This window comes from Ascidiella aspersa, chromosome 7, assembly GCF_963924565.1.
Source record: "Ascidiella aspersa chromosome 7, kaAscAspe10.2, whole genome shotgun sequence".
Classification (NCBI taxonomy): domain Eukaryota; kingdom Metazoa; phylum Chordata; class Ascidiacea; order Phlebobranchia; family Ascidiidae; genus Ascidiella; species Ascidiella aspersa.
In genome coordinates this window covers 17,167,191-17,293,168 of record NC_139453.1, presented here as the reverse complement: position 1 = coordinate 17,293,168, position 125,978 = coordinate 17,167,191, and the positions used below count along the sequence as shown (strand labels likewise).

The 125,978-nt window shown below is 35.7% G+C and overlaps 3 protein-coding genes and 1 pseudogene across 4 annotated transcripts; 2 read left to right on the top strand and 2 right to left on the bottom strand.

The window, feature by feature from the left end:
• The first annotated feature begins 14,677 nt into the window (after nucleotides 1-14,677).
• Nucleotides 14,678-72,018, top strand: LOC146138094 (uncharacterized). Of its 2 annotated transcripts, XM_083393207.1 has the most exons (14): nucleotides 14,678-15,435; nucleotides 21,352-21,546; nucleotides 30,028-30,143; nucleotides 37,574-37,704; nucleotides 43,775-43,891; nucleotides 43,968-44,083; nucleotides 51,474-51,560; nucleotides 53,495-53,629; nucleotides 54,580-54,669; nucleotides 57,935-58,000; nucleotides 59,260-59,397; nucleotides 64,642-64,731; nucleotides 67,286-67,514; nucleotides 69,931-72,018. In XM_083393207.1, the coding sequence occupies exons 1-14, from the start codon at nucleotides 14,719-14,721 to the stop codon at nucleotides 70,332-70,334; spliced, it is 2,631 nt and encodes an 876-aa protein (XP_083249333.1). In that variant the 5' UTR covers nucleotides 14,678-14,718; the 3' UTR covers nucleotides 70,335-72,018. The 2 variants fall into 2 exon arrangements, with proteins under 2 accessions (XP_083249333.1, XP_083249334.1); XM_083393208.1 differs by lacking the exon at nucleotides 59,260-59,397.
• An 8,839-nt stretch (nucleotides 72,019-80,857) lies between these two features.
• LOC146138093 (uncharacterized) lies at nucleotides 80,858-82,129 on the top strand (annotated as a pseudogene).
• An 8,246-nt stretch (nucleotides 82,130-90,375) lies between these two features.
• Nucleotides 90,376-104,481, bottom strand: LOC146138092 (putative inactive peptidyl-prolyl cis-trans isomerase-like 6). The gene is made up of 6 exons (XM_083393327.1): nucleotides 104,224-104,481; nucleotides 103,120-103,215; nucleotides 102,797-102,985; nucleotides 99,001-99,211; nucleotides 93,498-93,690; nucleotides 90,376-91,204 (listed from the first exon to the last, which is right to left on the bottom strand). The coding sequence occupies exons 1-6, from the start codon at nucleotides 104,302-104,304 to the stop codon at nucleotides 91,087-91,089; spliced, it is 888 nt and encodes a 295-aa protein (XP_083249453.1). The 5' UTR covers nucleotides 104,305-104,481; the 3' UTR covers nucleotides 90,376-91,086.
• An 18,266-nt stretch (nucleotides 104,482-122,747) lies between these two features.
• On the bottom strand, nucleotides 122,748-124,411 carry LOC146138091 (uncharacterized). The gene is made up of 2 exons (XM_083394515.1): nucleotides 123,258-124,411; nucleotides 122,748-122,787 (listed from the first exon to the last, which is right to left on the bottom strand). The coding sequence occupies exons 1-2, from the start codon at nucleotides 124,409-124,411 to the stop codon at nucleotides 122,748-122,750; spliced, it is 1,194 nt and encodes a 397-aa protein (XP_083250641.1).
• Between the last annotated feature and the right edge of the window lie 1,567 nt (nucleotides 124,412-125,978).

Here is a 125,978-nt window from a genome sequence, read left to right as displayed (position 1 = left end):
TTGGATAAGACTCTTAAAATCGGATATTCTACTTCGAACATCCCTGAGAAGTCATCAAACAACTAACATTAAAAAATGCCTGCTTTTAGTCAGTTACATGTTTCTAATATTTCCCTTGACGTTATCTGAATATAGAACAATATCCACTTATCTAAACAGGAATTTTGGGGGTTCTATAGTATGTAAACCAAATATATATATAGTGTTATCTGGCCCTTTATTTATTACCGAAATTGAGCTTAGATATGAAATTAAATCATTGTGCAACGCTCTTAGAAAATTAAATGATATGTTTGTTGTTTACTGGACTACTGAATTTGTAGGATTTTTACTGTGTGAAGCACTTAATCGTTTTTGTAGTTGCAGAAGCATGAAATGTGATCATGAGCGATTTACGCAATATTAACTTTTATAAGTAGTAAATTTTTTTGCCTGGTTTGGCTTTATATTACATAACAGAAATTTTTGAAAACCTATCATTATCAAGATCAACATGAAAACACTTCCACTACACTAAAATTAAAAAAACAAAAACAAAAATTCTACTTTTCAGGCAAAATTATAAAGATGTGGCACCCTAACATCACACTGTTAATTATTCAATCACTGAATGTTTTAACCTTTCAATGAGCTGTAACCCTTCCATGGACTCTCAACAAATGCTGGCCCTATGTTAATGTTTCAAAAATTATGTCACAAGAGAGGAAACCTCAACTGAAGTTGAAGTTAACTAACAAAATATTTAATTTTAGAAATAATTATAGCAACAAGGCCTGATATGTGAAGTAAATTAAGAAAACGACAAAATAGAAACAATGGCCAAATTAACAAATTATTTAGCCTAATACTACCGGTCTAACTTTGGGTTGGAGAAACTCAATGGTAGATTATCCAGGTAACCCAACTCTAATTTACAACACAGGTAACCCAACTCTAATTTACAACACTGGAGACTATCGAAAGGCTTAAAATAAAAAGTCATTTTTGATACTTGCAACAAATATCTCTTGTGTACTCTAAAAAAGAAATGCAAATTTCAGAGAAATTATGAACAGGAGAAAATAGAAACAACAACAAAATCAACAAAGTATTTAGCCTAGTATTAACTGTCTAAAATTTGGTTGCTCATAGAATTTGTGGAGAATGGTGAAGTAATTGAATGAAAACAAATTCAAACCGATTTAATTATCCTAGTGCTACTAAGGTAATTTGTTTGATTAAAGACATAAAATGAAAGTTAGAAATTATGAACTGGAGAATATTAGAAACAACAACAAAATCAACAAAGTATTTAGCCTAGTACTGCCTGTCTAAAATTTGGTTGCTCATAGAATTTGTGGAGAATGGTGGAAGTAATTAAATGAAAACAAATTCAAACTGATTTAATTATCCTAGTGCTACTTAGGTAATTTGTTTGATTAAAGATATAAAATGAAAGTTAGAAATTATGAACTGGAGAAAATTAGAAACAACAACAAAATCAACAAAGTATTTAGCCTAGTACTGCCTGTCTAAAATTTGGTTGCTCATAGAATTTGTGGAGAATGGTAAAGTAATTAAATGAAAACAAATTCAAACTGATTTTATTATCTTAGTGCTACTTATGTAATTAGATTGATTTAAGACATAAAATAAAAGTTAAATCCATTAATTTATGTAACCTTTTTACTATCTAAAGTCATTTTTGATACTTGCAACAATCATCTGATGTATACTCCAAAAAAAAAAGAAATGTAAATTTAAGAGAAGTTATGAACAGGAGAAAATAGAAACAACGACAAATTATTTAGCCTAGTGATGCCTAACATTTTGTTTCCAATAGAATTCATGTGGAAAATGTTTGAAGTAATTAAATGAAAACAAATTCATACTGATTTAATTTAACCTAGTTCTACCTAAGTAAAAACACATATTGGAGAATAATGAAGACCTAAAATGAAAACAAAATCATAGTGATGTTACCCTGTAAACTACCTAATTTCATTTTAGATATCTTAAAGATATCAGACTGTTTTGATCCTGAAAATTTTAAAACTTAACTTTACAATAAACATCTTGCGTGTATACCCCCCCAAAAAGAAAATGACAATTTAAGAGAAATTAAAAAGCAAACGGGACAAAATAGAAGAAACAAACCAAATGAACAAATTATCTAGCCTAGGACTATCGGCCTAATCTTTTGTTGTCTATAGATTTCATGTGGAGAATGTTTAAGTCATTAAATAAATAAATACAATTAACACCGATTTATTTATCCTAATGCTACATAGAGTAAGTTTAGGGATAATCTAAGAATTCAAGTGATTTTTGATATAAAGATATATCACAGCGCATTATTGTGAGGAACTTTACAACAACAAACATCTGATGTGTATACCTCTAAAAAAGAAAAAAATATTATTTAGGAGAACTTACAAAAAGAGAATTAGAAACAGCAAAAATTAATAATACCAGTTTAATTTTACCAGTACCAGTTCAATTTTTGGCTCCGTTAAGATTTAACACCCACATTATCAATCAAATAAATATTTTAAACAACACTGATGTTCTTCAGTATTACTTAAAAATATTTTTCTACTGAGAAAAATTGTGAAAAATTATTAGAAATCAAAATTACTATGATTAAGTTTAGTCATAAAGTTTAGTCATATGTGGACGATAACCTATTAGTCTGTAATAGATAAACAGTAGTATAGTGGACAATGGAGTTGTGAAATCATAGACATAGATGGGTCTTGTCTTAAGTTATTTGGTAGATGACTTGATTAGGAATTGGGTTATGAAAGTTATTTCACTTTGTAATGTATTAAACCCAGTTCAAAAGATCTTTAGCCCAAAGTCTTACATACCACGAAAGACCAATTTTGGACCTATATAAATGTATTTTATTTTTTATTTTTAGTCTTTTTAAATATAAACATAATCTGTTTGACTGTACTTAACTGCTATTTGGTGCAATAAATAAAAGCCTTTAATATTACAAATATTTCTTAGTGTGCGTTGCAGTGCCTTGGTAAAGTATTTAATTTTTCAAGGGTTTTACACAATAACATTTTGTAATCCAAACTTGTTTGTGGTAAAAAAAATGCTCTTAGATATTATCTTACCCTGACATGCATTTATTTACTGAAAAATTGAGCAATTGATATTTTCTAAAACAAATTGATTAACTTCAATTTAAGAATTTTAGTAAAAATAAATAATAGAAACTCCTATAGGTGGTTGCAGTTCCTAGAATAACAAAAAAAAAAGTTTAAGAGCCACTCAATATTTGGTCCGTTGTGTAGCCATGCTGCTAATGGGTAAATATTTATTTACTAGGAATGTTCAAAGTAGAATCCCAAGGTTTTCTAGATTTAAAGAATATCGATGCCTAGGATGTTTTTAATTATATATCTTCCTTCTGTTGGGGTGGATTAAACATAACACACAAAAAACAAAACAAAAACATGGGTTTGCCAACATAGTGAGTTCAGTTTTTACATTAATGCAAACGTGGTCTGTTTATAAGGCAGTCAAAATAGGCTGCAAATAATACAAAGTTACAACGAGCTATCGAACAATATCATTTTTTCGACCGATACAGAAATGCAAATTTTGTATTGATAACCATTTTTCGACCATATATGTAAGTAAACTCTATTGTGTGATCACTTGATTTAATTATGGAGTGAATTAAAAAAGGCAAATTGTAACACAAAAAGCACAATTTTTAAGAATGTCCCCAAACGCTGGTCGTGAAATAAACGTAAACGCTTATAAGAGCAGAGTTTGGAAATTTATTATTCCTCACACACTTTTTTTACCTTTACACTACAAAATTGTATTTGTACTTAGCTTTGGTTTTTCCATGCTTTGGTTTTTCTCTTTCCATAAAGCCTTTCAGAGAAGAAATATTCTGCATAAACCAAAATACTTTTTTTAATAATTTATTAAATTATTGACAATCTACCTATTGGGTAGGCTATCATTATTTAACAAACTATCAATCACTGTTTAACTTTTTCAAAATATAAGTAATTATAATGTGGTGATAACCGCTTATAAAGTTAATATTCAAAATGCAATTTAAGCTTGCAGATAGTTGCATAAAAATATTGTAAAATGTGGACAAGCTCTGTATATCAATGCACAATTGTGTTTTGCTGTTTAGGCAAAAAATCCTAAAATTAATTTAGGCTTACTAACCTATTTTTGGCTAAAATTTTTTAATTGGTTTCCGTTTTTCTTGACTGACTGCAATACATGTGCCCCCTAGGCATAGGCGCCGCACTTTCAAAATCCAGGGCGTATTTTTTTAAATCAGTACAAAATGCTTACTTCTCAGGAATGTTCACCTGCAATAAGGGGGTTGTGAGGTGAGTGGTCAAATAGAGTTAGCTCCACCAGGTAACATATCAATAGATAGAAATCGCTCTTCTGGTGTAAACAAAGTATAAACCGCAATTTCGGCAGCAGATACCAGCTGACCTCATCAGGGTTAATAAATAAAAAAGAGCACGCTAGCCATCTTATATACTAAGTACAAAATGAAAAGACTATAGATTAAAGTTAATAAATCTAGACGTCGCTAAAGTATACGATAAGCTGTGACTCGGCGAGGTCATCCGGTGCACATGCTGCGCCGTCGGACAACAAGCGTTTATCAGTTATGGCGTTAGCTACAACGACGAGAAGATCGCCGGATACCCGTGTCCCTATCTATAAAATGTAATAAAATAATTAGCACCAGATTAGAATCCTACATCATTTTCATCCGATAGTTTGTATTGCTAACATTATTTGCTTTAGTACAGAATTCGTTCATATATTCGCTTGCTTTGTACAGCTTGCAAGACTGGCATCATGCTGTGCTTTTCTATCCCAACATCTTATTGCTCTTACGATATAACATGTTTTACCCCCACACATTTAAATACGATCCCAGTGGTAATGTAGACCTCTCTGTTCCTGATAAACATATAAACTAAATGTTGGTAAACTAAGGACCTGTGAAACGCTAATTGTTGATTTCAGTAACAATCGTTAGTTGCAATACAGTGGTAAACATGTTAATACTTTGGTTCAGCTCACGTTGCTGTTAATACTTCATAATGGCCTTTTAACGTAAATCAATTATGGATGGAGAGAATGTATAATAGAGTAAATAAAACTATACATCTATGTAATGAGACACAATGTATGTGTGTTATCTACATTAAGTCTATTTATCATTATCTATATGAAGTCAATTTTAGTGAATTTAATGTTATGGTAATAAAGAGGCAAGGTCATATAAAAAAGTTTCACCTGCTGTATATCGCAGTGAAGGGGCTTTGGGCAAGATATGCTGCAGCTGCTGTTTTTGTGTTAGTTGAACATTGCAGTTTTGCCAAAAACAACTTACTCGCCCAAATTCCCGCCCCTACACAGTGCTTTTGCAATTGCCGTCTCCGACCACCCTTTCCACGAGTACCTATTGATGCCTCACAATTTTATTATTTCATTTTTTAGTGGCCTAACAGATTTATTTTTCAGCAGGTGTTATGAGATATTTTTTGGGGGGGTTGGGTTCCTGGGGTTAGTGTGTGGTGGGTAAATAAAAATAAATGAATATTATTCGGCTGGTGCTGGGAGATATTTTTGGGGGGTACAAATTTCTTAGAGGGACAAAACCGTTTTTTTAAACTGATTAATTTTACTTTGGATGTTGGGAGATATATTTTGGTGTTCCTTTCATTACATAAACTAGGTAACAAAAACCGTAAAATAAGTGTGGTGTCATCCTATAAGTGACTTAATAGATACCCCTGGCCCTGTCAAGCAGTAGCAATACCTCATAAACGGGACTCGTTTATCAATTTTGTAGTAGTGTAGTGGGTTTGTATTCAAATAAGCACTGAAAACAATATTATTTTGTTACGTATTTATGTTTGGTTTTAACCTTAAGACCGTTACTTAAAATTAGGGTTGGGCTTTTGACCAGTTAAATGAAATCCGATCAATTGACTGGTCAAATACTCGTCAGTAGGATTTGCTGAACAGTTCATTGTGTAACGTTGCATTGTAGCTTACTATATTGGCAAAATATTAAGTTTTGGTAACAACCGACACAACTGCTTCAAAATGACAGTTTTTAAGAATGGTGAACATTTGTGAGATTTTTTTGTTACAATATACATGTGTTAAACAACTGTTTTGCAATTAATTTAATTAGCGATTGAGTTAGGGTGGGTCAAGTATTATTATTAAACAATGAATTTAACAATACTTGACCCACCCACTCCCAAACACTAATTCGCACCCCAACCCAAATATTATGCGTTGATTTATTAATTTTGGTAGGATTCTAGACCAGCGCGTAAAAATGTATTAGGATTTGATATTCAGGATTAGGGTTCCTCTTTTTCCCGGATTTTTTCACTTGTAGCGTAAGTAATAATTAGTGGATAATTGGGAATTTATCGTATTGCATATTTTTACCCCGTTTGTTTTCACATAAAACCTGTCTTTATCGCTATGACGTAATGGAAATTTACCGTTATTTTGTCGCTCGTAAGAAACGTAACCAAAACATTCCTAGCAAAACGCGCCGTTATGTAATGACACACATTTCCGCTGCCCTAAAAAAATGTTTTTCGTGCTATGACAGGTGACCTGTTTCCGTCATGCGAAGTGTAAATATATTTATGTGTTGGCGTTTCGATATACTCAGTTGGTCGCCAGTTAAATACAGAAAGGTTGTGTTGCTTGCCGGCTTCTGGCTGGCTTGCTAAACACCAGCAAACAAACACTGTGAGGATTTGTAATCAGACTCAGACAATACCCATTGTAGAAGTTGGTGATTGATTGAGGTAAAAGAACATTTTAAATTGACTTATTAATAAAAAACCTACTCCCTACACACTCCCGGGAAACAGCGTACTTTGTGGTATGCGGTATTTAAAGACCGTTTTTTTTATTAATTTATACATTTATAACTGAAGGAGCGCTAGACCCTCTCTAATACGAGTCGAGACCCTTATTTGTTTTTATTTAAAAAAAGCGCATGCATGACGCATTTTTATTGTTAGAATAAATTTAATTAGGCTTTTCCGCTGGTAAGCGCAGATAAAACAACTCAGGCAACGTCGTTAACATGGTTGGTACTATTTTTTCTTTATATTAGTCAAAAACGGCAAAATAAGTGTTGTTAGTTTACCGAATACCCGGGTTTATAAAAAAAAAATTCCCGGGATTCGGGATTGTTGATTCGCGGGAAATCCCGGGAATTTCCCGTCGAAACATTCCCGGAGAGGAACCCTATTCAGGATTTGTATTTAGATTCGAAATCTAAAGATGCTAGTTTGAACATCCCTACCCTTAAATCAACAAAATAAAGTCCAATAATTATATAATATTACAAGAATTAACCTGGTAAATAACCCTATTTAGAATGACTCCATTACTTTTGACAAACTACCCTAAAGGCCTGAAAATTACCCTCGACAAAATATACCACAACTGCAATCCCGTCTAGTTTTTAATGTATATGTGAGGTTATTTTATCTTTCTTAGGTTCAATTACAACACAAGTATCGGTAGTAAAATGTTTTATGAATCATTTAACAAAACTCTAAACAGCAACAATTCAAAATATCGTTGTGCAGTTAAAAAAACTGCTATGAACCTATTTTATACTCTTATATAAGACTAATCAGTTCAAAACAAGAAAATTAAAAACACTATTACGTATTACTCGATGATTTATACTGATACACTTATAATAACAAGTATACGGAAAAATGTTCCACACCTTACATCAAAAGAGCTGGAGCAAAATGCACAACAGGGGCTAACACAGAGGTGTACACCGCCTCCAGATTTCGCATTTAAACTTGCGGCGGTAAAATATAGTGTGTTGTAAGAGCTATATGTTTTTTTACTAAGAGAGTCCCTCTTTAAAAGGCAAGTCGCACGCGCCCAGTTTTACTAAGACAAGCAATTCGCACAACTATTAAGTCTCACTCGTGAGACATAAAGCGCAGCAGGCGTTCGTCGCCTGACGAGCTGAACAAACCAAGCGAATATGACGGAATTCTGTATTGTAATTAAAACAAGCACCATCTTTATCTAAGGCCTTGAGAACTTGTTTCAACCCAATTTGATGTGCAATGGGGGTAAAATGATGCGATCACGAGTCACGACTGACCAAAGGTTCATTTTAAATGTTTTTATCTGCACGCACCAGCTGTTCACTGACGCATGGGCCATTCCATTTCATCCAGTGTTGATCAGTGGCCCGACTATCCCAGTAACAAATAAAGCAGGGATACATGGTGTAGCCGCCTTATTGTCCTAAGAGAAAGTTGATCATTTTCAAATCAAGGGTATGTAGGCCTATAATATACAGTAGAGGCATATATATGTGAAAAAAGGCTCAAACCTAGAACTAATTGCAACAGAAGGTTTTTTTGCTGAATCATATCGGGAAAGGTCGTCGAAACTCCCCACAAAAAGTCCCTGGAAAAATATGAACATTTTTTGAGCAAAAAACAGACAAGTCTAGCTCATGCTGTTGTAGATGTAGACGGTCCAATTAACCACTATATAAAGTTTATTTAGTAGTAAATTGTTGCTTTTAGATGGCTTAAAAATGTAGGTAATCTTGTTTTTAATAATAAGTAGGCCTATGGTGTTGTAACATTGGAAGAAAATGGTTGCAAGGGATTTTTTTAAGCTGCTATTAACAGATGTTCCCCATTGCAAGTTGGGCCTGAGATATAGTTCATAAAAAATGTAGAAAATACTATGGCCAACCAACGAGAATAGTAACGGAACGTGCAGTTGTTCAGGAACCGCCAAGTAGCCTGCTAGCAGGTCATTGCGATCGGCAAACTTCACTTTTTGAGTTTTCGAAGGACTGTTTTTTTGTGTGGCACTAATAAATCAAATAAAAGCTAACGAAAGTGTACTGAAATTTTTAGGGTTACAACATTAAAATTCAAAGAGACAATATTAGGAATATGTGACAACAGAAAAAACGACTGGGTTAATGCCGTAAGAGGACGAATTTATAACGTTCACGATTTACCTGCACCAGACGCTAAATATCATCAAATGTGCAGTGTTAACTTTGGGACAAACAAAGATTTGCCACTTAGTTAGTTGATTGCCCAACAGCATTTGATGGATCTTTAGTAATTAGGCGAATGTTATCGGCAAGTATAATTGGCGGCACAGATATTATTTCGCCACAATGATAAGCGGCGTTGATCTTGCCACTCGCGTATTTGGTAGCCTACTAGGCATAACTTTCCGCGATAAAACGAACACGTTTTATCGGGCCCCTTATCTGATATAAACGACAGAATTGGATTCGAATTTTAGGATCCGATATTGAGTAATATTCATCAAACGACGTGTCAGAAAAATGGGTTATAATACGTTTCCTGTGCAAAAAAAAAAAAATTAAGTTAACTGACAATTTTAAAAACAATGACACTTGGGTAGTTGGGGTTTTGCAAAACTACGACCCAGTTAGAGAGTTAAGTCCGTGGCCCCCCAGGGGGGCCGAGGGCCAAGGTTGAGAAATCCTGGGGTAGGCCTATATTTCGTAAGAAACAGTACGGGCCTAATAGACTCTTTCCAATACCAATCATTAAAGTTAAATAAGCCTGTAGCAGATTTATTTGATGGTACAGATAATGACCGGGAAGTAATTAAATATTTTACTGATTTGATCTACATTCTACCACAACGATTGAATTCTAATGTAATGTTTTAATTGCAAAACGAAATATAAAACTTCAACAATATCATTTAAAGGTCTTTTCGATGCATTTTGATCTCTGCAAATTTGGCAATTATTTCAGATGAGTTCAGTGACTTCAGAACATCATTTTCAACATTTAAAAGAGTTAACTAGTGCCTCTCCTCCCATTGTGTTTTGCAGTTTTTAATCAACTTTAATTTTGACAATCATCTCCCTCCAGTACAATTAGATCATATTGTACATTGATAAATGCGTAACAAATTGTGAATGTTGGGAAACGTGGTGTCACTATATTGTTTTCTTTAATCAAAGTGAAATAGTTGAGTTCTGAGGAGCAATCAATAGCAATGTGCTTTACGAATTCAATACACTGAGGTAGTTCATCTTTTAATCCGTCTTCTAAATCCTAGCGATATACTTCTAAAAGTCTGTCAGCACTTTCTTGAATCTGCGCAGGTATTAAGTCACGCAAATTTCGCAAAAACCTAAACCGTGTGTTTAAATGGGTGTTTGCCTTGCGACGTTGGTTCAGCGCAGATAGTGGGCTGTCCAATACTGCAAGGAAAACTTCCACCCGGAATCTGTCTTTAGGTGACTGATCATTATCCATTGCATCTGGAACTGCTGAATGCCTACATGATTTGGGACAATTCTTCTTGTCTTGTTGTTCGGTAATCCGGAACAAACCAAAGAGGCACACAACGCTGAAGCAATGCTAAGACTTTGCTGCTTAGCTTGAAGAGAAGCTTGAGTTGCCTGGAAACGCTCAAATGGGCTATTCCAAAAAACACTAAGATTTTAATTTTGACCAACTTGATTTTCTAGAGGAGTCCATTTGCCTGCTGTCGACATCCTGCCTTTTGCTCTTGGTCATTCGCAAGTTTCTCCAGTGCCTCGTGATGAAAATAAAACGTTTTAGGCGTTGGTCTAGAATCCTACCACAACGTTGAAATAATTATTAAGCCATGCACAATATTTGGGTTAGGGTGTCGGTTAGTGTTTGCCCTGCAATCGCTCTGGCGTCCCTGTAAATTACCTTTTCAAAATCATCGGCAATGACACGCTGCTTAAGTAAATGGCGCCGAGTAGAACATAATATGTAATAGTTTTAAGAGGCCAGCTTGATGGAATCTCACATTTTGTTTAACCTATGCTTGAGAATGATTTGGTCCGGGGAATACGAATTTGTTATGGAGACAGCGCCTTTGCCAACATGTACGGCCTAAAATTGTCGCTGCTTTCACGAGGGCCGCATCATACTTTAATTGTAGAAGGTATTTACTGGACTCATTTTACTCACAATACAGAACATTACTTTCGGTTACAATTTAAATTAGGCCTACTTGACAAACCACCCTTGAAAATACCCCCTGACAAAATATGAAATAACCTCAACCCCGTTAATAGTTAATTAGTTGCATCAAATTATTTTGTATTAGGTCTACATAAAGTTTATTTGCTGTTTTCAATATGCGTCCCGAATTTACGTTTCTAAAAAATGGCAAGCCTAGCTAAATTACAAATACGTTTTTAGGTTATTTCGCGCAAAAGGGCTTATTAACCAGCTCAATTTGGCTGAAATTACATCTTGAAAAGGGCAGGTCGTTTATCCTAAAGTCACAATGAAACCTGTAGAACAATACTTTCTTGCAGCGCGATATATTTTTTCGTACATTTGCTTCAAAATGCAAATTGGCAAAGCAGCCATTTTAGAAGGAAAGTTCCATATAGGACGCACTGCGGCTTCTCTCAAACCGGTCCAACACATTCCAAAAATTAGGCGTTCTTGCCACCCCTGGGTCCCAATATGGTGAGCGATAGAAAACTGTTATTTCACGGTATAACCGGAAAAATGTGATCATAGCCAAACAATTGCAGTATGCTTACTGTTCTTTGGTCACTTAGATTTCTTTGAATAAACCTCCAAAGGTACGGATTGCAATAATTCAAAAGTGCTTCGCGGGCCACGAACAAAAATTTGTTTCCTGGGTTAGGTCAAAAAGTAGGCCTACTTCTAAAAAAATGTTTTGCTTACCAAGCGCGGGGCCCTGTGAAGCGCGGGGCCTGTAGCAGCTGCTACAACTGCTACTATGCTAACTCGACCCTGGTGATCAGGGAAGCCAATACGTCGATCGCTTAATTTGACCTGGTCGATCGCGTCGAATATGTTTTACACAAACGAAACATTAAAATGACCAATTGTTGTCTGGACAAGCTTAATAAAGCGTTCTTTGACGTGAAAAATTAACTTCCATCGCTGGATTGGAATGCAATTAACGTATACAATGAATAATAGGTGTTTTGTGACTTTTTTACCGAACCAGTCGATCGAGAGTTTCCAAAAATATTTCAGTTCATACCCCCGAATTCACCCGATCCGTTAGAAATTAGTGCATTTCTAAGCTAAAAGGTCTACGACAATTAGGGCATCCAATGGCAGAAAAGGCGTCGATAAATTGAAAATATTCGTTGAACATTCACAAAAGATTACAAAAAGTGTGAGATGGCATTAATAACACTTGACCCACCCTAACCCAAACGCTAACCCGAACCCTAACCCAAATAATGTGCGTTAATGTAATAATTATTTGAATGCTGTTGAAAAAGCCCAAACTCGGGTGGGCATAAGATAGTTTCTCGTCTATGGCACCATAGGATTGTTACGTCACAAATTGAGGTATTGGAGCCTAAAGCGTTTATGTAAATATTAATTCAATGCACATTATTTGGGTTAGGGTGCTGGTTTGCGTTTGGGTTTAGGTAGGTCAAATATTATTAAACTTAAAAGTCGGACTTTTTGATCCTTTGGGTGCACTAATTGTCGTAGACCTTTTTGCTTAGAAATGCAATTTTTAACGGATCGGGTGCCCGAATTGCAGTCCATAATTAAACACCAGCTAACATTGTGATGTAACAAACACAGCGCCTCAAGTGGCGGAAACAATCACTCATAACACTTATTACTGTAAAATATTGTATATTTAGGCATGACCCGTTTAACTAGTTATTTTTTAATACCTAATGTTTAATTTCTTATAATAAAACAACTAACTGACTTGGCGATTGATTGCAAATTTTGGTCACGTGATATCGTTTTGACGTCACTTGCTATCCAAACAATATGGCGTTTGTGTTTTTGTTTTGTTCTGTGCGACAGCAAACAGGCCTTCTAGTTTAAAACTAAAAGTTTAAACTGAACAAATATCTAATTATTTGTTTATGAAAAACACTGCTTGATTATTGCCTAACAATGTTTGGTTTTCAAGATCACTGGTGAATGGTACAGTCCAATCTCAATTTTGACAAAGACAAGGCAAGGGTACACCATCAGTAACATGTAGGGGTGAATAGTTTATTTCAACTTGTTTTAACCCATTGCCTATCAGTCTGCAAATCCACTGTTAATATTATTATTTGCGGGATTCGCGGCACGCTATACAACTGATTCTCATGCTCATGCACACCAGACCCAAATGAATATATCAGAATAGACTTTTAAACTTTTTAAGCAAAATTAAATCTGTCTATTCTTTAACACTTCGTGGTGGACATACCTAAGATGACCTTGAGCGGTAAAAATGACCGTTTGTCCAATAAAGACAAAATCGCACAATAGTTTAGCTTTATTTCATGTTGTAAGTTTCTTTTTAATTGAGCGAACTAAACCTTTGCTAGATTGGAAATTTTAGGTTTTGCGGGGGGGACGATTTGCTTGGCTGGAAATGGAGTACTATACTGAAAACCGTTAGCAAGACATAAGTTTTTCGTGGCTGACCACATTTTACGTTGGTTTTACACGAAATGAAGAGGCTACGGCCGCAGCCGAGCGGGAAACAGCGCCGGGGATAAACTCTTACTAGGGAATTTGTTTTTTGTTTGTTTTCTTTACAACTAACACAAACATTAAAATTGATTGAAATACACTTACACACATTCAACTAGGGTTCCTCTTTTTCCCGGAGTTTTTCACTCCCGGGAAACGGGATCGAAAAATAAAAATTCCCGGGAATCCTGACGTAATTTTTGTGTCCTAATTACGTCAATATGATGTTTAAAATTACTTTATATTAGCTCTGAACATTTAATTAAGCTTATTTATGTTCTGTAGTATTGCTTCTGCAATCTTACAAGACCTTCTGGTATTAAAGGCTCGACCCTTTTTTTAGAAAACACGTGCATGCAGGGCGCATTATTATCGGTAAAATAAATTTAATTAGGATTTTTCCACTGGTAAGCACAAATAAAGCAACTCAGGCAACGACTTTAATAGGTTTGGTAATATTTTTGTCTTTATATTATTCAAAAATGACAATTTTGTTTAAGTTTTGCTTTGTTGCCGAATAACCGGGATGGTAAAAAAAATTTCGCGGGATTTGAGATCGTCATTTCATGGAAAATCCCGGGAATTTTCCATCAAAACATTCCCGGAGAGGAACCCTACATTCAACCTTCACACAACTTGTACACTTTATGAAACGTTTTAACAGTTTTATTTTGTTGACAGTTTACATTAGTTTGTAATAAATTTTTATTTCTGCGTTTGTCAACCATCAAATTTTAATATGAATTGCCGACTCAAAATTATAAACTCGCAAGTAACTAACTGTTACCAGCTATAGGTTTTGTGTGTATTTTTGTATATGTAATTGTTGGGAAAACTAATATAATATATAGAAACAAAATATATATATATATATAAAAACAGTTGGTCCACATTTTGAGCCTTAGTTAAGTCCCCATTCTTGTACTTTGCCACTGAATAGGTGAAACATAGGAATACAAAGTCAGCAGCATGAAAGTGATGTCGGAATAAAAACCTAAAGCCATAATCGAGAAGCGTGAATCACAACAACAACCATCACACTATGTGCCTGGACACCTTATTCTAAAATTTTTTTTTTAATTTTTTTATGTCATGACAACATTTTTTTATTATAGAATTAGTGTTCATTTTTGTGTATGTAATTGTCAAGAAAGCTGGTACAATGGCAGAAATGCCAATAATTGACCCAGATTTTGAACCTCAGTCAAGGCCTCGTTCTTGTACTTGGCCACTAAATAGGCCAAACATAGGAACACAAAGTCAGCCCCATGGAAGTGATGTTGGAATCAAACTCGAAGCCACAATCGAGGAGTGTGGATCACAAGAACAAATAATGACGGAGGCTAATAGTGGATCGTCTGATATGATAAACATGATTAAACATGAAACTAATAACGATTCAATTGGTGCTCTGAGCCTTGGTGGTTTCCCCACAAATGATTACACAAATGTGTTATTAGGTTCCCCCTCTGACAATCTTGTAAGTGATTTATCAAGCATCTTATGCCAGGCAAGTAAACCTTCAAACAGTAATGTAAATGAATATGCATCTCAATCTACAACTGCTCAAACAAGCATTTTTGGTCTTGTTAAGTCTAAACCTCAAAACTGTCAAGATGAAAACTCATGTGATGTTATTTCACCTGTTTCTGATGTTGGACTATCTCCTGTGGTTACAAATACATTAACAACAGCTAAAGCAAAATCATCTACCAGAAAAAATGCTTGGGGTAATCAGTCGTATGCTGATTTGATTACACAAGGTATTGAAAGCTCCCAAGATAAAAGACTCACTTTGGCACAAATATATGATTGGATGGTGAAAAATGTTCCTTACTTTAAAGACAAAGGTGATAGTAACTCATCTGCTGGATGGAAGGTTTGTATTGTTTTTAATGCCTTTCTAGGGAAGGTATTGTATAACAGAATGTTATATCAATGTAGCATATTGAAGAGCTTACTTTTATTTATCTACAAGGTGCTATGTGGTCAAATTTATTAAACGTTAAGATGCCCAAATAGGCTCCACGGAAGACCTTTTTTGGTGGTCACTTTATTTATGCATAGGTACATCCAAAGTGACACTACACTGCTTACTTGCCATTCAACAGAGCATCAATTATTGTCTTTTCAATTATTGTCGTGGGAATTAACCTAACTTGAAAATTCTATAAAAGTTATTGCCAACCGTAATTATTTTTGTTAACTACTGTTTTTAATACAAGGGAGTGACAGAGCAATATGCCTGGTAGAGCACGAGGGACGTTACAATAATCTTAATTAAAAAGATTTTCTTCCACATAAAGACGAGTCTTTAAATTAGAGTATTGTGCATGATTGAGACTCAATTTCGTCCTAGTAGTTTGTGTGGCGGACATTCAAGTCTATCGTTATTTAACTGCCCAATGGTCAAGGCAATTTTTTTTCGTTTCGCTCTGTTTTAAAAAGAACAATGCTCATAAAACAATAATTTTGGTATATTTTTTACACATAGCTTGTACTATAGCAAACTTATTTTGGTTCACATGACCATTTCATGCTGCGACTACAAGACAAGTTTGGAGAAATTATTTTTTGTAATGACATTTATGTTTTCGATCCATATTTAACAATGGACGATGATGGATTGCTGTTAAAAACATACTGCTAGCATGTTTGCAATACTATTTATTCACACAAAACCATCTTATTACTAATTCGTTTAAATCTACCAGGCATTTATATTTTCCCTTGCTGTTGCAAAGTTCCTATTTGCTGGAAATAAAATGTGTTACTAGCTCTGTGTAATTTTACAGTCACCGTTATCAATACTTGTAAAAGTTGTGAAAACGTTTCTCACCACAACAGTCATTAATATATAGTTTAACATCCTATACCTAAGCAAATTAGATTTCTGCCAATTATGTTAACAATAAACCACATTCAACCAAACTTGTTTTTATTAAAGTATACATGTTACTAGGGATGTTCAAAGTAGAATTCGAAGGTATTCTAGAATAATAGGTTTCAAATCTAGAATAACGAATCCAGAATAGCGAATCCTAGCATATTTTTATTAAATTATCTAACCTTGGTTTTGTTTGGGGAAGGAATTAATCTTAATCTACCCCACAGGGCCTACAATCACAGCAATAAATCGCCCAAACAATTTGCTAACATGTGTACATTATAATAAAAAAATCTCCCATATGTTTAACATTCTTAACAACTGTCAGTTGAAGCAGTTCTGTAAACTGTATTATGTCAACTGTCCAGGTTGTTGCCAAAACTTATATTTTTGCCAATAGTGAGTACAATGAAACACTGCATAGTCTGCAAACAGAAGTCTTAAGCGATTTGATCCTGTTTTTAAAGCATTGTTGGGTTTTAGTCCTTCTTTTTTGACTAACATGATCTGTTATGCAGTCAAATAATGTACTGCAAAGAACACAAATTTACTATTGACATAACGAATTCTTGACAATTACGCTGTGTATAACTGCATATCCTCGCTGAATATTGGCCTAAAGTTGACCTTAAGTAACCCTATAGCGCATTTTGTAGATGGCTAGCACGTGTTTCTTTTGCAACTAAACGCATTTAGAGAAATTGCGAAAACGCTGACAATGCACTACCAGGCTACATTTAAAGCAAGCCCTGTAAATTGGTCGCCGCAGCGACAGGCCAACTTACCACACGCGTTTGTACAATTAGGTGCAACAATCGGCGGTAAAACATTACATTATATCGGTTCCAATTACCCTAAAATAAACGGCAGAATTGGATTTGAATCCCACCTGGAATCCAGGTGGGATTCAAATCCAAGGATTCGATATTCTACTTTGAACATCCCTACATGTTACTAACACTGAGGCAAAACAAATATAATTTTTTGTAAGTAATATTAGTACAGAGGATTTAACCGTCTACACTACTGTGTACATCAGTGTATTAATAACTTAAGTCAGTGACTTTACTCAAGTAAACTATAGTCACTGTTTTTAAATGACTTTACTTAGTCGTAGCGGTAACAGACTTGACTTGAATGAATTCTTTTGAACAAAAGACTTACCTTTGACTTAAGTCATTGAATCAAATGGCTTGGATTAAAACGTGATTTAATTTAACATTGTTCTATAAAACTAAGCTATTTATCTATAGTTTTGCACTTTGTTATTTTTTACTTGACTTAGTGCTAATATTGAGACGAGTTTTCAGGTTTTAGTAGTTTATCGTTTTATTTTGAAACTAGTGACCTAACTTGGAGATAAAAAGACTTGACTTGGACTTCAGTTATTGTGTGTGTGACTTGACCGGGACTTAAAAGTTTTTCAAAATGACTTATTTGCAACACTGGACTGTTTGATAAATAATGTTAGTTGCAATTACATTAATGTTGCAAACACATATAAATGTTTTTTGCTTAGCGTTGACCGCGTTAGGCAAGAAAATTGAAACGACCGCATAAATTGATGTCACAAATTGATACAAATAGACTTACATAATTCTTCTGATTTCTGTCAAAAAAGTATAAAACTTAAATGAAGTCTAAATACATTTAGTGCAAAACCTTTTTATTTTTACTATTTTTTTAAAAATTAATTATTAAATATACGGTACACTAACATTCCAACATGCCTTCAGGGACCCCTTAAAATCCTGTTAGGTTCATGGATCCCAGTTTAGGAACCCCTGGTTATAAAATATGTTAGCATCAGAAAACTAGTTGCTGATTTACTGTGACAATAGTTGCTATATGTCACAAATTTAATTATTGTTACCCTTTGAAGCATAACTAATGTGTTAGGCCGCGGGAACTGCCGTCCGGGTCGGCTCCCGTCGCCACGGTTTCCCCTCAGGAATAGGACATTTGTGAATTTCGCAGCCTCGGTTTTATCGGCGCTGCGTGATATCTTTGTGCCGATTTCGTTTGCTATTGTGTGGTGTCGTTTTGATGGGATTCGTCGGGTGGATACCGAGAGAATCGGACGCATTTGAGCACGGTTTGCAATCTCGTTGGTTAGAGACAAGCTGTAGCCTTATGCGAGCACTTGGTGTGCGTGGTTAGTTGCCGTGTACTGATTGTCGTTCTGTCCAATAAACGTCTTGCTCGAGAAAGTAAAGTCATTCCTATCCTTAGCAGCTACTTTGGGGATTGTGTCCCGATCTAGTCTGCGACAATTGGGGGCTCGTCCGGGAATTAAAAAGGTTTGACTTAGAGACCTCTTCAAGACGAGGTAGAAATGGACAAGATAATCGAGGCAGGAAAGAGCATAGGACTCGCAGGTGATGCCCTGGTGAAGTTCGTGCTTCAACAGCAGCAGCTGCAGTGGATGACCACAGAACGCGAAGCATATCGCAGAGAACGCGAAGCAGTGGCAGCCGCCAAAGTAAGGCGGGCCGAAGCATATCGTAGAGAACGCGAAGCAGAGGCAGTCGCCAAAGTAAGGCGGGCCGAAGACGCTCGAAGAGAACGCGAAGCAGCAGAGGCACACGCCGAAGAAATTCGGGCCAAAGTACCTCGAAGAAACCGCGAAGCCATCAAAGTAAGGTTGGTTAAAGAAATGGCAGCCGCCGAAGTAAGGCTGGCCGAAGCAGATCGAGATTACCGCAAATCAATTGCAGCCGCCGAAGAAAGGCTGGCCGAAGCAGATCGAGATTACCGCGAAGCAGAGGCAGGCGCCGAAGAATGGCGGGCCAAAGAAGGGGCAGCCGCCGAAGAATGGCGGGCCAGAGAAGCCCGAAGAGAAAACGAGTTTCGATTAGAGATGAATCGGTTGGAAGTTGAATTAGCTCAACTTCAGCATCGGAGACCAGTCCTATTAAAGCTGGTCGAATTCAAGAAAAAAGAAAATAGGCCGAATACTTCCGATGATAGTCAAGAGAGGACTAGGAAACAAAAGTGGCGAGATCGACAAGTCAAAGTGGACAGGCAAGCAGAAGCGTTTGAAGAGGTGCCTACCACAGAAATATTTGTCACAAAGGTGAAATACACAGGCGCTTTGCATCCGTCGCTTGTCGCGAAAAATGTGATGAACAGCAAAGAAATTGCCGCGCCTGGCAAGGTCAGTTTGGAAAGCTTGGTTGGCGGAAAAGTGACCGGGAAGAGTTCTACTGAGGAAGGTCAGTTGTGCGACGAGGCTTTGGAAACGTCAAACGAAAAGTGTTCTGAAGACGTCCAGTTGTACAGCGAGGCTTTGGAAGCGGAAAACAAAAGGGGTTGTGATGACGCCCAGTTGTACAGCGAGGCGATAGAAGCGACAAGCGAACGGTGGGTTGAAGACGTTCCGTCGGGCTTCGAATCGTTGAAAGCGGCCGACAATTCGAAGGTATTGGAGTGCGTAGAAGCAGATGGTGTTCGAAAAGCAGGAAACGGGGTCACACTTTGCACCTCTTACTCTGAGGATGACGTGAAGCTGGAGTTCTTGTGCATTGCGGATGGTCTACGGGCGCTTTCGAAGGTGGTTCAGGTTGGAAGCAAGGTCATTACGCCGAACAACCTCAACAGGATCTTTGACCTGTCACCGGTTGCGCAATATGTGCGGCCCTCACCGGATAGAGACAAAATTAAGCGGCGCGCGTTAAAATGGGTCATGGCGATGACCAGAGTTGTTTAAAATTAAACGACTGTAAATGTACATGCGATGTTTTCTCGTCTGATGTTTTTCTCTGGCTAAAATGTAAACATAGCAAAGTCGTCTTAAGTTGGGGTAAAGTGTGGACTGCAGTTTGTTTAATTTTTGCTGGCAATTTGTGTTGTAAATTTACTGTGTGCCATCGCGAAGTTAACTTGGGCTAAAGTGTGTATTGTACTTTATTTTTACTTCGTTTTAAATTTGTGTTCCGTTAAATTAGCCAATCGCAAGGATTGTCTTGAAGAGGGGGTAAATGTCACAAATTTAATTATTGTTACCCTTTGAAGCATAACTAATGTGTTAGGCCGCGGGAACTGCCGTCCGGGTCGGCTCCCGTCGCCACGGTTTCCCCTCAGGAATAGGACATTTGTGAATTTCGCAGCCTCGGTTTTATCGGCGCTGCGTGATATCTTTGTGCCGATTTTGTTTGCTATTGTGTGGTGTCGTTTTGATGGGATTCGTCGGGTGGATACCGAGAGAATCGGACGCATTTGAGCACGGTTTGCAATCTCGTTGGTTAGAGACAAGCTGTAGCCTTATGCGAGCACTTGGTGTGCGTGGTTAGTTGCCGTGTACTGATTGTCGTTCTGTCCAATAAACGTCTTGCTCGAGAAAGTAAAGTCATTCCTATCCTTAGCAGCTACTTTGGGGATTGTGTCCCGATCTAGTCTGCGACACTATACAAGGTGAAGTCAGCAAAAACTGGCATCTTGCCCGCGAAAAAGCCATCTTTTATCTGAAAGCCTTTATTATTGTTAAAAGCGACCACAGAAGGGCTTGGTCACAGCTGTTGTACATGCTTGTGTTTGTATCTTTTGTTTCAAAGCATTTTAAATTTTGCAGCCAATAACGGAAATGTCTGTCATAATTATGATGTTTTTGACACAATATTTTCCGTTTTTTGTGATGAATAAACAAAAAACCTTCTGTTGCAAATTATTTCACCTAGATTTACTGACCTTAGTTACCAAATTATTGAATATATGCAATTCTCCCACTATATATTCCAGTCCACATAGCGTCCAAATAGTTATTCAGAATATATTTTATGTTGTGGCTGTCACAGTTTTCATGTTGTATGAAATAAGCATATTCTTGTTTATTAATTTAATGATTTTTGCTATTGGGTTGGTTTACTCAATAACTCATTCTAAGTTAAACATTTTTTGTTGTGTTTTCAGAATTCGATTCGCCACAATCTTTCTCTTCATAGTAAGTTTAAAAGGATTCAGAATGAAGGTACTGGAAAATCATCATGGTGGGTAATAAACTACGATGCCAAGCCTGGAAAATCTCCCAGAAGAAGGGCAACCAGTATGGACACCTCAAATCCAAAAATTTGTGGTTCTCGGAGACATGCACTAATGAAAAAAAAGGTTTTGTAAACGTTGGTGTACAAGTAATTATATACTTTTACAATATAGATTTCAACATGATAAAATTTAGATTACAAACTTCTGACTAATCTAAGATGTAAAATTTGAAGGGCTTTTCAAAACAGCTATTTTCTTTATTAAGTTTGTTTTCAAGGTTTAGTGGCAGTGTGAAATAATTTTTGCCAAAATATTTTGGTTACAAAAATACATTTTTTACTGTAAGTTTCCAGATGTGATATGACAGGTTAATACGAAATAAAACTTAAGAACAGGGCATATCCAGAAAATCAAAAAAGGGGGATCGCGAATTTTAATGTAGGGAATTCCCCTATTTTCTGTCCATCTTTAATGAATAATGATGTCATAAACTAGTGGAAGGTATGACGTCATAAAATGGTGATTTGTAATGACGTCATAAAAATAATCAGACAAAATCAATTAATGTACAGCAAAGCAAACTTTTACGAAACAAAGCGAACACATGTGTTGAAACCGCTTAGTGTGCAATCGTTAACTTCAGGCGAAAAACTAAACCAAGACAGTCAAGTATGTGTAATTGAGTTTGGTAGAATCATGTTTTGACTATCAGCAGCATATCAGCATTTTACTAAGTTCCAAATATGGGATCACGCTATAATGCAAGCATGTCTCTTTCCGTCTGCAACACTAAAAAATATTGGTTTTCCCGAGTGTTATTATGCCATAATTAGCGCAACAGCTGCGTCGAGAAGTGTGCCGAATGAGCTTAAATAGACGGGGTTGCGGTTGTTGTATATTTTGTCATGGGGTATTTTTCAGGGCCTTATTTTCATGGGTGATTCAATAATTGGGTCATTATAAATAGAGTTCTACCAGGTTATTTTTTGTAGTATTATGTATTATACTTTTTATTCGTTTTACGCTTTACATTAAGTTGTACTTTCTCTTGTCTTGTTTCTGCAAGCAAAAACAAATATGGGCCGAAAATTTCCTGCCTTCACTTCTGACGTAGATGCAAATATTTTTACAAAACAAAAATGCCTATCGATTTTACCCCCTCCCCCCAAACCAAATAAAACTTATTTCCCCCCTATTAATAAAAAACCTGCAATCCATTAATAAAATATTTTTGATTCCCCCGAAACCAAAGATAAACGATAAACAAAACTAACATTCTCCACCCGGGAGTAAATATTTCATTAACAAAACAATATTCTTGAATTTTTTTTTCAAACGCCCTTCAAAAAATGCTACCCCAACCCTTGGGCCAAAATCACAAAAATCTACAACCTTCTTCATCATCTTTTTTTATCTAAACTCAAATTAACTTTTTGTATTAATTTTCCACAAAAGCACCCGAATGTTGGGTTGTTTAGGCCTGAAAAACAAACAAGTGATTCGTAGTATCATTTTTGTAGTTTACTAGCGGTTTGATTTACATAAATAGCATATTGGCGAACACTACAAAAGGGAGATATATTGCTAGATATTACTGTCGCTAGGTAGGCGTAGAGAGCTTCAAATAACTTAACGTCACACTATTTTATAGCGAAAAAATAGGACCCGCTCATAATTTTAAACCTATACCTATACCAAAATTACATAACAAACATAAATTTTAAAGATGATTTTTTAAAGGTTAAATTTATGAGTACCAGATTATAGACCCTCAAAACTTTTGAGGCACAATTAACAAAATCCGTTTTTAAATAAGAACAATGAACGGTAAAAACAATTAAAAAAGACATTTTTTCTTTGCGCAAAAACACTTAACTTAACCGCTTGTTTGCGGTCTGTTTCGCGTGACAACAGCAAGTTTCTCAAAGTTTAAAACGTTATAATGTTTCCGGCCTTTTTATGCCCCTTAACATCATGTTGTTTAGCAGAGATTATGTAAAAAATATGGCAACCCTAGTAAATAGTATTCCCCAACAGATTTTGTTTTGTTTACTTGTGAATATAAAATCATTATATCATCTTCGTTGTATAAATAGATGACTGCTTTTACCCATATAGACAATAAAAAAATTACATTTCCTTCTTAAAACTGTGAGATTTTGTGTAGAATTCATTAGACTGTTTCTTACCGTATTCCGTATTTGTTTATTAAGATAACAATTTAAAATGCGCACACAATTTCAAGATGACGTTATACATTTCGATGAACTGGTTATACTGCGAAATATAAATGCTTATGGTAACATACTAAACAGTTTCCATAAATGCATATGACATCCGATGGCCAGGGAGACTTTTAGGTTTTGTCTGTATATGTTTGGCATACTGGCTTCTGGCGTTTTAAAGTAAAATACAACGACGTAATCTGTTTCGCTGCAATCACAGGTGCCCCTTTGTCATTTATTAGCGCGAAACAGCCTCCACAACATTTTCCTTTCAACCTATTATGGCTATCGAAATTATAGTCCGAACAGCTGTACCAAATATTAAAGTTGTACCACACTTGTAATGGATCTTGCCCAATATTCGACTTTTAACATAACTTATGCCAGCCTTTGCGTTTAAATGATAATCCTGGTAATGGAGATTTTAATGTTTCTTTGAAGTGTGTGTTTTGGCTAAAAGTGAAAATATTTTGCTCTGTGCATTAATGAAACATTTAGTGCATGTTCCACTTAATAGATTGCGGCAAACTCGTTTAGTTCTTTTAAAACAGGAAACGAAATTTCCAAAACCACAAAAAAAACTGATTTTGTTTTATAATTGTCAGGGGGTATATTTTCAGGGCTTAGTGTTTATTTTTATTTTGGTTTAATTTTTTTTTTTATATTCATTTTTTAATTTTTTTTTTTTATTTTTTATTTTATACTTTTTATTTTTCAATATTTTGTATTGTCTATTTTATATTATATATTTCATATTTTGTTTTTCATTTTCCTTAACTTGTTTCTGCAAGCAAAAACAGATATGGGCCGAAAACTTCCCCGCTTTGATGCAAAAGGGGTTCAAATATGGCGTAGTATTTGGGGAATGATCGAAACATATATTTGATAAATAGAATTTATGTAGATAATGTGTATGGCCATTTTATTACATTTTGGCCAGTTTACGTGTTTGAAAAGCAAATATTATCATTCTCCTAAAGACTTAAAATGGTTTAACGCCTATGGTTTGCAATACTTTTCCAAACTTTTACTCGGTAAATTTTTACCATGGCTTGGTCCGAGCAATCACTGTTGAAACAGACTTTAAATCTGTAGTTTCAAACAACACACTATTATGTGCCTAATACGCTAACTATTAAATTGAAAGTTTTGCTAGTTGTTTAGGCCTGATATTGGTATGTTGGTTGGAGCAACATGCACAACAGGTGCTAACAGAGAGGCTTACACTGCCTAAAGATTTCGCATTTAAATTTGCGGCGGTAAATACACCCTATTGACACTAAATTATTAGGCGAAGCTTATATCAAAGTAATTGGTCGCCCGAAAAAAAGCTAACGCCGCATTTAAAGCAAGCATTATAAATGAGTCGCCGATATTCTGCTTTGAACATCTCTACTCGCAATGTTTCCCTCCGTTAATTGTACGGTGGGTGAAACTTTATTCACGGCCTTACCTCTTTGTGTATTACCGCGACAATACAATGAAATACGATTTGGAGAATATTGGAAAAATCGTATTTGGAGAATATTTGCTATTTGCACCTGTTCTGTATGTTACTCCAATCCAACATATCAACACACAATTATAAGTTGTGTATAATAATATAATAACGTATGGCTTTGAAGCGAAAGGGGTTCGAATATGGCGTAGTATTTGGGGAATGAAAAATTTACGCAGATAATGATTACGGCCATGTTATTACATTTTGGTCAGCTAGGATGTTTGAAAAGCCAATATTTTCATTCTCTCTAAATGATTTAATGTCTATGGTTTGCTATACTTTTTTCAACTTTTGTAAATTTTTACCATGCCTTGGTCTGAGCAATCACTGTTGAAACAGAGTTTAAATCTGTAGTTTTGAGCAATATGCAAACACGTTTATGTGCCCAATTAGCCACGTTTTATATTGAAAGTTTTGCCAATTTAAATCCAATAAACGCAATATTTGTTTATTTATGACGCCATGTTGTGACGTAGCTTTGTAACGTCGTCGCTAAGAATGCGTTAAACTTAAGCTTTTTGTTGTTGTAGCGCTTGTATAATTATATTTGTTAAGTCCTGGTGTTGATATGTTTGAATGGTGCAACAATTACAACAGGTGATAACTGATAACAGAGATGTGTCCACTGCCTCAAGGATTTGCATTTAAATTTGCAGTGGTAAAATATTTTGTGTTGTAAGAGCAATAGGTTATTTTACTTAGAGAGGCCTCTTTATGAAAGGCAAGTCGCATGCCACTAGTTTTACTAGACAAGCCACTTCGAACAAAAACGTTGCAGGCGCAGGACAATGAGGCACAGCAGGGATGCCAGCAGCCGCCTCGTTGCGACGCGAGCTGAATAAATCAAGTGAATGAAAGCATTCTGTATTGAAGTTTTTCTGCCGCTAGATAGTAGTAGATAGCTGTTATGAAGTAAAATGATGACGTAACACTTTTGTTTTTTGTCCCCCAATCGGAGGTGCCTATGGGTGCAGCCTCATAAACCTCTACATAGCACCTTCATACCACTCTACGCCATCTCTGAAAATTTGAAAGTTCTACGATGTTCACTTTTTCTATAATGCTCTGGACAAAATCGGTCTGAAACATGCCATAGCAAACCATAGCAAACCATATGAAACCAAAAAAAAACAACGGCAAAAACAAGATATGTCCCGAAAATAAATTTTCGGCCCATATAATAAGTTGCGTCAATTACACACTAAGCACATGGTTTTAGGATATGCTTATAGAGAATAATTTTGCGGCAACAATCATTACACAAAAATACCACTTTGAAAGTCACAGTTAACCACCTCTTAAAAGAATCTGCTTTAGTTAAAAAAAATGCTGTTGTTTTTTTTACACCAACATCAGTTGTCACTTGTCGCACACAAACTGGATTATAATCAGCCAACCTGAACGAATAACAAATGAAAATAATCTGCATTGGTTTCGCATTAGCTCAAGTCGCGTGACCTATTACATTAAAAGTATTGCCTATTAGGATTGTGAGTAAAACCCTGGCAAAAACAAACAAAAAACGATAATATCACTAACAAAAAGGGGGGGTTCGGACACCCAAACAACACTCCCTCCCCCTGGATGTGGCACTGGTAAGGAACCACTGTTATAAGGTGTTACATATATGGGTAATTCCATGTCAAAACAACCCGAAACTAGACAGGGTGTGCGGTTTTTGTATATTTTGCCAGGGGGGTATAGCGCGTTTCTACTATATTATACCAGGGGGGTATAGCGCGGTTCTACTATATTATACCAGGGGGTATAGCGCGGTTTCACTATACTTTACCAGGGTGTTATTCCTTAGTTATTCTATATTCTTTCAACGGGTCTTATTCGTCAGTGTCCATATACTCCCAATGTTGTGCTTCCAGTTTCGGTGCTTTAGTAGGCAAAAGCGGATGTGGCCCGAAGTTGAGTGTTATAGGTTGGACATGGTGCACTTTTGCTAGATTGATTGCCAGTGGTCTTAATATAAATTTTGTTGCGAAGCAAACCTATAACTTGTCTTTATAATTAAAAAATATTTGACAATTTTTTCTTGCACCCCTATACGCCTCTAATTGGGAACAAAAGTCAATAGTCTGACGTATTCGATTTAGTTCTTTACAGCTATCTACTCCAATCTAGCGGCAGAAAACCTTCAATACAGAATTCGTTCATATTCGCTTTATTCTGTCCGCGAAGCGGCTGGTCATTGCTGTGCTTTTTTTGTCAAGCGCGTGCAACATTCATTGTGCAAAGTGTCTCGTCTGAGTGAAACTAAGCGCGTGCGACTTGCCTTTTAGAAAGAGGCTTCTCTTAGTAAATTATTTTATTGCTCTTACAAAACAACATATTTTACCGCCACAAGTTCAAATGAAAAACCTGCCAGGCAGTGTACACCACTCTGTTTGCAATTTTTATTCCATCAAAAAATCACTTTAATTTCTATAATTTTGGTTAATTATTTTCCCCCATGGGTTAATTATTTTGAGTTGAATGTCAATTTTGCTGTGAAGCAACCTATAATTTGTCTTTATAATTGAAAACTATTTAACAATGTGTTTTACACAAAAACGGCCGAATTTTAATTTTGACCCCCCAAAATACTCCCCTTTTTTCAAGAGGTAAAATGTTTATTTTAACCTCACCTTTTTAAATGGTTCTCTAACATTTGTGAAATTTTCAGATTTTTATGTCATTTCCTTCTAGTGTAAATATATCTTTGAAATTTCCTAAAGTGTTTTGCATTTTGACCCCCCGGATAAACAGTTCAGGGGTAATGTTTAAAATTTTGTTACTTAGCATTGTTCATGACATGTATCCATCATCCATAAATATATCAGATTTTTTTTACATTTTTTTATATGTGAAAAGTGCCTAAAACCAAAATTAACAAAAATTGACAGTTTTGCCCCCCTAAAAACCACCCCTTGGAACCTTGGCAAATTTTTTTTATATTAGAAACAACTTTGGGAGGGTATTTAGGAGTTGAGAAAATTTAATGTTCCAACTATGCTTTTTTCCTTGTCAAAAGTGAGCCACAAATAAATTGACTGAAAAAAAATAATAATTCGGAGAAAAACAACATGTGTCCAAAAAAAAAAAAAAAAGTATTGAAATAAATTTGTAATTCAAACCAAAATGCTATTTTTTAGACGGTCATGTTACATAGCTCATATGACAGTGGTATCCCTTAATGAAACCTGGTTTAAATGAAAGAACTTGGAATAAGCTCTCCATAGACACCTTACACAAAAAAATTTAAGTTAATGCTTTTGAGATATTTCGCTTCTAAATTGGGTTCCACTTCACTGATTTTTAAAATACACATTAGTTTGACCTGCACTCTGACCTTACGTCTAAAACAACAAAACAATGTAATAAATGTAACATTAGGTTATTATCTTTTAAATACACTTAATTTTAAAGTAAAACTCCATTCCATTAAAAAGTTATTCTACATTGAACTTTGCATGAGTAAAAATCAATGAATTTCACGGTTCAGCGAGCACAAAATCCCCAATATTTCAAAACAGCATAACTTTTTAACCCCTCAAAAAATTTTGGTAAAATAAAGTTTATTGTAATCAGGATGGAAAACTCTACACATGTACAAAATTTGAGCAATTTAAAAAACATATGGGTTAAATAGGTTGGGTGCTTTGACATGGAATTACCCATATATATTATCGGCAGCAAACAACATGGGGACGACCAGAAATAAATACATATGTTTATAAAAAATAAACACATACACAAAACGAACAAAGCTCGTATAACAATAACTTTAGGATACTTTTTTTTTTCATACGTAGCTTGAATAAATCGAATTTGGGCACTTTATCCATACATAGCTCCAACAAAACTAATTTGGGTAGTTTTTTGTTGTACGTGTGGTTCTAATAAAACTAATTTTGGCAGATTTTAGTCGTATTTATAGCTCAAATTAAATTTATTTGGTCACTTTTTGTTTCGTACGTAACCGGGTAGAACTAATTTTACCTCTTTTTTTGCCATACCTGGCTCAGATAAAACTAATTTGGGTACTTTTTGTATGTATAGCCCGTTCAAAACTAATTTGGGCTCTTTTTTGGTCGTATGTATACTTGAGCCCAGACAAATTTATTTTGAGCACTTTTTTGTCCATACGTGGCTCAAATCAAACTAATTTGTGCACTTTTTGTTCCGTTTGTAGCTTGGATAACACCAATTTGTTCAATTTTATGGTCGTACCTGGCTCAGATAAATTTAATTTGGGCACTTTTTTATCAGCCATTAGCTGGGATAAAACTAAATTGGGCACTTTTTTGTCATATTTGTAGCCCGGACAAAACTAATTTGGGCACTTTTTTGGTTGTAGGTATACCCTGGACAACAATAATTTGGGCACCTTGTTGTACATACGTAGCTCGAATAAAACTAATTTGGGCACTTTTTGTTCCGTACCGAGCTTAGATAAAACTAATTTGGGCACTTTTTTGTCAGTATATAGCTAATTTGGGCATTTTTGATTGTACGTAAGGTGCAGTTACAATTAGACCATCTGCCTAAATTGAAGTTTTTAGCAAGCATGAAGGAAAAGGTTTTATTTAGGATTGTTAACTGTGTATTTTTTTCTTTTTTTGTTATTGTGTTTCTCAACCTATAAGATTTATTGAGATTGGTTTTCAGCAATATTTATTTTCAAATTTTTTACGCAAATTGCGAAAACAACATGAAAACATAATCCATATTTATTAATATTGACTTTATTAATACTACTGTCTTATATTTTGCTTTGTTCTTTAAGCTTAAAATTCAGGAAAAATTATTGTGTCGCTTCGCTTTTATACTTACGCTTAGTACCTATGTAGCGATGTTCAATTCAAAACAAAAGATATATTTTTGTAGGAGCTGTTGAAAAAAGAGAAATCTAAAAACGATGGAAGTTTATGGAGAAAGAGTCCAAGTTCAGAAGCTTCACAAGATTTTGAAAACCGGAATAAATCGTTTACAACTGAGTTTAGGTACTCTAAGACTAACATACATAATATAGAATATTTACATATTGCTTAATTTTTTGCAATTTAGAAAAAAAATTTAAAACACATTTTTTCATAACTAATTTCACTTGAAAAGTTTAACAGTTTCACATCAGTTTGAATTACTGCCTTTGCCAGTGGTTCTTTATTTTTGATGGCTAGCGGCGCCGGCACCCCTCAGAAATAACAAATAGATTGCGGCACACCTACAAGATTTTTCCGTAGGTAAAATACTGGAACAACACACACTAACTCTAAACAACGTAGGAAGTTATAATTGGATTTATTAATCTCTTAATCTCTTTTAGTCTTCTGACGTCAATATCTGTGCTAGATTCACCTGAAGCGGTGCAACACATTATCTAGTCCTAATTACTGCTTACAGGCCATCATTTAACATAGCATCTTGTCTTTCGATTGATAATTATAAGAATTCACCCAAAATTCTATAAAAGTAGTGGCAAGACGAAAAATAGTTATTTTGGATGTTTCGATTTTTATTATCTTGCAAATATAATCTCTTACAATAATCTTGAATAGAAATAGCGTAATATTCTCCAAAATAGAAAAGGGACTCTCTTTTTGGATTAATGTGCTCAAGTGAGACGCACCTTCGCTTGGTAGTTGGTGTGGCAGACTTTTAAGGTGGTATAGCCACTCAATGGTTGTAGCACTTATCGCAATTATTGCAGCAGTTTTACCCGTAAGAATTTTTCACTTCCAAACAGGATTTACTTCTAGGTTAAAGCTGTTAGGTACCAGAATTACGTGTTCAGTAAGGTTGTTCAGATTTAACTTTTTTTCGAAAATTCATGCTTCCTGCTTGATTTCCCATTATGTGTCACAAAAAAATATGCTATGCAAAAATAAATTGAAATTGGATTGCATTTAGGGGCTCCGCAAGCCCCCAAAGTTTATTTTACAACATCTGGGAGATTACCAACGTTATTCCGCTTTGTTCGATTGTCAACTAGGCATGCATTATGACCAAGTTTTCGGTAGACGGTAAAATCAGTTAAAACCGAAAAAAGTTTTATTTAGGTTTGTCATTTTTGTAACAGCGTTCGTAATGCCTTCACTGCTTAGTTTGAGGTATTTCTACTAACAGATTTTACTTTACCAGTTGTCGGCTATATCGATTATAACGGATTCTAAAGTTAATCAAATATTGGTCACACTTCTGACGAACAACAACAAAGGCTGTTAAATGACATAACTGCTGCTGGCTGTTGTAGCGACTGTGCGATGTCATAACAAAGAAATAATTGTTAAGTCAGTATAGAATTATGGTTTGTACTGCGAAGTTATCTTAAAATGTTTAAATTCAGATTTTTTACAGCGTTTACTGTTCTTAGCTTCTAGAACAGTTTACGATTTTAATATTTGATGCATTCGAAGTTAGGTTTAGGATTTTCAGTAACGTGTAACTAACTATGTGTATTTTTCTAGCAGTTATCTAATTAATAAACAATGAGTTCTCCTAAAAAAAACCTAGGCTTCGATCTGATGCTAGCCATTTTCTAGTTGGTTGTTCCAACCCATCTATTAGTGGAAGTAAGTTGCCAACTCTTCGACAAGTTATGCAGTACATTCTGTATTTAAAAGAAGCTTCTCCTTCAATGTCAAACAAAGAACACATATCGCAAGCTGAAGATGAAATAGTGATTGTGTTTTGGAAGATGGCAGGCATCAAAACAATTACAAAGACCAATGCAAGTGCAAAGCTAAAAAAATCTTGGGATGCTTGGTATTCACTGAAAGCTAGCCAAAATAGGGAAAACGACCCAGGTGAAAAGAGAAGTAAATTTAAGACCATCTTGGATAAATTGTGGGATATTGGTGCACCAAATGCAATTGCTTTGATAAAATCTGATCGTTTTTTGTCAGCTGAAAAGAAAGAAGAAGACATTGCCTTTTATCGCGACGAACAATTGCACGAACATTGTGCAATTCGTGTGCAGCGAGAGCAGGTTTTGCAAAGACTGGCAGAAGAGGAAGACAGCAATTCTGATGAAACGCTTTTATTTTCTACAGAAAGTGCTGAAAGTTTTTTCAGTGGTGCTGGGACCTCAGGAATGCAACAAACATCACCTCTGATTGAACATGTGACATTACAAGCACCAAGTAATATACTTGACAGTCCTGAAGTAACAAAAGTATTAGACAGGCTGAAAATTACAGACAACTCTGCAACAATGCTGCTGTCATCTTTCATTAAATCATGTGGGGGTGACTTAAAGGAATTTATCTAGATCAACAACACATAGGCTCAGGCTTGCAAACAGATTCAAAATATCACAATAATTTTGGACGAAGTTTCTGCAAATCCACCAAAGCATGTTGCAATTCATTGGGATGGGAATTGACTAAAGATCGCTTTGGAAACAAGTTCGAGGCTCTTGCAATAATTGCTTCTGGACAACCTGGTTACACAAATGGAAAGTTATTAGGTGTTCAACAATTGCAAAGTGCAACAGGTCGATGTCAAGCGGAAGCCACCTTGGAAATGATAATGTTATGGAAACTCACTAAAAATGTGCTATCATTGGTGTTTGACACTACAGCAAGCAATAGTGGATGGAAAAATGGCGCTGCTATACTATTAGAAGAAACCATCGGAAAAAACTTCTTTATAATGCATGCCAGCATCATATTTATGAACTGGTTGTTAATGCAGTTTGGAAAATCATCTTCGGGAAAGAAACGACTGGCCCAGAAAATATTTTTTTTGCAAATTTCAAGACTAAATGGAAGAACATAGACAAAACAAAGCAATTTAAAACCTTACACAATTTTTCCATTGACTGGATAAAAAAAAGAGTTTTAGAAGTTGTCAAGGATATAAATCATGATATTATTGATAAGGAAAAACACACCCAACTCTTTTCAAGAGGAGACTACAAAGAATGTGCGGAAAATACTTAAGCCATACTAGGCGCCACAACACAAAGTAAAGTCTCCCATCACCAACCAGGCGCACAGTGCAAGGTGGATGGGGCAAGTTTTGTATTGCCAAAAAATGTTTATGTGGTCTTAACAGATGGGTTATGATGCTATTTTTGTAGAAAAACTTCAAAGGTTCAACACATTTTTAGCATTGTTCTATGTTCCATTTTGGCTTAAAGCTAGCATTGGGAGCTAGCATTTGGGAGTCACCAATCAATGACCGAAAGTTTCTCCATTTAATGCTGGCATACACTGCAATTGATGAGGAAGTTGGTGAGGCTGCCTTTAATAAGCTTCATCATCACCAGTGGTATCTTGTGAAGAAACTGTCATATTTTCGTTGTTTAATGATAACCCACAAATGACCAATGACAAGAAGGCAGCCATTGCGCAACAACTTCTTGCAACTGCTAAACCCGATGAGTTTCACCAAGGAATTCTGGTTTTGCATCATCCTATCAACAGTTATACCACTTTAGAGAATTTGGTTGGCCCAGATTCCTGGTTTATTTTTACACTACTTAATCAGGAATGTGATTGGCTGAAGCATTCTCCTCATTCATGGTCCTCATATTATGGCTACAATGATTTAAAGTTGTTTGTCTGTACTGTGAAAGTTGTGAATGATGCCGCAGAAAGAGGGGTAAAATTAAACACTGATTGTGCTGCAATATTAACCGACAATCTTTAGCAACGTGCAAGCTTACTACAGGCAGTTGAAGATCACAGGCGATTATATCCAGATTTTCTAAAAAAAAGATTTGTGATGCTTATTGCCATTGTATAATACAAAAATTACAAGGTTTCTGTGTTTTTGAATAAAAACGTACAGTATCGTGTAAGGGTAGTCCCAGATTTTAGCAATTTTAGTGTAGTAACTTTGGGGCGTCTGCGGAGCCATCAGGCAATTATTAAATGGCTCCGGCTCCAGCTCCGGAGTCGTAAAACTCAATCCTTTGGCTCTGGCTCCAGCTCCGGAGTAGTAAAACTCATATCCTTTGGCTCCGGCTCCAGCTCCGGAGCCATTAAACACACACCTAATGACTCAGGCTCCAGCTCCGGTGCCACCAGTCACTTATTCAATCACAAGTTTTAAAAATTGCTTTTGGCTAACTAACGTTGGAGATGAAACAAAATATAATTTCTTAGCTTTAGCACCGCAAATTGAAAAACGGCTCCAGCTCCACAAAAATAGTAAAAAGGGCTCCGGCTCTGGCTTCTGGTCCAAAAAAATAATAAAAATGGCTCCGGCTCCGGCTCCAGCTCCACAAAAATAATAAAAATGGCTCCGGCTCCAGCTCCACAAAAATAATAACAATGGCCCCGGCTCCAGCTCCGGCTCCCCAGCCCTGGTTTGGTACTGGGAATATGTGTTTGCTTGTATGTCATGCAAGTCGAACAATGTCTGGTTGGTACCACACAGGCCGTATCCTTGGAAGTTTATTGTTTGTTAGTCATTACTATCGATATATGTCAGGAGTTTTTCGTTATGTAAATGATGGATATGAAGTGTAAGTATTGCTTTTTATTGCCATGTATTTAGTCGATCCAATTCAGAAACAACACATAGCATTGCAATTAAGTGAAATGTTAATTTGCCACAATCATTTATTAAAATCATAGGCTATACTAGGGTGATCCGAGTCCATTTTATATACTTTTTGACTATTTTAACGACATAAGTGCGAAAAATTTTCTCGCTTGACGCGAATGATCTTTACACTTCCGGTTCATTTACATTTTGATGCTGTCCTTTCAAAAAGATCAGTGCTTCTTTACCGTTGCGGCGAGAAAGGCTGATAATTTTGTCGCGGCCAAACGGAAAACGTATTTAAAAATTTTTGACATATATTTTTTAACATTTTATTATTTTCGGCAGTGTAATAAAACTTGCAAGAAATTTAAAAAAATACCGGTATACCAAAAGAAAAATTCCGAAACGGTCCCTCAAATTTCTTCGTTTTAGAATATTTCATGTCCCGACCTAACGAAAATTGTTGATCGGCTGCTGGCACGCATGTAGCCTGCATTATGTGGCCCGCAAACAACATGTAGGAAATATTGTGGCCCGCGATGCTCTGAACCTTGGACCATCCTGGGCTAAACCATGAGGTTTATCAAACTTACACAGGGTTACGACTGTATTATTGAGAAGAGGCAATACCCTCTTTGATTAAACCTAGACCATACTTACGTCTTACCTGTATAAAATGACATAAATTTTGGCTGCCTATTTAGTCAATCTATTTAGGACACAACACACAACATTGCTTTTTGGTTATATGTTATATGTTTATTGCACACTCTCTTTTTACATAGCTGTAAGCCAGTTTATGTTTGAAAAGTCTTAACTTTTTAGGTATGAAAAAACAGTGGCAAAAAAGTCTGTTTTTCCTAAATAATACACAAAAACAATTGCAATAAAATTGTAAAAAAGTTTAACGCTGTACGCCACAAGGTTTTTCATAAATAGCAAAATTTTATAAGAATTTTAGGTTGTTAAAACAAAGAATTAAATTTGACTTTGTGCAGTCGTACCGTTAATTCTACGATTGTACGTCGAATAAATGCCTCTTCCACACAGGCATTCCTTATAAGCAATTACTCCTATTGTTGGCGACAAACAACATAGGGATGACCAGCTTGTTTGCTGTTTTATATAGTAGACTACATATTTTCCGATCAACACGAAGGCAAAAAACACATTTCATGTTATCAATTTTCTCTTTCAGTGTGATGCTTTGCTGCACATGTTTAGGCATCAATACAAAGGCTACACCATTTAAAAAAAAATTTTGCATTATTTAGCACTCTGACCAGGTTTTACGCTACTCTTAACGTTAGTAAGGTAATTGCCACATTCATTTTTTCTTTTTTTTTGTAACAAGCGAGGGTACATTTACATAGTCATGTTCAGGATGATTTCACAAATTATTGTACTTTTTGCAAAAGTAATTAATTAGCATCGCCGCGAAAACATGAATAATTCTTTTCCAGATACAATTCAACTGCTGAATACCAGTGTTTCAAACAAGTCATTTTGAAATGACTTAAGTCCAAGTCAAAATAACTAAAATCAAAGTCAAGTCTTTTTGAATAAATCACAAGAGTCCCATTCCAAGTCATCAGTTGCGCAAGTCAAGTCTCGTCCTTGTCGTAAAAATAAAACAGTAAACTATTGGAATTTTTGAACTTGTATGATATGGGCAATAACTGAACTAAAAAATAAGAAAAACTCATCATATAGCAAGCAAATTGTTTTACGTGCAAAAATTTAGATAAATAGCTCAATTTGATTTAAAAAAGACTCACAGAAAACACTTCATTTCAACCCAAGTCATTTGCCCAAAAGACTTAAGTCAATTCAAGTCAAGTCATTTGTCCGTCAAGTCATTTTGCCCTAATGATTTAGAAAGTCAAGTCATTTGAAAACAGTGACTTAAGTGCGTAAGTCAAGTCACGGACTTAAGTCATTACAACACTGCTAAACACTCTCTGACCTGGACACACTCGGATATTTTCGTCATAAAATATAAAATAAAAACACAAACACCAAAAGAAAAATAGTAATTTAACCACATTTTTGTCCGTACGTAGCTTGAATAAAACTCATTTGGGCACTTGTTTGTTTGTACATAGCTTTAATAAAACTCATTTAGGCACTTTTTGAAACTTGGTTGAAGAAAACATAGGGTACGGTATTATATTTAATACTTCTTGCAAAATAGTTGTCAAGTACGCTCCAGTAGATGACTGGGGGCCAAATTTCGTAAAAAAAAACAACATTTTAAATAGCCCATAATTGGGGTCAGAATAACATACCAAGACAAAATGTAAAATTAACATGTTTTCCAATGAATAGTGGCATTTTGATCAAATTTCCTTTACTTTATTTTTTATTTTGCTTACCATAATTAAGCCTGGTTTCTTTATAAAATTTTGGAGAATTTTTTTTATTTTTTATATAAAGATACATTTTTGAAAATAGTTTTTTAGTTGTAGTTAGTATATAAGTGTTTGAAATGTTAATTTAAATACTTAAAATAAGGAGCAACAATATTCTAGTTACCCAAAAAGCTTTGTTATTTTTAGCAAGTAAAACTCATAGTTAAAAAGTAAACAATAAAATATTGGTTTTTTACTTTTGTTGGTTTGTTGATGGCTGCGCTCTGATTTTATTTTTTTATTTGTACTCTTAAAGGAACTGAAGATGCCACTTGTCAAAATATATTTTCCTTTTAAACAAAACGTCTGATCCTGTTTTTACTCATATTTTCAAGTATGAGTTTTACTTGTTAATATACGCGTCATCAGGGCAGTAATTGACTGGCCAAAACCTGCTGCTGATGGTTTTGGATTCTATAAGGATACACCCTAATGTTGTTATTTTTAGTTTATGCCCCAGTTTTTGGCCAAACTGATGAATGTATAATGAAAACAACAATTAACTTTCAGGATTTTTATTACAGAAATCGCACAAGTTCAAATGCAAGTAGCATTGGAGGAAGAGTTTCTCCACCAAGAAACTACCTTACTCAGGACCTTGAAGATGATGGACCTCCCCCACTTTCACCCCTATCATCATCTTATACTCCAACAAGTAAGAACATTTAAGATTATTTTGATTTTGTGCAGAATATCCCAAATCTAACCCAGGGGCGTGCAACTGTTTTGTTACACTGGGCCACATGCAGTGGCGTATCCAGGGGGGGTTGGGGGTTTGGACCCCCCTCTTTTCGGAAGTGACATTAATGTTTATTGTTCGTTTTTTGTCAGGGTATACCTCACCGTCCAAAGCTGCGTGTTTTTTTCAGTGTAATTGGGTCACACGTCTTGCTAATGCGAAACCAAAATCAAAGGCAAAACGCCTTTTTCGTTTCTTGTTTGGTCGACCGTAAACGCAGGATATTTTTTTGTCTTTCGCCTTTCGTTATTCGTTCGGGTTCTGATTAAACAAGTGGGTGTTCGACAATTAATAACAGTCAATCAAGCGGTCGCTGTAATTAATCCCGCTGCCTCTTTAACAAACTATACACGAGTCCATTTTAAATACTTTTTGAGTATTTTAACTACGTAAGTGCGAAAAATTTTGTTCTTTTTACGTCCGGTTTTTACGTTTTGATGCTGTCTATTGAACTAGATTAGCGCTTCTCTACCGTTGCGCCGTGGAAGGCTGCTAAGTGCCTCGCGGCCAAACGGAAAACGTATTTAAAAATATTGGACATATATTTTTCAACATTTCTTTTTTTTTATTTTCGGCAATGTAATCATTTACGTCAGACGGAAAAATGGGGAATTCCCAAAGTTGAAAATTCGGGTCCCCCCCCCCCCTTTGTTTGGATACGCCCTTGGCTACATGTGCATTCAGGGGCATATCCAGAAATCCAAAAAAGGGGGGCCCTGTTTTTTAACTTTATTAAAGGCCCACTACGTGAAACGAATGACGTCATAAAGTTACTTCATAAAACACTTAAGCTTAAAGTGCAAAAAGAACTAGTCTTATTTAATAAAAAAATACCTTTGTAGCCTTTAATGGCCACACGGCGCATAACTTTCCATAGTGTGCTTAGCGTCTTTGGGCTTGAACGATTTAATAAAGTAGAGTTTTTTAGGGCGTTCATAGCACGGTGGCCCTATAATGTAACAACGAGCAAAAAACAACTCTTAACAATACCATTAAAAAGTGCTCGAAGGCCCACATTTGGGCCGCGGCCCATAGTTTGCCAACCCTTGCAGTACGGTATTATGTACCTGTAGTGCCCAAGTTGATTGTTGGCTTTAATCGTTGTCTAACGTTATACTGACTGCACTTTCATTTTGATGAGCTGTTAGCCATGTTTTAGGTTGACTAACATACGTTCACTATAGGAAAACTACAATAATGACATGCATAACTCACACAAAAAAATGTGATGCACACAAAAAAATAAGGCATATATATATAGGTAGCAGGACATATAATTTACAAAAAAACAATAATTATGTTAGGGTTTTAACACACTGGTGCAAACTACTCTGTGGTACTGCAATTAGAATGCCTGACGAATAAACATATAGTTTCATGCATACTTGCGGAATACTTAACTTGATAATACAATCCAGTTTCATCATTATCTCAACAATGGGCGGAGACACCTCTAGTCGCAGTTCAGAAGTTGCCATTTAAGCTCAAATGGTACACATTACAGTGCTGTTCGTTACTATTTTTGTGTGAACTGTTTATAAAATTTTGCGGTAAGTAGTTTTATGTAATGCCCCCTTATGTGCGTTTAGTGCCTCCCAATTGGCAAAAAGACCCAAAACGCCTCCTGTAACTCGCCAACGCCCACAAGGGGGGTGGTACTGCCCATGTTGGGAACCTCTGGTCTAGACTCCTGCCAGGCGCCAGCTTCAAAACCGCTTAATATGCAATAATTAACTTCAGACAAAAACTAAACCAAGACTGTTAAATATGTGTGACACTTTTGGTAGAATCATGTTTTGATTATCAGCAGCCCAGTTTCCTAAGTTCCTTGTTCGGGACTATGCTAAATTACAAGAACGTCTTTCGTAGATTTATTGTCCCACGATTAACGCAACATCTGGGCTAAGCTGTTTGCCAAGTTAGCTAAAATACAAGCTGCGGTTGAGGAAAAAATAGGTTGCCTCAATTGCACACAAAACATGTTTTCTTAGAATACTCCAAACAAAATAATTTTGTGATAACTTTTATTGCATAAAAATGGAAACTTTGAATCGTGCACGACAGTCACAGTTAGACCACCACTAAAGAGAATCTGCGTCAGTTAAAAAAATGCCGTTGTTACACCGACATCGGATATTAGCGGAGACAGCGAACAGCGAAGAACATTAACTGCACCTAACTCAATCTTTTTAGCATAAAAAGGAAAGGAGGAAGGTTGACTTGGCGTCGTCAATTGTCAAATACTCACTTGGTAATTAACCAACATTACGAATAATGAAAGGCAAAAAAAGAGAAAATATATTCTTTGTTTACCGTCAGCCGTCGTGCAAGCAAGGGAAGTAACACTGCGTTTTGCGTTTTATTTCGGTTTCGCATCAGCTTAAGGCGCATGGCCCATGTACATTAAGAGCCTTGACGCTTCGGACGGGGAGTTAAGCTTTGACAAAAATCAACCAAAAACATAATATCACTTACAAAAATAAGGTGTTCCAAACCACAAACCAGCCGGGCAATCAGAGTTAAGAGCTTGCAGAAGCGACTTAAACTGCCAATGATTTAATCCGATGCTCAAATGTAATTAACACAAAACACAACACTTTGCATAACTTCACCTTAATCCAGTACTTTTGAGCACAAATCTTCTTAAAGGATGATGCAATGAATCACAATAACATCTTTAGTTTAAAATGCATCATAAGATATTTTGACAAAACCATTGTATTCCCAACTATTGATGGCGCTCCATCCGTGGTGATACCAACCAACTTACAAAGAATATATTTTACATTTTTTCATCAATTTTATTACATTTTGCAAATATCTTGACCACTTGTTGTTGGTTCTTACTTGTCATATCTAAAAACTCTTAATTACTTTTATATTATTTGCCACTCCTCGTATGAAAACAACTAGCAGAGCAGTATCGCTCACTTCTCTAAAGCGAAACTAAAAGCAGAGTATTTGCGTATCCTCTCTTTTATAGAAACTTCGATAGTTTTCTAAAGATCATCTATTTGAACTAGACAAACGTGTTTGCTTCACTAAATATTTCTTCTCGAGGGACTTTTTTATGAATATTTCCAAACAATTCCTAATAAATGCACATGCACCAACACTGTTTGGCTTTTCTTTTTCGGCAATTACTTCAGATATCTTGAAGCTCAGTTTTGTAACAAACTCACAATATTTCTTATAACCACGAAATACATCTTGTTGTTTGCTAAAAGACTTTTTTGATTGCTGCGTTTTGTCAACTTGTAACTAACCCACAATGGTTTCATAATTAGCTTGGTGTTTTGTACAATAGTATTGCTTGATATTGTAATCTACCGTTACTGCTATAGCATTTTACAAATCAAACTACATCTTGATTGTGTTGAACAACAAATAAATTTATACACCACTCATTGTTTAACTTTCGCCTTTCATAATCAACTAAGACATATAAAATTTTAATATTTGCTTTTGTATGTGGGTAACATCAGGCAAAAAAACAAAATAGTTTAGGGTCCATGGCCTAAGGCTGGATCTATATTACATTTAAGTCAGTGTAACTATATAAATATATTAAATAGTAAAGGTTTCATATTACCAATTATTTAACTGATTTGAATAAACTAATGTGCAACAGTCAAAAATGTGCAACAGTCAAAACAAAGTGGTTTTAAAAGTAATTGCATTGCAAAGTTTAACATATTACTTGCCTGCTCAAATAAAATATTAAAAATACAAAATGTTAAAAAATATATGTTCAATATTTTTGAATGCGTTTTCCATTAACGGTACCGAAGCGCTGATCTAGTTCAAAAGACCGCATCAAAACGTAAACAAGCCGGACGTAGAAAGATGATTCGCGCGAAGCGGGGAAATTTTTCAAACTTACGTAGTTAAAACAGTCAAAAAGTATTTGAAATGGACATATCTAGTTTGTCAAAGAGGCTGCGGGCTGAATGAATTACATTAGCAGGCCGCATCCGGCCCGTAAGTTGCCGACCCATGTTTTAGGTCTTACAATAGCATCAAATTGGGGCTTTCTGTCGCTGACTGATATCCTCAAACGCTCACATAGATTAGCAATTGGGAGTCTCGTTCTATGCTTGATTTTTTTACAAAATTCATCAACACTGGCTATTGGTATTCACATGAAAACACTGTAGAAAGTTTATTTTTTCAAGACTACATTAGAAGATCCGCACAAAACGCTGAAAAGATCTGGAACAGGATCGCGATCCGCCATTTGAACATGACCGCTCTACAGTGTTATCTCTATGCTCTACAGTTTTATCACCAGGCTGGCAGAATCTTGCCAGCCTTCCGGTGACAAGCATTTTTGGCAAAAATTCTTCGGTTTTTGGTCGCGCCCGAAACTTAAATGATGTGTTCGCCTGAGGAATCTATGAACCTTGCCATGTTTTGGCGATAAACAAGGCTATTAATAAGTTAATTAGACAACAAAACATAAAAAATTTGTGACTTTAAGTCATTAACAACTACATAAGGGACATGTGAAGGTACAACCTGGGGTCTGGGGAGTGTATAACGTACATGTCTGCTTTTCTTGCTTTAAAAGTTTTACATAGATAGCTGTTTTCAGGCAAACTTGTGTAAAAACGTGCTGCTCAAAACCAGATTGAAAAGCACGAAAAAATATTCTTTCGATAAATTTCCAATTTATATTGCTCGAAATAATGATATTTATAATAAAATTTAATAGAAATTTCCACAGTCACAGTGTAACATGCCCCATAGTATGCATGTTACCTTTGGGATAGATTTGTTGAAAACAAAGACACATAAACCTAGTGAAACCAAGGTAAATTTCGCGCGAAGCGCGAACATTTTTTTGCATTTGTGTAATTAAACAACCTAAAATATACTTTAGGCCTTAGGGTGAGAAGCATAGCCTGGCACATCCTTAATATGCCGATGCGAATGTTATACCTGTACATTTAACAGGAATGGGGAATTCAACTCAATATACAGGAAATCAACTCAATATAGAAGTACTTGCAACACATAACAATTGTATGATCAAAAGTGTGTACATTTTAAAATAATAAACAGTCTATATGCCTTACACTGGCTTTTTCTCACTAAACAACGTCCTTCACACTACCTTAACTTTTTTCAAAATGACACAACAAAATTAATTTCTGCCAATTGTAGTGTGTAATGTTATGACTTATTACATATTTCCGCTTTTCAAAAATAAATGTGATTAAATATGTGTGGAAACAACCACATTGGATGTTTGAAAAAAAAAATTTCGAAAAAAAAAAGAAAGAAAATTTTTTTTTCAAATTTTTTTTTCTTCTATTTTTTTTTTGCACCAATTTCTTCGGTTTTCTGGCTGATTCTTCGGCCGACATAGTCACCAAGTCGCCAGCATTTTGCCATACTGGTTATCGCATTTAATTGTTATCCTGAATCAGTGATGTCAATCACATAATATGTAATTATATAGACATGTGTAAGTTTTTATAGGATTCTATCAAATAATGACACCCAAGTATTCCATTCTGTGTTTTTCAAGAAGTTCTGTGTTTACCAACAAAACCTTTCCAGTATTTTAAATGCTTCTCTAGTGTACATTTTAAATGTGTTGGTGCCAACACTTTTTGTGTTTAAGGTCCAACAAATATAAGACCGTAATTTTGGCTTTTGAGAGATTTTAAATAGAAATATTCAAGTGTACTCTTATAAGTTCTAAGTGATGTCAAAACACTGCCTTGCAAGCCCTAGTACAGTGATTCTCAACTGTTTATGGCTTATGGCACCCCTCAAAAATAATAATAAATAGATTTTCAGAACCCTGACTGAAATTTTCGTTGAGTGTTTTACTGAATTTTTTTACGCTGCAGCACCCTGGTTAAGAACCACTGCGCAGGTACAAACTTAAACTATAAAACTTGAGTGTTCTATTTCATGGTCTGGCCAAAATCTGTATTTATACTTTGATGAAGTTTTGATAGTTTTTTTTTCATAGACACATTCGGTGACTTGTTTGGTGCACATCCTGAAGGTTTTAGTTTGGTTGACAACTTAGATACTCTCAACAACACTTCAGACCCCTTGCAAAGTGAGTTGCTGGAGAGCATAGCAGGTAAACTGATTCAAACAACTTCTGTTATTCTATTTTTCAATCTGACTTGGTCATATTTATTTATATTTGTGAGTAGGAATGGAAATGTTAAATCCTTCATCACCTATCAACCAGCGCCAAAACAATGCTTTGAACTCTGCCTCAAAAGAAAAAACGAATATGTACCTTAATACTATGGGGAATACAAGCCAGGTATATATAGACATTTTTCAACTTATTGAAAGTTTATAATTATAGCATTAAACTTAGAAAAAAATATTTCCAATATTGTTCAAATCCTCTGTTAAAATGTACTCTCATGCAAATACAACAATATATTCTAAATGCATTACAGGTTACGTTAGTCCAGTCTGTCACTGCTATCTAATCCTCTAATTCATTGAATTAGAGCAAAATGTGGCTAATTTTTTTCTTAATTAGTTATTACTTTAATTCTAATCTAATTTGGATTTTACCCAAAATGCTACTTTGTCCAAAGGCATTTTTAGTCTCTCAGTTCAAACACAGAATTTCAATTAAAACATTTTGGTTGGAATGACTTGTATGCAGTGGTGAGAATCAAATTTTTTGTCAGCCGGTTCTATCACAAAAGTCATATTTTTTAGCCGATTCTGCTACAAAATATCATACTTTTGGCAAATAAACTGAGCAGTGAACATACATTAACACTGTGCCATACAAGGAAATGATAGGAACAAGAAAAATAAAACAGCCAAGTAAATTAAAACTAAATGATGAAACTATCCGGTTTTCACCATTAAAATTAGCCAGCAGTCTCTCATGACTTTCACTTATGACGCAACAATTCAATTTTCAGACAAACAATCACAAAAGGAAAATTACTACAATTATAAAAATTAACACAATGTATAACTGTTACGTGCAAACTTGACTTTTGGCATAAAACACATGAGCTATACTTAGATCTTAAAAATCGGTGTATCAGATAAAATGCAAAAATCCATTGACAATAACCAGTAATGCTAACCAGTTCGCTGATCTCATGAAATTTTGTGAGACGGCTCTATAGAACCGGTGCAAGCAGGCTTCCCACCACTGCTTGTATGTAATTTTTACAGTCTAAAAAGCATAAAAAGGCATTAAAAATTAGCACACACATATTTACCATTCACGTTCTTATAACATTAAATTCCGATTAAATTAAGTTGGTTGTAAAACATAAATGTGATTCTAGTTAAAATTCTAGTTAAAATTTGATTTTTTGGAATTCGCAAATTCTAATTCTACTCTAATTTGAGAAAACTCAAAATGATCTAATTCTAATTCTAATCTAATTTGAATAAAACTAAAATGCTCTAATTTTAATCCTAATCTAATTTTAAAAAGCTAAAATAAATCTAGTTGTCAAGTCTACCTACAAAGCCCTTTTAGCCAAACTAAAAAATGAAATATGTGATTTAGTTGCCAGAGTGGCCATTAGGATGGTTTAAATGTTGAACAAAATAAACTGTAAGGTTTCACAGCTTTTTTCCATTAAATGGACAAAATAAACGACTTGTTTAAAGAAAATAATTTAAAAATCATTGTTCCCTATTGCGGACAGCACTTACAATTTTTCAGACAAAAATGCTAAAACCTTGGGATCCTTTATTGCCAAATATATAATAGCTCATGTTTTTACATTTACAACAATAACTACTCATTTTTAAGGCCATACCTGATATACAGATTTTTCAAATGTGTCTTATATGGGCGACATGAAATGTGCGGCTTCAGGTATAAAATGAAAATCAAATATTCATACCGCCAAATTCTTGTAGTCCTATGATTAATGTGGGCTGCGGGAAATGTTGAATTGCATTCACTTTGGAGTGGCCTTTAGAGTTGGTGCGGGCAGAAAATTTGTGTTCGCTGCCTGCACCGCAGTTTACAACATTGTTTGTAAGCTGCACCGCACTTTTCACAATTCAATGCTGCACCGCAAGTATAGAAAAGCAATATTGCTAGATGGATAACAGTTGTATTATATGGGCCGAAAATTTATTTTCGGGACATATCTTGTTTTTGCCGCTATTCTTTTTTGGTTTCCTATGGCATGTTTCAGACCGATTTTTGTCCAAAGCTTTATAGAAAAAGTATACATCGTAGAACCTTCAGATTTTCAGACATGGCGTAGAGTGGTATGTAGGTGCTTTGTAGAAGTTTATGAGGCTGCACCCCCAGGGGCCTTTGCTTGGGGGGCAAAAACCTGAAATATTGCGTTTTAGCTCTTTGTAGCTAACGACTGCCATCTAGCAGCAGAAAAACTTCCATACAGAATTCGTTCATATTCGCTTGCTTTGTCCAGCTTGTGAAGTGACGAAGCGACTCACCGCCTGCTGGGCTTTATTGTCCCGCGCGTGAGACTTTCATTGTGCGAAGTGGCACGTCCAAAACAGGGCTTGTGCGACTTGCATTTTAAAAAGGGGCTTCTCTTTAGTAAAATTACTTAATGGTCTTAAGAAACAACTTATTTTACCGCCGCAAATTTAAATGCGAAATCTGGTGGCAACTCCAATCCAACATATGAACACCAGGCCTACACAACTTAAAATTGTGTGTTGATATGTTGGATTGGAGTAACATACTATACAGGTGCAAATAGCAAATATTCTCCAAATACGATTTTTTCAAATATTCTTCAAATCGTATTTCATCGTATTGTCGCGGTAATACAAAAAGAGGTAAGGCCGTAAATAAATTTTCACCCACCGTACAATTTACGCAGGGAAGCATTTCGAGTAGGGATGTTCAAGGCAGAATATCGGCGACACATTTATAATGCTTGCTTTAAATGCGGCGTCAGCATTTTTGGGGGCGACCAATTACTTTGCGATAAGCTTCGCCTAATAATGATGTGTCAATAGGGTGTATTTACCGCCGCAAATTTAAATGCGAAATCTTAAGGCAGTGTACGCCTCTCTGTTAGCACCTGTTGTGCATGTTGCTCCAACCAACATACCAATATCAGGCCTAAACAATCAGCAAAACTTTCGATTTAATAGTTTGCGTATTAGGCACATAATAGTGTGTTTCATATTGTTTGAAACTACAGATTTAAAGTCTGTTTTATACAGTGATTGCTCGGACCAAGCCATGGTAAAAATTTACCGAGTAAAAGTTTGCAAAAGTATTGCAAACCATAGGCGTTAAACCATTTTAAGTCTTTAGGAGAATGATAATATTTGCTTTTCAAACACGTAAGCTGGCCAAAATGTAATAAAATGGCCATACACATTATTTACATAAATTCTATTTATCAAATATATGTTTCGATCATTCCCAAAATACTATGCCATATTTGAACCCCTTTCGCATCAAAGTGGGAAAGTTTTCGGCCCATATCTGTTTTTGCTTGCAGAAACAAGTTAAGGAAAATGAAAAACAAAATATGAAATATATAATATAAAATACACAATACAAAATACAAAATATTAAAAAATAAAAAGTATAAAATAAAAAATAAAAAATAAAAATTAAAAAATGAATATAAAAAAAAAAAAAAATAAAATCAATTTAAAAAATAAAATCAAAATAAACACTAAGCCCTGAAAATATACCCCCTGACAAAATATACAACAACCGCACCCCCGTCTAGTTCCAATCGTTATTTTGGGCTCTTGAGTTTGAGAAGCTCTTGGGTGGGTGAAGAGACAGCAACAGCACTTTGTTCAAAAAAACAATATATATACAAAAATAAATACAACATTCAAAGAAAAAACATTATTGTTTTAACTTAACACTAAACAAACAACTGACATTTTAAGGACTATACACCTTTATTCACTTTAAATAACTTTTAAGAAACACAATTCCTTTGAAAGATTTGGAAATACAGATTTTTGTTCTTCCAAAAATTTTATAATATCAAAACTACCAATATGGCCTTCTGCATTGCATCTGTCACCAGAAAAATTTTCACTGACATATTTACTAACTTCATCCAATTCTACACTGTCTTGAGTATCTGCATATTCATTAAACTCCAAAGCATAAGCAGACTTGAACCTTTTGGGGGCTAAGTAGCAGTGATCATGGCGATACACATGTTGTTCACTACTATAACTGAACCCGTGTTCTTGTAACATTTTTCTCACTAAATTGTGCACTTGCTATGATACAGGTGATGGCAATATAGAGAGACTTTAAACTTAAGAAACAAAAACAAAGCAATCTTGTATAGATCTGAGTCTGGCCATATTTCATTAATTAGTGGTACAATTTTTGACTTTGAAGATTTGATAACAGGTGAATCCGAGTATTTACAAATACAATGATCAAGCAGTCTTTTTTTTCAAAGAAGCACACCTTGCAGTGTTGGATAATTATCCCCTTCCATTGCATCACTTATGGCCTTAAATGTAGTTAGGAATTTTATAACAATCTCCATTAAAACAATATCAACTTTTTTTATCAGTCCATAGATCTGCAGTAACACCAACACCTCCATTGACTTCAACTGCATGTTTAACTTTCTCTGCTAATGTTTCTTTTTCTGTTGATGCATAAGCTGTAATGTGGCTGGAAACCCGTTGTCTATTGGGCCACACATCTTCTGCATTAACACTTCCAAACATAGCACTTGTATCAATGAATGATTGAGCAAACTTTTTCATGCCTTTAACTGCTGCAAATGACCTTAGTATTTTGCTACAAGCTCAGTAGCACCTTTTAAAACTTTCAACTTTGCTTTGTCTGGAATCTTTGTTTTCTTAAAAGATAGTTTCATTTGTCTCCCACTAGAACATGGACTGTCCTCGTAGCTTTCCATATGCCAAATTAAATGGGTTGTACCAGTAACATGGCTTTCAAACTTTAAGCAAAAATTTTTACAAGCAACAAATGATAAGTTATTTACAACACCTTGGGACTTTGTTTTGGCTACTGCCCGATGTCCTGTCATATGTTCGACTTGCCATACTTGGGCAAAAGAAACAACTGCCCTGCCTTAAGCTTATTTTCAATAGATTTGGTATCCATCTTAAAATGTTACACTGCAACATAATACTTAACCTTTTTGTTTCAGTGAAGTTAAAAGGTTACAAAATAAATTAATTTTTAAAATCTTATGAACTGCCCGTTACAGTATTTCATAAAATGTCGAAGTATGTTAAATTAAATAGTTTTATTAGAGTAAAGAAGAATTTTTATAGCAAAAATAAAACACTTTTTAAAAGAAAAAGTACACTACAATTGTTAAATTCGTATCTTAGCCTACTATTTGGCAAAAAATGAAATATAAAGCTCTGCAATCCATCATGTGGTATGGCGCGGCAAAATTTTAAATTTAGGTAAGCGGCGCTGCGCGGTAATTTGGCTACACTGTGCAAGCGGCCGCAAATGCTGCGCGGTTGACATCTCTAGTGGCCTTGTGCTGTTCATGTCTATCTGCTGACCAAGCGACCTGCTTGAAACGAGAATATTGTCTAAGTAAACAAATATGGAGTCCAATGACAGTCTACATTAGTCGTTGGAATGCTTGCGCTTCAAGCTTTAATCCAAAAGGCATTGGAAGATATTTGAAAAGCCCAAACGGCGTAATTACTGTAGCTTTAGGCATATCGGCTGGGGAAATCTCTCTGAAAAAATCCTGATTTTTTCAGGCCTTGTTGCTTTGTTTAGTCGACGAAAGTCTCTGCGTAGTCTTCACCCACCTTAAGACTTGGAGGGCTAGAGCAGTGGTTCTCAACCTTTTATAGTTTGTGGCCCCCTTTGACAGGCTATCGAACCTCATGGCCCCCTGCTTATAAAAATACCTAGGATTATGTGTAACTGTTTTTACTTGTTTCCCTTGTCGTTGCAAGTAATTTTTACAGTCATAATCCTTTGACAGGCTATCGAACCTCATGGCCCCCTGCTTATAAAAATACCTAGGATTATGTGTAACTGTTGCAAGTAATTTTTACAGTCATAATAAAAATGATAAATTTAAGTTAACTTGCAAATAACATTGTGTCACTTTTGGTTTTGCAATGCCTATAGCTACAGACTTATGCCCGTGGCCCCCCAATGACTGCTCGGTGACCGCCAAGGGGGTCGAGAGCCACGTTAAGAAACCCTGATCTAGATGTTTCTAACTGTTTAATTTGAAGCGGCAATTTAAAAGTTGTAGTTTGAAAAAAAAGTTCTTTTTATTAATAAAAAAACCTAAACGGACTAGAATTGCACTCAATAATTTGTTTGACAAGTTGCATAAATATCAATATCTCGGAAAACACAGCACGAAAATGTTCGATGTTTAATTGCCGCAATGCAATGCTTAGTCTAGTGGTTCTCAACCTTTTATGCTCGTGGCCCCCTTTGAAAAGCTGTCAACCCTCGTGGCCCCCTTTGTTTAAAAAAAAACTAGCAATGTATTTAATGTGTTTTCACTTGTTTTGCTACTCCACTTTAATAACAACGAAAAAAGCACTTAATTTTTAATAATTTAACAAATCATGAAGTGATTTTACTTAAAATTAACTTAGTTAGTCATTGTAAAGCTTTTTTTGTACTCTGCCAATTTTTTTTATTTGGCTCTGTTTTATATTAAGACAAGCGAATGTCATTACATATGTCAAGAAGATTTCTGGATTTCAGCGTAAAGTGGACCTTGAGTAACCCCGTAGCCATCAAGAATATTAGCCTAAAGTTGACCTTGAGTAACCCCTGTGGCAATCAGGGCAACTTACAATTACTTTTTTTTTTTTTTTAACATTATACTGTAGGTTAGCATCCCCATAATTATATAGCTTGGTGTGAAAATGCAAAAGTCAGCTCACCGACGGACAGTGTTTCCGCTAAGCACAGTTTTAATTTTGGGTACTTGCAAAAATAAAAAAATAAAAGTTGTCAACCTCCAGTCATCTCCTGAAGCCCACATTATCATTATTGTGCAAAAATTATTAAATATTATACCTTAGGTACCCCAAATTAGTCTTATCTGAGCTACGTATGACCAAAAAAGTGCCGAAATTAGTTTTATCCCAGCTACGTACTGAAAAAAATGTGCCCAAATTTCTTTTATTTGATCTACGTACGGACAATAATGTGCCCAAATTAGTTTTATCCGAGTTACGTATGAACAAAAAGTGGCCAAATTAGTTTTATCCAAGCTACTTACGGAACAAAAACCACGATTAAAGCGTACTAGGTGTGTTGGAATGTTACTTTTGCAACCTAAGACAATTAAGTAAAATGCAAACTTTGTATCTGGCATATAGTCGTGGCCAATAACATTTGATTGAAATGCAAGATATCTTGATTAATATATATTGGTATGGTTCTAGTAATATTCCATGAAATTGTAAAGTAAAGACACAATAACCCTATTTTTCCTCACATTGGTGTAGTGCTTGTTATTGAAATCTCTTGGGGAAGTTCATATTATAGTCTTTAAAGCATTAAGGCAATATCTACAGAATATTTGCACCTGTAGACTGTAGTAGTAGTATTCTTAGAGGAATACATAGGAATTGCCGAAAAACTAAGATTTGAATCAAAGCGGCCTTTGTACATTTTGTGTAAATTCACCATCAGTAAACGCTATTTAATTTTTCCAGTCATTCAATTTACAATAAACCTTCTATTGTAATTTTTTTAGGAAGGATCTACTACCAGTGTGAATAAAGCTGTTCTTTCCAGTCCCAATCTGGCATCCTTGCTACAAGGAACAAGCCCCGCTGCAAATGTATTTTACCAAGTTTAATAATTTGACTAGAATAATATACACCTATATTGTGATATTAAGTTATTGTAGTTTGTGGTATTTAGGACATGGAGAAATAAATGGGTTCAATTAATTACTAGTTAGTTTACTTTTAATTAGTAAAGTTGCAAAATCTATTGACAACTCAAAAACAGGGCTGCGGAGTAAGTTAAAAATAACCGGAGTCCGACTTCAGCTGAAAAAATAAACCCAAGTCTCGAATCGACTCCGGCCAAATGTGAGATTTTGTCAATTCCGAGTCCGAATCAGATGCTACAGCCTCTATTCCCCCAATTTACATAACGAAATATGGTGGATTTTCAGCAATCCACTTATAGGGGCAGGGTTGAGATTAATCACTCGCCTGCTCGCCAATGCGAGTGCAAATCGTTCTGGGCGAGTGCTGATTGATACCCACTGGCCCCTGCCAAGTGATTTTGGCGAGAATTTTGTTAGTTGGTGTAGGACAACTTGTGTTACACACCACTACCAAGCGAAATATTACTTAGCGCCAGCTATTTCCTTAAACACTAAGGCGCAAATACATTCAACACTACACAATTAAATAATATGGTTTATCGAAGTCAATGTTCGAAGCTCGTAATAAAGACTCTTTGTTCCGTTTTAAAAAATCTTTTACCGGCAAACAATCAAAAAACATGCAGTGGTAAATAGTCATGAGGTTTATTGTTTAACTTGAACATTGTTAATTTTTAAATGTTTAACCTGGTCGTTGACGCCTTTGAAAAAGTTTATTGGACTTGCTATGTACCCAGCTATAATAATTTTACTTTTCTGTATTTATTTCATTGTTTGTATAAGAAAATTATAAGCAATTGCTGCAGTTTTTCATAACAATAAGTTTGAATGCAAATGTCTTATAATAATATCTGTAAGCAGTGTTTTTACAATGTTTTGTTTTGAGAGGCCGAAATGGCTCACTGAACACTACGGTATTTAAAAATATCAACTACTTGTGTAACTACAGCTGAGAATTAAAAATTAGTTTACGTAAGTATGTTGTTGCAATCTCTTTAATTTCATAGCGGTCAACCAAGCCAAAGCTTAAAATAACTGTCTGTAAATATTTTATATCGCAATTATGTTTAGATACGAATCGAAACCATTGCGGATGCCCTTCGGAAATTGAAATGACCCACTATAGGGCGTCGCGCAGCACAGAACCTCTGGTGCTTCTGGTTTTTAACTTTGCGAATGAATGCTTTAGTTGTTAATTTACAATTATTCTTTCACTATTTGCTGTTCCACCAGTAACTATAGGGGAATGTAGCATATTGTTTCTGGCGCGAAGCAACTGCGGTGAAACGTCCTTCAAGCACAGAATAACCAGAATAAAAAAAACGCAAAATAGAAAACAGGCAGGCCGTGGCTACCAAATTGTCGGTGTTATTTTTTTCACTATAGATTGTAAAATATATTTTGACTAAAAACATTGTTTTAGCGTAAACTTCTTTATGGGTCATTAGATTGTTCATCCATGCATTGAAATAAACGACCAGACTTTTAAAAACTAATGTTTACGCATAAAAACCAGAAGACAGGTTAACGATAACCCAAGAAATGACCGCGCTAGGACGGAAATTTACAGACTGCATGCCAACAACTTTGGCGAGTGGCATTTCGTTCGGGCAAGTGCTGATTGATAGACGCTTGCCCGCCTGGCGAGTATACATGGTTGGAAAGTAGCCACCATATGCTAATCCGCCTTCCAATTTTACCGTTGGCGGCCATATTAACTTCAAAATTTGGTACTGCACAGTCGGACTCCGGCAAAACAAACCGCCGAGTCCGACTCCGCAGCCCTGCTTAAAAACTATGCATGTAACTAAAAACAGTACTTGTCTTTTTTATTCATACTTGATTCTAAATAGCAAAAAAAAATATTTTTGTTTCAGCTTTTGGTTAGCAGCAACACAAGTGTGGTAAACCAAGTTGATCCAATGAATGGTGTGTCACGTGTGCGTGCCTATACTATGCCTCTTCAAACCACTCATAAATACAACATACCACAATCTTCACAAAAGCCTATGGTATGTGAAATAGTGTTTGATTTTATTCGTGTGACACATATTTTGCTATCCAGTAACCTTTCAATCACCTAACACTCAAATAAATAAACAGTAATATTGTGATAAAATAGAAGTGACTCCACTTTAATGTAGGGTTTTGGATGTATATGGCCTTTGTTTTAAGTTTACTATCTTAGCCGAATCTGTGCTGACAAAGTGTGAATACTTCAAACTTAAAGACTTTCGTTAGAAAAACTCCTATATGAGCATTTAATAAATCATTATTCACTTTTTTAAGTGTGGTAACCAACTTGTTTTTTTTTAACCGCCACTTCAGATGTTTGCTGACTACATAATGCCAACATTTGTTCTCTGCGGCTAATAGCAAACTGTTGCTTTTCATTAATATCAAGCAGCGATAAATCACAATGTATTAGAAGTATTTCATATTTTTAGAAGATGTAGCACTATGTGTAATTACTTTTGGTATACACATTGATGTACCACAATACCACTGTATTTTAATATTGTGCTCTATGACATTTAAAGTAAAATATTGTATTTCATATTAACTGGTATTTATATCACTGATTGGAATTACTATTATTGCTTTTAAATGGCATAATAATACTTATAGTGATTATTGGCCATATTTATTTTAATTTAAACTTTATATAGTTACTGTGCTAATTGTATGCGATGCTAAAGTGTAACATAATTGTTAGGTGACTCAACATTGAGTGCAGAGAACACCTCATAAATATTTAACTGTTTGATAAACAACCCAGAACAAGCAACCTATAAGAAAATTTAGATAGTTGGCTGAATGTTTTTGAAAATTTGAGTTTTTCCTTAGTCCGAGCCCTGGCCAAGGAGTCTTTAATCATAAAATTTACAAAAAGCAAATCCTAAAATTCATAATGTCAAAAGCAATTACGCTTGTTTTTAATATCTTTTTTGTTGAATTCTAGGTTGGAGAGATGTTTAGTCAGGACAGATTGTTTTCTACATGCAAGACTGAATCTACAGTTTCGTCACCTAATGATTACATGAATTCAATGGTATTTAAACTAGAATTTGTTTTATAAAATGTTAGTACCAGCAGTGGCATATCTAGGGGATTGGGTGTCCGGACCCCCTTAAGCTAACGCGAAACCAAAATCAAATGCAAAACAATGTTTTTCGTCTTTTGTTTGGTCGACCGTAAACACAAGACATTTTTTCTCTTTTGCCTTTCGTTATTTGTTCAGGTTGGTTAATAAGGGTGTAGTCGACAATTGACAGCGCAAACTCAAACCTTTTTAATTTTTTATCGCTAAAAACGCCGAGTTGGGGGCTGCTAATGTTCCTCACTGTTCGCGCTAATATCTAAAGTTGGTGTAACAACGGCATTTTTTTAACTGAATCTCTTAAAAGGTGGTTAACTGCGACTTTCAAAGTGGCCTTTTTATGCAATAATTGTTACCGCCAAATTATTGTCTATTAGCATATTATAAGACCATGTGTTTAGTGTGTGATTGAAACAACTTATTTTCCCTCAACCGCTGCTTGTTATTTAGCTGACTTGGCACACAGCTCAGCGCAGATGTTGCACTAATCATGGCATAACGAACTTGCGAAAACCTATCTTTGTTTAGCATTGCAGATGGCGAAAGACGTGCTTGGAATTTATCATAGTCCCGTACGTTGAACTTAGGAAAATGCGCTGCTGATAATCTAAACATGATTCTACCAAAATTAATCACACATACTTCACCGTCTTGGTTTAGTTTTTCGCCTAAAGTAAACGATTGTACACTAAGCGGTTTTGACGCAAGTGTCTTTTTTGTCGTAAAAGTTCGCTTTTGCTAGATGTTAATTAGCTCATGCCGGTGATGACCTGACAACATTATTCATTAACATTAGACAGAAAGTAGGGGAATTGCCTGAATCAAAAATTCGGGACCCCCATTTTTAATTTTCTGGATACGCCGATGAGTACCACGGCTGTTCAAGAAAGACTTTTGGCTGTTCTCACGCAAACAAACTATTTACATCATACTTTATGAAAAAAAGTGCTTTATTTTTTATGCAAAAAATATGTGGATGTGGCTGTTTCTCTTCAACTAATGGCATGCCTTTTGTCATCAATTCAAATAAGTGTGTCTAGTTTATTTTTCTTCAAGTTAGAGCCAAAGATATAACAGAAAATTTACGGTGGCTTCCACGCTCACCATTGAATAGGATATTTAACCAAATGGCCAATCCTCAACATAGTTTTAGTGATGATGTGTCAAAAATTGGTCATGATTATTCCAGAAAGGTGTGTTTTGTTCGGGAGAAAGTGAAGTAGAATTGTCAGCTGTAGTCTTAACCAAGTGTACATGGATTTAGGTTGAAAATGTTTTAGTTACTTAGTATGTCAGGCAGTGGGAAAATAAGTAAGGTTTTTTCTACATTTAAGGACAACCGCCAATACAAATACTTTTATTTACCAATTTAGTTATATCCCCTCCTAGTTTTGCCAAACTAGGGGTTTCCAGCTTTGTCAGATATTTATTAAACAAGCCCATTATACAGGAGGGTTGGCCTTAAGCACTCACCCACTCGCCAATGCGAGTGCAAATCGCTCCGGGCGAGTGCCGATTGACACCCACTCGCCCGAGTGGCTTCGGCGAAAAATTTAATTAGTTGGTGTAGGACAACTTGTGTTAAGCACCACTACTAAGAGAAATAATACTTAGCGCCAGTTATTTTCCTAAAAACTAAGACGCAAATACATTCAACACTACACAAATAATAAGGTTAATCGCAGTCACATTCGAAGCTCATAGTAAAGACTCTTTGTCCCGTTTTAAAAAAATCGTTTACCGGCAAACAATCAAATACGTCATTGCTGCAGTGGCCAATAGGTATAAGGTTTATCATTTAACTTGAACATTGTTAATTTTTAAATGTTTAACCCAGTCGTTGACGCCTTTGGAAAAGTTTATTGGACTTGCGATGTACCCAGGATAATAATTATACTTTTTTGTATTTATTTAATTGTTTGTATTACGAAATTAAGAGCAATTGCTACAGTTTTTGCTAACAATAAGTTTCAATGCAAATATCTTCTAATAATATTTGTAAGCAGTGTTTTTTATGTTTTGAGGGACCGAAACCTCCACTAAACACTATAATATTTGAAAATACCGCCTACTTGTGTGATTACAAACTATAGTGTTAGCCGAAATGTGGCGTTTTGTTTGTGGCGTGAAACAACCTGCGTTAAAACGTCCTTCAAGAACAGAAAAACCAGAATACGAAAAAAAGAGAGCGCGAGGATTTAAAAAAAAAGGAAAATAGACAGGCCGTGGCTACTAAATTGTCAGTGTTATTTTTTTCACTAAAGATTGTTAAAAATATTTCACTAAAACTTTGTCTTAAGCGTAAACTGCTTTATGGGTCCTTAATTTGTTCATCCGTGCTTGGAAATAAACAACCAGACTTTTATAAAAACTACTGTTTACGTAGAAAAACCACAAAACAGAATAACGATAACCAAAGAAATGACCGCGCTAGGACGAAAATTTGCAGACTGCATGCCAACAAATTTGGCGAGTGTTATTTCGTCTGGGCAAGTGCCGATTGATTGTAAATTTTTGCTTAAGAACAACCCTGTACAGGCAATTAATCTTTAAATTGAATGACCGGCTGCCTAATAATATTGAAAGTAACCTGATTACCATACTGAACATTTAACAAATACTATGCGCATGTACATATTATTGAATAGTATCGGCCACTTAGAAGGTCAAACTAGCCAACCATAAAGGTTCTTATTATTAGGATACTGGTAGGGCAGGTTAGTGATGTTACCTAAATTAGTTATCCTTGAAGGATTATAATTTAAAGGTAATGCAAACTCATGACCTTGAACTTCCGGTTGTTGTACTGATTGATATATTCAAGCTCCTAGAGAACAGGTTAAAAATCTTGTCACTGCTGCATCCTAAGGCACCCGGATTATACCCTTGACAACTCATTAAAAAGGATCCTTTCAGTAAAAATGCGATTTTGCAGAATTTTTACAATATGTATTGTCACAAGTGATGTTAAAAAAGTGATTTAAGACAAAAATATTTTGTTCCTTAAACTTTTCTATCTTATAGTCCTAATTTACTATTTTGCATTCTACAATCTTTATTACTCACTTTTTAAATAGTTAGTTCAGGTCATAATTTGTAAGTTTGACTGAGAAATACTTTTAAATTGTTTTTGACTTTTAACTGTATAACTTGTTTATAACTGTTCATTTTACTCTTTTTTTGAAAATGATATTTTAATGTTTTTTATTATAATCAGACCTGCCAGCAGTTTCACCCTTTTGCTGAACTTCCATCGATATCACCGAATTCCAACTTGCACCAAGTAAGCCAATTTATCTCAAAATAAAATATTTATTAGAAAAATAAAAAAAATAATACTAACACCTAGTGTCAATTTGAAAAATGCTTAAACAAAACAGTTTGTTTAAAACAAAGTTTGGCAGTATGGCTTGCCCTTTCTAGCTGAAAAAAACGTTCACATTGCTAGTAAGTATATTTGTAATAAATTACTTATTTGCCATTTAAAAAAAATCTGATTGTGAGCTGTTCTTTATTCTGCTAGTGTGGTGCATACTTTTTGGCTCTTAAACACTTTATTTGTTCCGTTTTAATACCTTTAGCATGCCAAAGTGCTAAGGTGTGAAAAAAGAACAAAAAATATTAATTATGGAAGCAATAAGTTCAACTTGGAAAACAAACTGCTTAAGTTATAGTATATTCATCATTGAAAACATATTTGTCATTTGCATGGCAATCTGTGCCTTTTTAAAAATACCTCAACAATGATCATGAAAATCTTTAACTCTTTTACAGTTTTACCTGTTATTTACCCTAGGTAGTAGGCCTACTTTTAATGTAATTAGGTCACGTGTCTTAAGCTAATGTTGCGAAACCAAAATCAAACGCAAACACGTTGCTTATAGTCCAAACATGATTCTACCAAAATCAATCACATATATTTCATGTCCTTGGTTTAGTTTTTCGCCTGAATTAACGATTACATACTAAGTGGTTTCAACGCAAGTGTTCGCTTTGCGTCGTCAAAGTTCGGGAATTCCTGTGGTTGAAAATTCGGGATCCCTCCCTTTTTGATATGCTGGATACGCCCCTGCTGTGCAGAATTCTTGGCAAAATGTTCTTTAATTAAATTGAGTTAACTTTTTTAATGCAGCATACAAATTGCAGAGATGTTTTTAAAATGAAACAAGTAGCCGATTCCTTAAACAAAAAAGAATCTCAAAACATAATATATTCAAGTACCAAAAGGAATCCCATGATTTGCGAATTAAAAAACATATTACTAATTATTGAGAAATAGCTAGCTCTGCAGGGGTTTAGATTAACACAATTTCACATCAACACCCAATTATTACTACAACCGTAAATAAAATTAGGTAAAAATGTTCCTAGTTAAATTTTCTATGTTATTGGCTAACAACCAAAATGTTATCAACCGTATTAGGCAACAGCAAATCTGTAAAATAACTACCAAGGCCATGTTTAAAATGATAATTTCCTATTATGTCAGAATTACGAAATGTTCTGTATATATTTTTACCCTAATACATGGTATTTTTAAAGACTGATTCCAATGTCGGATTATCTTCTTCGACTAATGAACACAAAACTTTGTACCAGTTGTTGGGAAATTCTTCCAGTGCCAACAAAGTATCATGTATGCAACAAAATAGACCTTGTCTGTCTCCCGGGACACAACAGGTTGGTGAAATGTCCCTTTATTGCCTAGTAGAAAGGGCAATTAATTTTCGTATTTATTGTAGCTAGATACCATCCACTCATTTAGTAATCCTATTTTAAGGCAAAAAAGCCCATCTTGGAAAAAAATAGAAGCAAGTATTTCTCAACTGATTTTTGCGGAAGTTTTATTAAATTCTGTAGAACAAGTCTCTTTGAAAAAAATGATATTTTTCACTGATACTTTCTATATTCGGAAATATGGCTTTTTTCATAAGATCACTTTTGTGCCCATATCAGTTTCTTGTTCTGTGATATTATGTCAATTTTTTGCTCTGTGATATGACTTCAAATGAGGTTTAAATAAGTTAACAGTAACCAAGGCGTGTGCGTTTTAAGTTACAGTGCAATTGGTTGTTTATTCAACTGTACTAATTGTTTATTGTCGTTTTCGGCGTAGTTAATTATTCAAACAGAACAATAATTCATTTAGTTTTGGGAAGCTTATATTTTGGAAATCCTAAATTTTGATTTAATTTTGGTTGAGAAAATAGAAGGATCTAAAAATTAGGTGGCACTGTGAGAGGATTATACCCTTGCCAAGCTCTCACACAATCCTGAATTAAAGCAGAATAGTCCAGCAAGGCTAGCAATTGAGGTCAGAATTCATTTACATTCCTTCGTTGACGAATATATATATATACAGGGTTGGCCTTAAGCACTCGCCCGCTCGCTAATGCGAGTGCAAATCGCTCCGGGCGAGTGCCGATTGAAACCCCCTCGCCCGACTGGCGAGAAATTTAATTGGTTGGTGTAGGACAACTTGTGTTAAGCACCACTACTAAGCGAAATATTACTTAGCGCCAGTTATTTCCCCAAAAACTAAGACGCAAATACATTCAACACTACACAAATAATAAGGGTAATCGAAGTCACGTTCGAAGCTCGTAATACAGACTCTTTGTCCCGTTTAAATAAAATCATTTACCGGCAAACAATCAAAGACGTCATTGCTGCAGTGGCAAATAATTATAAGGTTTATCGTTTAACTTTAACATTGTTAATTTTTAAATGTTTAACCCAGTCGATGACGCCTTTGGAAAAGTTTATTGGACTTGCGATGTACCCAGGATAATAATTCTACTTTTTTGTATTACGAAATTAAGAGCAATTGCTACAGTGTTTGCTAACAATAAGTTTCAAAATGCAAATATCTTCTAATAATATTTGTAGGCAGTGTTTTTTTATGTTTTGAGGGGCCGAAACCTCCACTGAACACTACGATATTTGAAAATATCGCCTACTTATGTAACTACAAACTATAGTGTTAGGCGAAATGTGGCGTTTTGTTTGTGGCGTTAAACAACCTGCGTTAAAACGTCCTTCAAGAACAGAAAAACCAGAATACGAAAAAAAGAGAGCGCGAGAATTTTTAGAAAAATGGAAAACAGGCAGGCCGTGGCTACTAAATTGTCAGTGTTATTTATTTCATTAAAGATTGTTAAAAATATTTCGCTAAAACATTGTCTTAAGCATAAACTGCTTTCTGGGTCATTAATTTGTTCATCCGTGCTTGGAAATAAACAACCAGACTTTTGGCGTGCCAACAAATTTGGCGAGTGTTATTTCGTCGGGGCAAGTGTCGATTGATTGCCACTCGCCCAGCTGGTGAGTGTAAAAATTTGCTTAGGAACAACCCTGATATACTAGACCAGTGGTTCTTGAACTGGGGGGGCGTGTGAGGTTCACAACGGGGGCGCGAGAAATTGACAAACATTGTATGAACTATGACTAAACATTAAGGCGAGGTGATTCCCTGCTACTAATACTAAAGTTAAACATTTGGTATCCAAAAAACAGTTACATCCTTCGCATTAATGCTTGCAACTTACCTGGAAATAAATTGCTGTTCTGCTTTTATGTTTTTTTGATTTTGAAACAAGGTGGGGCGCGAATTTGATTAAAATTGTAAATAGGGGGCGTGTCTTAAAAAGTCAAAAAGAAGTCTACCTGAATTTTGTCTGTTTAAACAAATTGAAACAATCCAATATAATGTGGGCTCTTTATCACTATTGCACCTTACGTTGTTACATGTTAAACTGCTGGCCTCATGTTATTATATACCATGAATATGGAAGATAAATGTGGTAATCAGAATATACCCAAAAAGTAATGTTACAGATAGCGTAAGAACTTCCTAAGAGGAATAAAAAATACAAACATATTTTTGTAATGTCATAACAAATTTGTTTATGCCTAAATGTTTACACTGCGTGTCACTAAATAGAAATTTTAATGTGATGTGTTTCAAATCATGTCATATCTTGTGTCTAAAAAAGGTTAACCTAATGCTTCCCAAGAATCAGAGTAACACCCCACAGCCTGTGTGAAAGCGGCATTAATGGAATGGCGTGTTTAATTATCTGACTTATCTGCGTGGCTCTAAAGATCTAATTCTTGGTCTCCGTAAATTGCCATTCATTTTTGCATTTGGTTAAAACAGTGTAAAATTAACGTATAAAAAGCAGTTTTGTGTCTGAAATAGGTCACTAAAGGTTAGGTGCGAACGCGCTCTGACCATTTATTCACTAATCACGTGTTACCAGCATTGTATAATATTTTTCCTGAAGCCACATGTTATAGCCGATAATTTAAAAAAATACATTTAACATCAAACCAAATTGCAACGTTGTGTGTTTTTTTAAATGGAGCTACTAAACACACAACCTTGGCTAAAGACGTCTCGTATATTTTACGTAACGAAAACCCATATGCCAATCAAAACTTACTAACAAACGTAAAAAAGTCGTAGCACGAATTGTTTGAAATACGCGAAATTCAAGCAATACGTAATCCCGGTAGGTACCATACTGCATCCAACCAAAGAAAATCCCATTTGAAAAGACAATTTGCTTAGTGTTCAAACCGCTTTACACAATATTTTGCAAACTCAGTCCAAATGTTGCGTAGTTTTTACTCGGTTAGGGTTGCTGTACGTTGTCTGCGAAAGTGTCTTAATACCTCATGAAAGAATCTTAAGGAAAACGCTGCAAAAAAATATTCTTAGGCTCCATTTACCTTTTGCCACATGAAATTTTATTTTTACCAAGGCAATGTACTTGACTTTCACGCAGGTTATTGCCCTATAAATGTTTGGAATGTTTTCCCTATACGTCAAGAGGTTTTGCGAGAAGTCGCATGCGCGCCCTTATATTTAACATGCAAGCAAAGTACAATGCTGCTTGTATTTGAATGTATTTGAAATAGTACGACTAAATAATTGACTATATTGCAGGTCACATCTTCTAAGTAACGAAACCCGTATCATTTACCAGTTGGGAATTACTCTCAGATTTAAAACTTTAGGTTGTAGCAGCAATTGTTTAGACCTGATTGATAGCGTGCTTTTTAAGCAAATACGTGATCCCGGTGCTAAAACGTGAGAAAAATCCTCATTGAAAATTAAAAAAAAATGCTTACTGTCAAACTGCTGCAAAAAAATGCAATATTTTGCGAACTCTGCCAAGTATTGCGTGGATAAACACATTGTAAGAAGCCATTAGGCTTAGGCCTCAATCATTGTCACAATATTGTTGGGAAGGTTTGTTGTACGATATCCGTGTAGGTTTCCTGATGTTTATTCAAAATATGTTTATAAAAGCGAAAATTGCTAAACCTTTGGACTAAACGCCAAATTAAGCTGCATCCAACGTCAGACAAACCCGTAACCTGTTGAAAAATATAAATTGCTTACTGTTAAAACTGCGACAACAAACGCAATATTTTGCGAACTCTGCCATTGTTAAACTTAAGTCTTTACTTGGGACGTTGCGCACATTCATTAACATGAATACCATGTGATGTGCTTTTTACGTAATCCCGGTACCATAGTTTTTCAAACATAAGTAAAATCTCGCTTGAAACTGCAAATTGGCTACTATTAAAACCGCTGCAAGGACTAAAAAGCCAACGGCTAAGCACGTTAATCATCTTTTAAGTTGAAAACATTAAAACTTATTTTTATAACAATATATGCAATATATACCTAATTTGATTTTGTATGTCCGCGCTGGTAAGCGCTTAAAAAAGTTGTGCGCGGTTACGTTAAGAGGTTTACAATTTATCGCGCTGGGAATCGCCGCTCCTTTAGTTAGTGGACGACGACGTTGCTCTGCCAGCGACTGACCGGGCGAACATCTTACAGACAGACAGACATCTCACAAATCTTCTTGTTTATATATATATATATGTTTTTGATATGTATAAGCCTGATTTGCTAGCTTTGCTGTACTATTCTGCTGTTGCTGATGAGGAATTTATCTTGCAAGCTTCTGGGTTTTATAGCGTCACATTATGACGCAACTTGTGAAGTATGGTTTTCAAACAAAATCCTGGATGTGCTCTATTTTTTTAAGCTTGTCAAACCACTATTTTGTTTTTTAAAATAAGTCACCACGTCAATGAAGCAAAATGAGTCAATGTAACCATCTAGTGTTGCGTCAGCGTTTTTTAGCGACGATTTACTTTGCAATACCTTCGCTTAATCATTGAGTGTCAATAAAACGTTGTTGAGCAAGTGTTGCATTGTACTCACTGTATGGGATAAAAATTAGTTAGGGTCAAAACCTGGTGTTGCTATCCTGTTTTATGTTCTTGTTTAGTTTTTAAAATAGTTATGCACTCTAATTTAAACATTTTCTTTAAGTGGTAGTTGTGTTGAATGTTAGTCATGTGGAATTTAATTTTTTTTTATTACTAAAGGTTATATTGTTTTTTGTTACTATATTGTGATAAATCCACACAAAATATAGGTAAACAATTATTTAAAATTATACTAGGATTCTATATTATGGATTCCTTATTCTAGATTTGAAACCTATTATTCTAAAATACCTTGAGATTTTACTTTGAACAGATGATTAAATTATTGTTCCTCTTGATTTTTTCAAAACAACATTACACAATAAACAGATTTTAACTTTTTCAAGTATGCTTCAATGCACAAAACTGACCTTACGAAAAAGACTATTTCTCCAGATTATTTGTTTTTTATTCATTTAAGATAATCAAGTTAATGAAGTTTGACATACTTTTTTTATTTTGCCCTGTCATCACGAAATTAAAAAATATTGCCCACTTGAAAGTTTGGAAAGCTTACCACTGTGCTTTGTTTTCTGTACCATATAATTTATGGTTTAAATATGAGAAAAAATAAAATATGTTTAACTATTTTCAACTGTGAAGATTTACTGTTGTAATTTGTTTCAGTCCGGAAACCCATCTGTCCATCGCAATTATAGACATCAAGGTAATGATAATCAAAATGGATTGCAGAATTTTTCAACTCAATATGATAAGGTATGTTTTGTACAGTACGTAATTCGTAAGATTCCTTTATATCACAACCTATTAAAATTTAACCAAATTATTCTTTTGGTTTTCTAACTTGTTGGAAATAATGGCAAAACAAACTTTGTAAGCTATAAGTTAATCACAGAGAACTTTTTGTTTTCAAAAATTATTAATGCAAGATAATTAATCAATAGAGAGAGAGATCAACATTATATAGATATACGAACACTGGGGAAGAACAGTGCAATTAAAAGCAAAATACTCCGGCCATATTCTCAAATAAAATGTTGTTTGTTAAATAGGCAATGGTCCCTTTTCATTGAAATTTACTTTACCGTATTTCACCATGTTAGTACCTTTGTCTATCCATTTTAATCCATAGATGATTTTAAATGGGTGGAAAAAATGTTCAATTTCCTTTTATGAATATATATTGTGCAAATTTAGGCAAAAGCATTTTTTTTTACTTATGAATGGTAATACACTCCTAAAACACCTATTGAGACTGATAAGGATATTTTATTAATTGTAAATTCTTGACAATTATATGTGTCCAAAAGTTCTGTATTGTAAATTTTGGCCATCTTTGTGTACTTATTGTTGTTATATAAAACTTGGGTGGGGTTATTTATGTTTGCATAAAATATGGTGAATAGGGATGTTGGTTTTTGAATCTTGGGTAGTGCTCTCTAAACTTTTTACACCTGTTGCACGCCAGCATGTGTTTTACAACTGTGCAACATAACCAGGAAAAATATCATTTGTTTAAAAGCTGTTGGCTTATAACCGCTTTATATTAACGTGTACAAAAGGTAAAAATTGTTTAAGATTTTCAATTTCTATCCGTTCCAATTGTTTATTTTTTATGGTGTTTCCAAAAAGTCAAAGGCCTGCGTTTTTATGAATTAATAGGTTGGTAAACTGAATGTTAATGTATGTTTATATATTCACAAAAATATATCCATATCCCAAGTATATAAAAATAAATTAATTAATTATCGGAATCTGTCCAAAAAAGTGATATCAATTGATCTTTAGTAAGGAGTATTTTTTTTTAATTGCTTGCAAGTATGGTATGCTCAAAAAGAGCTAAGCCAAAATATTAGGAAAGAAATCCATAGCCTTTAACATTGTAACAGCCCCAAACTTTCATGGAACAAAAATGGATTTGAATTTAACAAAATATTACACCCTTTAATAAACTGAACTATCCAGTAAACTGGTTGGAAAGAGAAGATTACTTATAAAAACTGACACACCGTTTTACGTTTCATGCATTAATAAAATAGAAAATTATTATTAAATTTGCAATTAAATTTTAAAGGGTGGTAAATTTTTTGTCAATTTTATAAACATGTTTTTGTCAGACAGCCTTAGATATAAGTTTGAGAAAATATTGAACAATGACAAGTGATTAAAGCTAGTAACATTTGTTGTCACCAAATATACTGACAGCCTAAGTTTGTTAATCGGCGACACATTCAACGCTTGATATTTCAAAAAAATCTTATTGCTTGTGTCACTACAACATTTGAATTGTCAAACCAAGCATAAAATTAAATACATGAGTACGCACCGAAATAGAAAGACAGGTTATATAGTTGAAGTATAACACATTACATAGAAAGGATGTAATTTGCAAAGACAACATTCTAATATTTTAGTCAAAATCTGATCCCAGTCAGTTTATTGTTGGTTCCAAACTACACTTCGATGGCACACCCAAATGTGTAATAGTGACTATGAGGTGACAGCTTTATGGCTTCTTACATTTTATTTAACCATACACAATTTTGCTTTTATTGGAACAGTAATTACTTGGAACATCACTGGTAGTTCAAACAATTTTTATCATTCCAAGTTTAATGCGAAATTGCGAAATTGAATAAATATTGAACTGGCAGTTACGTTACATTTTATTAAAAGGGGAAAACAGATTTGTTCTGACCAAAAACTTTTTATTATAGCTGTTGCCTAAGATATTATAATATGTATGATTTTTCTTATTCACTGATAAAATTGAATAAGCTGAAAGCTAATAACACTGTGCTGTCACTCTGGTTGTTCAAAGCAAAATATAGGATGCCAGGAAAATCCAGGGATATTGGAATCCTGTTTGATATTTGTGTTGGGTTTGAAAACATAAAAATTCTATAAGAAGTGGCTTCAATATTTGTATAGACGCAATATCCTTTGTCCGACTACTTTTAAGGAGGGTCAAATTTAATTTGAATTACATGTGCCAATTTTGGACATACCTTTGTCTCAGTACTAGCCCATATGCAATAAAAAGGTTTAATAAAGAGGCGCTAACACAAATGGTCTCTAACATATGTAAAATCTGTGGTCTGATTGTAAGAGTGTCAGGCATTATCAACAATACAAAAATGTAACATGTATTGGAAATACCAAGGGAGATATCATTTGTAATTCTTTTTCTGTCTTGAGTAGATTATTGGAGTTAGCAGAGTATTTGCTTCCGCTCAACGGAGCTTTTCGCTGCTCATGTTAGATGTTTCTTCCAGTAATTAATGCAACTGAAAGTTGTTTTATTTTTCAGAAGTCAAGTTTTATGGACGGATCTGAAGAAACTAGGCCTCAAATCAGTGAAAGCAATCTTTTACAGATGAATCAAAGAAAATTTCCATCAGATATAGATCTGGACAACCAAGATTTATTTGATCCTGGTTCATCATTAGACTTTGAGCAGATGCTTCAAGATATGGATGTTGCTACAACTGAACCCTTTGGAATGGAGTTTGGAAGCTATGGTTTTTTTCAGGAACAAGGTGTTGTATTAAAAAGGCTGTTTTGTTAACTACTTTATACATAAACTAAGTATTTTATAACAGGATGCATAGGCAACTGTGAGATTGTTTTTGATCCCATTCACCATAGAGAAAAAAATAATGACTTGATTAGGCAGTTTTCATTCCTGCTGTTTTTTCTTTAACAAACAAAAGAACCAGTATGACAGAATGCTGGCGACTTGGTGACTTTGTCGGACGAAATATTAGCCAGAAATTCAAAGAAATTGGTGCCAAAAAAAAAAAACTGAATTGATTTTTTATTGTTGGACGAATCAATTTTATAAAAAATCCTGTGATTGTTTTTATATACATGTTCAATATCATATATGTTTGAAATCACAAATATATAGGAACATTTCGCGCTACAATTGTAAGGAATTGATTTTGTTGTAAAGCATGTCATTTAGTGTGGAAAAATGCATTGCTAGGCATATAGATTGTTTCTTGTTTTAAAAAGTACTCAATTGTGGTTATAGAATTGTTGTAAGCTTGCATGTTTACCTTTGATTTGGGAAGTACACCTATGACCTATATTGACTTGAAAAAGCAATCACTTTAGCCAACAACATTTGCATTGGCATATCCAGGAGATGTTTAATCTATTTAGCCCAAATGTACTATGACATGTTGCACTATGTGACTTATAACCCCAGCAAACAATTTATAATAAATTTGTTATAAATACCATTATTTAGAGCAATATCTTTCTCAAATTAACCAAATAAATCTCTTTTTCTGCACTCCCGTACTTAAGTTGGTTTTTAACTGCTTGTTATCTAGTGCACCCAAAAACAGCTTCTCTATTTAACAGTATTAGAGTAAGAATAGCAGACATGTCCACCACCAGGTTGTACTTTCCCCTTATGTATTTGTTAATGGCACAAAAAATGTTGTGCCTTCGGCCCAACTCTTTGAATACTGATTTCTTTGTTTATAGCTTCAACATGGCAAGATTTATATTAGGCGAACACTGTATTCATCTTTAGGGACGATACCAAAAAAACAAAGAATTTGGTGAAAAAATGCTTGTACAACAACCAGCTGGCCATCACACAAACAAATGAGAGGAAAACAAATATGTTGTATCAACATATTGTATATAGACAAATAAACAATTTTTTTAAACATTAAATAATTTCATTTAATTCTCTGGATATGCTTACAGTGCTCCGCAACCAGTGTGCTATTGTGTTATTATTTTTTGCTTTGCAGGCATATTATAACATAATAATTATCCAGGTGAAACTTTTTTATCTTTTCTCAATACATTTTTTCTAACAGCAAATTGATATATTTAATTGCTCAAATTCATAATTTTGAAATAATTTTAGAACAGACTCAAGTTTCAGAATCAATTGTTTAAATTAATTTATAATTATACCAATGCACATACACACTAAAGTATATATTTCTTATAATAAACGAACTAAGGCAGATAATAAAACCAAAATGGCATGAAAGTTGCATTGGTTTTAAGCATATAGATAATATCTCCGGGTTTCTGCTTTTCTCAAAGAGGCAACCTTTGTCCACTAATATGTGGCTTGGAACAGCCAATTGAAAATTGTATACCACTTCATCTAAGCCTAGTGTTTTTTAGGACAACTCTTTGTTTATTAATTTGACAATTACTAACAAACACACATAATTACACGTTTACTAACCTACTCTGCCCATTCTTGCAATTGAATGCATGAAATGTAAGAATTATAAACTGATCTGCAAACTGAAAAACAGTAAATAGTGTACCGAAAATTCTAAATTTTAACATATTATGCTTATTAAGATAACTATACTGTACTCACAGTAAACCAGTATTCCACTCAGCCAGAAACCCTTTCCAACTATAAGCCTTTGTTGTTGTCATAGTTCAAGATTTTTATCAATAGAAGAGCCCTGTCCTTAACTTTGCGCACACTACTAGCTCTGTTACAATAATTGACAAACTCATACCTCTGAAAAAGATTATACCAAGAAAATTGTTATAAGGAATCTCTAGTTCAGTGGTTCTCAACCGGGGTTGCCATTTTCAATGCCTAAGGGTGTCAAGAGATATTTGAGAATCTTTAGGAATCTGATTTTTTTACTCAACTCTTACAACTTTTTGTGTAAGATTAGAGTGGAATAAATCCAATTAAAACTTCCTACGTTGTGAAGTGTTGATGTGTTGTTCCAGTTGCAATCTATTTGCCGTAAGCCATAAAAGGTTGAAAACCACTGCTCTAGTTCACCAGCGTACAAACCGAAATTATTTTTACATTCTCTGGGATGTTGTTAAAAATCTTTATGGGGCTTGGGGAAACCTTAAAGTTTCACTTTGTTTTTAAAAACTTTTTTTGCTACTTATATTGTAAATGTAATTAATTATTTTTTGTAACTGCTCTTATCTTTTAAGGCTCTGGAAATATTACTACTGGAGATTTGGATAACACTATGGACACAAGTTCTTGCAATATTAATAAACCAAACAATGTGGGAAACCTACACAGCTATAATTTTCCTGGTGCACACATTGGCTCTTCTAGTGTCAATATGCCAGGGAATCCTCAACAACGCCAATTTCAGCCTCAGCACTTTAATAGACAACCAGCAGCTGGCTTCACAGGAATTACCTATGTTGGAGAAAACTCCCCTGATCTCATGATAGATGCACATCCAAACAGTATGGCGATAGCCAGAGGTGGAACGTCTGGAGGTGCAATAATGAGTGGGAATAGCTTTGAACAACATTTTGTTCAAAGTCACCCTAGTGGACGAGCAGAGTCTGTCATCAGTTCAATGACACCTTATAGAATGTGAGATTCTTTATACACTTTGAAAATCATTAAGTTTCATTCAATGTCGCGATTTTTTATTTTTAAATTTAAAACATGTAATTTTCATATTGTGAAAAGATGATTTAAAAACGGTAATGACATTTAGTGTATAATTAGTTAAATTGATAGTATTTTCTTAAAAAAAACTTATATAAGTCTATTTTGATACAATAATCCTAATTATTCTGGTAAATCTACTTAAATGGAATACTAAATGTAAGTACTTGTCTGACAATGCTACAACATAAAATAGTTGTAATCTAAATCGGTGCTTCATAAAACCCTTTTAAAAATTTTACAGTGGGAAAATTTTAGAGGACGCATAGTAAAAAAATGATGATGTGGGATAGAATAACAAAATTTAATTTTTCTCACTAACACAAAACCAAGAAAACGAAACCAGTCAATCAATGCATTCTGTGGAACAATACACCACAAAATTTTATTCATTAGTAAAATATGCTCAGAACCTCTAATGTTTTTAGTTTCTCAACTTAAAAACTGTATCAAAAATATTATGTCCTAAATTAAATTAGATATTTGTTCTATCTGTAAAGTAGATTTTAAAAGTATAATTGATGTAAGTCTGAGGTATGTGAGAAAATTATTGATTTACTAAATAATTTAGTTGGTGCACATTTTTATACCCAATCATGAGTTTAGTAATTTTTCACTTCGGTTTGACATATCTTGTATACTTCATTTTGACATTCAAAACAGAAACTTTACAGTTTAAATTAAATTTGTTATTTTATTGTAAACAATAATCATGTCTAATATTTACTAAAATTTATTTAAAATGGTCTAAATCACTGATCTAAACCCGACGTTTTACAGTTTATGTTTAAACTATAGTAATTGACTTTTCGATAAGTTAACAAATTTACAAATGAGATTAACACCACCAGAAGTTTATTTTAATTAAAAAACAAGGTGATTGGTTTGAGGTGTATGACAGAAAAAATACTTTCAAAACAAGTTTTTATGAATCTATTGTGGTAATTAAAATTAAAAGTTAATACCTTTCTATTTTGTTTAGGCTAATATGTTGCTAACATAGTAAAAACCAGTGGCACCAAAAAAAAATATGTTCTACTGCCAGTAGAAAAATGTAATCTCATTACGGAGTTAATTGAATATCCCAATAAATTGACTTTGTATTAGTGTTCCACAGCCTAATTTATAGTTCAACAGTGATTCGTGTAATTGTAAAAGGATTTTTTTTTGTGGGGCTATTTTATTCTAATGATTTTATTCTCTATTAAATATTTTGTGCATTGTATTTTACCCTTTTTTAATGTTTTTATTATTGGTTAAATAATGTACATATCAATGTGCTATCATAGAAAATTTTATTGCTGGTGCGCACTGTACCTTGTATCAAGGCAATACGAATGACTGACATCCGTTCTGTTACAAATTTTTACGCAATTGGTTTGTGCTTAATTGTACGTTGTAGCAAGATGCTGTTACGTGCTAGCATCCCAAAGACCCCTAAACATTATGTTTTTGGTTCGAGGTGCTCTTCTAAAATGTTGTTTTATATTAATGCATTGTATGTGTTGTTAGCATGTGTTTATTATAATTATCAGCATTTCAACTGAGCAAATTTAAATGTCTTTATTATCGGTCTCTTAAGGTTTCTTTGCATTGACAACCAGTATAAAACGAATGTTAAATGTAATGAGAACAGTGCTGGAAACAAGTTACAAGTCGAGTCAAGTCATTTTAACAAAACAACCGATTTTTCATCGTTTAATATTTACGGAATGGAATTATTACATTTTTAACACATTTAGGCCAGTAAAGAGAGTGAAAAAAATGCATCGGAAAGTTTTTTGTTGATTAATCACGGAAAAAGTCGAAATAATCTTATCTTTATTATCTATAAGTAGGCAAACTACATTTTCAAATTTGTTATGTTAGGAGAACCACATAAAAATATATAAGCGAATAATTTACACCCTTGCTTGCCTAATGTTGTAAAAAATGAAGAATCCCTCTAGTCTAGATTACCTCAAAATGTGCACATAGATACGGTTTCGTCTGTTGTTTTGCCCGAAAAGTTTCTTCATTCTAATTTCAGACTTTCGAAATTTGCATAACGGCTTCAAACTTCACTATGGTGTTGCCTTTTAAGTGGACCATAATAGCTAGTTCTTTAGTAGGCCTAATAATAAAATAAACACAAAAAATGGATAACTATATATAAGGGTTGCCATATTTTTAAACGCGAAATTCCTGACAAATTTATCGCGGTTAGATTGATTAACTCCAGATAAGGAGTATTGAAAAAAAATCAGAGATAACGTCACAAAGTCATGTCAAAAAGTTATGTCGCAAGTTAAGTCAAAAAAAAGACGGAAAAAACTGGCGTGAAAAGGCTTTTAAATGTGTATGTTTTAAGTGCCCAAATTTTCATTTCGTCGGGTGCGATGTCGCGTTTTGGCTAATCCGGATTAAACAAAACGGGCTAGACATACTAGATACATAATTTAGATTCGCGCTAAGCGCGAAAACCATTTCCATAGCAAAATTCCAGATCGGGTTAGGGGGCCCACTCCAGATTTCTTTCTAAGTAGCTTTTATATGATATACATTGCCGTCATAGTTTTTTTCTGTTTCGAGCAGTGGTTCTTGACCTGTTTTCATTCACTCCCCCTTTGGTAATTGTCCTTTGCCTTGTGCGGCCCCCTACGAAAAGCAATTTGGTATTTTTCAATTACATATTAGTGAGACAACATAAAAAAATAGTAAACTGTTAACGTTGGTAGCGCAAAGCGTAAAAATACCAGTTTATTGGTTAAACTGTAATTCAAGAGGCTTTTAGCATTCGGCATTCCACTATTGCTCGTGCTCGAAATACTGTTTTTTTTTCTTTTTTGAAAGAATTTTACAGTTTCAATGTTAAAGTTGGTCAAAAAACGAGTTTGTAAAGGTGTAGAGTTGTGCCAAACCCAATTGCACAACTTATATCGCATTAACTTGTAAATGAAAAAACAAAAATGTTTACCTGCGATTCCATATTTGGTAAAGAAGACTATATAATATTGCTTGTTTAGGTTTTGATATCAATCAACTTGCAATATAAAAATGAAAACAGCATGGCGATTAAAAGTTTTTAACTCAGCTGACTAATATAGAACATATATGCTATACGCAAAAAACTCTTCTCACGAGCGAAAACAAAATGGTTAAAAAGGGATAACTCAGGCCGTTGTGACGTAACAATGAATAGCATTGGCACTCGCGGGTTACTTCCTGTGAATATTTACTAAACAGTACCAAATTTTGAAACAATGTTATAAATACCGTTTACGTTATTGTGAATGTTTTAGCGATATACTTTAAACAGTTATGGGAACTAATTATACGTAAGCCGTAATCGTTGGTCAAAAAGCAGCTTCGAAGGGCTAGATCTCAGTTATTAACAAACATTATGCGTGAATGTTTCATTGAACAAATGATATGGTACTGTGGATCCCCTTCAATGAGGTTGCTTGTACTAACTGATAGAGCAAGCATTGGCGTATGGTTGTTTCTCGACTCGTTCCCTTCTAAGCCTGCATAGCTCAGTTGGTAGAGCGGCTTGACCGGAGGTCGTGAGTTCGAACCTCACTGCAGGCTAGTTTTTTTCTAGTCTGCTCTGCTTGCATCATAAATCAACAGATTCGGTGAGTCTGCAATGGCTTTCGGTGTACATCCAGTGTGTTTACGTTTTGATGCTCTTTTTGAACTAGATCAGCGCTTCTTAACTGTTGCGCCGTGGAAAGCTGCCAAGTGCGTCGCGGACAAACGGAAAACGTATTCAAACATAATCGACAAATATTTTTTAACCATTAGTTTTAAATCTAACAAAAACAAGAAATTTAAAAGAAATACCGGTATACCAAAAAAATCGCGCTCGCTTCGCTCGCCAGGTGTGCCCCAAACGGTTAACAAACACTAAAATAGATTATCTATAAAATTTATCGCGTTTTCTCAAAGTAGTTTTATTACACTTTAATAGTAGTAGGGGGATGACGACGTGTGGACTCGAATTTTAAACCAAGTATACGCTTTTTTTAGCGAATTTGCGCCAAGACTTTTGCTCCTTAAAAGTAATTATAAACACGTTTCAAAGTGCAAAAAAACCCGAGGCCCACCTGATTCACAATTGTTATAAAGTTGTAATAACACAAAATCTCATTTAACATTTTTTGTTGTGCGGCCCGCAGAGACCTTTCTGAGTTTGGTTTTGGCCCGCGACTACTACACAAAGGTTGCCGACCCTTGTGTAAGGATTTGAAGTAACAAGACTTGTTATAAGACGCAATGGAACACTAAGGAATATCCTCAGAGCCAAGAATGTCTTTGTCAAGACCTTGCCTTCAATAGATGTTGGAGTATGACTTGATCGCCACACGAACACGTCTCCTGGTTCGTTGTTGACTTGCAGAGAATATGCACAGCCACAATTCCAAGATTGTCTATATCAGTGATTCTCAACCGCGGCTCTCAGAGCCGCATGCGGCTCTCAACTGAACATTTTGCGGCTCTCTAACCGAGTGAAAAATTAGTTACAAAGTAAGTAAGAGAAATCAAGAATTAATGAATTGTATCAGCAAGGATCCCGAGTACGAAGTACTAATGTTACCGGCTACTTCCATCCGGCTCTTTAAAATAATTTTGTGGTTTGTTACGTCACAATATATTTAGTCCTGATCGACAAGCTATGGCAAACACTGTTAATTAGTTAGCCTAGGCTAGCGTAATGTATAGTTGTTGTTTTCTAGTTGCTTTCTTAATGTTTTTTAATTATATGCCTACTGTTGTTTTTTATGCGGCTCCTTGCAAACCTTAGGTTTGAAATGCGGCTCTTGCTCTGAAAAAGGTTGAGAATCACTGGTCTATATCGTTGATATGCCGAAATTCGCTGATGCTAGGAATAGCAAATTGTCAAAAGCCGTCCTCTTTATAATAGCCTCAAAAGATCCGTTTCGTCATTAATTCTTATAATACTTAACAAAATATCACGTGACAAAAAGGGCGTAACTCAAGCCTTCTTCACACTTATTTCTGACGCGAAACATACACTTTTTACGTCAAAACGCGATTGCGAAACAGCTTCTGACTTCAGTTAAATGACAACAGTTTGAAATCACACGACCGGGGAAACTGATTTATGTTCAGACCGCGGCGTTTTGAAAACATATGCTAAAACGGATGTAAATGCCTTGACGCATAAAAATTGGTGTCAAAAATTGAATTTTTGCAAATTCGCTGCAAGGATATCGCAGACATTGAGAATGTGGTTGCAAGAAATCTAGGTAACGGAATTTTACTGAACTTTCCGTTTATCGTTTGCACATTGGCTGCAAGAAATAACGCAAACATTGAAAGGGATTGCAAAGAATTTAGGCCATAGATTTTTACTGAAAATTTTCCGTTACGACACAGCGATTAAAACAAAAATTATCTGTTCAAACAACAATATGACGAAGTGCTGCTATAGATTTGAATAACCTATCCAATGTTAGGATTAACTCTGCATAGAGTTTTGCTCATTTCAACCTTATTTGGCAAAAACCAACTATAGTAACTTAAAAATTGAGAGAAGTGTCATGAAAGAACCTGAGCTGACCGCAGCAGACAACGCTATGGTTTTATTGCGACGTGGCCTCGGCGCTTTTTGGTGGCATATGCGGTTGCTCTCGCCTTATCGGGAAAAAGCAAGATGTGTTGACAATAGACATATGGTATGGCAGCGTCTTTCAGCGATATTCTTCAAACCGGGTCAAACTAGGAAACCGTCCCACTGTAGAGGCTAACCTTATTACTTTTTCGTGCTTTCAAAAGGTCTGTTTTCCGCGTTATTTTGCAGGAGGTAGTTCATTCGGCCAGACGATGTTATTTTTACCTGAATTATGACGTCACGCAATGGTATACTTTTGTGACGTCATATTTGAAAAAATTGTGACGTCATATCTGAAAAAATTGATGGACCTCCCCAAACTAAAATCCTAGATCCGCGCCTGGCTGTCAAAAATAAAATGTGAAGTCTCTAGCTTAAATACCAATAAATAATCTCTAACTATTAGACGCGATACACAAAACTTTGCTTAAAATAAGATATTGTTCGAAGTACTTTATACTAAGCGGTATAGTAAAGTATTGCTCTTCAACCGGTGTGCACGGTGAACCCTAGGGTGCATCACAATATGCATGGGATGCACCAGTATGACAAGGTATACAAGGGTCATCACAAACTTTTAATGAATAATTAGTATTTAACACTGAATGCTGTTTTATGACATGTAATAGTACTCGCAAGCAGACTGCAGCCATAGTCGAACTCTCACCGACAATGTTTAAAACTTCGGAAGCTCCGCTCGGTGTAATTAACATGATGATATTTCTAAGCATAATGATTTTTCAGATCGCTTTTTACCTCCGTTTACCTTTTAAGTGAATAGAGTGCGAGTTTGTCACAAAAACTTTAAGGGTTCAGCAAATCAAAAAACATTGAAGAGCACTGACGTACCACTAAAGTATCTATAGCCTATAGCTTGCGTCTTTAATGGTTGCCATAGTGTAACTAATAGGCCTATAAATGCAACAACAAAAGTATGTCGAAGGAAAACTTGGTAAAAATGTCTTTTGTCAAACAAGTCCTTTCTTATGTTAGGAAAATTTTTACCTTCATACCTTGGTGCACGAGCTGTTTTACAGTGACGTAATATACTGCTGCAACCACGAAGCTGCTTTCTTTCACATAAACCTGTAGATCGACTTTTGATTGACTCTTACTTACCATAGTCAGCGATACAGTATAAATAAGCAAAATAGGCCTATTACAGTGACTTTGTTAAACTAACTTATCGTCTGATAAAATCAGAATAGCAAGTATCGTCTAAACCAGTCGTTCTCATCCTATGGTAAAGATTTGTGTCCGTTTAACTCAGTAACTCAAAGGTTTTCAACCTATGGGCCATGACGCTGTTTTCAGTGGGCCACAGAACTGTGTATAGACACAGCGATATCAGAAATCATGCTATACACAGTTTTTTTTATTTCAACCTCCGCACAACCTGCTTATGACAACCACTATTTCTCTGCTGTTAAAGAAGTAGGCTTTATTTTTGTATAGTGAAGTCACAAGTAATTTTTGTAACCTAGCTATTTTAGCCTATATTTATTAAAAGGAATGTGGTTTTATGATATGTTTATCTTTTTTTATATCCTTACAGTCTCTACAAACCCTACGTCAACTAAATACTGAAGTATTGATCATTAGGGCGATTATTTTTTGACTTGTCAAAAAAGTCAAAATTTACACGTAAGTCAAAATTTGTCAAAATTATTTCAAGTCAAATCGATTAAAAATGCACATAAATCGTTTACAAAATTAAAAAAACTATAGTCATATTTTTGATATTGTCATTCAGTTGAACATATATTTTTTAAATTAGTTTTGAGTTATAATTAACCACCCAGTCCTAGTTTATCGCATGAGGTTGAGCTCGAACTTCGTTTTTGGTTTATATAGTTTTGTATCTCTGATTAGGACAAATGTATTAAACAGTATTGCTGTATTTAAAAAAATAATACATATATAAGCACGCTACTGAAAACCTGGGCCAGATCCAGGATTGCGGGGGTGAAATCCAAGCTTTCATGAATAATGTCATAAAATAAAATAAAAGCTTAAAAACACCTATTTTTGTATGCGCAAAACGTAGCTTAATCGCGCGAAGCACGAAAAATACGTTTATTTGCTTGAAATTGGCAAGTTTATCACCCGTATTTAATACAAGCTTTGTTAACTATTTTGCGTCAGAGCGCGCCTGTACACCTTTTGAAACGTGGTGCATGGCAGCATGAAACGCCTGCAGCTGACATTGCCTGCTTTGTAAGTTTAGTTCACTTGGCGGAGTTTAGCTCGTAATATAATTATTCATTGAATGATTTACTGAAATGTTTCTAGCATTTTTTTTGTTGTGGTAACATTGTGTTTTCCTTGACCTCTGGGCTGATTTCGCAATCACAATGACAGCAATGATTATAGCTCTTTCACTTTCGATTTCATTTGACGTTAGAAAATTTCATGTTTATCACAAAAAACGTGCATATGCTGACTCATTCTCTTAATAATATTTTGTCTGTACTGACACACGTATGCCTAGACCTAAAATGTCAGTCCTCACGTCAAGCCGAAAGTTTACTTGATTGCTAAAGGAAACTACCACACCTCTATAGGCTGCAATGTACTTTTTAGAAAAAACAATCAAAATCCATTGCTATTATGTAATTTAATGCAATGTTGTTTTAATCTGGGTCAAAGAACCTGGTAAATATACATAAATGAAGTCTCTTCACACTCCTCCGTCAATGTAAAAGAATTGATAAAGAACACTTTTAGAAACTAAAATAAGACAAACTAATAGTCCGGGAGAGAGCAGAGATTTAAATAGCATGTCGAGTACAAAAGGTTTAACTATTTATCAAACCTATTTTAAATGCAGGGACGTGCAGTCAGGGGAGGCAGGTGAGGCACCGCCTCACCTGTCAACATCTGGCAAAGCAAAACATATATCAAGCAAAAGTTATATCAGTTATATCTCTACCGCAAAGTTTACGTTTCTATACCTAAAGCGTGCTTTATTTTTTCTTCTATTTCTGTTGTGTTATTCATATCAAGCGTTCACGCGTTCAAAATCATTAAAATACGCAAAGTGAGGCAGCTCCAAGCCGTGCCTCTCTTCATATCACAGAAGTGCTATGCACTGCATTATGCGTGCCTTTTTCTTTAGCTAATTCTCTCGGAAAACATGATGAACGATTTAGCTAGGATTTGAGGCATGCCTCAACCCTCAATTATGATGTCGACGCTATGAAACCTTTCTTCGTCCAGCTTGAATGCCCGCATAGTACGTGTAAAGTACATTGACTTCTTGTAGTGTAAGCTCTAAAGTTGAAGTCATAAATAAAGGCAGACCTGTTGCAAATTTAAAACTTTTGCATCAGACGACTGGACAAAAAAAAATAACACGCAACTTTAGATGTGTAGCTGTCATAGGCGTAGCCAGGAGTAGATGTGTAGCTGTCATAGGCCTAGCCAGGGAGGCCATGGCCACCCAAAAATTTATAAATATGTACTCTTAATAACAATTTGTTTTGTAGCTTTTATGAGCAGTAACCCTACCACAACAGTCGATTACAGGCATGCCACACCTTAAATTGTCATGCACTGTTACGTCATAAACGATGTAGACATTAATACGTTTGCTATATTAATGTAGTTTTACTACTTTTTAGTCGTTTTGTTTTTGATCTATGAATGGTTTTTGAGTTTATTTATTTTTTTATTAGTACTATGCCGTTTTTGTGGCTGTTAAAGAAAAACGTGACTCGAAAAAATTTGTGCCTCACCATCTAGGAACCTCACCGCACGTCACTGCTTAAATGTTGCTCCACATATCAGTGGTCAATAAATGGCCGATCTTAAGTGCGGGAAATGGTGCAAAACCAATTTAAGATCAGCCTTAATGGGGTCACCATGTCACGTTTAAATATCATTTCGAGTACATTAATGAAACTGAAACAAAAGAAACTTTAGAAAAAAAAAGAAACTTTATATCCCCCTGTAACAGGAATGGTAAGTCTTAAGTTGATGTTTTGGTGCAAAATACATTTAAGACCGGGTTAAATGTAGCACATATGTACCTTCTCATAAATGCCGATAGATGGCGCTATGTTTATTTTTGATAGCATTAAATATAGGAATCAAACACAACAAACAGTCAGATAAAATCATGTACATTCCGATCACTATCTAGTATTATACATATAATACATAAGTTTACCTGAAGTTATCAATAACCGCATAGTTATTGTCACAAATTGCCTTATACCTGAAAAACTACTTTACAATCCCGAACATTGCGTTACTCTGCCATCTGTCATTGACCATTGTGACGTAATATTCCTATTGTGATATCTAATGGTGCGACCAGCTGATCTGTAGTAACCTGTTGTTTTGACGTGAATTTGTGGAAAGGCGTGGCGTAGGATTCTACATAAACGAAGCTAAAACATCTGCAGTTTGTGCTGTACCAGTTTTAGGTTTGTCATCACAGAAAAGCAACTTTAGGATATCTGACCTAAAAGTTTGTTACAATTGGGGGCTCGTAAGGGATCTATTCTATTCACTGCTGAAAAGTATGGCAGATCTCGCAGGTGCACGGCCGAAAAAATCCGTGTGACCGGGTGCAACAAAGGGCAAAAAAGTGCACTCGGGTGCACTTTATGATTTTCGGATGCATTCTGTATTGCATACATTGCACTGTAAACGTATTCCGCACAAGCGTTTTACATATTTCGGGTGCAGTTCAGATTTTTTCGGGGTGCATTTCTAAAAGGTTGAAAAAATCTCGCGGGTGCACTTGCCATACTTTCACAGTGGATTCTATTAAACTGTGTTGGCTGTTGTCCTAATTTTATAAGGTGATGAAGCAGGAAAACGAGATGGAAAAGATTGCGGAAGTTGGCAAGCAACTGTGTTTGACTGGAGCCGATTTGGCGAAGTTCATTAATAAACAGCAGGCGTTCGAGAAAGGAAAGCGACGCCTATACCTGGGAAATGAAGCCCAGCAAAGAGTTGCCGGGTCTGAAGCCGAAGAACGACGGAAAAATGCTGAGGCTAAAGCTGATGAAAGGCGGCGAAATGCCGAGACCGAAGCGGCTCAAAAGCAGAGGAAACCCGAGGCGCGAGACAGGGAATAACAGGACGAGTTGGATAGCTATTTGCTACGCTTCGAGCGCTTTGCTGTAACCTGCAAGTGGGATGAGTTAGAGTGGGCGACTACGCTAAGCGCCCTTTTGCAAGATCGAGCATTGGTTGTATAGTCAAGAAGTCCAGACGCTGACGCTGTGGACTACGACCAGCTCAAACAAGCTTTACTGAACTGTTGCGATTTGAACGAAGAAGTAATCGTAGTAAGTTTCGCAGTTCAAAACCTGAAAAGGGTGAGAGTCCTTCCCAGCTTGCGGTGCGTCTGCAGAATTACCTGCAGAAGTGGGTAAAGTTATCGGAAGCAATTTTTGACTCGGGCGATGTGAGTGAGCTATTCGTCAAAGACCAATTTCTAAAGTCGTGTCCTAAAGAGTTGTCGACTTACCGAAAGGAACAGGCGCCGAAGTCCTTGGAGTCTCTAGTCTATACCCAGTGTTGCTGAGCAGTTCCATGCGGCACACAACCGTCAGTTGGCCCTGGACGTGTGTCAGTGTGAAAATTGTCAAAGGTATAATACTGACAACAGACCCACGAGAAGGTGCTTTATATGCGATAAGATAGGGCATCTAGCCAAGGATTGCAATTCGAGCGCAATGCCGCCGAGGCCGACGAGAATCTTAAACTCGACCGCATACGCACCAAGGAGTGTTGCACATTCGGATGACGGATATAACTTGCCTCTGTCGAAAGGTTTAGTTGGCGATAAAACTGTGACTGTATTAAGAGAACCGGTTGAACAGGTATTCTGGTTGATATAAATTTTTGTTCGAGATGACTAAATTATTGACAAGCCAGGCCTCATCAAGCTGGCCAACAGCTCTGTCGTGTCTGTCGAGGTGGCAAAGATAAAGGTCAATACACTATTTTGGACAGGCGAGGTAGAAGCGCTATGTCCACCCGATCCTTTGCATGATCTGTGCATCGGAAACATTCAGGGTGCTAGAGGAGCGGAAGACCCCGACCAATTGTGGGAAGAAGCGAAGGCTATCCAAACGCGTTTTTAATAGAGACCTAAGAAAGATAAAAAGAAACCGCTACACTCGACAGGATCTCGAGGAACTTCTATTGGTCTGGCATGCGTGACGACGTAAAGCGTTTTTGTCGATCGTGCTACATTTGTCAGAGGACGGCGGAAAAAGGCAGTGTGATGAGGGTCTCTCTGCATACGACGAGTTGCTGTAGATCTTATTGGCCCTATTCTTCCTCCCAGTGAAGGGGGACACAGATACATACTTACGTTGGTGGATTACGCGACGCGATACCCGAAAGCAAAAGCGCTAAGGAATATAAACGGCTGAAACCGTGGTAGAGGCACTGGTCGACATGTATATTCGATTGGGAATTCCTGACGAAGTGTTGAGCGACTTAGGGTCTCAATTTGTTTCGGAGTGTATGCAAGAAGTGAACCGCCTTCTAATGATTAAGCATCTGACGACAGGTCCCTATCACCCTATGTGTAACGGGTTGTAGAGAAATGTAACGGGTGTCAATGCTCAAAAGCGAGAAAACGCTCAAAAGGCTGTGTTATGCTCAAAAAAATACAATGACATAGATTTATAGGTGCTTCGTTGTTTGCATATCGCGAAGATCCTCAATAATCAAAGGGATTTTCACCCATTTAACTACTTTACGGGAGGACGGTTTGCGGTCCAATGACCGTACTAAAGGAAATGTGGACTAACCCAGAAACGGATACGAAAGGGAGGTCAAGCTACCAGTATGTTATTGATCTAAGAAAAAAGATTGAGACGACTCTATCACTGGCCAAAGAAGAGCTCAAGAGAGAGATACAAGGGGTATTATAAGAAAAAGGCCAAACCACGACGGATAGAAGTCGGCGATAAAGTTCTACTGTTGCTGAACAAGTTGCTTCTCCAGTGAAATGGCCCATTCACAGTTGTGGAGAAACGAGGACAGTGTGATTATATGTTCTGAATGTGAATGAAAAAAATCGTGTTTTCCATGCGAACATGCTTAAAAAGTATGTCTCTAGATAGAATGCCTACCACCGGCAACCAACATATATCACTGGTCCACCAGGGTTGTACGGCTGTAAGTGCACAACCATGATGACGTCACTACAGTCTATCCAGTTTGGCGAAGAGTTGGCGGCGAAACAGAAGGGGGAGGCGTTAGCGGCTGTAAATGCTTATTTGGACATTTTTAGGGATTTACCGGAAAATGTCGGTTTTCTTGAACATCGTATTCAGCTCAAGTATGATCGGCCTCTGCTATCAATACCATATACCGTTCCTTACCACATGAGGGGCGAATTAAAGCGCGAGATCGACAGGATGTTACAACTGGGAATAATACGACGATCCCGCTCAGCATACGCATCGCCTGTGGTTGTTGTGAAGAAAAAATATGGTTCTAATCAGATTTGTATCGACTATGGAAAGTTGAACAAGACATCCCTGTTCGATCCGGAACCGATGCAAACAGCCGAAGAGGTGTTCCAAAGACTGTCTATCAGCAAATACTTTACTAAACTGGATCTTAGGATGGAGTACTGGCAGACACCAGTTGCTGAGGACATTCACAAGAAAGCTTTCGTTACGCACTGCGGTACGTTCGAATTTCTCAAAATGCCATTCGGGGTGGTTAACTCGGGAGCGACTTTCGTTCGAACTATGCGCTCTTTGTTTAAAGGACTAAGCGACGTTGAATGCTACATTGGCGAACAAATTAATTTACAAAGAGATAACATGAATAATATTGACATTAACATTCAAAACTAATATTTTAAACAGGTTGCCAATCAAACGAATCTATGTAATGTTCAAATAAAATTATGCTATATCATGGCATTTGGATCAGACAGATTTCTTCTTTTTGTATTTGTTAAGGTTCGACAACCTCCTTCATTCGCATTTCATTCCTCTTTCTTCACCATGACAATAAAGTTATGTATGTGAAATCGTTCTCAAAGTTTTTTTCATCAAAAGGACGGCAAAAAACAACAACATTCCAGTTTATGGGGAAATCTGAATTAATATAAAAATAAACATAGCGCCCTCTATCGGCATTTATGAGAAGGTACATGTGCGACATTTGACCCGGTCTTAAATGTATTTTGCACCAAAACATTAACTTAAGACTTACCATTCCTGTTACAGGGGGATATAAAGTTTCTTTTCACCCAGTTTCATTAATGTACTTGAAATGATATTTAAACGTGAAATGGTGACCCCATTAAGGGTGATCTTAAATGGGTTTTGCACCATTTCCCGCACTTAAGACCGGCCATTTATTGACCACTAATATGTGGCGTAGGTTTGATCGATGTACTCGACATGATATTTAACCCCCCCCTTTCTAAGCGCACCAAATTCATAACTTAAGACCGGCCTTTTGGGGGTCCATGTGGGGCCCTTATATGCTCTAAATAGTCAAACCTTTTGTACTCGACATCAGGGCTGCGGCGTCGGAGTCGGACTCGAGGAGTCGGTTTGTTTTTGCTGGAGTCGGACTCGGGACTCGAGTAAGACCATCTAAAACTAACCGAGTCCCAAGTCCGACATGCGCATGCGCAGTACCAAATTTTAAAACCGATATGGCCGCCAAATAGAAATTGTACGGGTGGAATATTATATGGTTGAATATTTTCCAACCATGTATTGTGAGTCAATGAATTATACGACACCCCTATGAGCAGATTGCTGAATATCCACGTTATTTCAGTTACGTAAATGGGTGAAACACAGGTGTAGAGTCCGGGCTGGACTCGGGACTTGACAAAATCGAACATGACCGTAGTCAGACTCGGGTTTATTTTTTTGGCCGGATTCGGACTCGGGTTATTTTTAACCGACTACGCAGCCCTGCTCGACATGCTATTTAAATCTCTGCTAGCTCCCGGGTTATAAGCACACACCTCTAAAATAAGCACGTTTCTTGGAAATAAGCACATTTGTGTTTTCTAAGACACTGCACCCCCAAATAAGCACAAATCTTATAGATATAAGCACGGTATGGCAACCCTGTTTATATGACAAAGATAAAAAAATAGGCTTTTATAAGAGTTCTGCATAATCACAAAAAAATATTTGATTTGTGAACCGGAAATCGTCAGAAAAAGATCTAAAACGTGTGGTTGACGACGCCAAGACATTAATGCAGTGGTACTCAAACTTTTTTGGTTCGCGGCACACTAAAAAAAAATTAAATAATTCGCGTCGCACTTTTAACAGAACAACAATAGATTTACAATTGCCCTTAACACACAACAAACTATCTGTAAATGTATCAATATGACTAATTTGTAACGGATACGTATAAAAGTCTAAAATGCTTGCGTGTATACGCAAAAACAGTTTGGGAATCACTGCACTAATGCATTACTTCAAACAACAATATGTTGTTTAAATCAATGTATTTTTAAAGGGTCAAAATTTTGTCAAAAAAATTTTTAGGTCAGAAAATAATCGCCCTATTGATCATGTCATTGTTATTGTCCTTTATAAAGAGCACATGCTTAACAATACAACTGTCCACAGTGATTTGTAAATAAAACTTTAGCTTGATCTTAACACTTTTTGTTTTGTTTTGTAGTTTGCAAGTTTAATATGTTGCTGTAAAACCAAGGATTACGCTGATAACACCAGACAACAAATTTTTAGTTTTTCTTTGTTTATCTGTTTTTTACATGTTTTTTAAATACTTTTGCTGTTCTAAACCCGAAAATGACTTCAGTTTGTCCATCGCGTTGGCCGTTTTTGAGTTATTCACCAATTTAGATTTCTGTAAAATAACCACTTTTCCTGCGATGCAATATGCATTAGACTAACTGCTGCGTTCATTGGAAAGGAAAAAACTTAAAATATCAGTTTATTTTAACATAACTCTAAATGACAAGCACAAAAACACATGCAACAACACACAAAACAATAATTCTCAACAGAATTTTCTGTTATGTTTTTGTTTTTATCCCCAATCAAAGTTTGCTCTTTTTAAAATTTAATAAAATCACAGATCTGTTACAAATAGCGGTTAAACCTAAATTTAGTTAAAAATATAATAACATAAAAAACATACAAATCAAACCGAACGAAATGAACAATTAGTAGACTCTTTCGTTTATATGTAGCACTGTCCTCTCGAACCAAATTCGATACGTAGTCTCCCATCAGGGCGTCATCCCATCTTCCTTGGTATCGCTTCTACATTACTTGAATATCTTGATGAAAACGTTCTCCATGCTATCAAACTCCTTTTTGAACGGTCAATAAACAAACGCCAGTCAGAAGCAGAGTATGTAACTAAACTCACTTGAAACAGACCAACTATATCAGCACAATAGCAAATACTGTCCGATACAGAAAAAAATTGAAAAGGTCTTGGGTCTCTTTCTTGATGTGCAAACACAGTTAGAATCAAGCAAATTCTATTCTTTGAGGCGAGCGTAAGAAGCTCTGCTGTTGCCATTCATCTACAATTTCCACAACAAAAATGTGGTGCCCAAGATTTATCTCAAGATGTTCTTATATTTATCTTGGGCACCCATTTTCATGCCAAAATATGCCTCATATGCGGTAACAAATTTGGTTTCAGGAATAATTTTGTACTTAATATGTTGTGAACTTATATAACAACCACAGACATAACAAAAAGAGTCCAGAGAATGTTGTCAACCTCTCTTTGTACTTATCATTTAACTGTACAACTATCTATGTAGATATCAATATGGTATACAAATATTTAACTACAACATAGGTATGAAGATAAAATAGGGTAAAATAATTTTTTTTCAACCTCGTGAAATGCTTCTATTAGTATGCTGTTACGTTTTTAACCAAACGTTTAACACTAAACATCAGATTTTACATTACAAACTTGTGTAAACTGTCTCTAGTGTGCTACCTTCACGATACAAAATCGCGCCAAAATAGTTAGTAAGAATCTAATTTTTGTAAGTTCAAATAAAAAATACATGGTGACAAGGCTAGAACAAATATTTTTAAACAAAACTCACTGATTCTCAATAACTTGTCTTAAAAAAGTTGGGGAGCACTCAACTTTTTTCAGCGAAATAACAAAATCGGTTCAAATTTGCAAAAAAATATTTTTGAAATTATTTAAAAAACTATTGACGTTAGACCAAAAATAACCCAAGTCATCACCATAGAACTTCTATGATGGAATTTTCAACTATTGCCCCTTTTAAAATCCTTTGTGACGGGGTTTCATTGCTTAAAATGTCGATTTTGTTCGTCACTAACTGAACCAAGGTTTACTGGAAAGAAATTCAACTAGGTGTGCAGAAAATGCACTTTGAGGGACATGCATAACCCATCTATATGTTAAGCTAAGCAGATCATCAACACCGAACGGAAAAGAAAGCTTTGAGCATCAAAGAAATAAGTTTAGGTTTAGGAGATGTGTAACAAACTGAATCGTGATGTCACATAAAGATAAAATAGGAATTGATGATACATAATTAACGGCTGGTCAGGCATGTGGTATGCGAGTTCTTGAGTGGAATTATGGCAAAATTGGGGGAGAGTGTATCGTAAATGTTATTGAGCAAATGAAGAGAGAATACATTGAGGATTACATGACCAGACAAAAATTCTGTATTTCGGTAATACCAGTTTATTACCGTTACGATTTTAAACTTTCTAGTGCGGTAACCTAAATAAGGCCTATAGTCGTAGACGAATAGTCAATGTGTTTTAGACGAATTAAAGATGACCTAAAGACGTCTTGAAGCGTTTTTCGTTTTTAAACGATTTTGATAATCGTGTTTTACCATAGAATACCGTTACGATTTCCCATAGACTTAAACAAGACCAAGACGAAAACGAGTTTTAGACGATTAAAAGGTGTCATAAAGACGGGTTTGTAACCGATTTAAATGCATTTTTTAAAACGTCTTCTATTCAGGTTTTAGCGCACGTTTAATACCGTTACGATTTTAGACTTTCTGAAGACGTAAATAAGACCAAGACGAGTTCGAGTTTTGATTTGAAAGATAACCTGAAAACGTTTTGTATTTATAGGGATATATCATTGAGGCGGGTTGTTTAACAAACAGGATCTTAACTACACAATATAAAACAAGTAGGATACCGGTAAGCTTAAGAAACCTGCTATTTCACCAGATTGGAAACTTTTGATATTGCACCAGGGGAATATTTATGCAGCTTAAAAATACACGGGAGGCAGACGTGATGCATTGAGCACCAAACACAGATCCGCACATTTTTATATTGAAATTAAAGAATAACTGAATGTGCAATTTAATTACCTCACTAGCTTCGATTTTATTGTTTATATTTGCTAGGGCTTTTCTGCTTTCGATTTCATATTGACATATTTCTTAAATCAACTACAGCGAGGCAACAAGTATTTTGAGTAGCGCAGTTAACAAGCTTAACGTGTATTAGCCTAAATCGATGCCTATGTCCTTTTTCCTTAATGATTCAGTCGACCCTTCTTGTATATAACTAGCGTGTGCATTCCTTATACGTATGGAAAAGCAATAGCCTACGGCTAAATTCGTGAAAGCATATTTTGGATGTATGCTATAGACTAGAGCAAAAACTTGACGTGATAGATGAAAACTGGCGGCATTTTCGAAATCAGCCTAAATCAAAGGCAACAATTTTCCCCCAGTGCTATAGGCAGGGCTGGGGAGCCGGAGATGGAGCCCGGAGCTAAGCATTTTCTCTGGAGCCAGAGCCGGAGCAATTTTTGTTGAGCTGGAGCCGGAACCATTTTTGTTGTTTTGGTGGAGCTGGAGCCGCAGCCATTTTTCAATTTGTGGTGCTAAAGCTATGAAATTATATTTTGTTCCATCTCCAATGTTAGTTAGCCAAAAACAATTTTTAAAACTGGCCTTGGTTTGAAATAAAGCAAGTATACTCTGTAAACTTATAATAATATATAAGGTTGGAGATGGAACAAAATATAATTTCATTATAATATAATACGTCACACGGAAAAACGGGGAATTCCCGAAGTTGAAAATTCGGGAATTCCCCGTTTTCCGTCTGACGTTAATGACGTTATAAAATAGTGACAGATATGACGTCATGAAACTGCGATTGTAATGACGTCATAAATAATAAAAAAATCATCAGAAACAGCCAATTAACGTCCAGCAAAAGCAAACTTTTAGACGCAAAACACATCGTCACACGTGCGTCGCCGACACTCCTGCCCGGCGCCAGCTGCGAAATCGCTTGTGCAATCGTTAACTTCAGGAGAAAAACGAAAACAAGTCCGTGAAATATATGTGATCGATTTTGGTAAATCCATTTACGGGACTACGCTAAATTAAAAGCACGTCTTTCGTCACCTGCAATACTAAACGAAGATCGCTTTTCCCCGGCGTTATTTGATTAGCGCAACATCTGCAAAAACGCCACTTCAATAATCTAGTTCAGTGTTTTTAAGCTTTTTAACTGAGTGCACACCTGGCAAGCAAAGCGAGCGCGATTTTTTGGGGGGAAAAACGGCATTTTTTTTTAATTTCTTGCAAGTTTTTATTACATTGCCGAAAATAAAAATAAAACAAATGTTGAAAAATATATGTCCAATATTTTTGAATACGTTTTCCGTTTGTCCGCGACGCACTTTTTTTTCGCCATTACGTAGTTAAAATAGTCAAAAAGTATTAAAAATGGACTCGTGTATAGTTTGTCGAAGAGGCAGCGGGCCCGATGAATTACAGAGACCACTTGATTGAAAACATACTTGATATAGCTAGAGCGAAAGCAGCTTTCAAAAAATGTATGCCTATGGATTTGAATCCATTGGATAAGGGACTGGTGGCTCCGGAGCTGGAGTCATTGGGTGTTTGTTTGATGGCCCCGGAGCTGGAGCCAATTACGGTGGCTCCCCAGCCCTGGTTATAGGTGTCAAAAATATATTTTATCTGGACGTGCGGTTGCTGGGTTTAGTTTCTTTTTTGTGTGATGTCGGCAAGGTACGCGTAAGAGACATCGGTGCTGGTCTAGAATCCTAACACTTTTTTTAACGAAACGAACTTCTTGTAGATTTTCACCAGGTATTAGGGATAAGCAAATTCAGGTTTTTGTTTAGGGTGCATGGAAATTTTAGAGGTAACGTCATCAAACAATTAAACTGAAACACCAGCTGCCCCCCCACCAAACATGTGCACAAATACCAGTGAAATTGATGGTAATCACGCGAAGTTCCCAAAAAATTCGTTAGTGTTGTTTAAATTTCATACTTTTATTTTAGTATAACGAAATGAAAACCTAAAATATATTCGCTTATTTTTTTTAAATAGTTGCATTTTTTTACATAACAAACAGAAATTGCAATTTGTAGGGTTTATTCATTGACACAACTTGTCAACATAGAATATGCAGGACGCCCTTGGGCTCGAACTATTTGCTTTAAACGGCCATATCATACGAGAAAATCGAAACGATAAAAAATTTTGCATATAGTAAAACTTGGCAAAATATACATTTTGGGGGGCAATGTCCGGCTACCTCTTCTGGATCGCTAAACGTCTGGTATTTACAAAGTGAGGTGTTGGAAAATTACCATTTGTAAGTAAAATGTGTCAACTGGCAAGGTTCCAGTTCGTTATTGCCTCAGTATACTCAGCCCATCCCTGTAGCGAGCGTGGAAGTATACATTTTGGCTCGCCAGGACCCTAACATTTTTTTAAACAAAGCTGCACTGTTTATGTTACAGTATTATACTGCAGTTTGTTTGAATAGGTAGACTATACTTGTGTCTCGCAGAATGACTCTTCTTTGTTAAAAATCAGCCATAAATTACTTTCTTTTATACTATACTAATTGTATGTCATTTACATGAACTGACACTTTAAGGTGATTATACATAACCACAGCTTTAAAAATTATGACATAACAAAGAAATTAAGTGTTTTACAAAACATAGAGACAAGGTAAGATATACATAAAAAATAGACTTAAAAAACACATAAATATATACGTAAAAATAAGGCAATAATATTTCAGTAACTTGGCAGATAAACACCACAATTTGCTATTCTACAATCGACTTTGGGCCTTTCATTGTATGTCGGAAGATTTTCCAACTTTTTCAGCAGATCGGTGCCTTCTATTACAATTCTATGAAAATAATGGAGCTCACGTTAAAAACACATAACTGAAAGTATTTTTTATTACATTAAACAGGTATGATGATTTTCCATAAATTTTAAATAAGTAGCAATCCACTACATGTCCATTTTTTAAATAGGTTCCAAACAACAACCAAAACTGTGACGGACTTTTTTCACCATAAGAAAAGTCAAATTATTACCTTATATTTAAAACCTTTTTAAAACTAACCCACAACTAGGAAACAACTCATTTTGTTAAACTAATAGCAAGTTAATATATATATATATATATATATATATATACTAGGTCTTTAAAAAATAGTGTGACTTTTTTAAGTATTTTTTCTCATAAAAGTGTGCTTCATTAAAGTTGGATAGTCATAACAACCAACATATCAACCGCTGTGACCTGCAATGTTTTTTTATTCACAATAAAGTGTTAAATGTTGCGACAAGGATTTGCATGATGGTTAGCAAAATAAAATTGACCATTCTTGTTTAGTTTGCATTGGTTGTGCCTAGAACAAATGTCGAGCAAGATAAATTCGCTTATGAAGAGATACAGGTAACTATTTACTATTGTTGTTTTACATACTATGCTTGGTTGTAAAAAACATGGTTTATTTATGGAAAATAAACTTAAATTTTATAAACTGTAACTTTTTTTTTGGCAGCTGCGTCCTTAAGCAATTGATTTATAATGCAAAATGTAATTGTAGAAACTTCATATTTTAAGATATGGCTTAGGTTGGTATGTAAATATTTTCACAGTGCTGTCCCCCCAAGAGCGTTTGGAGTGTGTTTTTGGCAGGGTCATTTAATCCAGGTTTACACAACAGAGAATCCATCAAAATACACTAAGCATTGCATTAAGCTTCATCCCAATAGTGTTTGAGAACTGATTGCAAAATTAGAATATGAGCCAAGACCCAAGAGTTAAAAAGTTTCTTTAGTCAAGTGTCTCTATGGGTTAAGAATAAACACCCAAACACCATTTTTAGGGCAAATTTATGCAAAAACATTTGTGGCAAAACTGTTGATTTTATTTATTTTAAATTTTAGTAGATTGTACATTTTTATGTTTAGCAATTTTTAAAATTTGTAACAGGCTACAGAAAGACTAACCCCCTCTATTTATGATAATAAATTTTGGTCTGCATTTTGCATTTCTCATTGGGATCTTACTTGGGAACTAACAATATTTCTCAGTGTTCATAAGGTGTTGCAGCCCCATCAACCCACCATAATCCAGTACTGAGCTTACTGCATTAATTACTGGAAAGGTGTGTTAAACTTTTTAGACGACCCACCAAATATTCCTTAAGTCTCACGACCTTGTAAAAAAAATTCTAGAATTAGATTGCATGACTTTTAGTTTATTGAGTGCCACCTGTTCATGACGCTTTTAGTCAGTGGTTCCCAACCTTTTTTTACCGCATACCACCTTGAGGTTCTATGATCTTGTTACCTACCAACAAATTATCGAAAAACTCAACTTTACTCAAAATGTATATAGGATTATTAACAGGGGCGGATTAGCCAATTAGTTAGCCCGGAAATTTCGAAACAAATTCGGCCCACTAATCTTGAAAAAGTTTCCCTTTTAACTTTGCAAGATACCGGTAGTCAAGTTTTGTGATTCTTTGTTGTTTATCTATGATGTCATAAAATAAATTTGCATATATGTTCCGGAAAGATAATAATTCCTATCATTGATGAAGCATAAAATATTTAACTATACAATCATAACGATGAATGTATAGTTTATTACAATAGAAAAAATGCTAAACTTTTTCGTAAAACTGTAATTTTATTTAAAAACATACTGCGTACCACCCAAAATGACTTCGCATACCACTAGTTGTACGGAATGTACGCGTACCACAGGTTGAGAACCACTGCTTTAAGTCAACGCTTCCTCACCTGGAACCACAAATGTCATTATGACAATTTATGTGTTTAGCATGTTACAATGCTCTTTTTTTGAATATATCTTTTTGTGTACTAAGAATTTGGGTTGCAACCCACTATTTGCAGACCCTTAGCAATAAGCATGATAACTTACAAAATCTTCCTGTATTTTTCATGGTCAAATAAAATGAAACAATTCATCAGAGAGTTTAATTCCTGTTTTAAGAATTACATTAAAATAATTATATAAACGATATTTTAGCAAACTAAATTTGTAGGGGGAATTAGATTTGAATATCCACTAAAAGGGTGCACAGGACAAAAAAGATTAGGCACCACTGTGCTAAACAGTTACTGTAAAACATAAAGCAATAGACAATTTTTCTTACCCAAAAGCAACGTATTGGCAATCCATCCATGGTGTTGGTTGAAGTGTAATGTAGAACTGAGAACCATTAGTATGGCGTCCCTTATTGGCCATGCCAATTATTCCACGGGCATTATGGGCAACAGAAAAATTTTCATCATTAAATACTTCACCAAATATTGACTCCCCACAATCCCCTCGACCATGCATTATGTCTAAAAAAACATAATATAAAAAATAAACTAAAAAGTGTCCAAATTTGTAAATGCTCCAGTGGTTTTCAAACTTATTTTCTTGCTTGGAAAAAGTTTGCTGGACTTGTGACGCAACCAGCATTAGGAATATCACTATTTTTTAATGCATGATGTCTAACTTTGATAAAATGAATTGAAAAGCTAGAAAAGGTGGTACAAGTATGTATCGAAACGTGTCAATCAAGATAATGTCAATTTACCTGAAATTTTTGGCTTTGCAATTCATTTATCAAGCTATATGACAGATTTGTACATAGTGTACCCATGTGCAATATGAAATTCCTTGATACAGGGGTGTGTACCCTGCAACAAAAATATGTGACAGGCTGCATGCTTTAGTTTTACACCCTCAACACGATTACTTAAACAATTAATTTTATGGCACAATTAAAAAACGTCGTATTTGCACAGTCAGTTTGTAAGGTTTTGTATATCAGTAAATCTCTTGGGAATAATGGCAACAATTCCATTTGATATGCTACTGCTTCAGCATACAGTTTTACAAATCCTGTGACTGTTAAATATTCAAATAAGAAATGATTAATAAACACTCTGGAATGGAGTTTAGGTTTTTACTACTTAAATTTAACTTTAGGTTCCTAATTCTTTATATGTTGGTCGATAAGAAATGTACTTTGTCTGGGGAGAATCTGGATACCCATTTTTGGATTATTGGTGTATAAGGTTGCACACGCCTGCCTTAAAAGAAAGAAGGCACTGTGCTTTTTCTCACCATTTCACTAACTGTCTTTTTACTTGCCAGCTTTCTTTATTCTTTATGGCCAATCACCTTGGTAATTTGCGGTTAAATGCAGCATCTTCTTTCCCTTTTATTAAACTCTAAGTTAGTGCTCCATTGCCCCCGCACTAAGTGCATCATAATTTTGCAATTCAATTGGTAAATTATATATTCATAATAAATTTCTACAGTTTTTGTGATATTGACTTTAGTGCACATGTTAAAGGATACAAAACCCGGAAAGCATTTTTAAATCAAAATTTGTTAAGATATGAAAACAGAATCATTTTGTGATACCCTTGAAATATGGAAATGATGTACCAGGGCCTAGAGACGTGTAGTTCAGGCCATGGGAGAACAATAAGTGTTCAAATATCTCAAACGTGTTTAGTTAAAAAAAGAAAAAAAAGTCCATATACACAATGTTTATACTGTGATCAGGCCCTTCTAGGTTCATACTATAGCCAATGGTAACGGCTCTAGATCAGTTCTCAGTTGGTAGAGCGACGGTCTTGTCTAGTATGGCAAAGGTTGTGAGTAAGCCAGTTACGCTTATTGTGCTAAACCAGTGATTTTTTGACTGGTGATCTATGGACCATTAGTGAAATTAATAAATTTCTTAGAAAAGCCTTTCATGCAATACTAGCGTTTCACAGAACATCAGTTGAAAATCACTGAATTATGGTGTGTTGGTACAAAAAGTGGCCTAATTTCTAAAGAGCTATCCAAATGTGATATTTGTTTTTCAAATGTAAATATTATCTATACCCAAGTTTATATCAGGGTTGAACAACCTTTATTACAGGAGGGCCAGATATAAATGACTAGGCGAAATTGCACTTCACATGTTTATTAACATAGGATTTTTAGTAGTTGCAGGCACAAAAAATAGTTTATTTTTTTATTGATCTTATGGAATTATTAGGGGCTAATGCTATTCAAATTTATTATTACACCAACTTTAAAGGGACTTCAGTTGAGAGATTTACAGTTGGCTTTTTTCCAGAAGACTTTTTCCAAATTTGCTTTAATTCAAAGTCCATTCTCCAAATGTTCGTCTGTAAGAAGCGATCGGTGGGGGGATTTCTAACACACATTTTAGAAAAAAATTGTTTCCACAAATACGTTGTGCTAAAAATAGCCATTTTTAAAGCCACAAAATTTTCTTCAAATATGGAAAACTATCTTGGTTGAGATGTATTCTGTAAAAATCGCCAAGATTCATTTTTAAATACTTTTCTTTTCAAATCGGTACGAATTTTCAACTTAGGGAATTCCCCGTTGTTTTTTGGTCTGACGTTAATGACGTCATAAAATAGTGACGGATAGGACGTCACAAAATAGCGATGGTAATGACGTCATAAACAAGAAAAAAAATCATCCGAAACGAACATTTAGACGGAAAGCGAACACGTGCGTTATCGACAATCCTACCAGGCGCCAGCTGCGAAACCGCTTAGTGTGCAATCGTTAACTTCAGGAGAAAAACTAAACGAATACCGTGAAATATGTGTGATTGATTTAGGTAGATCCATGTACGGGACTAGGCTATATTACAAGCACGTCTTTCGCCATCTGCTATACTAAACGGAGATCGTTTTTCCCGGGTGTTTTTTCGATTAGCGTGACATATAAAACTATTTCGAAAAAACGGTCTAACTTTAATAGTGAGTTAATTTAGTTGAGCGTTTGATAACCGTTTTAAGTTTAGGCGCATCTGGCGAACGAAGCGAGCGCGATTTTTTTTTTGGTATAACGGCGTTTCTTTGAAATTTCTTGCAAGTTTTTATTACATTGCCGAAAATTAAAAATGTTAAAAAATATATGTCAAATACTTTTGAATACGTTTTCGGTTTGTCCGCGACGCAATTGGCAGCTTTCCACGGCGCAACGGTAAAGAAGCGCTGATCTAGTTGAAAACACAGCATCAAAACGTTAACAAATGGGACGTTTTTGCACTTGCGTAGTTAAAATAGTCAAAAAATATTTGAAATGAACTCTTGTATAGTTTGTCAAAGAGGCGACGGGCCCGATACAGGAGGTTGCCGACCCCAGTCTTACACCAACATCTGATATTAACGCAGATAACAAACAGCGAGAAACATCAGCACCGTCTAACTCGACGTTTTCAGAGAGAAAAAAGCGGAAAAACCGCTTGATTTATATTATTAATTGTCGAACACACACTTGCTGATTAGCCAACCCGAACGAATAAGGAAAGGCGAAAGAGAAAAACTATCTATCGTTTACGGTCGACCAAACAAAAGACGAAAAACGGCGTTTTGATTTTGATTTTGGTTTGGCATTAGCTCGAGACGCGTGACCCAATTACATTTAAAAACGCGCAGCTTTGGACGGTGAGTAAAACGCCGACAAAAACGAACAATAAACGATAATGTCACTTACGAAAAGGGGGGGGGGGGGGGTCCGGACCCCCCCCCCCTGGATACGCCACTGATCGGATTCATTTAGGTGCGTAGTTATATCAACCAAGAAAGCTAAATCGCCCCAATATTTCGTTTACCATTTGGGGATCAACTAGCCTGCATTTCTGCAACTGAAACATGCATATATACATAATGTGTATTCTGTGATCCAGACTTCTGGAGGCATACTGGCCAACGATAACAACACCCATGTATAGGACACAGACCACGGGGTCACCAACCTAATTGCAACATTTCACAATGTTAATCCTGAATTTTACTAATATGTTTGCCCTACAAGAATGCTTTCATTCTGCTCAGCTGAGTAGTGGAAACGCTTTGTAGAGAAAAACATTTGGGAACATTTGGAACTCCACTACACTATTCCTGAAACAAATTTTTTTGAGGGGGGGGGGGGGGCGGTTCTCTTGTAGGCCAGTCTCTCTAAAGTAAGGCTGTTGGTAGCGCGGCTGTTCCACAAGCACATAATTCCTTGGTTTCATGAATCCTTTTATCTGCATTCCTATTAATTAATGTTATAACTGTAGCAAAAAGGTCGATCTACTGTAGGTCCAAGTTTTATTTCTTCAATGTGAGGAGGAAGTGAAACACGCATTGGGGCATTATGAGGTCTCCTTGCTATACCAATTTGGAATATATAATTTTAATCTTAAGGTTTTAGGAAAAAGCCTTTCACACTGACAAAGCAAACATAGTAGTTCTTCTCTTTATAACGGATGGCACAGCAAAATGCATGGATAGTGATCGTTGGTTTAGCCAATTGTGTAAACCAGTTAAACATGCTATACAGTGGAGGTTAGACTTTAGTAGCTTTTTTAACAAATTAAGGACTTATCTAAACTACAAAACAGCAAGGAAAGATGTTTGTTGCTCCTAAATTCTCATTTTAAGGAAATCTTTTCTTTTTGTGCTATATTTTGCAAATATCTATTTTTTATCATTTTTTTAAAGTGTTGGCCTTTAGTGAAAAGTGTTTTATCATGTTGTTTTAAGCCTAAATTAGTAAAATAAAACTTACAAAAGTGTCAGTTAAAAACAACAGCAGCTACTAAAAATATTTCAACTCACTTATATACAGGTGTAGGTTTTTATAGAAGGTAACTTTGGGTGGCAAATCCAAATGTCTAATAAAGCTTTGCACATATTTTAGGTTTTCCGACTTGATTGGCATGTAGCCTAAGCCCAGGGTGGACTCTATTTGTATCTCTAGCAGACCTTCCATATCTACCAGACCATTACTCAGAACTACCTTTTCTTTTTTTCTGTTAGGTGAATTGTTTACCAACCATACTTACTATTAAATGTTACTATTTTTTAAATAACAGATTCGATTACTTTAAAAAAATGTTGCAAAAGACAAACCCAGAGTCTAGCTTTAATTTAAACCTGCAAATTTCTTAAGACAGCATTTTAATCATTTTTTTTCCGCAACAATTCGGGCACCCTGATTGGATGAAACAGATAACGTGAGTCGCAAAATCCACGTACATAATTTTTTTTAGTTAAATTGTTGCATTCCGTAGAATGTGGTTGAGTATAGTAAAAAAAAGTATAGTAAAAAGATACATCTTCTTTCTGAAATCATGATTTTCACAAAATGTTATTGTGTTCTTTAAATTCTTACTGCTCAGAAATTTACAGCTTTGTGAATTTGCGTTTGTTAGCTCTTGCAAAAACTTGCTGTTAGAGCATGTTACGCCATATGCAGAGATAATAAATTGGAGTTGGGCAAAGGTTATCCAAACTAAACTAAATTGAAAACTCGTTTTGCAGACCGTACACAATTCAAAATTGGCAATTCTCCTGGCTTATACAACAAACTTACAACTTGGTAACTTTGACCAGTCTCATTGATGCGATTGCCGGATTACTAAGGATCCATGACCCCTGTATCACAATTGCAAATTTCGACACAAATTTTTGGCTTACAAATTATATTAACAACAAGCAAAAAATCTAATGTATTTTCTAGTATATTTTTAGGCTGAAAAATTAAGATTTTTCTTTCTATAGAACACCATTTAATGCAACATTTTATCTAAATGACATAACAAATTAAGTTAGTAAATATTATTAAAAGGATACCTCCCCCTTGAATCCAACCATTTGGAACGATCCTGTGAATTGGCGTGTTTAAGTAGTGCATTTGCATTCCACTGGGCAAAGATCCCCTTTCTCCTGTGCACAAAGCACTGAAATTGCGGCACGTTTTTGGACAGGCTTCTGAAAATAGCTCAAATACCAATCGCTTCTCCAAATGGCCATCAATAGCAATGTCCATGAACACAAAGGTGTGCTTTCAACAAAGAGACAATTTTATGTATTCATCACTTTATTTTAGTAGGGTGTTTACAAATGCTAAATGAAGTTTTTATCATACCTTTTGCATAAAGACTTTACATACCTAAAGAAAATATTTGTATTCCACCCTATTCAATAGCAGTACTATGTTTATACAGAAGGTTAGATTACGATAAAGTAGGACTTTTCCTGCTTGAAGCACAATAAAAATAAATCACTACATACTTTCTACACAACAACAAAAACCTAACATGACAATCACACTCTTACATGCCAAGGAAAAGCAAAATATCTTAATATTATCATTATTGTAATGGCTAATGCTCATTTAAGTCTTGCATGTGTACTTGTTGTTTCTAACACTGAAAGGTTACTTTCCAAAAAACTTCATCGCCCTGGCATTAGTTTTTAAGAAAGTTTTTGGACAGGGGCATATTTTTTATTTTACAATTCTTATTTTAGTATATATATATATGCTTCAGTATGCCAGACTAAACATGTATTGAAATTCACTTCTGTTTGTGGCTCTTGCTTTGGAAATTGCATTTTTAGTAATCACTATATTCCAAAGATATGCTTCATCTTGACCCTCAAAGGCCCTACAAGCCTACAACCCTCGGATCTCTCCAACCAACAATAAACAATATTTGCAAAATTTCTGCTGCAATTTCATCATTTATATGTAACAATCCAAAGTTTTATGAAATCTTTCACTTATTTTTTTATATTAGCAATTACAGTATAGCAAGAAAATGCATTAACTAACAGAATGTAAGGTTCTACACATGAAAGGTTTGTGAATTTCTCTATGTCGCTGCCCTTGAGTAAAAGTAATAATTTTTTTTAATATAAAACATGTGGATAAATAACACTGGCTAACACTAATTTTAGTGCATCTGATTTAATGTTATACTAAATTTGGGGCTAAAGTCAAAATGGACTTTTTAAGTTAAGCAATATCACTAGTGTTTTTAAAGCCATTTCCTTTTTATGAATAGATATTTTAGCAATCCAAAACTGGGATCTCTTTTATGTTTCTTATGTATTTTGTCATGCATGTGGAGATTTTACATTGGGCAGAAAACAGGACACCAATAAGTGAATGCATAAAAAATTGCTTATCTTGTCTATTTTAAAGTGAAACTGGGTGACCAAGAAAACGTTTGGCACCATACATCTTTAAACTTTGTGCAGGAAACCAAACAGCGAAGAAAAAGCCTAAAATTTGGATTCTAATGGTGTAGCTAAAACTGTTACTTTTGTGCAGTAAGTACAAAAGGAATAAATGGAAACAATAGAAAGTCAATTACTTATTAGGATTTAAAATGTACAAGAAGACGAGAAAATAAACTGAACTAATGTAAAAATGAATTTTCTCAGGAAGAACTTAATGGCTTGAATTTAAACCTATTTGATAAATCTGCTGAGCTTCTTGCTTTAAGACTCGATCAAAGAAATATTTTGGAAATAAAACTCTTGGGGGCGCAAAAACTTCTAAATATACCTTTTTAAAATTAATTAATGCTTGGAAACATGCTTAATCACAATCTTGGTTAGTGGCAAAATCACATAGTAACATGCTGTAACATTTCCATTGTGATGTAACAAAAATAGATATAAAGTGGAAGGCAGCATTGCAACAGCTCACATGTACTGGATTTTAGTTGCTATCATATGCAAACGATGACATGGCCTAGCATTATCAAAAACAAAACCATGCTTTTCAAGACTTGCCTTGGAGATACAGCAGCAGAAAGAAAATATGCAGAATAAAACTTGTTTCACAGACATCATACTACAGCACAAATGTGTTATATGTGTTCTAAAAATTGATGTTGAAATGAATAAAAAGTTATTCGAAACGTTCAAAATGATACCTACTTCTGTATGGGCTTTGATATTCTTATTACGTCTTACTACAACCTCCAATTATCTAAAAATGTTAAACTTGTTTAACAGATATAGTATACAAAGTTTTACTGTGCTTGTGAAAGAGCAAACATAGAGCTCAGCATACAACAAAGAAATATTGGCCTGGGAAGAAAACATTTAATACCAAACTCCTATTTATAAGGCTTTTATTTTTGTTGACTTGAAAATTGAAAACTGCAATTTTTTATGCCCTAAAGATCTAAAATTTATTTATTTATTTATTTGTCTTTAAAGGTGCATTGTCACAAATTTAGGCATTTGGTAAGTGAAGTAGTCAGAATCATTACGACAGCATCATGTTTTGTTCTCATTATTTTTTGGTCTACTATTGCATTTAAATTAAGGTGACAAATATTATAAAAAACAATTTGATTGATTTTACTGTTTAACATTATTAAACTGGTGTTTTTAATGTTATTTTTGTAAAAATATAGATTAGATTTCTTCGAAATGATTTTTTTTAATTTTTTTTATGTGGATAAAATCATGTCTCAATTTATTTAAATATAGACTGATTACAAAAATACTGTTTTCCTAAACGACAAAACATTTATGTGTTTAACCCATTTGCGATAAAACAAACATTGAAATCAGTTAAAATAAAAAAAAATGCTAATTAGTAGTTTAAGCTAAATAAACAACATTATGCTTTATTATTTGGAAAATTATTATATATTACTGCAGTAAATATTATCAGTGGTTAAGACTTAAAAAGGTAAAAGCTTAGTGTCTATGATCAACAAAGCTAGGTGTTAAAAATGTCATCAGCCACCTGGCTGCAGTAAGTTTTTGCTGGTTAGACATTTAATTGTTGGCTTCATTTTTGCTGTTTGCAACAAAGCTTTGAATTCAATTTGCATTTTTAGTTTGATAAAGATCACTTTTAAGAATCTGTTCAGCACCAAATAGGAGTCGGAGGCTTTCATATTTTCTTTGCCGAAAAAAAGTTTGCCGTGAAGTATAAAGCAAATAGAGTTTTACAAAGAGTGAAATACTTCAGTCCACGATTATCAAATGATTAAACTTATTCTACTTGACTTTAATTTAGCCTTAAGCTAAAAAGATACATAAAATATAAGCAATAAAATGTGAAACAGGATGACGTTTGGCCATGTTTAAGTAGCCTACCGTAGAGAAACATTCATTTTTCTTGACAAAGATGACATTGTGTAGCCATAACCTAGCTCTAAATTGATGGCAAAGCCTACAATAACTAACATTTCCCAAAAGTACACACCAGGAGTCTCCAAGAGACTAGGACCAGGGCACTAATGGCAGCGAGAAAGCTGTATGCAAGGTAACTGGCCTAGGTTGGTACCAAATGCACCCGTAGCTGTCTGGACAGCCATCAACACAGATTTTTCTAAACATGTGCATCGCCACTATTAATGGCTGCAGTTGTGAACTACTGGACTAGCTGAATCAGTCGCTGCAACAATCTTCAAAGGGGTAACCAAAATTAGTTGATCAATTAGGGTTTTCGTTTAAGCAAGGCACTGATGAAAATGGCTAGCCTACAGTGAGGTTTGTACTCACGACTTTAACAATACAGGGACCGTCTCTAGCTAACAACTCCAGTTATTAAAAGGCCAAAACACTGTATTAAGAACAAAAACCCAATTATCATAATTATACATACAAAATATACCTTGTTTTTAACAAAGTAGTCAACATATGCTTCTTTTGCAATAGCTGTATATAATTGAGCGGGTCTGAAATCTTCGTAGCTAAATTCATCATGAGCCCATTGTAACAAATCTTTGTGATTTCCCACTAAAACATTATCCACAAAGCAAATTACTGGGTCAGCATAGGACCACATATCTCCCTTTAAGTCCTAAACAAAAAAATAATATATATATATACATTTTTGTTTACCAGTTAAATACACAAATAAAATAATGTTTAACATGGCTTGAAAGGTTTCAATACCTTTGTGTATAATAACTACTTCAAAAACATCTTACTAACATTTTTTTTAACTTCCACAAAATTGCTCCACTCACATTCCATCATTGCTTCAAGTTTTGGGGAACTAAATTTCTCAGGAAATTTCATCTTAAGATCCTTTTGGGAAAAACAAAATTGAAATTGGTAGAATGTAGAAGATTTTCTATGTGTCAAAATACACTCGCCTTCAATGAACTGAAACACTGATAAGTATATATATCCACTATAAAGCCAAGTGTTTTTCTTGAGATATTATATAATATATTGTAGGACATATACAAAACATACAACATATTATACGTTTTAAAATGCATGAAAACCTAATTATAAAATTATTTGATGAATAAAAGCACTATTCAATGCAAAACTATTTAATCATATTTTAAATGATTCCTAATTTTATACAGACAAGTGATTTCCCCACATTGAAAATAATGCGGCAGATCGCTAAACTGAAGAAAAATTGAGAGAAAATACTTGTTTACTTTTCAAAGCTTTGGGCTGGCAAGCTCTGAGTTAAGGTTATTGCCGTAAAAAAATTGTCAAGAGATAGAGAATATAGAACAATATCTTTAGCTAAATTGAAAAGCAAGACAGACACTTGTTTTTTCTGGTACTGTCTGTTAAAAATGTTTTTATTTAACTGACTTTTGTTAATACACCAACAATATACTTTTTTACTTGTTTATTCTTATTATCGCATATTATTTTTATGTTGTTTTATGATTGGAATGCTTAAGAAAACAGCATGTAGCTGTTTATTATGTTAAGATATTTGCAATATTAATGGTGAAAATAGGTGCACATATTATAAACCTGCCAAAAGCTGTATGATCACTAAACGGGTATTATTTTAGTGCGAAGTGGTGAGATTGCTTTTTAACAAAAAGATTGTCAGCAAGCTCCCAAATATAAGAAATAGCATACATACAATATTAAAATCCCTGAATAATGCAGAACTTATTTTAATGAAAGAATTCTCTTTTTAAATTAATATTGCTAATATGAATTATGGTTGTTTTTTAAATCAATTTTAGATATTTAGGTTGGTTAAAGAGTCTAAGGGTTGAGAACGACAGGTATATAGATAGTTTGTTAAATTTATGTCAAATAAAATTATCATACTTCAGCACAGCATTTAGCAAAATGAAAACATTCATTTTTTAGCAATCCATATACTTGAATGCTTCTCTCATCTGCAGGCATTTTGTTAATAAGATTGTCAATATGATATACACCTGTATATTACACAAATATTTATTTGAAATGGTAGAAAATTTATAAGCATATCTTAGTTAAAATAAAATTATTTCTGACAGCCATTTAAACAAAAATAAATACTAACCCCCCCATCCTAACCTAAATAATGTGTGTTGATTTAACAAATTTAGTTAAATGCATAGGCCATAATACATTAATGAAGTAACAATGCAATAAACCCTAGACAACAATTTATGCGGGTGGTTAGCATTTGGGTAGGTCAAGTATTATATTTATTCTCAAAGTTTGTCATTTTTATGATTATTGAGCCAATGTTTTTAACCCATGAATATGTGAAGTTACCATTTTATGTAAGTTAGAGATTTACCTAACCTTATGCATACTGAGCGCAAGCGGCGCATAATGGTGACAATAATGTTTGTCAATAAGTCACCTTTAGAATAATACCTCTCTGATCTCAGGCAAATTTTTTGGCGCTGGTTTGGGTGGGCCAAGTGTTATTATTAAACCACAAACAAAATAATACTTGTAGTAGATTAAAATTTATCGAAAGAGACTACTTGTCCGGAAACACGGTATCAAACTTTTAAATTTGAAGGATGATATACAATCAATTTTTCATTATGTTATAAATGAGCTGAGTTGCGAAGTTTGATACGCTGCTAGTAAATTAGTTTTGCTTAGTAGTAAAATATAATACTTGACCCACACAAACTCAAATAATGAGCGTTGCGGTAGGATTCTACAACCAGTGCCCCAGATTGCGTAACTCACTCTAGTAGTGTACAAACTATGATTAAATCATACCACTTTAACATGCAAGGTACTAAATAAACGCCAGATCGTTAACAAATTTAGGCGGTCACCAATCTTAATTCGACAAAGTTCCGCGAATATGTCAGCACGAATTAGCATATGATGTAGTGCAGCGTTTCTCAACCGGTGCGCCGCGAGCGAAAGGAAAAAATGTCGAAATCATTCCAAAATTAATCGAAATAAGACTTAACGGGCAAAAATACGTTTTTATTCTCAAAGGCTGGAAGTCCCTTTAAAGATATGCAACTATAAAACCCATATAATATAAAAATGCAAGCAATTTAAGAGAAATATCGGTACACCTCAAAAATTTCGCGTTCCCTTCGCTCGCAAGGTGCGCCGCCACGTTTTCATACGTTTCGAGGTGCGTCCCTAAGTAAAAAAGGTTAAGAAACACTGATGTAGTGTAATCGTAACTAGCGTTTGCTCTGTAGCTATAACAACAGCTCGTCTCACTGGCGTGCTATTTCATACTATTTATTTGACAAGTAGGTCGATGTTATAGTTAGTTTACCCTTTTGTCAATTTTAAAAATAAGATGCCAAAACCCACAAGTGTTTATAGAAGGGGAAAATTAAAAGTAAAATTAACCTTTTAAGTTTTTTTAAATTAATCTTTAATGGAATGATTTCTACCACTAGGTAGTGCGTAAGCTTTTTCTCAAGTCCACTGATCTCTATGAAACCTGGATAGCGCAACTAGTGGCACGCGTGAGCGGTTTTTGAAGCCAATTAGAAGGCTTCTACGCCATCTTGAAAGGTTCCAGAAGTGCGTAAATTTTGCATTACGGCATCCTGATTGCATTCCAGTGCCTTCCCGCCAGAGATCTTTGGCGTCGAATGCTTGCCAAAATCACGCCAGTGACGTCATTTGGCGTGAAATATGGCCGGACAAGCGCATTTACCCAAAAAATAGTCGTTTTTTGGCGTATATATCGTCCTATTTTGGCGTAAGATTTCAGCCGAAAAAAAAATTAGGCGTAAATCTTTGGCGGCCACAATTTATGGAATGCAGTCAGGTTACGGCTTATGAAAGAGGTATCTTAAAATTGTCTTTATGGCAATATTTGGGGCGCTGGTCTAGAATCCTACCACAACGTTGAAATGATTATTAAGCAATGCATATTATGTGGGTTAGGGTGTCGGTTAGTGTTTGGGTGTGGGTAGGTCAAGTAATATTGTTTAACACTATTACTGGACTCACCCAAACCCAAACGCTAACCGGCACCCTAACCCAAATAATGTTCGTTGTGGTAGGATTCTAGACGAGCGCCATATTTGGTGATTATTTTACCGAATTTTAAGGGATTAGTGATGTATTGGTATGCTTGGTACTATACACAATACTAATAAAGCAGAATAACTTGATTTTAGCTTCTGCTGATAGAAATATACTTCGTTTTTACTGGCACCAAAACATGTTTTTTTTATTGCAACAAGGCAACGTCAAGTTAGGTAAATTCAACTTATATGATATACAAATCTTTGGAATGGCCTTTTTGATCAGTCTAATTAATGTATTTTTTATGTACACCTAACTGTGCTGGTTGGTAACGCTGTTCTGACATCAACATTTCTTATTTTTTTTTTTTCTTTATTTTCGTATAATAGTAACAGCAGCATGCAGGGTTGCCAGATTGGATTTTTTAAGGCCAAATTTCTTGAATTTGGCTTTTTTTAGAGACGGTTGGCCGTAGAAATTATACATTTGGCCTTAAATTTGGCTTTTTAATTTGAAATCCACTACAAGTAATAAAATATCGATAAATATGAATATTATAGACATCAGAATTATAGTGTTTTAGAATTATAGTGTCAACTCTCAAAACTTGGTATACAGAAACGCAACGTGTTCACTTTTTAATCTATATGCTTTCAAAAGTTCAGTTGCTGAGCAATACCTTTTAAATTACCGTTATTGTGATGCTTTATGGTTAATGATCACAGACTTGTTAAAAAAGAATCTTTTGTTGGCGTAGCAGTGTTTATCATCTTCTTGGACACACCAACAGTGCGAGAATTCCTTTTTGGTTTTTCACAAAAGAATCTCGTTTGTAACAAGTATATTAATTAAGGTGGTAATTGGCTACTTACATAGTCCTAAATACAATGATGAATTTAGCTTGATTCATTGATGACATTTTAATATCGATTGCTTTCATATTTGGCGTTCTTATAAAAAGTGTTCAGCTGTGTTCAACACAAGGACTCTTTCCTGTTGGACATTGCTAAGATATTGCCTACCAAGATGATTTCCACCGCATTTTTTTTATTTTATTTTTTTGGAATTTAACTAGGATAACAATCATAAGAATAAATATTAGTTAACTATGTAGATGCAGGTTAAGTTATCTAATTCTAATATTTTAACCTAACCTATTTAATATATAGGCTACATTTAAAAAGCACAATTTATATTTATTATTGTGGTTATTCTAGTTGACTTCAAGCTTGCACAAAAACTAGAAATTTACTGTAATTTCAATTTGTAGCTGGTGTCAGTGTACTATATTTACTTATTATTATATTTTACCCCTTTATGTTGAATACAAACGGGTAAATATTCATTTGGCCTTTTTTTGTATTATTTTGGCTTTAAAACCTTTCAATAGTCTGGCAACCCTGGCAGCAGGTAGTAGTAAGGTTTAATTGAAGCTATATGCATAAGTAGAATCAGGTATTTTATTTAATTGCTTTTAATATCTCATGGATGTCCGGAATTATTTGCTGTGTTTTATATGGTGTTTGTCTGTGTCATTCACTAACAAACATTGGCCACCAGATGCCCAATCCATCACTAACTGGTGTTCAAATGGCAAAATGTAGGATATTATCACACTCCAGTTCATTTTTTTGTTTATTGTTGTTACTCTGTTAGGAAAACATATTTGTGCATAAATAACTTATCCATAATACAAAATCTCTGCAAATAATTACTATTTTCCACACACAGATAGAAAAACAACCATAACTAAGGAAAACAAAGTCAAATGACACTTGTAATTATACAAGAAAAAAAAAGGTAAATTGGTAAAAAGTTTATATGTTGCATTTTCTATAAAGCACCCTTTTTGGATGTTGAAAATAAATAAAGATTTATTAATATGTTAACAAAACGTTATCTATCTATTTTTAATGAGTAATTCATTACATGTCAAACTATAACCTTCGGCCATTGTGCTTTCAAGTTTATATTAGTTTTAGCCTGTTGTTGGGCGACAAAATTGATTAAAAAAATGTAAAATCTTAACAAATTCTCATGCTTTTGGTAAAATTTATGTTTTTTCTTGTTAGTTCTCATTACACATCACATATTCCATAAGACAAAAGTGGTCCAGAATGTATGTATTATTTTGTTGCTTGCATTGATTCTTGCTCTTTAAATCAGTCCTATAAGAATATACCACTTTGCTGTTGTTCCATGTTTGTTTTTATTTTTCACACTACAAAAGTCTTCAGGAAATATTTACAGGTTAACACACATCTACATTATTAAATATAAGTAATCTGAGATACTCAAATCAGCAACAACAATTATATTGTTAGTTTAATATCAAACTAGTTACATACAAAAAAGAAACTTACACTGTTATTCATCAATATTATTATTTGTCATAAATTCATGCATTGTTGAAATTCTGATATATATTTAAAAATAACTATACTCATGCAGTTTAAATGGAATTACTTGCAGGCTTTACTTAGATAAGTTTGTTGTAAATGGTTTAGTAATAAGTTCCAGTTCATAAAACCTAGGTGTTTTCCTGCAATCAAAATTATTTGACTAAACCTCTTAACAGTCACAGTGCGGACTAAACCGGTGCTGGTCTAGAATCCTACCACAACGAAACATTATTGGGGTTAGCGTTTGGGTAAGGGTGGGTCAAGTATTCTTATTAAATAAAGAATATAATACTTGACCCACCCACACCCAAACTCGCACCCTAACTCAAATTTTGTGCGTTGATTTTATAACTGTAGTAGGATTCTAAACCAGCGCCCTAAACCGGATTTGGTTTTCATCAGTAATAAACTAAACCATAAAAAGCCACCAAAATCTGCAGCCAGACACCTCCCAAAAAGAAAAAATGTCAGAAAAGGGCCAATTCATAGTCACTTTGCATCGCAACTCTTGTTTAAATAATCGACGGCCCACTTTCGTGTCTAGGGCACATACGGTGCGCTATAATTGAACTTGCTTTACCAAAGCGTTGATAAACGTGACCAGTTGCTAGAAAGGGGTCAAATGGTTAACGAAAGCATAAGAGAATACGATTGCGAACCGATGGCGAACAAGCGTACCCAGGCGGCGGCGACAAGCCTACAGTAAAAAATGAGGTTATGTATGGTTCTACTGCGCGGCTTGAGCGACAGAACACTCGCCACTGCAATTAGTAAGGTCGCGCAAAAAAGCGCGACTTTACTAAATCCGTAAAGATGGCTACGCCCAGCATTGCGTGCCAGCCCTCACAGAATGTAGGCCAAATTAGCAATAATGCTACGACGGAGAATGTTGCTGCAGACCCCGTCTTATCAGCTTTCCGAAAGGAATTCCAACGTCAAACAGGGTTTTTATGGAAACGATTGACCATTTACGACAAGAGGTAGCCGACCTTCGCTCCGGCCAATACCAGCCACTGGACCAGGACGCTAGCAGGTTCGACCTCGGTGATTTACCTAAACAGTCTATCGTACAAATCGCATCTGGTCAAAGGTCTCATTCCTTCGTTAATATTATGATAGAAAGCCTGTCAGTGCGCGCCCTTGTTGATACGGGCTTAGCAGTTACCATCATACGAGAAAGGTATGGAACTGTTTGAAGGCTAAAGTTAAACGTAATCTGTCGAATTGTCCCGAAATCCTGTCATTTGCCCATGCCACAAACTAAATATGGATGGTTTACTTCCAGTAGCTGCTAAAGAGATACGTATGAATGTTTTTGTTTGTGATTCTATTTCATTCGATTGCATTCATGAGATAGATTTCCTAGAAACGCTGGAGTGCGCCGTTTGTTACTGCAACAAAGTCCTAAAGATCGACAACAGCATCGTACCTCTATTCGATATGCCATTCGTTAACACACCCATGTTATTGTAATGACCAGGGATGCGTGGACTTTTCTTGTTCAGAGAGCGTCAGCTCCGTATACCCAACTGAAGAAAACCGCAAGGATTTTACAGACGAAATGGAAATTGGTGGCGGTCTTACAACAAGCGAGCTCGCACTGAAACAGACCTTTTGCAACAGGGTCACAGATCGTTCGCAACCCACTCTGCAGAAATAGGACGAACTGATCTCGTCGAACATGTGATTAACACCAGAGATGCTCGCCCAGTGCGACTACTCTTTCGTCGGATGGCACCACCCGAGAAGAAGAAAGTGCAAGAAATCGTCCACGAGATGAAGACCCAAGGTGTTATACGTCCATCGTCATTTCCATGGTCGAGCCCGATCGTACTCGAGAGGAAAAGTCAGATGAAACTCGTTTTTGCATTGATTTTCGGGGCCTAAATGAGGTGACAAAGAAAAACAGCTACAGTAGACCGAAGCCTCGATATTTTATCTAACTCCACCTATTTTAGTAGCTTACATTATTTAAAATCTGGGTATTGGCAAACTACCATGGATAAGACTTCCCGCAAAAAGGACCGCTTTCGCGAGCCACATGGGTATGTTCGAGTTCAATGGGTCTTTGCAATTCCGCTGGTTTCCAGCGACTAATGCGTATTGTTTTGAATGACATAGAACGGCAAGAAGTACTCGCTTATTTTTGATGATATCATTGTGTATGGGCGCACCATTCAGGAGCATATGGAGCGACTGGAGGGCGTGTTACAACGATCGACTCGGGCCTGACACTCAAGCCCAAGAAGTGCGCTATTTTCAAGAAAGAGGTAAAGTTTTTAGGCCGCATATATATCAAAAACAGCTCCTCTGGTAAATTTACTTTTAGGCCACATTGTTTCTGCCGAATGGTGTTTTGTGTGACCCCGAAAAAATTGCTGCAGTAAAATCATGGCAGGCCTCGAAGAATACAAAGCAAGTACGACAGTTCGTTGGTTTAACGTCTTATTACCGCAAGATCATACGTGATTATGCCAACATAGCTGCGCCGCTTCATCGTCTAAATCTAAAAGAAAAGTTGAGGCCATTTGCATTGTCGGACGAGTGTCAGACAAGCTTTGCCAAACTGAAATCATTTTTGATAAGATCACCAGTCCTTCGCTACCCTGATTTCCATAAGCCTTTCGTATTAGACACCGATGCGTCTTATTTTGCCATTGGATGCGTGTTAGCGCAGTGGAAAGAGGAAAAAAACACGTTATAGCCTATGGCAGCAGAACTAAAACAGGACGAAATTATTCCACCACGCGCAAAAAATTGTTAGCGGTCGTTTATGCCACCGAGTTATTTCGCTGCTATCTCCTAAGACAAGGTTTTACTTCGTCCGGGTGTCAAACATAAAAATGCAGATGGTCTTAGATGAATAGGCGAAGAGCAGTTGACCGACGCGCCGAAAGTTGCTACTATCGATGTTCGTGCCTTTAGTGCAGACCTGGGCAACATACCGTCCACCAAGCGAATTACTCCGGCCCGCGGCCTTTTTTTCTTGCAATACATAAGCTTAGCGAAAACACGGGTGAGTTTCTACATGTTCGGTTATATCGTGCACACTCTTTCCGGAGACGGATCTAGTCGTGAACCCTTTATTTTTAGCTTGTTTTAAATACTAAAATTGACATTGCTTTTCGCCCTTCGCTTCGCCCGAATCTCTTCTGTGTTTCTCGTAAATTCCATGCGATTGTTTGGCTTCGTTCCAGATAAAATCCTTTGCTCTGTGGCCTACTCCCCGACGAAAATTTAACAAACTTAGCCTAATATTTATTTTTTGAATTTCGGTTGAATGCATTCCGTCTTTAAAATATGAACGAAATATCGGCCGTTTTCTAAACTGTTAAACATACCGATTCAAATTTTGTCAACCTAATTTATTTTTTGTCGTGTTGTACGTTTCACCCGATTTATCGTCTTTGCAATATGGCCATTGTACCGGAAGTAACACATTGGTAACTACATTTTCAAAAGCAAAACACACTGCAAGTTTTTTGTGCGAAATATTTATGTATTTAAACTTAATTTTTGGGTCACCCACCCCACAATTTTTCAAACGCTAATATATCAAGTAATGTACATTGATTTTCTGTGTTCGATGGTCGACGTCTTGCTCTCTGTCTAAATTAAAGTTTGCTTTTTTAAACAAATAGCCTATAGTCGCAATTTTTTTCCTTCTTATAAGAGCGACGCTCAACCCCTAACCTATAATAACAAGTTAATTAGCTTATTTGTTTTATAGCATCGTAATATGACGTCATATTGATTGTATTTGAGATCCTATTTTTGACCGATTCGCCACAACATTTTAAGTTTCTCATGCGGTCTGCAGTAAAAAGTTGCCCACCCCTGCTCTAGTGGGTTGACAATGGATGAGATTGCGGTGAAAGGCAAAGGGCATATGGTGAAGGCAAGGGCATAGACCCCCCCATTTAACACTGTGTCAAATACCTCACGCATGATCAGGTACCATTTTGGCCAATTGAAACTTAAAGACGGTTAAATTCATTTCTGCAACCAGGATAAAACACTTTTAGGACTTATAACTCCGCATGAACTAACGCTCAAAATCCTTGTTTTACTTCCCCATACAAAGCTAGGCGGTGGACACCTGGGGATTCATAAAAAAATGTGCCAAGGTCGTGGAACGACACGTCTGGCCAGACTGACGTGAGAAGACTGAACGGTATTGCATAGAATGTCGTGAGTGTGGATTAAATAAGAAACCCTCAAAAACACCAAAAGCCCCTTGGTACCATCTTGCGAAGAACCCTTTAGAAAGGGTAAAAATCGACATCATTGGACCACTAACTTTAACACGCTACGGATACCAATGTGTCCTCGTGGTCTGTGATGTGTTTACCAAATATGTCCGATCATGGCCCCTTTGGCCCCCCTTTATTAGGATAGACCCAGCACAAGGGCAACTACACAATTCTAAATTCGGGCAAAAAGCCGAAATATTGTGGTAGGATTCTAGACTTGCGCACGTCAATGCAATTTCGTATGCTAGGCGGCCGTAGATATTCCAGCAAAATTACCCTCAAAGAATGGACTCTGTAAAGAATGGCTAACGCACTAAGCACTCATAGTTACGTTTTAGGAATAGAATAAGGCTTCCCCAAAACTCGACCAGAGTTCTGTGCTGCCACCTAGTGACAAGTATTTTATAATATAGGGTACGTTAAGAGTTCCGCTAGGCGTCGCACCATGTATATTGGGGTTTATTTTTGCTCTCGCTGTACAGAAGAGGGTTGGTTCTTTCTGACGGTGTGTTCATCATTAGAGTAGACCCAGCCAAGGGCAACTACACAATTCTAAATTTGGGCAAAAATCCGAAATATTGTGGTAGGATTCTAGACTTGCGCACGTCAATGCAATTTCGTATGTTAGGCGGCCGTAGATATTCCAGCAAAATTACCCTCAAAGAATGGACTCTGTAAAGAATGGCTAATGCACTAAGCACTCATAGTTACGTTTTAGGAATAGAATAAGGCTACCCCAAGATTTGACCGGAGTTTCTGTGCTGCCACCTAGTGACAAGTATTTTATAATCTAGGGTACGCTAAGAGTTCCGCTAGGCATCGCACCATGCATATAGGGGTTTATTTTTGCTCTCGCTGTACAGAAGAGGGTTGGCTCTTTCTGACGGTGTGTTCATCATTAGGGTAGACCCAGCACAAAGGCAACTACACAATTCTAAATTCGAGCAAAATGCAAACATAAATGACCGTGAACCTGCAATAAAATACGCCAGGTGTCGTCACTTTCAAGATAATACCCCCCTGTACAAATTTATTGGGAAAATGCTGTCACCTTTGGGAAAAACATGGCCAGCCTAACCAACTTTATTACAACCTTTGGAATTTGAATTTTAAAAACTAAATTTTGCTACTGTACCTTCTGCCGCTAAAAAAAAAAAAGTGGTAGGATTCTAGACCAGCGCCAATCACTCACAGGTAGACGTTCCTACCACAACAGTAGCTGTATCTGGCTCACAGTGACCAAGAAGGCAGAAAAAAACTACATCATCAAAGCGACAAAAATCTTCACAAGGCAGTTCTAACAAACCTGAATTGTTGTGGGAATCTGTTGGTTTTGATTTTACCCCAACCATAGCCCCCGTTTTCTGAAACATCTGGGCAATGGGCATTATGGCCCAAATTTAGACCAACATGTATCTCCGCTACAGTTTTTGGAATTATTTTTAGATGAGTCTTTTTGGAATCTTATTTGAATGCCTAAAAATCGGACCAACTTTCATTGTGAATTTGTATATGTTCCTATATCGATTCCCCTTGTTCGTATTTCTGTAATCTGTTATTTGTGTTGTTACCTCATATATTTGTTGTTGTCACTGTGTGAACCATTTATTTTTTTCTTATATCAAGTGAAAACTGTCACTGTATGTGGTGTTTTTTATGGGTACTTGCCACTTTTTTGCGCAATTTCTAGTTTTGTGAAAATAGGTTTTGTGACGTCACAGCTATACTGATGACGTCAATAGTGTAAATAAAACAGAATTCTGTGCAGAGTTAGTTACTTCTTAACTTAGTAATAAGACTTTTGAAAATTTATGTTTAAAAGTTGTTTTTTTTTCATAAAAAAAAAGATTTTTGCAGAAGTCATAAATCAGCACCCGGTCAAAACGTGAGATTTAGCGAAAAAGGATTCAGCAGTTAAAGGGTTAACAAACTGTTCGAAGCGGCGTGCTTTTTAAGTAGTAGGGTCACACGTCTTAATCTAATGCGAAACCAAAATCGAAAAAACAAAACGCCGTTTTTCGTCTTGTGTTTGGTCGACCGTAAATGCCGGATAGTTTTGCTCTTTCGTTATTCGTTTAGGTCAGGGGTCGGCAACCTTTTTGTAGTCGCGGGCCAAAACCAACCTCAGAAAGGTCTCTGCGGGCCGCACAAAATGTTAAATAAGAATTATGTTATTAAAATATTAAAACTACCGTAAATCAGGCGGACCTCTGATCTTTTTTGCGCCTAAAAACGTGTTTAATTACATTTAAGTAGGCAGTAATAAAGTATTGGCGCAAAGCGCGAATAAAATGCGTTTGTTTGGTTTAAAATCCGAGTCCACACATCGTCATCCAAACTACTAATGAACAGTGTAATAAAACTACTTTGAGGAAACCCAATAACATTAGTTAATCTAGTTGAGTGTTTGTCAACCTTTTAAAGTCAGGGCACCGTAAACAAACCGAATGGAGAAGGATCATTCGCGCGAATCGCGAAAATTTTTCACACTTACGTAGTTAAAATAGTTAAAAAGTATTTGAAATAGAATCGTGCCCAGTTTGTCAAAGCGGCGGCGGGCCGGATGAATTTGATCGGCGGGCCGATCCGGCCCGCGGGCCGTAGGTTGCCGACCCCTCTGGTTTAGGTTGACTGATTAGCACGCGTGTATTCGACAATTGACAACGCTACTCAAACCTTCTTTCTTTTTTCTCGCCAAAAACTTAGAGGTTGGCGCAGTTGATGTTCCTCGCTGTTCGCTCTCTGCGCTAATATCCATTGTTGGTGTAACATCGGCATTTGTTTAAAGCAGATTCTTAAAGAGAGATCTAATGGTGACTGTCGTGCGCGTTTCAAAGTCTCCATTTTTATGCATAGATACTATATTAGATAGTTAACGCAAAATTATACTTTTTAAGCATATTCTAATCTAAGACCACGTGTTTATGTGCAATTGACACAACTTGTTTTTCCCCAACCAAAGCTTGTATTTTAGCTGACTTGGCACACAGCTCGGCGCAGATGTTGCACTAATTGTGGCCTAATAACACCTGGGATAAACGATCTTCGTTTAGTATTGAAGGTGACGAAAGGCGTGGTTGTAATTTAGCGCTAGTCCCGTTTTTAGAACTTAGGAAAATACGCTGCTGATAGCCCAATGTGATTCTACCAAAATTAATCACACATATTTTACGGTCTTATTTTATTTTTTCGCCTAAAGTTAACGATTGCACACTAAGTTGTTTTGCATTTGGCGCTTGGCAGGATTGTCGACGACGCACGTGTTCGCTTTGCGTCTTAAAGTTCGCCTTTGCTTGAACGTTAATTGGCTGTTTCTGATTAGTTTTTTTATGACGTCTTGCAATCACCATTTTTTGACGTCATACGGTCACTATTTTATGACGTCATTATTCCTTAACGTCAGACGGAAAATAGGGGAATTCCCTAAGTGGAAAGTGCAGAACCACCCTTTTTGATTTTCTGGATATGCCCCTGATTGCGCCCCCTGGAAAATTTTCTGCGGGCGCCTCTGGTTGTGGTAGGATTCTATAGACCAGCGCCCTATACTGAATTTTCACCCGGTCCGTTAAAAATTAGGACAGTTCTAAGCAAAAAGGTCTATGACAATTAGAGCATCCAAAGGATCAAAAAGTCCAACTTTTAGACTTTGAGGTCTTAAACAATGCACTAATTTGACTTAACAAATCTGCATAAGAAGTATAAGTGTATACTTGACCCACACAAACCCAAACGCTAACCAGCACCCTAACTCAAATATTGTGCGTTGATTTAATAATTAGCCTACATAAGCGCTCTAGGTCCTAATACATTAATGTGTGACGTAACAATCCTATATACCCTGGACGAGAAATTATCTTATGCCCACCAGAGTTTGGGCTTTTCCCCAGCGTTCAACTCATTAAACTAACGCACATTATTTGGGTTAGGGTTCAGGTATAGGTCAAGTATTATTAACTCTATTTAAAAATTTTTTTATTTTTTGTGAACTTTTAGCGAATATTTTCATTTATCTATACCGGGAGTTAACCTAAAAGTAAAATTAGTGCATTGCCACGACCTCAAGATCTAAAAGTCAGACTTTTCTGCCTTTGGATACCCTAATGGTCGCAGACCTTTTTGCTTAGAACTGCACTAATTTCTAACGGATCGGATGGAATTTTGGGTATCGCTTCTCAACATTCCTAAATACCGAAATCTCAGTAAAAAAGCGATTTCCACCCTTGTTCGCATGCTCACGACACCTTTACGAGAAAGGATTTTCTGCTCTTGTTGAAATTAAAACCAAAAAAGAAACTCTATCGAGGATGTTTATACGCTTATAATAGGAGAACTAGAAACAAGGTTACTGCCTCGGTTCGCACCACGAACTGAAATTTAACAGCAACTCTCGCGTTAAATGACTGATAAAGATATGTCACGGATTTCCTATACTTGCAGCATTGCTTATCCTTAAAGTTGAGAACTTCAGTGAAACGGTCGTGCATGGCTACATTTACTTGGCCTATGTAGGGAAGCAAATGGGATGCATGGATGTTTCTTGGTTTAAACCAGGGGTCGGCAACCTACGGCTCGCGGGCCGGATCCGGCCCGCCAAAGTAATTCATCAGGCCCGCCGCCTATTTGACAAAATAGACACGAGTCCATTTCACATACTTTTTGATTATTTTAACTACGTAAGTGCAAAAAAGTTTCGCGCTTCGCGTGAATGATCTTTCTACACCCGACTAGTATACTGGTTGATGTATTTTCAAATAGATCAGTGCTTGTTTACCCTTGCGGCGTGTAAGGCTGACCTGTGCGTCACGGACAAACGGAAATACTTTTATTGTACTTTTGCTTATTCGCAATAAATATTCTTTCATTGTGGTAAAACCCACGCACGGCTAATGGCATTACGCAGACGAGCATTTACAAAATTACATTAACATAAATACAGATATTAACAATTTAGCATTAACATTTTAATCAAATTGCATTTTGCTTTAACATTATAGCGAAGGAAACATAGCCACAAGAAATGTACGTACCAATTATACGTACAAACTTTCGGTAGGGATACAGGATAACCTTGGATATAATCATGCACATTTCATTTCAGTTTCAGTTTAACAAAAAATTATACAAAAAATATTTTGTGTATAGTAGCAGGGCTACTCAACTATTAGCCTATTAACAAAGGTCCAATCACAAAAATTTAAAATTTGCTTAGGTCTGTTATAACTCATATGAAATAATTTACAGTCATACAAAATGTAATACGGCATAAGTCCTTCGCTTCAACTGAGAATTCTGTCATGCCGTTAATGTAGAAAGGGGTTTTCAATGAACAGCAGCAATTGTTTGCCAAGAAAAAAATAATCAAATCGCTTTGCTAAGTAGACAGATAAGGTCCGGATTCGACATTGAAAAGGTCCGCATTCGGACCGCGGTCCGCCAATTGAGTCGCCCTGGTATATAGTATACATACCAGTTACCACTATACGTCATGTCTGAAAATTTGAAAGTTCTACATTTATCTACAATGTAAACTTTTTCAATAAAGCTTCGTATGAAAATCGGTCTGAAACATACCATAGCAAACCAAAAAAGAATCCAGGCAAAAACAAGATATGTTCTGAAAATAGAACTTATTTTTTTCGACCCACATAATAAAATATGCACCGGAAGTTCAAAATTTGATGATAAACTATATTTTGCCATTTTACAGCAGTAAATGATGGACCTAGCGTAGCCTTGTTTGGAAGTGGGTGAAACAAACACCACATAAAATATAAACTAATAATTTATGCGTTAGGTTAGGGCAGTGCTCTTCAACGGTGTGCACGGTGCACCCTAGAAGGGTGCACCAAAATATGCTTGGGGTACACCATTACTAAAAGGTATACAAGGGTGCATCACAAACCTTCAATGAATCATTAATATTTGACGTTGAATGCTGTTGTATGACATGCAATAGTACTCGCAAGCAGCCTGCAGCCAAAATCAAACTCTCACCGACAGGGTGTAAAACTTTCCTCAGTTTAAAAGTAAACAGGGTGCATGAGTTCGTCACAACAACTTTAAGGGTTCACCAAACCAAAAAAGGTTGAAGAGCACTGGGTTAGGGCACTAAATAAAATATCTGATTGTACTTATACATATAGCTTTAGTTAAACCTAACTACAAAATGCTGCTGTTTCTTTTTTTTTTTATTAATAACATAGATAGCGAAAAAACGAACAAGAAAAACAAATCAAAATAGTGAAGCTCTCAAGCAGCTAACGACCATTTACTTTTGTGTTTTGTCATACTTCCTCTTTTCAAGGCCGAATATCGCTCGGAAGTTTGCACAGAAGATAGCAACAGTAAAAAGCGTAACATAGTCGGGACAGTGTCGGCATATTTACATTGATAAATAACATATCGCGCGCATAAAAGGACACAATCCAGAAATGTTTTGCACGGTTCGTTTTTGTGCACTCCAAAGAGTAATTGCTCGCGGGAAAAAACACACGATATTCGTAGTTTAGTACTTAACCACGCACTCACGTTTTCCCAGTATAGACACGTAACAGGACACAAATAAAACAAGTGGTACAGGTTTTCCGTAGCCTTTTTGCAAAAAGTACATTGGTTAGATTCGGTTTTACCAAACGAATAAAGGGAGTCATTTGTAACAATTGCGCCCAAGTTAAACTTTATCTGAAAGCTTCTCAGTTTGTTTTCGATTGTTGAATTGTAGAGGTTGCGGTAAATTTTCTCCCATGGCAGACGTGCCCTCCCGCAATTTAAGGTCCAGTGTCATTTTAATTGAGCTTTTGGAGGAAAGAGAATTGTTGTTTGTATTTTTTCGTAAACCGATTTGGTGGAGTTATACTGCTGGATAAATAATTTTAATGTTGGGGTTCTATACGAATGGGACGTTGTTGCGCTACCCGAATCCCATTCTTCTGGGAGACTCGATATTAATTTTATGAATTGGACAAAATCTGTGTTGTTAGGTGTAAAGTTAAATTTATTTACTAATGTGTCATACTGTAGATACTCACCGTTTCTATTCAATAAATCCTGGTGAAAAATTATATTGGAATCTATAAGTGATGGCATAAAAAAAACATTTGAGCGGAATTTTACTTTTTTGTTTAGCCAAAGCGGACGGCTGTTTGACTTTGGATCTATAATTTCCAAGAGTTGTTTGAACGCCGTTATTGCGCAACGTAACGTTCGCATAGGGAGTATGCGCCTTGTGATTGCATTGTTTGTTCCTATGTTCCCATTACGAAGCGCTTCTAATCTGTTACCTTGGATAAAGGGCCTTCGATTTGTTTCCAATCAGCTTCCGCGTTTTCGTCAAGTAGTTTAGAGATTCATTTCGTATGTAAGGCTAACAAGTAATTATCTATATTGATCTTTCCTGCCCCCCCATTTGCAATACTCGCACTCAAAGTCTCTCTTTTCACCCTCTCCCATTTGGACCCCCATAAGAATGTAAAGAGGATTCGTTTAACTTTTGAGATAAAGCATTTGGGTATATTAACCGGGACAACACTCACTTTAAAGGTTAAGATTGGAATCATGAGGGTCTTGATAACTGTTATTTTTCCGAGAAGAAAAAGACCCCTCGCGGACCAAATATTTGATACTATTTTAATTTTTTTCAGAAGTGGTGTGAAATTTTTTTCAATTAACTCGGCGTCGTTACTCGAGCTAGTGGGAATTTCAACGCCTAAGTATTTGATAGTACCTGATGGCCATAGAAGTCCACTTTGTTCCATGGGTTTGTGACAGTTTCACGATTTGTTCCGATAAAAAAGGCGTTTGATTCGGACATGTTGACCTTGCAGCCTGAGATTTCGCCGAAGTCGTCGATAATCCGAAAGACTTCTGTAAAATCCTGATCACTACCCGATAGAAATATTGTAGTGTCGTCAGCAAATAGGGACACTTTAAATTCTTTGCCATTTATTGTGATGCCGTTTTGGCGGCCCTGTTTTAACGCAGCGGCAAGGCATTCAATGCACAGGACAAATAAAGTTGGAGAGAGAAGGTCTCCCTGGCGTACGCCACGTTCAACGTTAAACGATTTTGATAAAAAGTTGTTGTTAACAATTACGCACGAAGGATTTTGGTAAAAACATTCGATCAATTTAATAATCTTGTCCCCGAACCCGAAAGCAGCTAAGGCTGTATATATGAAGTCCGAGTTTACCGTGTCGAAGGCCTTGAACAAGTCTAAAGACAGTATCGCGCCAGGTATATCGTAATAGTCGGCGCAGTCAATGATATCGAACAAAAGACGAATATTAGTGCCTATATATCGTTTTGGAATAAAACCATTTTGCGCAGGCGAGATAATGTCGTTTAGTACCCCTCGGATCCTAGTGTTAACTACTTTTGAAGCAATTTTGTAGTCTACATTCAAAAGCGTTATCGGTCTAAAATTTCCCGGTTGAAGATGATCTTTATAAGCTTTTGGAAGTAGAGTTACCACTGCTTCGGACTGAGAAGCTGATAGCCTACCTGTATTTACTGTATGTCGCCAAGCTGCCATATAGACGCATTTGATATTGTCCCAAAAGGTGATATAAAATTTTGATGGAAAACCGTCTAGCCCAGGGGATTTATTTTTACCCATGTTGCAGAGAGCAGTGAAGAATTTCGCTTCTGTTGTTTCCGCTTCTGTTGTTTACGCTTCTAATAGTTTTGATTGTTCTGCCTTAATTTTTGGGAGATTTAATGTTTTTAATTTTGAGGCGATTAAGGTTTTGTTCAATAGATCTACGTTTTGTTTGTAGAGTTGCTTGCAAAAGTCAACTAGACCGTCCAAAATGTTGTTTTGGTCAGTTATTATTTTATCATCTACAAAAAGGCTGTTAATACCCTTTTTTTCGCAATGCCTTTTTTCCAAATTTAAAAAGTATTTGTATTTTTCTCGCCCTCCTCTGCCCAGCGAGCCCTACTTCGCGTTATCGCGCTTTTAGTTTGGCGCAGCATTAGTTGGTCGAGTTCCGATTTAAGTTTGGACAATTTTTCGTGCAAGGGGCCTAATTCTGTTTCAGAGTTCTTTAAAATAGCGTCTTGCGTCTCGCCAATCAGTTTTTCCAAATCGATTTGCTTAATATTTAGCCTTCGTTTTAGTTCGGCCGCATATCTAATAGTTTCTCCCCGAACAACTGCTTTCAAGGCGTCCCATCTTACATGTGGGTCGGTTTCGCCTATATGGTTTTCTGCTTTATAATAAGTGATTACCTTTCTTATTTTATCCTTGTAACGCTGGTCATTTAATAGTGATGTATTAAATTTCCAGTAGCCTCTACCGCTTGGTGCTGGGTTAATGTCAGCCCCTAGAGTTGCCATATTATGGTCGGACATAATACCGGGGACTATGTCTACATTTTTAACGTTTTCGACGAGAGATCCGTCAATTAAAAAGAAATCTAAACGCGATGATGCCGCTGGTAGTTTCTGAAGCCTTGAGAACTTTTTAACGGTTGGAAATTTGTGGCGAAAAATATCTGTTAGTTTGTAATGTGTCATATATTGCAAAAGACTTTCTCTTGCTTTTCGGTTACGATGTTTTTTACTTCCATTTTGATCTAGGACATTGTCCAAAACTAGATTAAAGTCCCCTCCCATGATTATCGGGGCATCGGAAAAGCTGTCAAGTACGGCGAATAAATTGATGAAAAATTCTGGATCGTCCTTATTCGGCGCGTAAACATTAACAATTACTATTGGGGTTGCATTTATTGTCATTTCAACCATTAAGTATCGACCTTCTTGGTCTTCCCGTGTGCCTGAGACGGAATAGGATAAGTTTTTGTCGATTAGTATTGCCACCCCTCCACTGCTTGAGGTGCCGTGCGCCCCAAAAAGCTCCTCCTCCTCATTCCATACCCCATAACTTTTCGTGCTTAGCACTACCATGGGTTTCCTGCAAAAGGGCAACGTGACACTTTTTACGACGTAAAAAATTAAAAATCGATTTTCTTTTCATAGCAATGTTTAAACCTCGAACGTTGTGTGAAATAATATTTAAAGACATAAAAATAGTATTTAAACGCGTTCGACACCAATATCAATGTCCCACTCGTACTCCATGACACAATCACATCTAAACGCTTTATTGGGACCCATAAGACAGGAATGCTTTTTCCCGCAACTACAGTTGACTATCTTATACTTGCAATGGGTATTACTACACGCTTTACACATCGTAACCTTAGGTAGCGAGTTAACAGTAAAACAATTACAAACAACAGAGTACCTTTCGCACTGTATGCACTCAAGCACATCTTCCTTCGTCTTGTATTCTGGCTGGACCTCATCGCAGCACGGCATACGTCTCAATGTCCCTTCGAATGAAGGACATTGACATGTTTCTTTACCCTCTTCGACCAGAAATAACTCGTCCGTGCAGCACTTCATTGCTACGGAATACTTGTTGGAACAACTCCAGCAAACGAAAGTTTTCGACTGAGCCGAAACCACAGTTTCAGCTTGGCAGCCAGGGCATGTCAGCGAAATTCTGGTCGCACATAGGCTAATAGATTTGCTGTTTGGAAGCTCGTATGGGCTTCGTTGCAGCCTTTTCCTTGACCAGTTGTTGGTAAACTTCGGTGTGCTTGACTTGATGTTGGCGTTGTTTTCAGAGTTGAAGTCCGGGGAGTTCTTATCAGCATCGTTTAGAATGCTGCTTACGGCTGTTGTAGAGTGTGAATTGTTATCAGGGTTGTTGACGCCAGCGCTAGATTGGATGGCAACTGCGTTATCGTTTGTCTCTCCGTGTGCTTTGGCTTGCTTGTGCTCTTCTTGTCTTTTTACTAGCCGAGGAAAATCTTTTTGACGTTTGGGACAGTTTGCTTGTTTGTGACCTTTCTCGTCACAATACTTGCAAGTGAACACTTGTCCATGATATGTTACGTAAAATTCACAGTCCGCCATCCTAATATAACTTGGTAAAGGGCTTTCTTCCACGTCCGTTGAATTCATTGTCAAGATTCTCATTCCGGTTAGCAACCCAATCTTGTCCTTCCTGTGTGTCACCTTTTCAACTTTTCCATATTTTGCCGATATTTCCTCTGCTATGAGTTCACTGGGGAAAGGGATAGGCACCCAGCCAACTGCGATGTTAATCTTGTCATTTTCGTATAGTTTAACACATTTTACTGATTCTGCTGCGCATAGCTTTGTGTAAAGTTCCAAAACATTTTGTCTATTGGTGCAAGTTATGTCGACGTTTTGGCCTCGCATTTCTGCAATCCCAACTAATTTCTTCAGCGGATAGTCCATACTTTTTATAAGATTCAGAATTTCGTCTCTTTTCAATAAATTAACTGTCCTCATACTTAAGCAATTCGGCCTCTTAAAGCTGGCCGCATTTTTATTCACTGCCTGAGCGTAACTTGCTCTGCTTGCCATTTTTCGCTCCGCACTCCACGAGCGCCAGAATGATGCTGCTGTTTCTTTTTTTTTTTCTTTTTTTTTAACTTACAAGTTTTATTATTATATAGCGACACAATAAAGCGAGTGCGAAAGAAAAAAAAGAGGCGAGATAAAACACATGTCAGAAAGCGACGAATTAGCAGGAAGGCATTAAAATACAGTTGGGGATTCGGAGTAACATGAAGTGAGCGTTAAAATAGCCCTTGCCACTTGCAAAGAAAGTCGTTAGTTTTATAATTCCGAATGGCGATAAGATGTTCCGATTTCTGAACAGATTTAACCATATTTAGGAACATATTGAAATTCGGCACGGATTCGGCGTACTTACAGCGGTAAATTACGAAACGCGCACACAACAACAAACAATTCAAAAGGGTTTCAGATTGATCTGCCACAATACCAAACAACATATGAACAGGGTTAGGGCGTAAATCAATCAGAAATTTCGCCGAGATCCAGGCAGTTACTTCTTCCCAGAAAGTTACTACTTTGGTACAAAAATAAAACACGTGCGCTACAGTTTCTAATGCATCGCAGCAGAAAACACATTTATCTGAGTCTTTAATTCCAAATGAGCACAGGGCGTCATTGGTGACGATGGCCCTAAGGTTTAATTTTATCTAAAAACTTCTAAGTTTGTTTTCCACGGTACAGTCGTAGTTAATTTGGTAAAGTTTGTCCCAAGGGATTTGGTTTGGTAAAACTTGCAAGATCTGTTCCAACTTGATTTGCTGTTTGACTGGTGGGGACAAGCCAGCATCTTTAATATGTGAATAAATTTCTTTAACTGTATCAAGTTTTAAGAGAAATTTGGTACAAGTCTGCAACTTGTTGTCAATCATGGATATGTTACTAGGTTCATTCAAGTCCCATTGTCCAGGGATAGCCGAAATCGCTGCTGTTTCTTACATCAGAGGTTCCCAACGTGGGCGGTACCGCCCCCTTGTGGGCGTTGGCGAGTTACAGGGGGCGTTTTGGGTCTGTTTCTAATTTGGGGGGCGCTGAATGCACATAAGGGGGCGTTACATAAAAGTACTTATAGGCTAAATTTTATAAAAAGTTCACATAACAATAGTAACAAACAGGACTGTAGGTAACTTTTAACCTTAAATGGCAATTTTCGTACTGCGAACTTGTAGTAGTTTTCCGACCGTTGTTACGTAATAATTGACTTTCTTATGTAAAGTTGTTTGTTGTTGTTGCGTTCACAGTTTTATACGCGGCAAAATGTTTGTATATTTCAAGCGGGGGTCGCCACCTTACGGCCCGCCACCTATTTGACAACTAGACACGAGTCCATTTTAAATACTTTTTGACTATTTTAACTGAGTACGGGCAAAAATTTTTCGCGCTTCGCGCGAATGATCTTACTACGTCCAGTTTGTTTACGTTTTGATGCTGTCTTTGGAATATATTAGCGCTTTTTTACCGTTGTGGACAAACGGAAAAGGTATTCAAAAATATGACACATATATTTTTTAACATTTTATTATTTTTTCGGCAATGTAGTGAATACTAGCACGAAACTTAAAAGAAATGTTTG

Excerpts from the sequence above, each read along its gene's own strand:
- LOC146138092 (XM_083393327.1), bottom strand. The coding sequence starts at position 104,304 with ATGCCTGCAGATGAGAGAAGCATTCAAGTATATGGATTGCTAAAAAAT. Across the intron at positions 103,216-104,223 it reads TTGCTAAATGCTGTGCTGAA|GATCTTAAGATGAAATTTCC; the intron begins GTATGATAATTT and ends TTTTCCCAAAAG. Across the intron at positions 93,691-99,000 it reads TGGTTGGATTCAAGGGGGAG|ACATAATGCATGGTCGAGGG; the intron begins GTATCCTTTTAA and ends ATGTTTTTTTAG.
- LOC146138091 (XM_083394515.1), bottom strand. The coding sequence starts at position 124,411 with ATGGCAAGCAGAGCAAGTTACGCTCAGGCAGTGAATAAAAATGCGGCC. Across the intron at positions 122,788-123,257 it reads GAGTGCATACAGTGCGAAAG|GCACACGGGAAGACCAAGAA; the intron begins GTACTCTGTTGT and ends ATTCCGTCTCAG.
- LOC146138094 (XM_083393207.1), top strand. The coding sequence starts at position 14,719 with ATGGCAGAAATGCCAATAATTGACCCAGATTTTGAACCTCAGTCAAGG. Across the intron at positions 15,436-21,351 it reads ACTCATCTGCTGGATGGAAG|AATTCGATTCGCCACAATCT; the intron begins GTTTGTATTGTT and ends TTGTGTTTTCAG. Across the intron at positions 54,670-57,934 it reads ATGATTACATGAATTCAATG|ACCTGCCAGCAGTTTCACCC; the intron begins GTATTTAAACTA and ends TATTATAATCAG.